This window comes from Labrus bergylta, chromosome 6, assembly GCF_963930695.1.
Source record: "Labrus bergylta chromosome 6, fLabBer1.1, whole genome shotgun sequence".
In the NCBI taxonomy this organism is placed as follows: domain Eukaryota; kingdom Metazoa; phylum Chordata; class Actinopteri; order Labriformes; family Labridae; genus Labrus; species Labrus bergylta.
Window position 1 is genome coordinate 4610320 of NC_089200.1, and position 109650 is coordinate 4719969.

A 109650-nucleotide genomic window follows, 5' to 3' on the forward strand; every position below is an offset into this window, starting at 1 on the left:
GGACCTTGAGAGAAGCTTTAGAGAATCTGAATTGGCATTAAATGGCTGCATTTTAAACCCTGAACAATGCAGTGATTATTTCTATTGCATGGGGCGCATGTTATGGACAAATGAATGTCATGTCCTTGAGGGGTTTGACGGTATGTAGAAGTCAGAGAGTGCTTTGTTAGATGTCATGGACTCAGCTTGACATGGACTGATTTTCTGATAATAAGAAGAAAGCTTGGCAGCAAAAATTTATGTCTTTTTTTGACTAGGATATTTTCCTGTTTTTTTTCCCACAATAACAAGATGTTTTTCAGGCCTTTGTGATGACCCTTAATGGGGATGTTAGTTTTGCTCTGCCAATCTGTAAAACCAGCACTCTGGTCCCGACTCTACATTTTCTACATTAACATCCATGATAGGATGCATCTTCATAACTTTGGTGATCATGTTCAGGGTCATCAGTAAGTTAAAGATCTAACTTATCCAGTTAAATAAAAGTATCTGAACATCTACACATCAATGGTGTCAAAACTAACATAAATGTAAACGTTGACTTGCATTTTATGATCCTCATAGCTTGTAGTGATGTAAATTGTAGTACCTTCAAACAATAAGTGTTTTTTGCATCATACAAAGCTGTACAGTAAACAAACCTAAGTACACTGCAACTATTTATCTGACCGTACTCAGCTGAGGCCATGAGAAAACATGTTTTTCATTTTCCAATTAAGTCCCCAGACGAGCATCTCTGGAGACATGTGGATTTCCCAGTAAGTCAGCTGGTTTTAGGAAAACCAGAGAGCATAGAGTGTTTCAACATCAGCTTGGAAGTTTGCTTTAAAAAAACAAACAAAAGAATCTGAACTGGTCTGAATTTGATCAGAGTATCAGTTCCAGGAGAATTTAACGGACCTTCAAAAGTGATTTTCTTTTTCAATCAATCTACAATTAGGCACAGTGAGTAACCGCATAACGTAAAACACATTAAGAAATATACAGCATCAGTAGCTTGAAGTCTGTGACATCAGATGAGACATATACCTAATGATGTAGGATATGTAAAATAAAACATCAGCGTTGATTACGATCTAGACCCATCAGCGCTGAATCTCTCACAGGAAGTGCGTCAGCAAGGAAAAACTGGAGAGTGCAGCACAAACTTTATTTCACAATGATTCACTGATTGGAGTGAATTTCAGTTACCTGAATTAACACTAACAACTAACAAAGTGCTGATTTTCCCGGATCTGAGCCCCATAGGGAAAACATATCAACCCTTTGAACTGGTTACATATGAGAAGAGTTAAAGATGTTGTTATTGTTATTGTTATTGTCTACATCTATTACCATCAGTGTTGAACAGTGTTTACCTGGAACCACCTGCTGGAAAGCATCATACCTCCTTTACTTTTGCTATTTAACACCATGTGTAGAGCACAAGGAACTGGCTTCTGTGTTTGAAATGTGCTTTATAAATACATTTGTAAGATACAGTTATTTTATTTAAGCCAGATATTTTGGTGTTGTTTTACAGAATATTTTAATCTAATGCTATTTTATATCTAAAATCCATAACTTCGCCTGACAACGATATTTTTCTTACTTAAAGGCTTTATATGTGATTTTTTTGATCCAGCAGATGTCGCCCTTGAGCTCCAGCATGAAACCAAAACAACTGGCACTGCATTGTTGTGTTAGCATGCTAATGCTAGCGATCTTTATTATGCTGGTATCTTCACACTGCATGTAAATTTACCTGAAATGAGCGTGATCTAGAAACACAGTTAAGCAGTGAGTACAGTATGTTATTCTTCTTTTCTCTAGTCCCTCAATTAAACAACTTTTATACACGAGGGGAGGAGTCAGCCGGCCGTCCTGGCGATGTAAACAAAGTGAAGATAGGACTCTGAAAACTCTGAAAACATCACAGACAGTGGGACTCGGGTGTTTCACCCATTGTAGACAGTCATGACTCACAGAGTTATTTTCAGAGGATATTCTTGATTTATATTATATTTAAGTGTGAAAAATCACATTCCTTTAGTAACTGTAAAGCAGTGATTCCTAAAGTGTGGGTCGCAACCCCCTCCCCCCCCCGGTGGAATGTGAAGGTACTGCACACTGATTGTTGAACTTTGTCATTGCAGCTTTTTTTTAATTTATTTTTTTAAACAAAAATTTAAACTTTTTCTCCAATTAGTAATTTACCTCTACAGTATTGCCATAGCCCATTACCACAAATAATCTGTCTTTTTATTAATTAAATATTTCTGTATTTTGTGAAGTACCTCAAACAAGTCTGCCGTTTGGTGATAAGAGTACTTGATTCTGTATTTTTGCATCATGGAATCAGTCATGTGGAAGCAGGAAAAAGTACTCAGGTGCAAACGATCTAAGTAGTTATTCTGGGACTCTAACTCAGCTAATTCATTTTTATACTTTGCTGCCCTCTGGTGGACCAGAAAAGAAACACAAACACACACAACCTGATTACTGCTCATCAGTGCAGTTTCCTGTTCCTATTTATTGTTGTGCACTGCACTTGATCATTATGTACATCCTGTAATGGTTAACAGAACTAAAAGGAGCACGTGAACAGAATCTTTACACATTATAGTAATACTTGAACAGCAGACAGGCAAACACATGACATACTAGTAGTCTGTATCCAAATCAGATCACTTCCTTACATACCAGAACTGCAGATAACACACATCCATTGACTACACTAAAGAGGTTAGAGTTTTTTTTAACATAGCCGTAAGATAGGCGCAGATAGAGAATTCAGTCAGCGAGGGAGCTTAAGGAGAGTTATTTCACACGTCGGTCCTCGATGTAAATCAAGCTCAGGCGCACATCAGACACACACTTCTGTGTCAAGTGAGTCACCAGAGAAAGCAGAAGACTTTTAGATCAGAGTTCAACTTTTCAGCCAGGAGCCATTTTTTATAGAAACAGGACGTAATATTCCTCTTGATCCATTCTTTGTCCCAGCAGTCGTACCTACATCCTCAGTGCAGATGAACAACAGAGAATCAACATGAACAGCATTGAAGTCCAACAAAGGGTTTACACATTATGAACGTTAACAAAGGGTTAAAGACGAGGATCACATGCTACTCCTGCATTTCTACAAAAAAAAGGGGGGGATTTAAGGTTTTCACAATATTTGATTCTTGATGATATTTGAAACTTTGATGTTTGAAAACAATAAAATCTGCTTTATTTTAGTGATCTTTAGGAAAGAAGTGACGCTTAGAAAAAACAACAGATCTGCAGTTGTATTGAAACCAAAGCTGCCACTAGCAGAAGAGAGAGAGATTCAAATTCAAAGGTCTGCAAATACTGATGTGTCTGAAGTCCTTTTAATGCATCATAGAGATGAACAAGTGAAGTTTAAATGTCTCTTATAAACAGACAGGGAGCAGAGGAGGTGACGCTGTCTAAGTTGCACCGATACATACAAAAACATTGCCACTGTATTTGTGCAATGCAAAAGTTTAATTGCAATTTTTGGTAATGAAAAACAAGATGTGACTCCCTATTGAATGCACATGACTTATATTTTTGTTACAGGTAACCATATTGTTTGATTTTTACTTTCAAAGTTTAAAATTCTGAAATCTCGACAACACTTAACAGTCCTGAAATGAATGAAAAAATTGTGTAAATGCTAATTTTCTGCACATTTTGCCACTTTTAAAACCGATGAACACATTTTTTTAATTTATAGCAGATGACAAACAGATTAAAATGTGTTTTAGAGTATTTCACTATCAGTAACACAGAGCTGGAAGCTGAGGATGTTCTCGGATAATAACAACAAGTTTCCAGTGAAAACCTCAAATTCTCCAAGAAATGTAGATTTCCCCTTACGGATATATATCTTTAGTTTTTGCATGTTCCTTCATCCCACGGCTACACATACTCTTCACATCAGGAGACAACATCAGCAGTCAAACAATCTTATCAGCTGAAGCATGTTAGTAAAACTCCATGGAGACAGCTGAAGTTTGATCCGGGTACCTTAATGTTGATATGAAATAGTGTTATTTGCTGCGTTCTCACCAAAGTGATCGCCGACTTTTAGAGGAACTCTTCAAAGGCCACAAGACCTCAGTGGAAACTTTAGAGAATCATGGGCTGGAGGAACCTTTTAGGCCCTTTTCAAAAGGAGTTTCTTAAAACTTAAAAGTCCCTGCATGGTGCCTCTGGGGAAAACACAGCTTTTATTACTCTTCAATACAAATAATAATTATAAATAAAATCATTGTCAGTGGTGAACGGAGATGTCCAACAAATGTAAACAAACTGTCAAGTTTTTAAGAAGTTGCAGTATCAGTGTCTTGATAAAAACTGCTGTAATGACGTGTAAGGATCTTAGTCTTAATTAAGTAGTAGTAATATACAGTTAATCAGATCATGATAGAGTATTTTCTCATGATCAATAACCCATCTCTGCAGAATCAGCCTACAACACCTGTCATAAAGTGGCCAATAGAAGAGCAGCACATTAACCTCACTCGTGCTGTTTTTGTAGTTTGGAAATAAGATATTGCTCTCTACAACAGGCTGTGTAACACTTATGATGTAGTCTTAATGATTCCAGTGTTTCTACTAGAGTTGAACATGACGGTCTACATATCAATACATGTCCATATGGTACATTAGTTGACTTCATGTGCAGTTTAAAAAAAATCAAAAACAAAGCAGCACACGTCAGACACACAAATGAAGATGAATTAAATAAATAAGAGTAGCTTTCCTTCACAGCGGCACCGAGGAAAGTTTGTGCTTTCACAGAGCTAACCTCACAAAGGAATACATGTTGTGTATGAGTGAGTACGCATGAGGCCTCGAGGTGCTTCATGTGTGGAACTATACATGTGCTCAACCCTATAGTACAGTAAACAAAGCCCTCAGTCCCGGCACACATGCAAACACACACACGGTTCAATCACATCAACGATAAATCACTCTCCTACAGTACAATGCCTTTTTTTTGTTCATCCTATATATTAAAGGTCACACATTATGCAGAATACACTTCACCTTGGTTTTCTAATATTAATATGCGATAACATATTTATAAAAACAGGCCGTTTGGAGATTTTCACAAAGGGCAGTAGCCCCTCCCCCAAGTGTATGACACTCCTACAGCTAGGTGTATTTTTCTGCCCTCTGAGTCTGCCTTTCAGCCATAAACAAGTGGGCATTGTGTAAGAAAGCTCGAGCCACAGCCCATTCCAGAGAGGGGGCGTGGTCAGACACCGCTCATTTACATATTTAAAGGTACAGACACAGAAACAGCCTGTTCTGAGCAGGGCTGAAACAGAGGCATGCTAAAATACAGGATCAGAGTGGATTTTCTTTTTTCTTTTCTTCTATTTAAACTTGTTGAAAAGGAGTATAATATGTGACCTTTAATCATAAGTCAGGAGTGTATATTTGAGCAGCATTCTGATCGGTGTTTTTAATGTGGAGCCGCCTTGTTGTGTTGAATTTAATTAGTCATTTTCAACTTTACACATCCGACTCGTTTTTTTAAGTCTAACGCAGACAGACTCCAACCTGCAATCACAACTAGTGTCAAAAGCAGAGATAGCATTTTGATTACATTTTCTTTCACACACATACACAACATTTGAGATAAATCTCAAAACTGCCTTTCATTGGATGTTTTGAATATGAACCGGGGGGACTTTGGATTTGAGTAAATAAATCAGGGATCCATTTTTCACATTTTTCTCAAACAGAAGTCCTTATGGGTAAATGACGTGTTTGCTGTTAAATGCTTTCTTGTACCCCAAACACAGTCGGATGCTCTAAATGAGAATTTTGAGCAGTTTGTGAAACGCTCGCTCAGGTCACTCCCTGAAATGTGTTTTTCTGATCACATGATGTCCGTTGTCTCTTTTGATCTTTTTCTAAATCAAGTGTTTTCTTTTTTCTGTTTTTCCAGACATCCCAGTAACTCTGCTTTGATTGGTGGCTTGGTTCAGGACTAAGGACACCCAACAAGGAAAGACTATGATGCATTACATACATACGGTAGGTAGGAAGGTCACGTTGGAGGTTTTTTTTTTTGTTGTGTTTTTCCATCTTTGCAGATCCATTGGATGTTCTGTTTCTGTGGTAATGAGAGGTACAGGGGGTAAGCACAGGTATAAAGGCAGATGTCGTCGGGGGTGGCTGGAGTGACCAAACGTTGGTGACACATTTTGAGGTTTAGTTAAGACAGAATCAGCAGGGACGTCCTCCTCTCGCTAAGTTCCTCTCACTGTTTATTTAGTAGAGTGGCTTTTGTCCTTGGCTTTCAAATTCTGACCAGGCGTCGTTTAGTTCCATGAAAATCATCTTGGCATATTGTTCATAGGGCTGCCCTGTCGCCTGTGGGGGATGGACAGAAACACAAGAGTTAAATCCACAGGACAATCACATTAAAATACCTCATTTTTTTATAAATAAAAATTAGAGATTCAAATAACTTTTTTTACTCGTAGACTTTATAAAAAGGGGGACAGTCTCTGAGTTTGAAAAGTAATAGCAGATTAAACCTGCATTATTTTTAAATGACCAGCAGGGGGCCTCTATACATTTTATTGCTACTTGGGTTGGCAATCTGAGGGTCGCCGGTTCAAGTCCCAGCACAAGTCCCAGCCCGGACCAAGTCTGGAAGTTGGTCTGGTAGCTGGAGAGGTGCCAGATCACTTCCTGAGCACTGCCGAGGTGCCCTTGAGCAAGGCACCAAACCCCAAAAAACTGCTCTGGAGCGCTTGCTGTGTGCAGCCCCCACACTCTGAGACCTCTCTATCAGTGCATGTCCACAGGATCCTGTTTGTACATGTGTGCGTTCATGTTCATTAAACAGGGTGTAAAAACTGAATTTCCCCTCGCAGGATTAATAAAGGATAAATTATTATTATTATTATTATTATTATTATTATTATTATTATTATTATTAAGTGGTCTGTATTGTCTAGAAATAGGTTTCCCAAACTTTTCAGCTCCGTGACCCCCAAAATAAAGTGCTAGTAGAAACTGGGGACCCATACTGTTCATGGAGGTGGTTAAAAAGAGTGTTGATCTCAGGTTGAAACTCGAACACAAATTATAATGGTTGGCGGCTTCGGGTGGGGCTCGGTTCCTACTGTGTTGGATGCGGGTTGGGTTCATTATGAAAATCGAGTCACATTCTAACCGCCATGGGGGTCAGGTGTCAGACGACGTGATTAACAGCACTGCTGTCTTTCTGTTTCATGCCAAGAGTCTTTGAGTTGCACATTATACATTGAAACATTATACATTGAAAATAAAGAGGAATGAGATAGTCTTTGTCAGAAAACAGTTCTTACACAAGTGCAGAACAAGTTGAACAAAGAGATAAATCGTCCACAGGGGGTCGCCAAAATCAACACAACACAAAAGTCCATCATCAGTCCAGTTTTTCAAAGGGGTCATATTATGCTTTTCCTGGTTTTATATGCTCTTTAGTAGCCTGCGGTAGCACAGTAGTGCTAATGTGCTAATGTTTTTGCTCCCCTCAGAGCCAAAGTGGCTGCATTCCCAATATGGTAAAAGGGGCGTGACATTTCCGAGAACTGTGCTGAGCGACTGACCAATTACGGCAGAGCCGACAGGCCGACCAATCAGATCAGACTTGGCACATGTGGGGACTCTGAACGTGGGCACTTCAGAGCCTTAGAGAGAGAGTCAGAAGAGAGCCGGTGCACGGAGCGGCAGTTCATGAAAACAGACACTTTTTTATAACTTTATCTATTGTGAACATACTTTAGTAGGTACATAAATTAAATATATAAACCCCAAAAAGGACAGAATATGACCTCCTTAAGGACAGAGAAGCCTTGTCTCCCTTCCTGACTTTATAAGAATGAATTAATAAAGTACATAATTCAGTTATCATCTGCCTCACCTTGTCTGGGTGGACCACCAGGACTGCTTTGCGGTAGACCTTCTTGACCTGTTCTGGAGTAACCAGGTCAGCCATGCCCACGGGCTTCCAGCGGGTCTCTCCCTCCCACAGCACAGTATGCATGGTGGACAAAAGAGCTCGGATGTTACGCTCCTTCCCCTCGATCCAGTCCAGAATCTGGGTCACAAACCGGGAGAAGAGGTCAGCCATTATTCAGCGATGACCAGATTTTGAACGATAATTAGCAAAAATTCAGTGTCCAGTGATTTTGGCTGCAGTGAAAAGTTTTTTTAAAAGAGTAATTAGAGGAAGCAAAGTTTGGTCATGGGAGACCTGCATTAGTTGCTTCATTGATTCTGTAAAAAAAAACAGCAAGGCTTTAACTGTTCTTCAGTTCACCACTCTACTTCTGGGAATAGCTGAATTCTTTCTGTTGTGCTTCACTGGAAAAACAGACGACAGGAACCCAGTGAACTGATTTAAAACTTATTTTTAAAACGATGTCCTGGGACTTCCCTCAGAAGAAATAAGGACAACAAACTACTCCTTAAAAAACATGTGTACATCATATCACATCATAAAAAAAGACGCCCTGCCTTTATTTTCTCAGGGTCCATTTCTTTGGCCATCTCCTCCTTCCTCATCTCTGCTATAGTCCTGGGCCCTTTCTTCTCTTTGGCCCCTGCAAAGCCCTGACCGGACAGAAGGTCATCAAAGTTGGCATTTGAGGCTTTGGGTTTAGTACCTGACAGAGAGAGAGAGAGAGAGATACAAAGACAAAGAGAGGAAACACACATTTGTTTAAACATGAAACTCATCCTGCTCATTTACAAAATAACTGAATGAAAAATCCCTTTCCACTTAAGAGCTGCATGTTTCTGCATGTCATTCTCACCCATGCTGGCCTGTGCTTTGACCCCTGCGCTGGGCGAGCCCCCTCCCATTGCAGAGAAGCTGACGTTGTAGTTGGGTCTGTTCTGGGGCGATGTGTGAGGCATGGGGGCGTGGCTCGGGCTGGGCTTTGGCTGTGGGGCTGGACCCTGTCCTTGTTGGGGCTGCCATCCTCCACCGCTCCCAGCGCCTGGCTGCCATGAGGGGAAGCCAGCTCCTGTGTGGGCGTGCTGGGGAGATGGAGGAGGACGCGACGGGGAGCCCATGGGAGGGTGGGAAGGTGTAGTTCCAGTAGGGGTGGTGGGTTTACTGGAGAAGCCAGAACCTGGTTGAGAAAAAAAGATTGCAAATCGTGACTTAAAGAAGATGCTTCTGAAAGTAACAATGATTACATTTCTGTACTTCAGATCATTTTCAGTGACAGACCTCCAAGGCTTCCCCCCAGGTTGCCTAGGTCAGCGAACGGGTCCAAGGTGTTTGGCTTTGTTTGGTGGGTGGGGGTGCTGTGAACTGAACTAGTGGGACTAGTAGTAGCAGAACGACTACCCATACCAAAGCCTCCTCCTGGACAAATCAAGAAACAAAATACAGGAAGTCAAACCTCTGGAATGAAAAAAACATGTGTTTTTAGCTTTTGATTCAGTTTTTTTTAACATTAATTTCCACCAGATTGGCTGCTAATAAGAATACAACTGCTGCCAAGCTGAAACTTGATACAGAGGTGTTGCATTGGCAAAGAAATAATCCATTTAACTTTTTCAACACATTAGATCAAATTTCACTCTGGACTCTAAAATTATTTTGGATCCAACTCTGAAAGAATTAAAAACTTCCTCCTTCAATATTTATTTTTCTCCAAGAACCTCTTTTAATACTAGATGAGTATTTTATCAGAATCAAAATCAGAATCGGGGTTTATTGCCAAGTACATTTACACATACAAGAAATTTGACTTGGTGTCTTGGTGCTAAACAATTAACAAGGAAATAAAGCAGAACTAGCAACAACTTAAATAATACAGTAGAAGAAGATATTACAATATATAAAATAAAATTTAAAAATGTGAAAAAAATAAATAAATATGATTATTATTATTATTATTATTATTATTATTATTATTATTAATAATAATAATAATAATAATAATAATAATAATAATAATAATAATAAATAAAATAAAATAAAATAAAATAAAATAAAATAAAATAAAATAAAATAAAATAAAATAAAATAAAATAAAATGTTAAAATTTTTTACAAAATGTGCAATTATAATGCTGTTTTAATTTAATATTGCAGGTCATAGAATAATGGACTACTGCCGGCCTTGGTGGAGGTCTTGGCTCTTCTCGTGCCCGTCTAGTTCTTACCTGTGCTTGTGGTAGCCGGTTTGTTCCAGTCCCATCCTCCCATGGCGTTTTGTTGCTGAATGTTGACCGTAGGTGTTGTGGGTGGGACAGGGGAACTCCGGCCTATCAAGCACAAAACGTTTTGTCAAAGAGCGAGTAGACAGTGAAGGACAACTGAGCAACATGATTCCATGAATGAAAAGTATTTCCTTTAGGCCAGCCAATGATATTAGCTGATATTAGCTTATCCAGTGACTATCGGTATCATTTAATTCTCACAATATGCCCCGATATTACTCGATTTATTCACCCATCAAATAGCGTTTCATTTGAGTTTCGTTATGGATTACAACAAGCTTTTTTTACTCTCTTGAGTGTCAAGCAATGATGCAGTTAACTTTCTAGTTAAATGACCATTGTGTCTTCGATGTACTGTTTATCTTTTCCACAAGTGTTAGATAACTGCATTTGAGGAATCAAAACAATGAATGTGTTTGTACATCTATCTATCTCTTATAGATCTAATACAAATGTAAGAAAGATATCGGACGATATATCAGTACTGTAATCATCATTATCGGCCCCAAACATAATTTGTATACCGCTTCAGTTGTTGTTGTTGACTTGCTAAATTTTTTTTTAAAGATGCTTGGTAAATATGTTAAGTCTGAGAGAGTTCTAGTACTTCGGGCTGAAATGTTGCTTGGGGATAGGAATGATTCATGCTGGAAGTAATATCAAGCCTCTGAAGTCTCGATGCCTTCCTTGATAGACCGGCTGCAAAAACACAACATACACAATTCAAACCCATTCACTAGCGAGCATACAGAAGCAACACAAAAAGCCAGAGTTAGAGTAAGAGGAGCAAAGCTAGGAGAAAGGAATGGGATATTAAAAACACAATGCAGTCTAATGAATTACAACGCACGTTCATGTGTTTAAGCAGGGGAGCAGCCGGGTTGCAGACACTTTATAACTTGCCTTACCCTGACGTGGACTCTTTAAGAAGAGCATCCCAAAAGGCTGTAAAGAGTAGTGCAGCAGAGCATGCCTTACCAAAGCTTGTAGGCTGCAGGGTGGGTGATGGAGAGCGAGCGGCATGCAGGAAGGGGTCTGGCTGCCCCGCGTTACCTGGTCCGAGAAATGAACCCATCATGTCCTGAGGTTTAGGCATGGGACCCGCCCCAAAGGGGTCAAACGCTGAGAGAAAGACACATATGGATCATTGTTATTGTCACTCCAATGCGTAAAGTTTAGAAGCACCAGAAAAGGCTAGAAAGTGGACCTTGAGGTTAATATGTTTAAAAAATAACAACTTTTATGCTCTATTAGCTGCATCATTTTTGGGGGTTTTTATCTAACCTGGCGGCGCAGGAGAAGGACATGGCGAGGCAGTGTTTGGGACTACTTTATGTGGGGTGGACTGAGCCGATGACTGCCCACTGGTTGGCTGTGTCGGGGTCCCAAACAAATCCCCCAGGAGGTCGGTGGTTGCAGCTGCTGCAGCTGCAGCAGAAGGAGGTTGAGACGAGGGACACGGCCGGTTGATGTCCACCCCGTCGAGACCAAGGAGATCCACCTCCTCGGCAGGAGCCCGGGCAGCAGGAGCAGGGGGGTCCGGTCTATGGGGGGCTGTGCTGGTGCTGCTTCGCTGGCTGGAGAGGGAGAGCATCTCGTCGTCCGAGGGCTCGCTCTCCTCGCCGTGGCCTCGACTCTCTGGACCTCCGGGGGGCCTGGTTGGCTCTGTAAGAGGATGACACAGAAGTAGAGAAAGGGAGAGACGGAGGAAACATTTCATGAGTATCTTAAAGAGACAGACACAGTGTAGGTGAAGGAGAAGAGCTAAGTAAGGAAAATGGGCGACTACATAGGCTATACAAGCATCAGCCATTCTCCTAAAATATACTATGCTGCACACTCTGCAGTTTGCCTGGTGGTTACTTTTAGCTAATTGGAAGAGGTTCTTTCTAGAACAACAAGATAAATCTTTATTCACAACAATCCAATCAGTATGCTTTCTAGAAAAGGATGGGATAATAGTAAGACTGAAAACAGGCTATTGTTAATCTAGAGAACTATTTCACTTTGGTAGAACATTTTTAATTTGTTACACTTAAAGCTGCAACTTCTTTTCTTCACTGGGATTCATAGTCCAGTTACTTTTTACAGCATGTTTTTTTATTTTATATAGTTTATTTCTCGATCAGACACGGAGCAAAGAGGATGTGGGTACAACACACGATCCCAAGGCAGCCGGTGACGTTAACAGCGTCTTTCGGAAAAAGTTTAAAGATTTGAAACTTGAGGGCTAGGAGCGGCCGCACAAAAAAGGCGACACACTCGGGGGGGAAAAAGACAACGGGCGGCCGCTTTCTTTCTGCTGCGTTGCTGACGCTGTTGCCCACAATAGCAACAAAAAACGCTAGGTCGGCAAGGGGCCTTATTCATTTGTATCCATGTTCTTGAAAACATTTCTTTGCCAACTGGGAAAAGACAAACATTTATATGCCAGGGTACGACATTAGATCCCCAGATGAAATAGTATTAATGCTTTGGGCAAATTGAAAATATTCTACCAAAATGATACATTACCACTTTACGAGGACTGGGTTCATTTCAATTCAATCAACAAAGATGTGATTGGAAACAGCCATGTTGTTTTTACAATAACATGATTCCTCACCAGGTCAATTAGTATGATTGAATTGAACCAAACCCTGATGAACTAAAACATAACTTTACTGTTTTACTAACAGGTCTGTGGTATTCTTCTACTGTCTTACCTTCCAGGTCAAATCCCTCCATCTCATCTTGCAAGTGTAAAAATCAGAGCTTGTTGATTAGGTTGTTCTTGTGGCTGCATGTAAAAGTATGTACATGTATTTCTACCCAGTGTGTCTTCCAACCTTAGTGACGATTTATTGTATTTTAGTCCTGAATAATCGAGTGTATGGGTATAAGAGTTGAGGTAGGCCTACTTTTATACTACTTACTTGGGTACATATAAGGTGTTTTAATTAGATTAGCCCAATCAGCAGTAAATACAATTGTTTCCAGGCTAGCTTTGCTTTATCTAAATTACAACATTAAAGCAACACTTATATATTAAATAATCAATAATAACAGGAAATGGTTAATTAATATTGTCAGGGGCCAATCTGCATTATGTCTTCTTTTACTTTGACACTTTTAGGACTCTTTTTTTTTACTTTAATGGAAAGCTTTCTCTTTTAGTGAAGTGATAAGGGATTACGATTGTCCTTTTTGTGTAATTAAGTCCGTGCTAGTGCGTTAATTCATCATAAATTCGGGTGAGTGTGTGGATCACTTTCACTAACTGTTTCTAGCCTTGTGAGAGCAAGACAAATTGTTAGAAACTTCTAGTAACAATAGTTTAGTAAGTTATCTTAAACTAGCTGTGTGCTTTCATCAAGTTAGAATAATGTTAGCTTAGAGCTAGCACGTATTTGAAATTTAAGGGTAGCTTTACATAATGTTAAAAAAAAGCTGGTAAAAGTCCACTAGTCCATTACGTTGTTACTTACACTATGTTGTAACTCTAGGCTGTTAAACATGTTGAAAAAATGTAACATTTACTAGAAAAATTCAACAGTGTATATGAACGACTCTAGATTGAATTAAGTAATTTTCAAACATCTGTTATGTTATGGAATGAAAGTTTCTGTAGGTCTTGTTGTACACACATCAGGGGGATTTGGCTACTTGGTATCTTTCTAGTAGGTTAATAGCTTGTTAGCTTGTTAGCTTGCCTACTGGCTTGAATACAATTAACTGGGGTTCTACCACTTTGTCCCATTTCTAACCAACAGGCGGCTCCCTTGAGGCATTGACTCGCCTAGTTTCACAAGACATGTTGCCATTGAATTGGAAAGTTTAATGTCTTTAACCTTTTTAGAAAGTGTTTATAGCCATTCATCAGTGGAAAGGAAAGATTTACCAGCGATAGCCAGAGCATCCTGATGCTCCTGGTGGCAGGAGAAGAGAACACTGGGGCTAAGGTCTTTGCAGGGGAACTGCTCCCATGGTGGGGTCAGGTCCTTTTGTTTGTCTGTCCCTTCAACCTCAATGTCCACTAACACGTGGAAAAGCTGGGGATACTTCTCAGGAGAGTCACAGGCATCCAGCTCTGGTCTGAGAAGGAAACAGAGAGGATTGTATTTGGCAGGAATGTTGTGGATCATGTTGTTTGGGACATTGTGAAGATTTGAGGAAAGGATCAGCAGAGTTAGTTTTGTACTGGGATTAAATAGAAGAAATGTCCTTACTTGTTGAAATTTAACACGGTGGTACCAGGAGCAATGAAACCAGTGTGGAACTGGATCTGGAAGATTTGGGTGTTGGACACCTGACAACAGAAAAACAAATATATATCTGCACCTTGTGAAGTTTGTCAACCATCAATTTGTAATCTAAACGCATAACTAACTTAAATTTAGGCATATTTCCATTACATAATAATGCAGGTTGTCATTTGATTCTTAATGTTGAAAGCATTGAAGGGATTTTATAATGCTGCAGGTAGAAGTTAGACATATTTGTACAAAAAGTAACAATCTCAGGAAATAAAAAACCTGCATTCAATGATTCAGTCTTATTACTTCTAACGTCCTGACATTTTTTGTTGTACTTGAGATGCATTCATATTCAAATTAGTTGCACCCACATCAGTTAGCTGGCTTTTTAAAATGAACTTGTGCAAACAAAGATTCTCTATATTGACATTTTTAACACCCTGTTCTCGTAAGTTAGGACTATTATGTTGTCAAAAGTCATGCCATATCTTCTAAAGTGCACACTTTTTCTTTAAAACATAGTTTAAACTCTGCTGCCCCTACAAAGCACACAGTTTGCAATTCAAACATATCACCTGGACTTAAACGTGTATTCTGCTCTTACACAGTTGCATTGTTGCTTGATAAAGTATTAGGAAACACTCAGATTTATTGTGGCATACTGAATAGTATGGAGGTTTAGATATTAGAATGCAGACACTGTTTGTAGTCTGCTCCCCTTAACGAAGGTTACAGTCAAATTACTGTCTAGGATAATGTGTTGAGCACAGGTTTTACCTTGGCCTGCAGACGTCCTCCGATGGTCGACCTCATGTGGTAGACTGAAACAACGACATCTCCTTGGACGCTCACACCCAGAGGGAAAACTACCTTACCCTCTTGGACCCTGTGCTCTCTGGATAGACATAGTGCAGGAGGTGGAAATATAGAGGAAAGAATAAGTTGAGGAAGAAAATAGAAGGGGAAATTATGCATTCAGAGAAAAGAGAGGCCGAAAATGAGGAGAAAAAAACGATATTGCATATCTTTATATACAATATTGCAAAACTTTTTTAAGGTTTTTACATTTATGGGATTCTTATAAACTTAAATATGATTCTTTTTGCAATTCTAGGGCGCGGTCACACTGGCCATCCGCACCGTGCCATACTCAAGCACGATTGGCCCCCCGCTGCACCATTGCCATGCTGTATGCCGTCAGATACAGACATGAAACTCTGGATTTCTCCATAATGAAGGCTGTCAGCGTTCTCGTGCTCGTGCATGAAGTGTACCGTGCTGAAGCACACCTCTCCAAAGTGTGCCAAAGACAAGGAAGTGTACCATGCCTGAGCACGGCACGGAGCGGTCACACTGGCCAAACGAATTGGACTTTAGGGTTGAAGCGTGCTTGGGCACGGTACGGATAATCCCTTCCTCCTCCTGTCTGAGTGATTGACATATTACTTTGAGCAACAGTTTGAAGCTCCTACCTCATTCTCTCGTATTCCTGTGAAGTGGTGAAGATCTTCGTCTCTCCGATGAGGACGTCGCAGAAGGGTCGACAGCCGCTGCGCTGCTTGTTGAAGCAGGGGACCGGACTGATGGTGAGGCCTTTGATGACCAGGGGCTTAGAGTGGGGGAGACTGGGCTTCTCTGATACCATGCTACACACATAGCCTATGTACCTGCAAGGGGAGAAGACAAGGTGCTCATTTTTTAAACCATTTTTTTTAATGTCCAGTGCGTCCCTTACTTTGTGTTGCATCCACATGGAACATGTTTTGTTGGTATCAACAGCAGGGACCATGTGGCTCCTCTGTCCTATCTGCGTAATGAAGACAAAACATTTTTGCAAACCTTCTAATGCTTTTTTTTGATGACAATATTTGGAACATTTTTTGTTAATTGGTCAAATATAAAAATGAAATGTGCTTGAGATGTACATTTAGTAAGATGCAATTTTTTATCTATTCCCAGCATAATGGCGACTCATTTCTTTGTAGTTCTATTATTTACTTTGAGTTTTTTCAAAAATCTTTAGCCACTGCTACAAACAATCCTGTCACCTACAGTAAAGATTTATACTTTTGTCAAATCTACACTGCAGCATAGCCCTGTACCTCCACAGGAGCCTAAATACTGTATGTAGCCTGACGCGCACCTCCTCAAAAATATAACTTCCGCGTCGTTTCGACAAAGACCAGGAGCGCTGTGATCCATATTGTGTGATAGTGTGTGTGTGTGGTATTGTGTCTACTCTGGTGTGAGATAAGTGGCTGCAGATGATGAACCCATTAGACAAATCTACTTGCCAATATCCAAAAATATCAGAAATGCATTTCTTCATCCATGACTTTTAGTGGCTGAACAAGTACAAAAAACTCCTCCCCCCTGTCCCCCCGTCCCCCCGTCCCCCCGTCCTCTGCCTCAACTGATTCAGCAGATATATATTCCATCTCCTCCGATGTCTCCTCTCTTTTCTTCTTATAATAATTGCAGTTTAATCCACTGTTACTCTTGTGATTACTTATCGCCTTCAACTACAACACAATAAGCTCAGTTTCAGTCACCATGGTTTCCTCCTGTACAAAAAAGAAACTGCACTGCCAAGTAGTATTTGTTAGGCACAAAGTATGTAGTGTACACAGTAGCTAAATCAAGTCAACGAGCAGAAGTATAGCAAAGTTCGAGGAAGTTGAAACACACAGATAAGTGCAGGCACATTGATTTAATGGCTTTGAATGGAAAGATATTATTGTCTCCGCTCCTTTTAAAACTCTCAGTCTCAGCTTGCAGTAAAACTCTGACTCATCGGGGGAGATCTCTCTCCAGCAATGGACTGATAAGTACTACAGCTACTGTCTGGAAGGGCGATAAAATGTCCATCCTTGAAGGTGTGCCAGCTCTGCAGCCTCACATTAAAGCTGATGAAACAAGAGGAATGTTTGCTGCACTATTTGGCTTCTATATGTTTTCTTCATATGGTCTGAAGTTAGGCTAATTCTGCTTTGGATTCATTCAAAGTTTTGCATTTTTAATGTAGCTTATAGTTCAACTTTGGAAAAGTTTTTTTTTGTTTTTTTTAAAAGAAATATCCAGTCAGTCTCGGTGAAAAGTCTTCTTTGCATTCATGTACACAACCTGATGTTTGGAAGAGTCAAACATAAGCTGCCAAGATTATCAGTCTATCGGTTATTTATTTTATTTTATTTGATTAGATTTATTATCTCCATAAGATAAGATGCTTCCATGATTCTAATCATCATCAAATCCCTGTCTTCTCTAATTTTTGTTCTTAAACGACCACAAACAACAGGATTTAATGGGAGATAGAACACGAGGAAGATTTGTAAAAGACGTCATCAACAAGTCTCAAGTCTTGCCTTTCAGCTTGAATTATTGCAGATTGCCATTTTCCACCTTTCAACCAAACACTTTACATACGCACATATGTTCAGGGATGCAAACCTGCGGTGTGAGGGCCACAGTCCAGACCCTGGTCTCTTGGCGCTGAGCAGTTGCATGGCAGGAACCGGGTTGTTGAAAAGGTGGCAGAAGCAGAACATGGCACAGACCAAAACTCCTGAGGGGGCACGACCATCCTGCAAACACATAACACAGGACACATATTTCAAAGCTTGTTGCTCCCATCTTCTGTAAATATTAACCACTGAACTGCCTCCTTCTTAGCATTGCTGCCATGAATGTGACTGAACGTGAACATGTATCAATGTGGCCACTGAATTCACTGACTCGGGCTTTCTCAATGCTTACTGTAGATCACTCTAACTCCAGCTTTAACTGTTTAAGTTTCCAAAAAGTGAAGGAAGTTAGTCTGATCCAACCTTCACAACAGGGTCTTAAGACGCTAACTAGGCTCTTCTCCTCTGTCGCCCCCCGGTGGTGGAATGAACTTCCAAACTCTGCACCTTTAAGAAAAAGCTAAAGACCCAGCTCTTTCATGAATACCTACTAACTTAATGATGATGGTCTCCATATTATTGATGAGGATGATGGTAATGACGATGGTTTTTGTTTGATAACGACGACTTATAAGATGGTTTCTATACTGATTAGAGCTCTCAAGAACTGCCCTCAATGTTGTGCTTTGCCTCTGGTCACTTCCTGTCAGCACCTGTGTGTCCAATCAGACTCAAAGCTGATCGTTTGCTCTTACTGACATTGTTCCCTTTCTTCTAGATCCTTCCTTGTGTTGTTCTTACTCTCTGATGTACGTCGCTTTGGATAAAAGAGTCTGCTCAGTGAATTGTAGTACATTAAATAAGTAAAAGACTATGTCTTATTCTGAAGATGTCCAAATAGGCCAACACTAAATGTTGTGACATTTTTATGGCTTTACAGTCATAATTTGAGTCTGAGTTCATTTCAGGCCACCAGGGGGAGACAAACACAGTATTGTGTTCTGTAGCAGTGAAAAACAGTGTTTAGAAAGGAGCAGTTTGCTCAGAGTTATGCAAGATGGAGCCATTTGCCACGCCGCAGGCTAACCACAGAGACTTGGCAATAACACGCTCCTCCTCCACATGCCAGTGTACAGTGTTGCTGTTACTGAATTAGAGCAGACAGAGCGGTCGGTTTTTACTGAATACTTCAGTTGTGACCGTCAAACATCAGTGGTGTACTAAAAGTGAAACTGGTTGCTGAGGAAACTTTGTAGACATTTCCAATCTGATCTCCCTCGAGCAGAGTGTGAGCATCAGAATGAAACATGACTCACATCAACACTTAAACTGAATTTGAATCTCAAAGCAAACAGAAGAGAACATTTTCTGGATTCTTTCTTCCCTTTACTTTGTAAGAAACATCAATTTCTCTCTTTTGATACCAAAACATTCTGCTGAGCAACAAAAGAGTTACAAAAACCTGACTGAACTAAGAGAGAGAGAAAAAAAGAAAGTTTAACAACTCCAAGCGTTGTTTCACTGAATTTTACATTAAAAACTTGTGGACTAAAAACATCCACATCCGGGTCTGGCAGTGTTGGGAGGAGAGGAGGAGAGTTACATACTGTTAAATTCCCCCATGAGGTGCAAATAGAGTTTATAAAGATTATCACTTTCTCAAAAGCACTTTGTAATGCAACAGCCGAGATGACAAATCACACGCTTTGGCATTCATATAGCATACAAAGAATCATGGAGCAGTGAGATGGGGAACACCAGGGGACATGGGAGTGTGATTTAATTCCCTTTCTGGGAGTGTATTCAGACGTTTTGTATTGAGTATGAAGTCTGCATGCGATAATTGAAAAACCTTACTCCAAAAAAAATCTGGTGTATTTTGGGTCATCAGAGTGGTTTACCAAGCTCGACTTTGATTGGTCCACACAGAGTCGATAGACTCACAATAATGTACACAGAGACCACCAAAGTGATGAATGTTTGTGAGTCTTTAGGCTTGTGCTGCTTTGTGAAAGCCATTTGACCATTATAATAATGAATAAAGGAACCTTTCAAAACAGTCAAGGTCACCTTACAAATCAGAGATAAAAATGAAAACAAAGTAAAAATAAATAGCATTTAAAAGACACATTCACAATGTTTAAAGTCGTTGTGAAGAGGACTCATGAGACAGGATGGATGATGATCAGACTAAACATGCCAGTTTAAAAAGATGTTTTTTGAGACAAGATTTAATAATGGAGAGAGTCAGTGTCACTGATGTCTGGTGGGAGGGAGAGTCAGACACTTTATGGATGGACTTTAGGGGGAGAAGGGAGTTGCAGTGGGAGAATTGCCAACTGTTGGGTGTGAGTGACGGGCAGAGGCAACGTGGATGGAAATACGCAGACCCGAGTGACATTATTGATGCGAGCTGGGAACGAGAGTGTGCAGGTGTTTAATGTGAGCATCTTCTTACCGAGCAGGTGATGACACACACATTCTTTGGATTCTGTTTCAGCCAGTTGTGCATGTTCTTACACACAGCGAACAAGTTGTGAAGGCTGGGAGCCTGGCGAGAAGGCCAATTACACTCTGACACCTGGAAGAGAGGAATGAGAGGAGGAGGAGGAAGAGTGAGGAAAACAGGGAGGGACATAGAAAAAGGGTGGGGAAAGGAAAAAGAAAAAAAAAAAAGAGAGAGAGGAGAGGTGGGGGTTAGTAACAGCGCTGCACCAGCAGAGCAAGAAAACACATCAGATACCGTAATGAGTCATCTGCATCTGAGATACAGAAACTTCCACAAGCAGACAGGGGGCCATCTTGGCCATGTTAACTCACATTTCATGAATGTTTCTGCCGGAGGGTGGCAGACTTTAAATCTGAACAGATCCCCAAATGTTCATGCTCTTAGATCCAAATATTATCTTTTAGGGTTAGCAGGAAAAAAAAAAATACACTACATGTTGAATCATGGCCGTGTGGCATCAAGTGAGATTATTGAAATGTGTGAAATACACACTCTGATGTTGCTATGTAACCCAAACGGCCTGAAGAGAGACCCCCCCCCCCCACAATCCATGACTGTATCTTTAGTATAGACTTAAATAGAAACAGTAACAGGGCTCAAATTAAAACCTCCTTCATGCTATTAAAATAAAAAATACTCATAAATACAAATTGCTTTTAATTCTGATTCCAATAAGAAACAACACCTCACTCCTCTGCCACTTCTCCCTCACTGATTTACTTCTTGGTTGTGTACACCCAGAGAGCTAAGACACGTAAGCTATAGTGATTGGTGACACACTCGGCACATATAACAAAGAGTAAGGTCTTTGTCCTGCTCTTTTGTTAAGTGTCTGGAGATAATAAGAAAGTTTATTTTATATCGCACTTTTCGCAGACAAAGGTCACCAAGTACTTTACGTTACAGCAACAAAAAACAACAACAGCATACACACAATGAAAGAATAAAAAATAAAAAATGAATACTTCATGGACGACTTCATAAAATCCTGCTATAACCAGGAACAATAATTGTCACAATAAAACATGAATGAGTAGGTACACTGGGTGGACCTGATTACCCATAGGTCTGTCTAAACAACGTTTTTAATTGTTTTTTAAAAGACTCAACAGAGTCAGAGAGCCGTAGCGAGATGGGTAAAGAATTCTAGAGGATTGGTGCTATGGACTGAAACACACGATCCCCACGAGTCTTAAAATGTGTCTGCCGGGACAGACAGCAGGTGTAGGGTGTTTGACCTTAGTGAACGGGTGGACAACATTTGTTATGAATTGGCGCTATACACATGAAGATTGATTTAACAAACTTTCAATGAATCAGAAGAATAATGTGGCTGTAAACATCACAAAACATGACACATAGCTCTTAAATTCATATTACTGTACATTAACAATAGTTATCACTAAACTAAAACGTTGTCAAAACATAAATAATAAAGTAATAACTACTACATTTGTTTGCATGCTACAGTCTCCCTGGAGGTCAAAACACAGCAACATTTAAAAAAAATATCATCTTTTTTAAATACTGTTTTTGCTGTTGGATAATTACAGAGTCAGCAGACAAACAGCAAAGCCTCCATTCAATAGGAGTTGTGTTTCTGGAAACTTGATGAATGCAAACATAATTATCATTTTTCCTTTTTGCTTTGTTATTCATCTCCAGAGGAAAAACAGCTTTGTCTGAAGCTGCCAAGAATTCTATTATGCACCCTCGCTAGTTGCTGAACGCTGTTTGTTTTGCTTAGTCTGCAGCTTTATGAAAGGAGCTGAAAAAAAAGAAGCAACTTGTTGAAACTTGAAGCGACACTGACTGGAGTGGTGAAAGTAACTAAAAGCCAAAGTTTAACCTGTCGTTGAAACCAAAATAATGAGAAGGATGCTTAACTCTGTAGAGGCTCAAATGATAGTGTCATGTGATAATGCACAGTGTGTTGGCAAGAAATGATAGGACTCTGAATATCCAATCAGAGGCTTCACTCTGCTTAAAAAAAGATTCTTTAACCACTAACAACTAGGCCCAAACTGTCACACTCACCCTATTGGAGAATTTGGCGCCGCGGTAGTTTCTCTGTGATAGATTGAAGACAGTGTAGTGGTCGGCATGGCGACTGTCAAGAAAGGAGCGGATGTCCTCCACGTGGTTCTGGTATCCGATCTGAACGGACTCTGCTGGGTAGGTCATCACTGAGAGAAAAAGATGTTCATGATATATTATTGTTCTGGTATAAATTAATTTAAACTTTAAATGATGGACCGTCAGGCCGCATTGAAGCACGGCTAACACACAAAGCATTGTGGGATAGATGCCCTCTGGAGACAGATGACCATTTCACTGTGTTGTCTAAAGGTCAAACTGCTGCTCCACACTGATGAGCATGAATGAATAAGAAAGAGGACAAAGGAGAAGCTTATTGTTCTCAGGTCTCTCTGCATGTTTTTGGAAAGTTGGTACACTCATAGGAGACGTAAAGAAGCCTGAGTTCTCTGATATAAGACAGGAGTAACAAACTTCAGTCTTCTAATCTGTACTGTGGAGTTTCCTGCATTGTGTCCCTTCTTAATGAGCTTTAGGCCAATCAGCATGTAGGTGATTATTTTTGAAAACGAAGGTATTTCTGTGCATTTTGACCTTTTGTACACATGCAAACACCGTTTTAGGTCAGGACTAGGCCTTATATTTAGAACATTGTGATAATAGATGACTAATTTTTTTCAGACCGTCTATCTTATCTGAGCAAACTAAACACAAAAGATCGTAGAGAAGCTAAGTTCACTTTTTGAATGATAAATTATTGCTGATGATGACCTCAGCATTTTTTCTTTTACATTAATAGTTTTTAGGTGGTTGTGAGTAGTTTCTGATGTTCAATGATCACTGATCTCTCAAAAAAAGAAAATCTTTGCCCGACACAGCTGCACACAGCCTTCAGCTGAAACCAGATGTGTTTACCTATGATCCGTGATGTGATGTAGGAAATGTCCAGCTCCCCTTTGGTGTACCTGTAACAAACACAAAAACAAATGAAGACTATTTCTGATTCTTTAAATGCAGTTTTGTTGGTGCAGCAATAAAACAAAAAAAGAAAAGAAAAAGATAATTACAAGCAAAAGCTTTAAGGACTATTGGCATTATCAAAAGTGTAAAAATCCATTGACAACACAACACATGTTTTAAATTAGCACAGTATTAATGAAATAAACACAGTCCCCAAGTCTCTGTAACAGTTATATAAGGGATGTTTTTTTTTTTAAATGCTAAGAGCCTGCTCACGGACGCAACAATGCCTTAAGAATACATGTAAGTATGCCACATCTAAAGAACGATCTAAAGTATAAGTTAGACACTAAATATCATTAAAGACCAAAAAGACATGTTCAATATACAAAACGTTCCTCCAAAAGTCTGAATCAGAATCAAGAATACTTTATTAATCCCAGGGGGAAATCTGTTTTTTGCTCATAAAACCAAAACTTAAAACTAAGTATCATGTGAGGTGTGATGGCAGGTTATGACCTCATAATGTTTTTGGTTGCAGAGTGGATAGAGTCAGAAATCAGGAAGAGAGGTCAGATTCAAACTCAGGCTGCCCGCTTGGAGGACTACAACCCCCGTACATGGGGGGCGCAATCTAACCACTAGGCTACCTGTGCACCAGTTCATTGTTCTCTGATAATTGTGACATTTGTTAATGCCGTGTTATTCAAAAACATCATGAAACAAAGGAGATCAATGCATGCCAACCCAACATCCAAAAGGTTGACTGTGCTCTCTGCCGCCGGCGCTCCGTGCAGCAGGCTGCATGTCATGCAGATACAAGTAATTAGACTCAACAGGCTTCAGAGCAGAAGCCTCCATGTGCCTGACTGTGTCTTTTTCAGGCTCACCACACTAGGCTGAACCGCTCGAGATCAAAGGAGCACCATATGTGAATTCTGCAACTGAGCATCATTGCCTTCATTGCTGAATTTAGCAATTCCACATGGAGCTTCTTTTAAAAACTCTGAAAGCAGCTGCAGTGCACACTCATACAAGGACTTCACTACTGTAGCAACCAGAGAAGGGATAGAAAACAGTGAATATGTAACACTATGAAACAGTGAAGTGTTATGATTTGCTTTTATCAAACTTTAAAAAATGTTCTTCTTAAAATACACAATATGATGTCACAATTACAAAAATATTAGTTACCTAAATATCTTTAAGAAAAAGGCTTTATATGCAATTTTTTGATCCAGCAGATGTCGCCCTTGAGCACCAGCATGAAACCAAAACAACTCGTGCTGCATTGTTGTGTTAGCATGCTAATGCTAGTGATCTTTATTATGCTGGTATCTTCACACTGCATGTAAATTTACCTGAAATGAGCGTGATCTAGAAACACAGTTAAGCAGTGAGTACAGTATGTTATTCTTCTTTTCTCTAGTCCCTCAATTAAACAACTTTTATACACGAGGGGAGGAGTCAGCCGGCCGTCCAGGCGATGTAAACAAAGTGAAGATAGGACTCTGAAAACTCTGAAAACATCACAAACAGTGGGACTCGGGTGTTACACCCATTGTAGACAATCATGACTCACAGAGTTATTTTCAGAGGATATACTGGATTTCTATTATATTTAAATGTGAAAAATCACATAGAAAGACTTTAAGAAAAATCCAGAGTTACCTTAAAACTTGTATAACACGCTAAAAAATTGACTTCACAAAGAGTATCCATCTGGAATTGAAAATATAAAATGTAAAGTCTTAAAATAAGAGTTTGTTTTAAGAGTTAAATACATTACTTTTTTTTTTTTTACTTCAGACCGCATGACTACCTTCTGCCCCGGGATTATCAAACAAAACACATTAGTAGGCTAATGTGTTTCAGATTGAGTTGAGTTGTTGCCTACTGTGAAAATCCCCCAAGCACGGCTGATCTGGGCCAGTCATCTCTGTGTGGTCATGGAGGAGTGCCATATGGCCCTGATGCAATCCCAGACCTGCTTATGTAATGTAGTGAGACTCAACTAGTCTGCTTTGGAGTTAGAGGAAGATCTAAATGTGTCTAGGGATTTTCTATAGTCTTGCATGTTGGATACGGTGCATATGTGGCAACTCTAAAACAATCATCATTTTCATGTATCATAGTAGTGAAATAGTGAGCAGTGCAATGAAGCATTCACAGAGTGACATTAAAGGGGAGTAGCTGGACTGCATACTTATATTTAAGCCACTATAAAGTTGAAAAAAAAAAAAAAACATAACCTTAATGTGAGTTTTTTTTTTTTTTGCAAAAAGAAGTGTATCAGAAACTCTGCCTTTAATTATACATGTTAATTAAATCCAGGCCTAAACTGGAGTGGCACGATGAGTGCGGTGTGTAAATCCGTGGTTTATCCGCTTCTTCTCCAGAAATAGCTACCTGGCTTTAAGAGGAGAGAAAGCAGGTCAGCTGTCGGGTTTAAATGGTCATGGCCAATAGCCATGGAGTTTACAAACAAGCATTCTCCCAGACCTCTTGAGGTTAAAAACTGCAGCCAATTAAAATGCAGTGCAAGATGTGCGGAGAATAAAATGAGGGAAGGGGCATGCAGCTAAAACTAAAATGTGCCTTGAAGCAGGTTTTTAAGGGTAGGCCTTCCTTCCTTCCTTACCACTATCTTTAATTAAATCCCCAAGTGCCCATGATTGAGCACTATATGTCTTTAAATAGACACAACTACTCACCACTGTTTGAGTAGTCTGAGGCTAATGTATTGCTAATAAATTTAAAGTATTAGTTCACAGTTAAATAAGTCAGGAGCAGTTGTTTTAATCAAGGCTGTAGAGTAAATTAAAGCATGCGTTACATGACATTCATCTTCGGTTTATTCTATGAATTCCCATGTTAGAGCAGTGTCATTACTATCTTAAAGGCTTTAGATGCAATTTTTTGATCCAGCAGATGTCGCCCTTGAGCTCCAGCATGAAACCAAAACAACTCGCGGTGCATTGTTGTATTAGCATACTAATGCTAGCGATCTTTATTATGCTCGTATCTTCACACTGCATGTAAATTTACCTGAAATGAGCGTGATCTAGAAACACAGTTAAGCAGTGAGTACAGTATGTTATTCTTCTTTTCTCTAGTCCCTCAATTAAACAACTTTTATACACGAGGGGAGGAGTCAGCCGGCCGTCCTGGCGATGTAAACAAAGTGAAGATAGGACTCTGAAAACTCTGAAAACATCACAGACAGTGGGACTCGGGTGTTACACCCATTGTAGACAGTCATGACTCACAGAGTTATTTTCAGAGGATATACTTGATTTATATTATATTCAAGTGTGAATAATCGCATTAAAGCCTTTAAGATGGGCAAATGGTCACCCTATACTTCTGTGTACTCTTATTTTGTAACTAGTTTGATAGGGAGCAAACTACTTCTCTTTCTTATGTCACAGTGTTACAGCTGCTTGAAGTATAAAATTCAGTTCTAGCATTTGAAGAATTCATGGTGGGTGCAAAAGGACGAAAACAAACACACACACATGCAGCTACCCACAAGCACCACACTGCCTGTTGTTGTTTCCTACTTGAAATTCACACTAGGAGCCTGAAAGCCACTTTAGGCCACATTATCAGAGGAGAGGTAGCCAAGTCACACACACACACTCAAACAAACACGTTATAAGTGGGTTAGATCCCCAATGGACATTCGATTTAGCTTTCTACATTCCCCCCATGCTTCTCTCCTAAATTCTCCATTTACTGACTTTTTAGAACAGCCATTTAATGGCGGACCACATCTGCTCCGTAAGCAGCAAGTTAAAGAAGAGAGAGTCCACCACTATAAGGGTAATAAAACAAAAAGGAGTGGCCAAATATTACTTACACTCTGCTCCACAGAGGCCTGATGAAAAGACTTTCTCTCATACAAAAAAATGCTGCCAAAACGTCCCACTACACATTACATTTTCTTCACATTCATTTTGTCCACACTCACCATATTTAAGCCTACAGGGAAATATTTTATTCATTATGTCATGTTCTCATAGTGTTTTTACAACTAGCTAGGACTTTCTTTCTTAGTACCTTACTTTATGCAAATGTTAGCTGTTGTCCGATTTAAAGGAATAATATGCGATTTTTTGATCCAGCAGATGTCGCCCTTGAGCACCAGCATGAAACCAAAACAACTCGCGCTGCATTGTTGTGTTAGCATGCTAATGCTAGCGATCTTTATTATGCTGGTATCTTCACACTGCATGTAAATTTACCTGAAATGAGCGTGATCTAGAAACACAGTTAAGCAGTGAGTACAGTATGTTATTCTTCTTTTCTCTAGTCCCTCAATTAAACAACTTTTATACACGAGGGGAGGAGTCAGCCGGCCGTCCTGACGATGTAAACAAAGTGAAGATAGGACTCTGAAAACTCTGAAAACATCACAGACAGTGGGACTCGGGTGTTACACCCATTGTAGACAGTCATGACTCACAGAGTTATTTTCAGAGGATATACTTGATTTATATTATATTTAAGTGTGAAAAATCACATATGAAGCCTTTAAGCTAATGAGTGATCAAAAACCTTAAATTATGTTGAAAATTTAATTTTTTTTACCACGAACGTTTACTGCAAATTGTCCTTTCAGTTGTTGATGAAAAGAGAAGCAGTAAAAATATAGAGTTGTCAGATAGGGCCCACCCTAATTTTCTTATGACTTAAAACAAACAGTAGAACTTTTTTTTTTTTACAGAATTTAAGCTTCCAAATGTCAGAGAAAATGGCTGCTGGGTGAATATGGTCATTACTACGATCCTGTTTGATTTAAATAATAATGTCACAAGAGATTATGTTAATGTAGCGATGGTCATACTGTATGTCAGCTACTGGAAAAGACAGAAAAAAGAATTAACAAGGACAAGAGAGAAGTGACGTTAAAAGTGAGAGAGGAAGGATAAAAACTTTAAATGTGAAAGAGCCTGAATAGAAAGCAGAATGTTTGTCTGGTGTGTGGGGGTGGGGGTGGGGCGGGGTGCAGACTGGGTGCAAGGACACAGTGCCTTTCACAAACCCTGATCAGCCATCCAGACTACATAGACGTGCCGTTTCCCACAGACAGAGGAACACACAGTTGAGCGTGGTTGCCAGATTTGTTTCCCCTGCAAAAATTCCCCTCCAGCCAGGTAAACAAACAAGCAGGCTGCTTTTAAATAATTCAGCAACAGCGTTTCGCCTTGATTATATATTACACAGAAGTGGAGAGAAAAAACAGTTTGGGTGAATGAGGGGCCTATAACTGTGCCAGTAAGGTTTGTCCCTTATATCCAACTCACTCAGGGGGATTTCTTCTGAAGTGTTAAAGAAGCCAATAAACTGAAATGAAACTGAATGAAAAGTTGCAAACTTTAAAACCAAACCATTGACCTTAAAGGCTTTATATACTTACATATAATATAAATCAAGTATATCCTCTGAAAATAACTCTGTGAGTCATGACTGTCTACAATGGGTGTAACACCCGAGTCCCACTGTCTGTGATGCTTTCAGAGTTTTCAGAGTCCTATCTTCAGCTTGTTTACATCGCCAGGACGGCTGGCTGACTCCTCCCCTCGTGTATAAAAGTTGTTTAATTGAGGGACTAGAGAAAAGAAGAATAACATACTGTACTCACTGCTTAACTGTGTTTCTAGATCACGCTCATTTCAGGTAAATTTACATGCAGTGTGAAGATACCAGCATAATAAAGATCGCTAGCATTAGCATGCTAACACAACAATGCAGGGCGAGTTGTTTTGGTTTCATGCTGGTGCTCAAGGGCGACATCTGCTGGATCAAGAAAATCGCATATAAAGCCTTTAAATATACTTTAAAGCTCCTTAAAGCTGAGGGGGAACTGAGGGGGGAGTTGGCCAATCCTTTGTGGGGTCACTAGTATTAGTGATCCCTTTGACAAGTCATTTTACTTACACACTTCCTTGAATTACCATTGTTTGCAGAAGGAGAGAGCGATATGCGTTCCTCTTAGAAATATCACTACATCCTGCAGTTTGTCTCAAATGTCTCACTATTGTTTGCCAACTGTTTGATTCGTTTCCAAGTTAAACTGTGACGAAGCAACGCAGCCAAAGGTTGATGGGCACGACTGAGAAAACCATAATACACTGTCATTATAACACGACCATTATACCTTTAAATGCACTCTAAATCTACTGAACTACGTAGCAAGCCAATGGTATAAAGCTCAGCTTATGAGATGTGTTTACTTATTTATAAGTGCAATAAACTACAGAGTCCAACCCTTAACCTTTAAATTATTTGTCTTGTCACAGTCCTTGCTTCTGCTTCTGCGGTTTTAAAATAAATATTCAATGTTACACACACACAGCAGCGGGATTGTCAATGTTGACACACACCAAAGAAACCTGTCCGAGCACTCTGGCTGAAGTCTGGCATGTTTTTATATCTCTGCATATCTAGCTTCCCATAGAGGCTTTCAGTTGGTAGCCTCCACCAAATTATCCCATCCACCTGCTCACAGGTACATCTACAGCCTACACACACACACACACACCGCCACACAACAGGGCCCTAATGAAATGAATCCTTCTGTATCAGCAGTGCACTGGCCATTTGGCACAATGAACCGCCATGAATAATTCAGACAGGAGAAGAGAAATAGACGGCAATGAGAGGAGAGGAGAGGAGGGATAGGTGGAGCAGAGATGAGAGGCCGAAGAACACAAAAGGGGACAACAGGACAAGAGTGCGAGTCTGCTAAGATGTGAGCAGCAGAGGAGGGGAATAAACAGAATCAAACTTGCTGAGTCAATAGTGAGAGAGAGAGAGTATGTGTGTGTTATCTGACAATACAGAGGCCCCTTTGTTCTGCCCCGTGCAGATGCCTGTGCACAAACACACTGGGGCGAGCGAGCCGTGCCAGACTCCGCTACCCTCCCTCTCTCCTCCTTCCATCTTTACTGCTCTGTTTCCCTTCAAAAAGCTGATGGAGACTCACTTTACACCGGATCAGCAGCTGAAACAACATTCAGTCAATCAAAGTAATTACCACCAGTGTTATATAGATGAGATTCACGTTTGCAAGATCCAACTATTTCAATACACAAGTTCCTTTTTCTGTTCTTCATAATAATAATAATTATTAAGGTGAACGCTTGTTAGGGACTTTCAAAATATCAAGTGTGGGGAGCGACTGGGAGGTCAGAACTTGTGTTTTTTTGTATGCTCTCATTTGCTCCCAATTCTATAATACTGCATTTAGATTTGTTTTTAAAAAATCCTACAGGTAGTTGTGATTTAATATTTATGTCCTGGTTAATGTTGTTTGAACATGTCACAATGTGCAACATCGATTCCCGCAAAGTTATCAGTATTACAGCATTTCAGATGTAATGATAATGCAATAAAAATGCAGCAGAAGTCCACTTAGAACTAGCCTGAAAGAAAATAAATAATAAGAGCATCGGTTATGCAGCGAGATTTTTGTCAACAAATCAAGATACCGTCAGAAATAGGGCTAACTCTCGTGACAGGATGCAATCAAAGACCGTATTTCTAATTGACAACCAAAGATTTCATAACATTTCTCTCAAATTTGTCGACCTCACAGTGCTAAACTGACTTATTACTCATTCATATCTGCACTTCTGACCTCTCCAGCCTATAGAGAACAAACCATATGACGTATTTTTGTAGGCCAACCCGGGAGTAGCATCGCCATGAGGTCTAACGAGAATTCGCCTTACGGGATTTTTGATTGGATTTTGGATCGTCTGTGGCAAACACACGTTTCTGAAGCGTAGGCGTTTTGTTCAGCAGGATAATCTTCACAGATGAACGTCATTTTTATGATGTTTGAAGCGTTAACGCGGCTGACAGAAGTAAAAAGCTAACGTTATACTACAAGCTAACTACACCACGGTGGGATGATTGTGACGTCACTAGCGTTATGCTTCAGACGATCTCCGATAAACTAATCCACGTAGCTTAATAAATAGTTTACTAACATAATATTCACCTTAACCTAAAGATTAAACCTACAGGAGACATCTCCGACTAGTGAGAGAGTTCCCGCCCTCTGTGTCCGGCGTGATGACCTTTAATGTCCCCGACAACCACTGTAGTCACATTTAGCCGCTTGTTAGCAACCGCCTTTTTAAAGACGAGTAAAAACTTCAAACTTCACAAGTGGAGGTATTACCTAACGTAGTTTATGTGGTATAACAAAACACCGACATCTCTTCAGCTTGTGTTAACCACAGACTGTTTTAGCTTCTTCAACTTCTAGTTTCCCCTTTTTAGATCCTTCAGCAGCAGTTTGTATCAGGGATAAGGGTAACTACCCCATGCAAGTCTCCAAATCTCTGTGCACTAAACCAGAAGTAATAACATGTCCAAGTCTGCAAAGTAACATTTGAGTAACAGTAGTCAATACTAAAGCTGCAGTTCACTAGGTGCAATGCAGAAGCACATGAATTCACACTGTGTACATGATACAGATGCAACTTACGTGGAGACCTGAGACATGACCTTTGTGGAGGTGTCTTTCAGCGTGTCTTTCAAGTTGTCCTTGAAGTTGCTGAAGAACTTCCCCGCTCCTCCCTTCACCATGTCCAACAGTCCTCCTCCATAATTAGCGTCCATATCTGGAGACAGAGGACATTTAGACAGTCAGTATCCAGAGTGAAACAACAGAGAAGTGAGTTAAAGAAAAGATGCTATCCTACGTTTCTTATGGATAAAATGATGAAAAATGATGTTCTATGCAGATGATGTGATTAATTATTTACACTATCTGAACTGAATAGATGTGATCCTTTGATTTCCTAACTGGATTTTAGAGCTTTTCATTTGACTTAAGAGTTGAAGAGATGAGTCACTGCACAACATACAAAGTAAACACATGTGTAGGTGTGAAGGCAGAACGGATAAGTACGCATGGGACCAGACACACACCGACTAGAGCTGTGTTTTGCTGGGTATGTGTGTGTGTGGGTGTATGTGTGTGTAGTACACTGTAAAGAGAAAGCAAGTGTTGAATTGAACTCAAGTGTCACAGCTTAGTCAGCAACCCTCTGCTGGTCTGAGATTTTCTCTTCCTCCCCTCTCTCTCTCTCTCTCTCTCTCTCGCTCTCCCTCTCTTCCTATCTCATATCAATTCAAATGGGCTTTATTGGCATCAAAGTATCTTGTCGTTGCCAAAGCATAAAAATACAATTTGTCCAAATATTCGGACAGTACACAATCTCTCTCTCTCTATCACACTATCTCACTTTCAATCCTGCTCTCTCGCTCTCTCACTCTCTCTCTCTCTCTCTCTCTCTCTCTCTCTCTCTCTTCCTCTACACTTTATATATCCACAAAGAGCAACCACAGTAGATCACTCGAGATGCAACTCGGCGGTGCTGAGAAATGTACATTTAACACACTGCAGAAGTAGAAAAACAAACTCAACAGGGATTTTTCAGCATGATAGAGTCAGAACGAGTCAAACCCCATAAGCATCTGGAGTGGACTCATTAAAAAGTTCTTTAACTCTTTGAATCTTTGAAAATAACTCCAGAGCTTTGAGTTGGGCTTACACAGCTGGGATTTGTGCTTTTTTGTTTCCGCATAAAATCAACTTAGAAGTCTACAGTCTGTGTGCATTTGACACAAGGAGAGTGCAGTCTTTGTGTTAACTTAGCATGGAAAGCTAACGCTATCGTTACATTCCCAACAGTACCTGTGTTTACCTTCAATATGGTGTATATATAATCAAAGATCTGCAGCGTTTTATAACTCGATATACAGTGAAACTGATACAACATCTGGTGGTATTAACATTCTGTTATCCCCTTCATGGTGCAGTGAGCAATGGTTTCAAGGAAAAACACAAGCAGCCCATACTGACTATAATATATCTGAAGCATACCTTACAGCTTCGCTACAGACGCTATGAGTCAGAACCCCCTTATATAAAGCTGTCAGTCACTAATGGAAGAAACTGGCAACACCATGTAAACTGGGAGCTTCTCAAAATCCAGAAGAAGGCAGAATCTTGCCGATACATTTGATTAAGGTTAGTAAAAAGGTGAACTGAAAAACACTGTGCCAGCCTACTTTGCCTTGCTAATATGGAAGTGACGCAAATGGTTAATTATAATGAGATTAGCTTGTGTTGAGCTGAAGTTTTTGTGACATTATTGCCACTCAATACATCACCAAAGAGGAATATTTGGCTATTACAAGACACTTTGGCTGTATGCAAGTGAGACGCTGTGACCACAACCAGAGAAGCTGTTCTTCATAAATGCATCGAAAACACTCCACAAAGCATCAGAATGAGAAATTCTTTATCAATCTCCAGAGGGAAAAGCTGTCATATTTTTTCTCTGTGTCGAAAGAAATTAACATTTTGAAAGTTGCCAGTTTTGTCATAGTTTAGAAAACATTTGTGCTGCAATGGAAGCACACATTGTTGATTTTTACTAGCAGACTTTCACACTCAAACAAAGACATTACAAACATTGTCTGAGTGAGTCTCTCTAGAGAGAATCTGGAGGGTGAGAAAAATGTTCCTGATTAATAAATAAACAGTAAAGTCACTGTTTTCTTCTCTATCACAAACATCACTCTTTGTCTACTTCTGATTGCTCCATTCCTCTCCTTTTTCCAAACTGGTTCTCTTCTTTTTCCTGTGAAGTTACTCGAGACAATTCTTCACTGATGTCTATATTTAGACTCTCTTGACTGCACAGACCTGACAGAAATGTTTTTTACTGAATAGAAAAGCTCATTCTTGTTGAACTCAAACAGCATATGATCCTTTAGAAATTCACAAAACTCATAATGTTAAATCAGATTTGACCAACAAAGTCAGAGAAATGTTTGAATTTAATGGGCACGCACACACAGTTATTAGATTGTACCAATGGTGGCATCGGGGGAAAAAAAGTGAATGAAATAACTCTCTAGTTGGACTGACTCAACCTTGTGAAAGTCATATAAATCAAAAGCTATTAACAGAAACAAATCATCACTCCTTGTAAAGCCTCTTTTAACCGGTACCTTTTATGTTAAGACTTTTACACCTCTGGAATCACATCCAGGCTTTAAACATTGCAATCTTCAGCTGCCAGCGGGGTTTTTTTTTTTTTACATATGACAGCGGTCCGGTTCAGTTTTATTTTGGTAAGGTACACATGTATTAGCGTTTCCACTGCCAAAAGTTGGGAAGGGTACTGAAAATAAGGGATCCGTACCGGCCTACTTTTTTTGTTACCCTTCTGTTGGCGTGCCAAGGGTACCAATCCGACCCTAAAAGATCCCCTGTTTACTGTGTCCCTGTTCTTCTTGAACGTTTAACTTAATTAATAGCTTCTATGATGTCACACTATTACATAGCTGACACACCTATCTCCATCTGGCTTACACTCCGCTTATCAAATAAGAGTACGGTTGGCTGTGGATACGCAAGGTCAGGGTTTACCGTGCCAAACTGTACCAAACTGGACTGAATCAAACTGGACTGTACTGAACCAAACCGGACTGCTTGGTGGAAACGGGGCCCGTAGCGTTCTACTTTCTTGGTACCCTTCTGTTGGGGTGCTTAGCATACAGATCCAACCCTAGAGGGTGGAGCTAGACACACTGGAGTCTCATGATTGGTCAAAAGAATCGTCACTTCCTGTTCGACAGCGGTAATAAAGGACAAACACAAAATGCACCATGTTTAAATATCCTGTGGATTTTGAGAGTCATTTGAAGGCTTTTTGAAGGTTTTTGCGACTATTGTTGGCGCGTCGCAACGTCCCGTATACGACCTTGGAGATGCAGACCTTCTTAGGAACAATTGATCCCGGTTTACTGTGTCACATTCTTCGTCTTTGATGAATTTATTGGCGGTCTACACGATGTCGCGCCGCTGTGATTTAGTGATGTGTAAAGGTACAGTTGGCTGTGGAAATCAGGGTTTACCGTACTAAACTGTACTGAACCAAACCGGACCACTTGGTGGAAACAGGTCTAATCTTTATTCCTCTGTACAGCAGAGAGTCCACAATGAGATGAAGCATACTGAGCTCCTCAACAACACGCCTGTTCTGTCTATTAAACATAAGGCATCCCTCTTAACTCTACAGTCGAGTGAATTCAGTTCTAAATAATGTAATTGTTGTGATTATATCCTGGTCCAGTGCAATATAATCACAGCTTTTACATTTGAGGACTCTGCTCTTTCGTTTTCTGCCACAGGGGTCGGAATAAAAGGTCAAAATCAATCTCATGTCTTCACGCTGATGTGGAGCTACAGTCAGCAGGTTGTTAGCTTCGCTTACTAAAGACGGAAAAGACATCTGTTAAACAGCAACCTCATATACTCTCCAGCACCTCTACAGAAAATATCTTCAATTAACACATGATGTCTCTTTCTCCTTTGAAACAGAAATGAAATCTAAATGCAAGATTTCTTAGTGCCGTTTTTTCCAAATTAAATGCTAAGCTTAAAGCTCATCTGCTTTTCTAGCTCTACTTTTTACCTCCAGACATTGGAGTGGTTCCAATCTTAGAACCTAAATCTCTGCAAGAAGGAACGTTTATTTTCCCAAAATGTTGAACTACTGATTTGACATGTTGTCATACTAAGCATGACTATACTGAGCTGTGCAAACTGCTGTTTCACCAGGCTCTATTTTTAAACCATCTTACTATGCAAATTTCCCAGCCGGTGAGCGTGACACAGCGCATTATAGGAAAACCTGGATCTTGCTCTGCCTTGAAATGCGAGAGCTAAATAAGTTCAGCCTGGATCTGCCAATCATGTTGACACTTTAAAGGGGCAGCTGCAGTGATGGGAGGAAAAACAAGGTAGACAAGGAAGACAGAGGGAGAGAAAAAGAAAAGGAGAGACAGTTCTAGTTATTTCTACAGGGACGAGTTTGGTCCTGGAATATGTCTCCTTCCTCCTACAGCTCCAAACCTTTCTCTCTCAATATTCTGCCTCGTTTGATATCACAGAAGGAAGTGAACACACAACATAGAACTCTTTCTCAAAGCTACGGCACAGTTAAAGGACAGTTTTTATCCTGGGCCTGCAAAACACTCATCTGATAAATGATATAGATTCTCCTAATGAGACAATGAGTGTACAATTAATATCTAATGAATTGCTAAAGCAAAGGAGTATTGAACTGGCAGGCAGTTGCTGCAAACAGACTGCTTAAAGCGTGACACATTATAAGATGAACTGAAGGTGCCAGATTACAGTTAAGTAGTCAATTCAATTTTAAATTCTTACATGCCTGGATTTGGGCTCTCCATTAAAAGCCAGATTTCCACTGCAAGAACTTTCCCCAGTGACTAGGAACCTTTAGAGGAACTTCATTTATTTCCATTAAGTCAACGGTCCAAATCAAGTTCTTGGGACATAATTCACCCACCTAAATAGTCCCCTATCTGGGATTTGGAGGCTTGGGTTTACAGAGCTGAAGATGTGTGATTGTTGAGTACTGAAAGGTTTAAAGCCAGTTTTTTTTTTGTTTTATCTGAGGCTGCAAACAAATGTGTTGTTTTTTGTTCAGTCAGCTGATGCAGATTTATTAACTGACGACAAAGTCTGAAATTTCTTGGAGCACTGTCCTAGTATGATCATTTATGATGTCTGGACTAATCCCCTAAAAGTCCATGATGTCTTTATATCGCAGCACATTGTAGTGAATCTATAGATCCAGATTAAACCATAATCTGGTCTCCATTGTATTTCTGTGATGCACTGTGGCTTCACTGCATCATGTGCATAAAACCAACAAAACCAAGCACATACATGTGTTCACTCTCAAGGACTGAACAGGTCGTTTTTTTATCATAAAATGTGAAGGGACTGTGTCATTTATTTTGACAAGCAGACGGGGAATAAGAACGACAGAGACGGGCATTGATATGCAATGAGTGCACCCAGACTGACTTAAACCAGCAATGTTGTCGTTCATGGTCACGGTCTTAACCCCCAATAGGAAGCCAAGGTGCAGAGAAACTGCAGACAGAGCCTCCGCAGGGTCTGCATAACAAACTACACCCATGACTTTAAGAGTCAGGCTGGCTTTTATTCTTATCTATAAAATGACAAACTAGGCCACTGAGAGGTGAGACAACCTGTCCCTATTCACAGGAAGTTTCATATGAGTGCCTTAAAATCAAAACAAAGGATATTCATCACAAACATTTTACCTTAAAAGAATAAAAAATAGTGTATTTAGCAATACGCAGCAATAGAGGATGAACTCTGAGTATAACTTCCCTCTAAAAACTCAACAGCTGTCTGTGCGATTCATCCTCAAACATTTTGCATATCCTACTTCTATTTGCATTTAGGCTTGAAAGGACTTATTATTTTGATATTTATGTTTCTAATTTTCTTTTAGAACTTTCAAATAAATCAAGCTTCTTTACGTCTATTGTAAATGGGATTGGAGATGTATAGGAGATGTAAAACGTTCTGGTATTTCACAAGTCAAAAAAAAAAAAAGGATATAAATTTGAATATATGTTCATCTTTTCTATCCTATTTGCAACTCATGACCCCTTTAGATTCATGTTAAAAGTCCTCCATGGGTTACCCAGAGGCTTGGGACCTTTTCCATGCAGGTTTAAACCCATGAGGAGATGAATTAGAAATAAGAAGTAGCTAATTTCTAAATGTGGTCATATTGTCATGCGATGGATATGAACTTTCTTGAATAACTGCCGTCTCTACTGGATCATCTCTTAAAAATACAAAAATAATCTGTTTTGTTTATTTGTTTTTGTCCATCTGGGTCTTCCATGTTGCATCATCTCCTTCTATGTCCCTTTGATGATGCTGTTTTAAATCAGTAATATCTACTGTGTGTGCGTGAAGGATTCACACCTTTGCTCCTCACTTAGTAAGCTCCCTTGCTTCTCCTTTTCATCGTCATCGCTTCATATCTGTGTAAATCTGCCGACTTGTTGGTTTGTGTGCCTCCCTTTTTTCTGAGGCCAGATGGATGTGGGAGTGCGCAGACTGCAGAGCCAGTTACAGTGACAAACCTTGCTATTAAAGACACCAGGGGAGGCTGAGAAATCAGCCAGGTAATCCAGCAGCAAAGCCCAGCTGCTCACTAAAACTAAAAGAGAGGGAGCGGGACATCAACCCAACAAAAAAAAAGAGAGAGAGAGAGAGAGAGAGAGAGCTCTTGGCTTTGCTAGAGAGAGAGATCCATGGTTTGTTTGAATGTGTCTCTCTCCTTCTGGAGTGGCAACCTTTAACCCACAGTATCAGGCTTTGTGTGAATGGGGCAGACACAGACAGGGACGGGCACACACACACACACACACACACACATGAAAGAGACCATCCAAAAAAAATGCTTGGCAGAGCAGACAGACATCTGACACTGGAGCCCACCACCCCGTCCACTTCCACCCCAATCCCCCCTTTCCTCATTGAGCGCACTCCCACCTTCCTCATCTTTTGTTTCACATGAGTGTTACACCCCAGGAGGTGGGCTGACTTCACTGAGCACTGCAGTGAGGTGAACACAGGACACACTCCACACCAGATCTATTCTATCGGCTATCTATTAGTCTGATCTGGCCCCTTTTATCATCTCAATTTGGCCCTTTGATTGTTAAGAAACAGGAATTAATTTAAAGGTTTTAGATATAAAGATGTTATTTGAAACTCAACATTTGCCATGATGAATAAATAAATACTAATATAACAGTTTAACTTTTTTTACAATTATAGAAGTAATAGTAGAGTAATGGTTGCAGTAGAAACATGATCTACTATGATTTATGAATCTCAGTCCACAGAACAGAAGTGATCATAATGAGGATGAAGTGTCAAAATGAATGACTTAATGTGACTGAATCCATCAGAGCATGTTGGGGATGTGTCATCAGATAAATGGTAAACAGGTGGATCACAGCGTGCGACTGTAGCATTATTTAGCATGTTGTTTTTTTTATCGTATTATTAGCTTTATAATAATCGATCATTCAAGGCCATTTGACTAAACTTTTGGGGCGTCTGCTGTCTGAAACTGAATCAGGATTTATTTACCATCCCAACACATATTGTAATATATTATGCACAATAAAACATATACTATGTACTTATATATAAATGCATATATTTAAATATATAACCCTCATGATATATGTCAAATGAATGTCTATAAATGTTTAGATACTGGTCTGATTAAATCAACAATAGGAAAACGTGCAGGACTTGTGAAGTGTAGTTTGTTGACAGTAAATTATATATTTGTGCATTTAATGTTAAATATTCTTTACTATCACAAAATACAGAGTGAATGTAAACATCCAGACTGTTTGATACTTCATACATAAAGAGTACCATGAGGTCTGAGGCTGAACAGACATGCCTTAACATGTCCACTGCATACAATCGACCAAATATAAACATTAAGGTCACTGAAAAAGGTTGGAAAATTTGAACATTTTTGTGCATATTATTTGAAATAGTGTACACAGGTCACATGGATGAATACTTCCTGTAGAAAGATTTCTGTCAATCTGACTCTATTTCTAAGAAACTAAGACAAATGTAAACAAGCCCTGCCCACTATGACCATTATTAATAATAATAATAATAATAATAATAATAATAAATTAGATTTATATAACGCTTTTCTAAATACTCAAAGACGCTTTGACAGGAAACAACAAAAAAACAAAGCAAAAACTAAGAGAACAAGGTTGTTCTATGACCTGGTTGAGGTCGTGAAAAAAAATTAGCCCTGGAAATTAGATTAAATACATATTTCAATATATTTTGGCCCTTCGATACACAGTATTTGATGTGCTTATTTATACAAAAGGGCTTTTTAAAACATCGTTTTGAACAGTTTTTCAGTTAATTTATCTAGAAAGCTGTAACTTATCCAAAAATGTTCCAGAAGGCACAATGAGAATTGGCTGACATTTTTCAATATCTACATAATTACACACCTCATGTATTTTAAATTCATGTCTACAAAGACTTTTTGATACTTTTCAAAGCTAAAATATATCATTAAGTCGATTTGTGGGCCTAAATGTAAATGACTTTCCAGACAATTTAACCCGTGCTTAAACCTGTCCCGTGTACGATAATAATCCATGTAAACATGTAGGTGGGGTCTAATGGAGCCATTATAAGCCAAGATGGGGATTCCAGGGGGGCTGCATAGCATCATATAGTTTCACTGTTGTTAACCATTGTTATTACTGCGTAAAGTCACCACATCTTACTCCACGTCAGCATGCAGACGCGTTGGGTCTTTACAGTCTATGGTTGGGGGGGCGGGGGGGACTCTTACCTGAGCTGTCCATGGTGCTGCAGTCCTCCTCTCTCAGCGGGCCTGCCTTCGGTCCAAGAGTGGCCGCTATGGAGCCCGCGAGTGTGCCACTGCTGCCGCCGCTGCTGCTGCCGATGTTGAAGCTCTCTCCCCCGCTATCGACCAACTGCAAAGATTCATAGCCATCGTAACTGGTCTTTTTCTTGTAGGCCCCGAGCAAGCTCATAACCGAAGGACAACAAAATCGCAAAAAATAGACAAAAGAAGAAGACGTAGTAGATTACGCTGCGTAACCACCACCACCTCCACCACCACCACAGCCTCCTCCTCCTCCTCCTCCTCCTCCTCCTCCGGTGCTGCTACTGCTTCTTCCACATGTCCGAAGAGGAGAGGACGACCCGTCTCCTCTTCTTTTTTTTTTTATTAGTACAAAGTAATATCCTGCCGGCCGGGTGGTCTTCTTCCTTTCCCCCTCTTTCCCTCCCTCTCTTCCTCTCCTTGTTTCCTTTTGTCGCCTCCTCTTCCCTCAGCAGCTCGGAGACGCTTCTTTCTGCAAACGCTGCTGGTGCTATCTGCTATGCTAACTGTCGCTGTAAGTCCCCGACTGAGTAAAAGGGAAATCCACCCCAACACACACAACCCTGTGATGTCAGTGCTGCATCTATTATTCACAAAGGCGTTTCTAAAACACAAGTTGGGGATTCGCCTAAAGCCAAATTGTCCTTAAAATAGATCAATACAAGACGATTTCATTTAAAAAAATAACATATAACACAATAAGGACCGATTAAATAATATAAGGATATCATGAAGCTGAATACATTTCACAGAACATATCTTACACTCTTATCCCCAATCTGTTGATACCAATATACAGTAAATACTAAAACATGGTAATAACATTTATTGGCAAAAATATCTTCTTTCAAATTCTAAAATCTTAACATTATTGTATTTATCCGACTACAATTTTAAATATTCTTCTCCTATGTATTCATTTTAATATCTTATTGCTTTTATGTGTCGTATTTTATTTTTTCATTTTTATACATGTATTTTTAATTCTTATTGGTGTGCATTAGTTTCTCAGTGATTTTATCAATGATTTTTATAAACTACTTTTTCGTCAATAACTTTTCTGCACTCTTGTAAAGCACTTTGAACTGCAATTTAATTTGTCTGAAAGGTGCTATATAAATAAAGTTTGATTGATTGATTGATTGATTGATTTTTCATCAATATCTAAAAGGTAGCCTTTTTTTGTTTTGTTTTGTTTTGTATTGTCTGTTTTTCTTGTTTTCTTGTGTTGTTTTTTTTTTCTTTCTGTTCCTGATTTTATTTAATTTGTAATTTATTCTATTTATTCCCATGGTTACTGCGGTGAATGTCAGAGCACCAGGGGGTTAAATGATCTTTATAATGGTGAAAAAATCAATAAAAATCTATGTAAAATAAAAATTAAAAATTAAAGGTAGCCCTCTAGAATGATTTGAATAAACAGGTTTGTTTGGACTTTTTAATCTATCGTTTTATTGCTATGATAAATGGAAAATTACATTTTTCTTTAAGGAGCTTGGAAATTAGCTTGTTTTTGCATTTGGCGTGACTTACTATACTACTTTTTTTAAAAGATAGTTCATTCTAACCTGTATACCAAAATTGTAAAATTGTGTATTTGGATTTGAAGCCGAGCCTCGATTGCCGTCCAGTTTGCCCACATGCTCCTGTAAATAACATATTTCTACGACTGTGTCACTGTTCCTGTTTTGAGTTGGTTTCCCCTTTAAATGTCGTTCAGGCTTTTAACTAATTGTGATTTTCCTTCATGGGGTTTTGTCAAGAGGAAAGCGATTGTTCCACTTTCAAGCATTTTTTTTTAGTCGTTTTCATGGAATATTTTCTATTTCAATTCAAACTTTGAAGAATAAGGTCAGCTATGATAAATGTGTCCATATTGATTGGTTTGCAGATTATTAAGGACGCTGTTCAAAATATCTCAGAGTTCAAATTTGCTCTTAAAAATTCAAAACATGTATTCAATTTATGTTAATGTAACAGAGAAAATGTAAAACTCTTTACCTGCACTCACAAATCTTTGGTCTATTTAAGAGTGTAAGGATTTTTAGAACATCTTGGTCACTTTTAAAGACAAAGTGACCAAGCATCTGCTCTATTTAAATGCAAGACAGATGCATCATATATATATGTATGCAGATGGGCGGTGTCTGCTGTACATAATGTGCAGACAACAGGTGATAAGTGTACTAAAAGATGCATTGTCATTAATAAAGAGAGGGTGCATGTGCAGAAATAAAAAGACGCATGTGTTCATTCATAAAACCTTTTTTTTTTTTTACCTTATTCTATAAATAAGGAGAACATTATTGAGTCTTGGCTCATAACAGAGTGGATTTATTTCAGTCCTGTGATGGGAATGGACAAGAACCCGTGGCTTACTCCTCATAAAAGGTTAAATTAAGAGTAGTCATATTCAGCACTGAGACAACATCGTCATGCTTTGTTAGAAAAAAAGAGCCCTCACTCTGCATCACAGGGTACTTTCTCTGCTCCAACTCATCTAATAATATCGTTAGACATCAATAGGCTCTTTGTGACTCAATCAAAATCTAACTTTTTTTTAAATTTAGCTCCAAATTTGTGATTTTGGCTCCTGGGATCAATGAATGTGGGACAAAAAAAACACAGTGACCACTGATGGCATGCTTCCTTCCTTGGCCTTGTCCCCTTGGCAACTGAAAGCCAGCATGGTTCTGAAAAGGAGGACATGAGCCTGGGAAACTCTTTTGGTCCAGCAGACGGGAGCCCAAAAAGCACAGCGGGAACGGAATGTCCAAAAGGGAGGAACGAACGAAACCCCCTCCGTCACCGGACGCAGAGTGCTGCCGCTCCATTGTGGAAAACTAAGCTTCCTGTCCGTTTCCTAAACCGTGCCTACCCTGTATTTACCCCTTGATGACTGTTTGGGACAATGATGCAGGTGCAAGAAAAAGCATCACATGATCGGGGATTAACACATGAAGTCAACGTGTACAGTTTAGGAAAGTTGAGTCCACTGACAGAAGTTTCACTAATAATTGTTAAAATCCACTTTTCAAGCAAATTCCCAAAATATTTAAGTTAAGTCCGATTTGTACTTCTGCATCAAATCTACGCCGTAGCATACCCAGTGGGTTCCCATAGCCCTGATTCTACATTTGGAGTCTGACATGCACCTCCTCAAAAAATGTAACTATGCGTTGAAACGATGCCAACATTAAAGTCTTTCTATGTGATTTTTCACACTTAAATATAATATAAATCAAGTATATCCTCTGAAAATAACTCTGTGAGTCATGACTGTCTACAATGGGTGTAACACCCGAGTCCCACTGTCTGTGATGTTTTCAGAGTTTTCAGAGTCCTATCTTCACTTTGTTTACATCGCCCGGACGGCCGGCTGACTCCTCCCCTCGTGTATAAAAGTTGTTTAATTGAGGGACTAGAGAAAAGAAGAATAACATACTGTACTCACTGCTTAACTGTGTTTCTAGATCACGCTCATTTCAGGTAAATTTACATGCAGTGTGAAGATACCAGCATAATAAAGATCGCTAGCATTAGCATGCTAACACAACAATGCAGCGCAAGTTGTTTTGGTTTCATGCTGGTGCTCAAGGGCGACATCTGCTGGATCAAAACATCACATATAAAGCCTTTAATTTTGAATGTAGAAGATGTTGATGTTGTCTTTTGGGTGAAGAGCCCAAGATAAATGTCTCCCTTTGTGGGACAATAAAGTTCATCTTGAATCTTGACACCTACTCCCCCGCAGCAGCGGTTTGAGGCATTCAAATAACAACAAATAAAGATTCAGTCTTCATGCTGATAGTCTTGTTTACTTTTGCTGCTCATTAAGAGGCATCAGTAATCATTTCAGTCTGTTCAATAACCAGCTGAAAGCTTCTCACGGGAGCTTTAATATTAGCTTTCATCAAAGAGTAAACACCCGCAACAGAGCTGGTGTAGTATATGCTTAGTGACCTGCAGTTAAATCTGGAACATTGTAAAGCAGGTTGTAAACATCTATGAAGAGACTTTATAATAACCTTTAAAGGATTCATTCATTCACAATCCTTTATAAGAACTCCTGAAAAGCCTCAACATCGTTATTACATACTGACTATGACCTCATGTCAAAGAATCTTTATCACTACTTTAAGAATCTCTACCACAGGTTTCCATGGTTTCTCTCCATGATTCTTGAGGATCGGCTGAGGATTAATGATTATCCTCATAACAGTTAAAGCAGAATCCAGGAATCTGCTGGATCAGCTGCAGGACCCGGCTCAACAAGACAGACGGTGGACTTGAATCTGAGGCTTCAGGTCCTTTAATTCAAACACTCTCGTTTTTTTTAGCCGTGGAAACTGGATGATAACAGATGAGCATTTTGCTACTATACGTGTCTTTATAGAAAAACTGAACAGTATCCAAGCTGCCCTGGTTAGCACACTATAGCACTGAGCTGTTAGGAACTGAAAGCTGTCGTATTTGTCCTGTTAGCACTGAGTGAGGTGCAGATTCTCCACCTGTTTACTTCCTCTTGGTCCCTTTCTTTAATGGAAAAAGGTTGAAAAAACAAAAATAAGTGTTCTTTTAAATGCATGGATGCAAACAGATACTTATTAATTTGAGCAACTTTGTACTTTTAAGACGGTTTAATGTAAACAACATATTCCAAATTGTAATCCATGTAGAGGGTGTATTCATTTAACTCTTTTCTCCTGCTCTGAAAGAGTCTCGATGACTCGTCTTAAACTCGGATTGGTTGCATAAACGTATCGTTACAAATGGCATTTTTTGGTGAATAGCTCTCCACTGCCCGTTATATCAATCCTGAAGGGAGTCAAATGTTAAAGGAACTTCTACTTTTGAGGCACATATCTGTGCAGAATCAAAGTTTGGATAAACACGTGTGTACATATTCACATGTGTTTACATACTGCCATATGTCCTATGCTGTTTGCTTTATTTCTTACTATATTCTTTTTTACTTTTGTATATTGTGTTGAGTTTTATTGTAGCCTACATATAAATTACATTTTTCATATTTCTAACTTTTATCTTTTAAGTTATCTGTTGTGCCTTTTTGCCTTTATTGATAGAACAGCTGAAGAGAGACAGGACATGATTGGAGGAGAGAGTGGGGGGGTTACATGCAGAGGGGGAGGCGAGTTCGGATTTGAACCAACAGCCGCTGCGATGAGGACTACAGCATCAAAACATGGGGCACTCAACCTAACCACTGTTAGACTACCCAACGCCCCCCTATACCGTCTATCTTTACGCATGTATTCTGTGTAGGAGCTATTGTAACGCCCAAACTCCCCTGTGGTTAATAAACTATTTCTGATTCTTTACTTTAGTAGGCCTTTTGAAATATTTCTAGTCCACTAGAGAAATATTGCATATTTTACTCCACAACATTTATTAGATAACTTGAATAACACAAAATACAGTCATTTAATATAACAATATGTAGCCTATGGAGAATTCACAAACTACCAACATGACACATGCTGATTAAAAATGAGCTCAACTTAATTATACATTCAGCTACAACACATTAGTGCAGCCATCACATAATACATCTACATTTAGAATCCAAAAGATAACCATATTATTCATTCTGTTCCCCTCATATGTCTGGTCTTTCTCCTCCGGTTCACTGAGACTTTAAAACTGAATTTCCGTCCAATATGTCTCTATTTACTGCACCACACATCATGCCAGCAAAAGGTGACTCAGTCAACTTTATGATCATCGCATGAAAAGCCCACAGCAGGCTGCGTTAAGCTGATCACGTGACGTGCGTGACGCAGGTGGTGATATGCCATTGGACAGTAAGAGAGCTAGCTTTTGATCATGATGCTGGTTTTTTTTTCCTGATTACTCTGACAATTTAAGATTCAACAAATAAAAACAATCAGGTCTAAAAATGACAACAAAAAAAATTCGGGTTATTCTTAAATCAAGACGAAAACCGTTTTTTCAAAGAATAAATCTATTTGCGTAAAATGTGTGATGCGCCTTTAAAATGTGATGTGTCCTGGAATGCCGCTACTGAAACCATAAACTGAAATGAGAGCCGACATTCACACATTTTAAGCCCTGGGGACACTCGCAAATGACTCCCATGTTAGTTTATAATAAATCTAAACCTCCGGAACAAAAATGAAAGTCATTTATGTTCGTGTGCGCGTAAAGCAAAAACAGAGGCCCTTTAAGCAAACATTGCCAAGGTTGTGATTTTTAGATGAAATTGAAGAAAGAATCATCTTAAAACAGGTGCATCTTGATCGTAACCTCTGTTTCCACTGAGCACAGACGCACTGTGTGTGTGGAGGGGGGGGGGGAGTGATTTTTCCAGAGGTAGCCTGTTATTACGTAACACCTCAAAACAGATCGTGATGCTCACTCTCTCTTCTTCTTCTTCTTCTTCTTCTCTGCCCCGCTCAGAGATGTAACACTGAGCCAATTAACATGCCTCACATTTAAACAAGAGATTAGCAGACATGATGTGTAAGAATCCTGCAGATCGGCTTTACCTGTCAGAGCGCTTCTTACTACCATTCTCTCTGGATCGCCGTCTTGCTTGAAGATGCGTTTATAAAACCCAAGGCTCCGCTCACACCGACCTTTGATTTGTCATTCGCAGCAGCCAGCCCAAAGGTCAAACCGTAAAAAAAAAAAACGCCCCCCCACCCCCTGACACACACTGGCCCCGCTCCAAATCAACCTGTCGTTAGATTTACAGAAGCAGCATCAGGATACGGTATCATCATATAATCACTATTTGGCAAATGGGGCAACAAAACAAGGTACCCGCCGCGATGGCGTTTGGTAGATCTGTATATGATGTGGATGAGGTTTAACGCCGAGGCAGGAGGCAGAGTGATGGTTTAAATATCTGTGCAGCAGAAACAGCGCCGCTTAGCGCACGCTGTGGGAGTTGCAAGCGAGGACGCGCAAAACCTGGGATGGACTTCACAAACAGGCTGACATGAAATAATGGTAATGTGAGACAGGAGAGCTCTAGTGAAATGCACCAATAGAATTCAAGTTATAATGGAGGTTAAAGAAAAAATTGTAATCTCGCCACAAAACAGCAGAGGGCGCCCTTCCTCAACAGGAATCAGAATAATAACAAAGTAAGAAATGCAACACTAACCCTTCTGCACACTCATTTAATTATGCAGTAAAGATGCAAAAAGCAGCAGCTGAGAGCCTTCTGTCAGAGGTAAACACAACGAGTGAGGGTGTAATCCTCAGAGCCGAGCACTGCTTCATGCACATGGGGTTTATTTACAGATCTGAGAGGATTAGACGAGAGAGAGAGAGAGAGGAGGGGATATATAGACAGTACTTATATGTGTGTGTGTGCATGTGTGTACATGTGCATGTTATTCTGTAGCCTACTTTGTTTGAAGTATCCACCACAGCTTTTGTGTTCAGTGCACGTCAGCACACCCTCCTCCTCCTCCTCCTGCTGCTGCTGCTGCTTCCTGTTTCTCTCACATGATATTATGGAAGATCAAGAAGCAAGAAAGGGAGGAGCAAAGCGTCAACTGTTATTGTGAATGTGTGAAAGAGAAAGAAAGAAAGAAAAGGGAAATAAAGACTGCTACAGTTATAAATCACGTCTAGAGTTTCTGAAAGCTGTGAAAAAAAAAACGACTTTGTGTTTGATTTGAGGATTTGAACAATTCATTTCATGTTTTTTTGTGACTCATGCTTACATTTGCTTGCAGTGTGTTTGGACTAAGACATAAGGAATTAGTATGAATTACCTTATTTTAAGGCATGGCAAAGAAACCGTGTAAATGTGTGACGGCACACTATGTTGTTGTGTAAACAGTATGGTTTCAATCATGTACAAAGAGAGTCAAAGCAGCTTTGAGAAAATAGTTTGAACTGTTCTCTGAATGTAACATGTTTAGACAGCATAAAAATAAGAGAGAAAAACAAAATCCACTGTGGTGTTATGTAACGGCAGTGGGGTGTGGTCGTGCAATACTTCCACGACTGAGCATCCAGAAGGCGTGTGTGATCCGCTACAGTGAAACCAAAGTGTAAATCAGACCTCTCCTACAAACCCATCCCACCAAAGTATCTGTTATAGTTCACATGATCCCGTAGCCACTCCAAACAAAGAACATTTTACTGAATGTTTTTATTCATCTTTACATTTTTGATCTACAAACTTTCTTACAAGCCGTCAAATCTGTACAAAACACACAAAAAGAAAACTCCACTAAACAAAAAAAACAAAGATAAAAGAAAGTTATTGCCCTTACCTGAATGAGGGACATTTGCTAATTTGTGTTATCAAACTGATTTCAAGAGGAAAAATATTCAAATGTAGTTTTAAAACTGTAGAGCCAGCATCAACGGAACAGCACAAGGAAATCCTATTTGATGCTCTTTTATTGCACAGAATTGTTTTTTTTAAGTGATTGTGCTTAACTTATTGTGTTGTTAACTCACATGTTGTGCCATTTGGTGACATTGTGACTTTTAAAAAAAATAAAACTGATGATGGATCAGAATCAAGTGAGGAAGTTGAAAAAAAAGTGTTTTCAGGCCACAAAAGTGATGATGGATTCAAAAAAATCGAGAAGAAAAACAAACAATTCAACCATTTACAGCGACGACGTAATCATGCTTAAGAATCAGAGAAGTGGCCTATTATTTCCACATATATATCCAGCGGTATTTTAAAGGCTTTATATGCGATTTTTTTTTGATCCAGCAGATGTCGCCCTCGAGCACCAGCATGAAACCAAAACAACTAGCGGTGCATTGTTGTGTTAGCATGCTAATGCTAGCGATCTTTATTATGCTGGTATCTTCACACTGCATGTAAATTTAGCTGAAATGAGCGTGATCTAGAAACACAGTTAAGCAGTGAGTACAGTATGTTATTCTTCTTTTCTCTAGTCCCTCAATTAAACAACTTTTATACACGAGGGGAGGAGTCAGCCGGCCGTCCAGGCGATGTAAACAAAGTGAAGATAGGACTCTGAAAACTCTGAAAACATCACAGACAGTGGGACTCGGGTGTTACACTCATTGTAGACAGTCATGACTCACAGAGTTATTTTCAGAGGATATACTTGATTTATATTATATTTAAGTGTGAAAAATCACATAGAAAGACTTTAAAGTTGAACAGACATTGCAAAGCATATATATACACACAATAATCAGTGACATGTTGGTGATTCAAATCTCACGGCAACTGTATACATTTCAAAGGAATGTAACGACGTTGAAGGCACTCTTTTTATTCTGTGCATTGGTCTTCATCCCAGCCACAGAGCGAGATGCAGAGTGACTGTGAGCAGCAGTGCAGGTACCAGCACCAGTGGAATCCCTCTGTGTGTTTGTCAGTGCAGACAGTGTAACATTCTGCAGCATATCCAGCACAAAAGTGGAGAATAGCAGTTTAAAAAGTGCACCATGTTTACCTAACTGATGGATGTATAACTAGAGACGCTGAGCTGATGACACTGTAGATATAAAAAACTGGTTCTGCATATGTAACAGTTGATTTTACAGGCCTTATATACAGGATTTTACACAGCACTCAGGACTCGCACAGGATTACAAATCTTGGAAAATGTAGCCAAATGATTCATGTACAAGATTTTGGTTCTCTGCATAATGTCAGTATTGCCCTCAGTGATTCTGTCAATGCTCACTGAAAACTACAACTCCCTAGTTTCTGAATGTCACACTGTGCTTGAAGGCTGATTGAGAGGTTTCACTCGAACACTGTGTAGCCCATTTTTTTATACTAACAGCATTATATTTCCTTCTTCTTTGCAAAAGTCTAATTTAAAGTGCCACTCATCAAATGTATATAAAACAGACTGTTAATGTAGTTTATCCTATGTCTGATATCTTTAAAGTTTTCTTTTACAACAATACATTTCTAGGATGTGGTGGAGTGTGACACTGCATTTTGGTCCCGACTGTAGGATTCTCTGTGCCACTGGAGACAGCAAAATAAAAGTGATTCCTACTTCACAATTTGAGTTTCTACGCTTTAAGCCTTCAGTTTTTTTACTGCAGCGTTCCTGAACTAGCCTAATTCAATTTTTTGGGAGTTAGAACAGAAACAAAAAAAAAAGGACCAAAAAGGTGAAGAATTTGCTGACTAAGTGAACGCTTGCATAATTTAGAAACACTAGTTTTGGATACGGCATAGGAGGATCTGAACATTTCACTACGATAACAGAAATAAACACAATCAATAAAGCTCTTGAAATATTTGCACACACAACCAACCAACATATAAAAACAAGTTGGATGACAACAGTTTTGATCATCGTCCTTTTCCCCCCCATATGTGTATACGCCTCATTACGCATGAGGGAAGTGAAAGTTGTCACCAGCGATTGGAGAAGAATCATCATTCGGCGTCCTCCGGCTGCTTGTCGATGTCTCCCCCCCCCCCCCCCCCCCCCCACTGTGCTGTCCTTTCATTCAGAGGGGTGTCAGGGTGTCTGCGTTTGGACGGCGTCCGCTGGCTGTGTGTGCATCTTGGTGCTGAGCAGAGAGTTGATGTAAGGCCAGATCCGGTCTGTCTCTGTACCGGAAAACGAGTGCAGGATTCCTTGTGACCTGAGGGGAGAGATGAGATAATGAACAACAAGAAAAAGGGTTCAATTTGAAGAATTAGAGAAGGACTGATTGAGTGGCAGAATGTGGCAGTATGAGCCATGTTTAGACTGCAGGCCAAAGCGTCCAAAAAACACAAAAAACACAATGTGCACATTCTTGACTCCTGTTTGTGTTTATAGCAGTGTGCACAGCTTCTGGTCCTTGATTAAGATACTGGTCTGTTTTTTTGGTTTTTTTGCAGTTAACTCTGACCAGTCATATCAGATTTGATGCATCTTAAATGTCACTCTAGATTAATATCTGCCACAATTTCAACTGGTGGGGAATTACTATGCAAATAGAAACAAGATGTTCTCACACATGCACAACACTCCCAGGGGGTTGAGCTGCATGTGTGACCTCAAACGGCTCCATTTCTTTTTTTTACACCCTGGTAAAATTTCAGTGCAAAGTCGAGGTGAACAGTAGCTAATATTCAAGAAAAAACACCACCATCACAGGTAGTGTTGATTGTGTTTATATCGAATCAACCAACTTTTTTTTCCCCTAATGAAGCTGCTTCTGAACTCTTTTCTGCTCTCCAGTTTGTTCATTCCCACTCTTTTGTTCAAACTTCAAATGTGTCTAACAACAAGAGGAAGCATAAACTCATTATAGCATCAGACTCTGTTGCTTTGACTGCCATCTTGAATTTCCACAGCATCTATTTAAAGGCTTTATATGTGATTTTTTGATCCAGCAGATGTCGCCCTTGAGCACCAGCATGAAACCAAAACAACTCGCGCTGCATTGTTGTGTTAGCATGCTAATGCTAGCGATCTTTATCATGCTGGTATCTTCACACTGCATGTAAATTTACCTGAAATGAGCGTGATCTAGAAACACAGTTAAGCAGTGAGTACAGTATGTTATTCTTCTTTTCTCTAGTCCCTCAATTAAACAACTTTTATACACGAGGGGAGGAGTCAGCCGGCTGTCCGGGCGATGTAAACAAAGTGAAGATAGGACTCTGAAAACTCTGAAAGCATCACAGACAGTGGGACTCGGGTGTTACACCCATTGTAGACAGTCATGACTCACAGAGTTATTTTCAGAGGATATACTTGATTTCTACATTTAAGTGAGAAAAATCACATATAAAGACTTTAACATCCCGTCTCGCCTCATGAGAGTGAGACCCTCACTCACAACATCACACTTGTGTGGGGGATGTGTGTGAATAAGGCAGCCTGGCCTGAATCTTTCAAGAAATTGTCAGGAGTGCATCTGATTTCTCTCTTCAACTTTGCATATTCTCTCTCTCTCTCTCTCTCTCTCTCTCTCTCTCTCTCTCTCTCTCTCTCTCTCTCTCTCTCTCTCTCTCTCTCTCTCTCTCTCTCTCTCTCTCTCTCTCTCTCTCTCTCTCTCTCTCTCTCTCTCTCTCTCTCTCTCTCTCTCTCTCTCTCTCTCTCTCTAACACAATATAACCATTATTCCTTGCAAGGGTTAAATTGGAAAAATAAAAACTATTCACAGTTTGTTCTCATAGATGATCCGTCTGTTCACTCACTTGTACAAGTTTATGACGGGCTTGGCTACGTCTTTGTAGTGTCTCAGTCTGGACATCAGGGCCTCTGGCTTGTCATCGTCGTGATGAATCAGCGGCTCCCCGGTGATGTCATCCTTACCCTGAGGGGTGCAACACAAAGTCAGGTCATGTCATGCATGCAACAAAGATCCAACAGCTAATTGCAATTTCAAATATTCAGGAGCTGATATGCATGGTAAAGATATCTGCTCCCTACAGGAACATTGGTCATGAAACTTGAGCTTGAAACAGGGATGCACAATACAATGAAAAATGCTATCTGCTGATGGAGATGTACTGGTTTCAGATAACTCCCATGTAGCTTAAAATTGCTTAATTTTTTTTCTACATTCTGTGAAAATAAGTCAAATTGCCCCAAATAAGTTTTCATTGGACTGATTTTCTGATGACACCATACAGACTGATATCAATAGTACTTGTCCTCAGAGTTATGTAGCAGGTTAGGTGGTATATACATACATATACACATATATATGTATATGTGTATATATATATATATATATACTGGAAACAGAGGGCACCAGAAGCCTTCATCAGTCTCCTCTTTTCAAGCAGCTGCACAGAGTTTTCATCTGGTTATGAAACCGTCTCACTTTCATAGTGTACCTCTGTATCATCTTCATGTGCAGAGTAAAGCAGCAGCAAGAAGAATAAGTATTTCTAAATGCATGTACTCCTAATGTTGGTAACCAGGTAAAGTTCTACAAAGAATATAAGTCAAAATGATTGAGAAAAGTTTTTCATTGATCGATGAGTTAACCAGTGAAAGGGGAGCAGGAGGAGATTTTTCAAAAGAGAATTTTTCTTTCTGTTGTTTCTGCTATTCTTTCATCAGAGTTGAATTTAAAGTGAAATCTGCAACAACAATAAAAAAAAGTAAAGAATTGGGGCGCTGGTGCCAGAGTGGTTACATGTTATTCCCCGAGTTCTCTGTCCACTGGCCTATCTCTACAATAAAGGCTTAAAATGCCCCCAAAAATACATCTTAAAAAGAGAAGAAAGAACTGACAGAGAAAAAAAAACTACGTTAGACAGTGGTAGAGCTAAATCAAAGGAAAAACACAAGTTAGCCTTGCTGGTTAATTCAACAGATGGAGGGAATTACAGGATTCTAAAAGGCTGAAGCTGAAAAGACGTGTCCTGAGTTGGCCCTCTTCTTCATGGACATTTTTAAAGAATAACATCCTGTGACTTGGTTTTATGTCACTGTAGAAAGTTCCCTCAGGGTAAGAGTGTCTTCATTCCTGAAAAACAAAACCCCCTTTTGTCCACAGAGGCCGCCAAAATCAAAACAAGATGACTCCCTTGTGGTCGCTATTAAACTTCTCTAATGACGTTTCATTCCCACAAATTTGCTTTTACAAGTTCTTCACTTGTTTACTCATTCCCTTAAGAGGGTCGCTCCTGGTGTGTTTATAAGAATCATGAAAACACCCACTCTTGTTTCTATGTCATTGTCAGGTTGTCTTCCCAGGAAAAAGTTTGAAATTCTTTAATCGTTCATCTTGATTCAATGTGATGTTAAAACGTTAAACTCCTGGATACAAGTTGCCTTCGCCTGAATATAGGTCATGTAAAAAAATGTTGCTGATCACTTGTGTTTTGTGTGTTTTGAAGGCCCTCTGTAAGTATGTTTTTTATCCACTACTGTTTTGGCACTTTGTAAACCTGCTTCCTAGAAGTGCTTTATGAACGCTTTGGATTTAAGTTAAAGGATTTAAGTTAAAGGCTTTATAACACCCGAGTCCCACTGTCTGTGATGTTTTCAGAGTCCTATCTTCACTTTGTTTACATCGCCCGGACGGCCGGCTGACTCCTCCCCTCGTGTATAAAAGTTGTTTAATTGAGGGACTAGAGAAAAGAAGAATAACATACTGTACTCACTGCTTAACTGTGTTTCTAGATCACGCTCATTTCAGGTAAATTTACATGCAGTGTGAAGATACCAGCATAATGAAGATCGCTAGCATTAGCATGCTAACACAACAATGCAGCGTGAGTTGTTTTGGTTTCATGCTGGTGCTCAAGGGCGACATCTGCTGGATCAAAAAAATCACATATAAAGCCTTTAAGGAAGATAAAGAAAAAATGAAATAGCTTGATCAGTCAGTGTGACAAGAAGGGACACAGGAAGTGAAGCTAAAAAGCAGCAGGAGGGTTGTTGTTGTTGTCATGCAGGAGGGTGGGTAACCATAGTGACGAGATTGATCTGATTCCAATCTGTTGTTTATACAAGCTGCCACGCTGATTTTAAATTCCAACCAGCTTCAAAACATACTCACACACATTGTGAGGGGTTACTTAAGGTGTAAAAAAAAAAAATCAAGATTGTATAATCAGATAACGTGCTTCAAGGTCACATGAACAGATCGGTGTCTGAAACTGTGACTGAAAATGACAAGCATGACTTTGCCAATGAAAGCAAGAATCCGTTTTCTCTGTGTAAGAGGCGACGTAAGGTATGAACTCAGCTGCTGATACCGGACATAAAGCTGCGCTATCATTCAAATAAAATAGGAAGCTGGCTGATGAAATGAAAAACACACACAAACAAAGATAGTGTGGGGAAGGACAGGACAAGATACCAAAGTGCAACAAAAAAGGGGCCACTGGAAATTTTCATTGTAGGTGTACTGTCCCTTTAACAGCGAGCAGACCTTGACTTTTGGCGGGTTGAAGCCCATGTTGTAGACTCTGCCGCTGGCTGGATGGACCCAGCGGTCGCTCAGTCTGTCCTTCAGGGTCTCGAAGGGGACGTTGAGGCTGATGACCAGGTCGAGCTGACACAGATTGTTCAGAGCCTGGGCCTGAGCCAGAGTCCGGGGGAAACCTAGACAGACAGACAGCAGAGGGGAGGATGTGTGAGGTAATGCTCGACGGGAGACATTCATATTTTAAGTTTAAGTATGGCAGTCTTTATTCTAGATTGAGACTACGCATTGATTGAGTCAAATGTATCATCTTAAATGACATATTGAAGAGGTACATACGAGAATAGGATAAGCCATTACACATATTTAGAAGCACATGTTTATCAGAATCAGAATCTGATTTATTGGCCAGGTATGCTTACACACACACACACACACAAGGAATTTAACTTTGGTGAGCTGTGCTCTCTTATGTACAGGTACAACATTAAATATCAACAATAAACACAATTAGAAAAGACTAATATTTACATGACTAAATATGAAACAGAGCAGTGGTGAATAGTGCAAAAGATGCTGAAGTAACCTGATAAGTAAAATGCAGTTATGTGGCAGATGGGTCAATTACAGTATTTACATAAATAAGTGTGCATATATTATCATTTAAATTAAATAATATATATATACATATATGTATATTCACATTGACGGTTATATGTATATCTATTCAAAAGTACACTCAGTTTACTGCACATTGCACAAGTTTACTTTTTCTTTAAATTTTATTTACCATTTTGTTTTGTACCTTTTGCACAATTTAGAATTTATTACTGTAAAATATAATTTATCTTATTTTACCTCATTTTATTTTACCTTATTTTTGGTTGTGTTGCACCGTGGGACGGAGCCAAACGCAATTTCGATTCCACTGTATGTCTGGCATATTTTGAAAATGACAATAAAGTTGACTTTGAAAAAAAAAAAAAAAAAAGTATTCAATGTATGTTCTGTGTGTTTTCATATTTGCTAGCTGACAGTGACAAAGCTCAAACTCAAGCTGTTTCCAGTTTCCCAGTGAAATGATCTTTGACTGTGATCAAAATAAATAAATAAATAAGAAACTTTCAGTGACTTGCCGCTGATGAACAACCATTGGTTTGAGGGACAAGAGACAAGAGTCACCTTAGCAGCACTCAGAGGCACTATGGTTCTTTAAGTTAAATGCTAACATGCTAACAATGGCAATGCTAAAGTTTAACAGGTATGTTTGCTTTCTTAATTAAGCTTGTCAGCATTCTAACATTTGATAATCAACACCAAAGTCAAAGTTTAACTGAGGTTTATGGGACTGCCATTAGTATTACACATATTTGGTTAATAAGTCAAAGCACTGGTAGAGTGAGATTCTGACCTTTTGATGGTTACAGAGGGAAAGACACATAGTTCCTGCAATCATTCCTCAGGGGAACGTGACTTTGAGTATGCAATTTTGCAGTAGCCATCCGATACTTATGGAGACATTTCACCTCAAAGCCCCCGATGTGAACCTCACGCTGGCACAAGCAGTTAAGTCGCAGGATCTCAAGTCATTTGGAGTCATTGCTTGGGAACCTTGAATGTCAGTCTAAAACATGTGCCCCCTCTTCTTATCAAATATTGAGCTATTAATAGGTGCAACCTTAACCTCGTAAATGTTATGTAGGGGATAGCCAAATCAAAAGTGTCAACCCAATGGTGGCACTAGATGAAAGGTCAAGAGATAATCCTGACCTTTCATCTAGTGCCATATCCTCAAACTCTATTGGGACATCAGCAGTCAATTTACTTACAGAGCAGGTATCCAAGGCCTTGTTTAAGGGGTAGGGGACTTATGTTATGAGCACCTAGTGGTGTAAAGATGGCACAGGGAATGGTCAGTGTGGAGACAAAGTGTGTCCAAATGCTGGCTTGTTGTAAAAACTGGTCCTATAGTTTTAAAGAGGACATATTATCCCCCTTTTTCCACCTTTTCAAACAGTCCCCCTGTGGTCTAAATGAAACAAAACTGTGTTTTGGTAAAAAAAAAATATAACATGAATCAAGCACCAGAGAAGGTTTGTGACTCTGTATAAACCAGCTCTCTCAGAACGCTCCGTTTTGGTGTGTGTGTCTCTTTAAATCCAATGAGCCCCGCCCCCTGAGTTTTCCCCGTAGACATCACTCCTCTGTAGTGAGAATAAAAATGGCCGACCTGAGCAAAAGTTTTGTTCTAGTCTGGGGGTGGAGTCCATGGGTGGAGATACCAGGGGAGGGGAGGGGATTTCTTTTTTTTTTTTTACCAGAATCCCACTGTGACATCACAAGGAGAGCACATTTGAAACAGAGCATTTTTCTCTGTGTTATAAGATTTATGCAGACCACAAACAAATGAATGGGTGGATTTATTTCACATTTTGTGGGTTGGTAGACACTCAGGTTACCCAAATATATGTTCAAAAAATGTTCATAATATGTCCCCTTTAAAAGATATTGTCTGTCTCATACCAAAAGCTATATGAGCTACAAGCATTTGGCCCTCTCCTCAGTTTTTGTTGGTCCCTTCTGGATTGGAGCGGAAACTGGCATCCACTCTGAACTGTAGCTTCCTTTGTTTGACCATTAAAGAGCTGCTGAATCTCTCTAACCAGAAAGCCGTGCATGTTGACAAACGAGTAACGGGAAGGCACCAATTAAAAGTTATGAGAGGGGGAAAAAACAGAGCGGAAAATCAGAGACATTAAAATTCGGTGTGATTTTGGAAAGAGAAATATGCACGAGAGTGTCGATGCAGGAATACCATGCAAATCAGTATTCTCTGGGGAATAAAAAACCCAGTCATGGAGATAAACACGGCATACTGATAGATGATTATGTGTTTCCATGAGTGTTTATTTGTGTGTGCAAGTGTGTTTGTGTGTGCGTAACCTTGACGTGGACGCTTTTCAAAGTACCAACCAGTTTGTTTCATCAATGTTTGGCATCTCTGTCCAGGATGGGAGATAATATTTAACTTGAGCAAAGACATCTGATATAACTCCTTTTTTTTTATCTATATTGTGGTATCTATCTATTTTTTGTACATTCTTAATTTTTCTCTTTTTATTTAAATTGTACTGTGTTCACTTTTTGTTTGCAATCTTTGCTGCTGTAACAATGTAAATTTCCCCGTTGTGGGATAAATAAAGGATTATCTTATCTTATCTTATGTTGCAGGATAACATGTTAAAAAAGACAAGAGATAATGAGACATGCACCTTTGTATTTTAACACTTTTAAAAGTTATATTCTAATGATTTGATATCTGTAAAAAAAAACAGAGTTCACTGAGTAAAAGTTTGGCACTGAATATGAGTAAGACTGACTTGGGAAATTTTCAACAACAACAAAAAGGGAACTTGTGCAACCCTCTGGTTTTGACAGCAAATCATGATCTTTTAATTTAATCTTGATGTCTGCTAAAAGTTGAGTAACAGTAGTGAGCATGAGCATGCACAGACCTGCTAATTTCCAACACATGTAGGATAATGCAGAGAGTATTTTTCCACTGACTAAGGCTGCCTGAAGATTTGGTGGAACTGCATGTGGCCCTAAAGCCTAAAGGGGGGCGGATGCCTCTGAAAATGCAGAAGTGTAACACAACTAATGCTTTCCTGATGTCCCTGCTTCTAGGATGGCTATCAGTTTTGGGCATTTCGGGGGTGGAACCCGGCTTGTCCAATCAGATTGAAGGAGCTTTCTTGCCACAACAAACCATGACGCTGCTTCATGAAGATCATGTTCCCTCACAACAAATGATCAAGACAAAAGATAAAGAGGCTGCTGTGGGGATAAATAACACAAAGCAGGCGTACAATACAACACAAAGGACATGGACACTCTTACTGGGGAGGGAAAAAATAACTTTTTTTTTTATTCTCACCATCCAGCAGCCAGCTGTGGCCAATCAGATGTTCCAGTCTGGGCAGCATCAGTCTGGTCATCACATGGTCCGGCACCAACAGGCTTCTTTCTACGTAGCTCCTCACCAGCACACCTGCCTCTGACACACAACACACAGAAAAGATTGATTGATTAGTCGTGTTTGATTCATGGTCGTGAAATCCAAACACAAGACAGAACACGTCTTGTTTAATGCTTGCTTCATCATAAACAAAAACTCACTCGGTAACATTTAGAGCATCTTGAGTAACAATTCTAACTCCAACATCCTCCTGCCTGGAACCTCTCCCATCATTTCCACAGCAGATCAAAGTGGCACCTCTATGAATAATTAATGCAATGTTTCTGCCAAGTCATTGCATTCATTAAACATACACTCAACTCACCGGATGTCTGAATCCTGAAACTTTATGCAGCAAAAGCCACAACTTTACTGAAACAAACCCAGCAAATGACAAACCCCAGCCCACATGTTTTCACTTACAGGCTCTCTTGCAAAGAACTCCAACTTTATTATCAGTACACAAGAGCTTGGCACATCATACCAGGAGTTAAATGAGTCCAGTTGGGCAGCTCTAATGAGGAAGTTACATGCTACGTGTACATAAATCTTTTAGGGGGGTCTTTAACTGGATTAACAATGAGTTATTGTGACGAGCAGTTTACATTTTGAACACTTGATCAAAACTATGTAAACAGAAAAAATGAGTAAAAATGGTCAAATAATCAAAGTTTTCTTTTTCAAATTGGCTTCTAAAGGGGATTTTATATCAGGAAATGCACTCTTCCCACTCCATCCTGCAAACCATCATGCACTCAGCTATGAATGCCTGTTGTGAGTCTAAACATGGTAACAGAAAGAGAGAAATCCACGCATGAAGCACAGAAAATGACGCGTATGGTTTAACTTCATAGAATTCGAGATAAGAGCTCTCTTCTGCAGACTGCATGGCTTCTTCCTGTATTGACGTGTGGGCTACAGCAGCGTGTTTAAAGGCAGAGGTGTCCTACCTGTGTTCGCCGTTATGCTCTCTCGTAAGAAGTGGCCACTGGACAGGTACTGTAGGCCAAAGCTTTGCGCAATCCTCTTGGAAATCGTTCCTTTCCCTGATCCTGGTGGACCCATGATGGCAGCTCGAAATAACTTAGCCATGTCCTCCACAAACACGAGCTACTGCCACACACACAACAACAACAACAACAAACAGAAAAAACTCCTCTTGGATGCACAAACGTCGCTTTTCCTGTTTCCACGCGAGAATCTACTTCTCCTTAACGCAACTCTTGGTCAGTTGCAACTGATCAAACAACTCCCACGCCTGGATGGCTTTTAAAACTTCTCTTGCCAATGTTTAAATGTGAGCTTATCTCTCTGGAGCCTGTGCTTCTTTGCGCAGAGCCGTTTACTCTCTGCGCACGTTGGAGATGTCCTGCTCTTATTTTTCTCTTCTTCGTTTTTCCTTTTCCCCCCCTCCCTCTTTCGGCTCGTTTATGAACACATTCAGGTCGTCTACGTCTTTAAGGACAGAGATTTTTTTTTTCTCTCTGCGAATGAATGAGGGAGTCGCCACAACGCCCTATTTTTCTGCGCACATCATCCAGAAAAAATGCGGATGACTGACTCGCATGAACTTTGAAAGGGTAAACTGGTTACTGTAGTTTTTTTAGAAGCAAGTTATGTACAAAAGCCTCAATTAAAAAAAAAATGTAAAAGGGAGGAGGGAACTGTAATAGTCCACATTGTAGTTTCTATCTGTCTATCTATCTATCTATCTATCTATCTATCTGTCTATCTATCTATCTACCTATCTGTCTGTCTGTCTGTCTGTCTGTCTGTCTGACACTGAACTATCAATAATCTGCCCTATATATTTGCCTGTTTAAAATGTCATATAGCCTAAAGTTGGGCTCCAGCTCCAAAAGAAATCTGTTTTTATAATCGGATATTCACGCCCTAAATAGCAACATGTTGGGGCTGGTGACTTTGGATTTTTATGGAGAAGTATCATTGCCAAATTGATAACAACACAGGAAAAAAAAGGCGTGTCAGTTCATTTGATCTTGGTCTCCTATAAGCCAAAAATAAAAAGCTTTACAAACTTAACCCATCCCCCCTACAGTAATTACATTTTCCACTTATTGGAGAAAAGTTGACATTTTAAGACTCGACGCTGAAAGACAGAAATGAGGCTGGATTTTCTGAAGTTTCTGTAGGCTACAGCATGCATGTTGATTTGATTTGAAGGTGTATCGTTGGATTCCACCACTTGTTGACAGCATTTTCCTATTGCTTTTGGACCATGGGGTTATTTTCTTTTTTTTCTTTCTCGTATGGGGTTTGTGCGCACAAGAAAAAAAACCGCACATGAGTCGCTGTCATTGCGCGCAACGTTTGCGGACAGGCGAGAGATGTTGTGAGTGAGTACTTGTTGCGAACAGGCAGGGTCAGGGAGCTGTCAAATATTGCGCACAGGCTTCTCACAGTCTTCAGTCAGTGGAGTAAGCAGTCTAATCCGTCAGACAAACAACTCGGCGGGGGGGATTAACCTTTTTTTTTTTTTTGTAGCCTCGCGAAAGTAGTTTTCGTCTCCGCACCCGGAAAAAAAATCATTATTAATTTGTCACATGGCTTTGGAGAAATTCAATAACAACAAAAAATGGCGACAATCACGTTGCTCCGTGTGCTCTTGCTGCGTCATTAAACATATTCATGTCAACACGGGGAACTGGAGGAGGAAACTGCAGGTATGCGAGTCTATTTTACTCAATATATTTAATGCGAACTGTTTGCAGCCTAATTAGGAATAAATGGTTATATTTGAATCCTACAGCATGCTGTTTTGTTTTTGCCTGGGAAAAGGGGTGTGTGTGCAATGCTGGGCGTTAACGTTTGGCTGCACAATGTTTCAATACGAACATTTATTTCTTAAGTCGCTTTTTTTGAAGGGGACGTGCAGCTTCCACCACGCAGGTATGCATGGTTTTAATGTAATGGCGTGAATTACGGTGTTGTGTCGATTTGGGCAACTTTTGGTATTGTAGCAACACGCGTTTCAGCTTATTTCAGTTCTTCTTACTATCTTGATTTGTTATCAGTCCTGTCTGAGCCATTAATGCGTGTTGATGCATGTTATCCTTCAGTAGATTAGAGTTATTTACGTTTGGGATTTAATGCAATATGGACGCGCTTTTCTTCACACCGTGTCTTTGTAGGCTACAGACACGTATGATAACAAACGTAGCACCCATGTTTGTCCTCTTGCCTTTTTTTATAGTTAATGCACATGTTGCTTTTTTTTTTTCTTCACGTCATTTTTCAACATTTTTTGGCAAAGAGAGGCCGTGCGCGACGGGACTAATGGAGTTGTTTACATGAAGTGCGGAGGGCGGACTGACTGACTGAGGAGGAGGAGGTGGAGCCCAAAGGGGGGCGGAGCCATGCGCGGAGAACCATAACAAGTCTGACGTCACTCGGCCTTGTGGTTGGTATGAATAATATACAAGAGTAGTTTGTCTCCGCCGAGTCCAAGCAGAAGGGGAGGTAAGGGGAGGAGGGGGAGGAGGAGGGGGGGGGGGGGGGGGGCTGTTATTGTTTTATGAGATGAAACATTAACAACCCCACTGTGCACGAGCAGAATAAAAAAAACATGGACGACATTAAAATGTTTATCTGGGATTGCAAAATAGTGCCTTCTGCTTAATATGTGCATCGTGTTAATAAAAAAACAAACAAACCTTTTAAGAGAGAGTAAAGAAAGTCCCCCCCGATCTCCAAGAATAGTGAAACTGTTGATGTAATGTGACATTCCTGTCTAGTGGGTCATTGAGTTGACTTTGCATGTGCAGGGTTGTGCATCATTGACAGTCCTTTCCTTCAGACGGAGGTTAGTGGAAGTTTCAACAGAATCTGTTTGTCGCAGGTCGGACTGAACTCTTTCTGCTCATTGGTTGTGCAGTTGGTAAAAAAGTAACTAAAATGAAATATCTAAATTTGACAAACGCATCGGCTTTGTCCTGATTTGACAACATTAGACCCTGGAGTGATACTTTTTATGTTCCCCAGATTAGATATAACTACAGGGCAGTATTGTGCCTCTTCATACTTAACTTTTTTGTTATTTTCTATAACCATCATTATGTATTTCCCCAGAATCTAACGGCATGTATAGGAAAGGTTTAACCCCTATAGTCAGAGGGCAGAAGACATCTCGCCCTTTGACCACTGTTGAGAAGGATTTCAAATGAGACATGTTAGTTTACACCCGCCCAAATGCAAGCAGTCAATTGCAGAAGATAAACTATCTTTTGCACCTGTTGAAAACCGGAGCACAGATCATTGGGGATTGGATGCCAGATGCTCTGCTAGATTTGACAGGCGGCCCTGGTTCAGTTATCACAGTGCTGATGCTGTCCCCATCAAAGGTACAGTACTGTGATAACTGAAGGATGGCTGCCAACTTGACACACATGCAGTGAATCCAACAAGCCAAAGGAGCAAAGAGAAGAAGAAGGAATGACATGTTCATCCAAAGAGATATCCAAAAGTGCAAATGTTTTTTTTAGATTGTTAGCGTACTTGGATGTTTTCTGACCCAGGACCAGCGGAAACTCAGACTGCTGTACAGACTGGTACACATTGTGTGCTGTCTCTTCAGTGGATTTGATGTTCTCGTGTTATACTTTCCATCCACAGAGCACTTTGTTGGATGCAACAGTGGGATTTGTAGATTTTAGTTTGAAACTGTAAGTCATTGTTTTATGATACTTTTGCTTTCCTGAAAGAAATAAAGGGAATTTTTCTTCATTTGAATTTCTTACGTGTCTTTATTTATCTTCACTTCTGAAAAGTCAGTGTAACTTAAGTGCAGACGTTTGTAGCTGTGAAACAGTCCAACTATTAAATGACTGTGAATGTTACCATCAAGTCTGAGATTTACTTTGATACTTTATTGAATCTCTCTCTCTAACATCAACAACTTTTTTTTCTTTAAAGGCTTTATATGTGATTTTTTTTGATCCAGCAGATGTCGCCCTTGAGCACCAGCATGAAACCAAAACAACTCGTGCTGCATTGTTGTGTTAGAATGCTAATGCTAGCGATCTTTATTATGCTGGTATCTTCACACTGCATGTAAATTTACCTGAAATGAGCGTGATCTAGAAACACAGTTAAGCAGTGAGTACAGTATGTTATTCTTCTTTTCTCTAGTCCCTCAATTAAACAACTTTTATACACGAGGGGAGGAGTCAGCCGGCCTTCCAAGCGATGTAAACAAAGTGAAGATAGGACTCTGAAAACTCTGAAAACATCACAGACAGTGGGACTCGGGTGTTACACCCATTGTAGACAGTCACAGAGTTATTTTCAGAGGAGATACTTGATTTATATTTAAGAGTAAAAAATCACACATTAAGCCTTTTAGCACAAAAAATATTTGACATCTGCTAAACTTGACAAATAAAGCAAGACATGTTCATCAATAGTTTCTTAGCCTCAAGCATATGATGATGCTGACATTGCAGTCTTATCATCTTATAAATGTATTTTTAAATTGTTTTTGTCTTCAATTTGAATTTATTAATTTAAGGATAATGAAATTGAACATAGTTTGAATACATGAAGCTGATGTGCTGCATAAAGAGTATATTACTAATGTTCATTTCTTTGGGTAAACGAACAGAGTAAAAATGTAGAACATTAAACCGGACTTGTAAGGAATGAGGATCTAGTCCTGAGTGATAAAACCACATGATGTCAACAGAGGGTGCTAAAGATCTATTAGAATCATGTGTTTACTGCTTTACATAACAAGTTCAACAGCTTTTTTTTTTTTTCCACAGCTGTGTTTTCTCTGTGAGTGAAACTTTAACAGAAGATTATGAAGTTGTTAAAGGAAAACAAATATTATTTCTCATGACAAATTTAAACTAGATTTTATCTGAAGATTTGGGCTACATCTGGTAAGGTCAGGTAAGGTTACTTTATTTGTACCCATAGGTAGGCTGCATTTGGTTTACATAAGTTCAACAGCTTTTTTTTCACTGCTGTGTTTTCTCTGTTAGTAAAACTTTAACAGAAGATTGTGAAGTTGTTAAAGGAAAACCAATATTTAAACTAGATTTTTTATGAAATATTTGGCTGCATCTGGTAAGGCAAGGTTTATTTAATTGTACCTGTAGGTATAGAGTTGGTTTACAGTGAGTGAGTCCGCCTCCTTTTACTCACAAACAGACAGAAGAAAAAAAAAAGATAAAGTGACAACAGTGTTCGATAGTAGAGTGAAAAAGCCCTTATTTAAATAAGCTAAAGTAACACATCAGTAAGGATAAGACAAATAAAAAAACAAGATAAAAACAAGAATATACCACCAATCACTAAGTAATTTGTATTAAGTTTATAATGTTGGTATCTTTAAGTCTAATGATTGTGTTTTTAGGGGTTACAAATTAGCCACAGTTAGAAACCTCTAGACATGGCATCAACTTTGTATTTTTCATAGGAAGCAATGTTCATTGCATGTGCCCCTGTTAAATAAACAAACAAAAAAAAAAAAAAGTAAGTAAGTAAAAACTAATTAGAAATGAGCCATCAGAAAAAGAAAAAAAAACAAGGTAAAGAAAAGACAGAATAAATTGTGCAGGAAGATGTAGTTTTGACTCCATCAAAAGAAGCGTATCATTATTTTTCCTGTATGTAAATACAAAAGATCAGAAAGATGATGTTAGACTTTGTTTTATTGACTCCTATGGGTTACGACCAACAGACTAATAATGTCAATGTATAAATGATTTAACACACTCGCATTGTGAACTTTGATGCCAATACTCTGAATAAGACTTATTTTACAGAGGACTTTTTTCTACAATATTAAAGCACAGTTTGAGTCATGTGTGAAACAGCACAGGTCACTTTGCACCTATCATTAGTATGTTTCACTCACAGGGAACATAAAATGCAGCGGCACTGGAAACCCCCACAGAGTCATCAAATTGTTCTTGTCTCACTCTAACCTCAATCTGCTCACCTCGTGTTGTATCGCACGTCCTTTTCTGTAGACCTCTGTGCCAATGTATATATTTTTTTTATTACAAAATAAGAACATTGAGGAGAGGTAAATAAGAAAATAAGAAGAAGCATTAAAACATGTCTTAATTCCATTGTGATTCTGTGTTTTAACACATACACACACAAAGCTTGCCACTGTCATTTGATATCAAGGGGAACTTCCTGCCATATTTCCTTTAATGAAAGACAATAAAGTGTTAACGGAATGTGACATGGGAAATCCCTGGCTTAAAATGAACCACCACTTTGTTTCTCCCCCCCCTCCCCTTACAAAAAACTGCACATCCTTCTTTCACTGCATGAAGTAAAAAACTTTTCCTTTCAGTCGAAACAGTTCCTTGTGTGTGGCACATGCTACTGAAACAATAGAGCCATTTACTTACTGTACTTGTTTGTGACTGAAGGCTAACACCTTTGTACAGTTATCACCCAGATGTTGCTACACTGACCACTGCACACATAAAAAAAAAAAAAGATGAAGAAAATACAAAATCTGTTGACGTTTGTATGTATGTAAGTATTCAGTAGCAGCACATACACAATAAAAACATGGTCAATAACAAACAAACAAACAATGTGGTGTAAGGTTAAACTAGTTATTGCACATTTTTTCTCAGCAAATATAACTTCTCTGGGTACACATAACTTGGTTGGCTGGTGTAAAATGTTATCAAAGATATATACAGTATATATTGTTTTTTTACAATATGTTAATAATTTCACAGTACAGGTGCAAAACTTCTAGGTCATGCAAACATCCCACACCTTTCTGCTTCTAACATAAGGTACAAAGATTTTTAAAAAAAAACAACGATAAATATCAATACAAAAATGCATTCAAGTAACATACAGTATATTTAATTTTAACATTTAAAAAAACTTACATTAAAGTAGGAAGAAAAAAAAAAAAGGCTACCTATGATTAATTGAAAGAAATTCATCATTAATTGTCCATCTAGTCTCATACAATCACTATAGTCCCCGAGTCGCAATGCTCGAAAACAAATCAAATGGTTTCACTTCTTTTTTTCGGACACATTGCCTCTGAGTGATTCTTTTTTTTTTTTCATAGACACACACTGAGCAGCAGTTCTTAAAAATCCCTCAATGTCTTTAGAATTTCAGAGAGAATAGACTTTCAATCTACAGTTTGTCTGAAAAATATTGCTTTAAATCATTGGTTTGTTCATGTTAGTATTTACACTTTGTCTCTGTACTTGTTATTTTTTATTTATTTATTTTATTGGGGAAATGAACATGTACGACAGAGGATTAGGGCCACGTTAACATTTTTTTGAGATTAAAGTCGTAAATTTACGAGATTAAAGTCGTAAATTTACGAGATTAAAGTCTGAATGATGAAAGTAGAACTCTTAAAGTCTTTAAAGAATAAAAGAATAAAGTCGTTATTTTACGACTTTATTCTCGTAAATTTACAATTTTATTCTCGTAAATTTACAACTTTATTCTCGTAAATTAACGAGTTCGAGACCAGCCTGCACAAAACTGATGAAAGTAGAACTCTTAAAGTCTTAAAAGAATAAAAGAATAAAGTTGTAATTTTACGACTTTATTCTCGTAAATGTACAAGTTTAATCTCGAAATTAAAAAGAAAAAGAATTGTAACATGACAAGGTGAATGTGGCAAAAAAGAAAGTGAGAGGAAGACATAGACAATGCATAAATCATACAAACAATAATGGTTACAGTTCAGTTATGTGTGGATCTGGATAGTCAGGTCTGGGGGTTTAGACATATAAAGATGAGAAGACAAGATTTCTAACCGTTAAATCATTGATTTGTTCATGTCAATATTTACACTCTGTCTCTGTACTTGTTATTATGCAGCACTCAGTGGGGGGAAATTCCACTTTTAAAAAAAATGACAACCCACCAGGGTTTGCTGACTCCTGGTCTCAAGGAGAGAGTTGGTCACATTGTTGTTATTCCCGATTCCTGTTAAGTTTCCCGATTCCTCCCTTTGTTACACATGACAGCAGAGACAGCTCTGACCTTTCTACAGAAGATCTTCATATTTGATTAAGGATGTGGAAAGCACATTAAGGATATTGGCACAGAGTTTCCACTAAACACACCCAATGGTGCAAATCTTCAAGAGGTGGGGACCCTTCCACTGGTCATTATGAGAACAGGCTTTGACTGCATGCTGTAAATATTTAAAGCACAATCATAAAGATAATCTTTTTGTATGTATTCATCAAAGACATTATATTATAATTCTAAAAAGAGCTTAACAAGCCCTGATAATGCAGTAAGAACTCTGCACTCGGTATCCCTCAGGTAACCATGCGATGCTGTCATGATGTATTTTTTAACAACTTAATTTCCTATTGTTTGTGTGTTGACCTGTTTTCTTGTTGATGTCTCTTGTCGTTTGTTTTCATTCTTTCCTCTTAAAAAGGATGATTTATTTTGTCTATCTACAGCAAAGAAGAATTATAACCCTCTTTAATAGAATATTTCCAAAAAGAGTCAGAGTCTGTAACTTTTTCCTCCGGTCATTATGTCTTATCAGGTCACATTTCAATGCCCTCTTTGGCCATCTGACACTTTGTTTAATCTAACACCATCTTTACTCAAGAATAGGGTCTGAGTCAGCATATTGTTACCATATTTGGAAGTTTGACCAAACAGAAAATATGAGTAGAGTTTGATACTAAAATGATGGAAATGTAAAGTACAATTTCTCTGTGAAATCCCAACAATCGTTGAGGTCATTCGTTGTCCAATAGGGGTATAACTGACTCTCCAGATAAAAGTAAGACATATCCTTTACCCAGGAGATTAAAAATATAAAATAAAATTGCATCCTCCTATATTCTGGATTTTTAAATGACGGAGAAGAGTTAGAAAAGTCAACTGAGCTTTGTGGTGAAAAACAAAACTTAAAAGAAACAAACTATATCTTATTTCAAAGACAATGAGTTTCCCTTTCTTCTTTAACTTTTAACAATTAATATGATACATGGTTAATCCCAACCCCTGACAAAAAAAACAAGTCTTCACCCTTCAGTATTGTCAACAGCTGTTGATAACATCAATGTCATCACAGTAACATTTCATTGTTTGATTTCTGTCATACCTCTCAGCCATTCTCTGTAGAAGTTTATTTATTTATCTAAGAAATGTAATTTTCTTCTGAGCTCCCAAAAGATCTTTCTAAGTCAAACATGTAGGTGAGAAAAGCTAAAACTAAATGATCATTCTTGAACTTGGAAACAGCATTTGAAAAAGTCTTTATTTGTTAACCCTAAGAGGTAATACAAGTTGTAGGGCAAACAGACACTTGAAGGTTTTTGAAAATTATTTTTTTGCATAATATGAAAGAGTTCTTAGTTAGAAAAGGCTTTTAAAAAGCTGTATAAAGTTATTTCTTGAGGCTTATCAGTGTGAAGGATGTATCTGTTACTGTTTTCTTTTCACTTCTGGAAGCTGGCAGCTTAATTTAATAAGAATGTAATAGGATAGGCTTTTATCAGCAGTTTCCTTCTGTTCAGTCACAGCATGACTGTTGACTTTGTTTTAACTGTCTATGTTGTTTAAAATGATTGTGTTATGTATATAATGACAAAATATTAAAAATACTCAAGTTGGAAAACTTCACATTAGTTCAGATGACACAAACACAAAATTTAAAGTTAGCACATTTTCAAATGAAACTTAAGTTACCACAACTAAATGTTTATACATTTTAGGTTTTCTATTTCTGTTATTTCAATATTTCCATATGTACTTTTTGCACACACCTTCAGATCAAGACAATCCCCTTAAAAATACAATTTAATTCACAGTAAATTGAATTATAGCCTATGCAGCATATAAAAATTATGATTTTTTTTAAAGCCATTTTATTTTTCAAATTAGTGAAAATTATTCTTTATTTTGTCAAGAAAATGCAGGAAAGTCATTTTGTTTCTTCACCATTTTCACTAATGACCGCTGGTCCAAGTCACGTTTAATTAGGCTGATATCTAAAGTACGGAGCCCCTGAAGTCATAATAATAAAAAAAAAAACAGAATAATAAAAAAAAAAAAATCGCGCTTAAGTTAATATCTTATGCGCTCAAAATAATTATCTTATAACATAATAACGTTTGCAAACAATATATTAACTTGAGCGCACGACATATATATCCATTTTAATACATATCTTAGTATTATTTTTTTCTCCACAGCCATTTAACAACAAAGGGATTGTGACGTCATTGTGAGTGACGGTTCTCAGGAGCCAATCAGCGGCCGCATTGAGACGAAAGACGCTGCGTTGATTTCGGGAAAGGGGTTGTGACTTGACAGGAAGGGTTAGCAAGAACAGAGACGGACTGCGACAACTCCGTGAAGAGCTACACTGACGACAAAACGAATTCCTTGGAATTTACTTTTTACATCTTTTTTTTTTAATTCCCACTGGATACTGGATATTTTCTTGAGGGCTTCTGGCGAAAAAAAAAAAACCCCAACCCATAAGAGACGAGCTCCAACTTGGTTGAAGAGTATAATGTACTAACCGAAACGGAAGTTATCTGCCAGCTGTCTGGCTACGCTGTCGAGGTGAGTTGATAACTATTTCTGTTTAATTTGTACATTTCGGGATAAAAAACAAGTCTGTCTTCTTGTCTGTTTCACGTGTCCACCTGTTTGTCCTGTTTTCCAATCGTTGTCAAGTCGGGAACTTATCAAGCTTTAATGTTTGTGACCGTTTAAGTTAGCAGGCTAACACGCTAATGTCAACCCAATGTGAGGGTTAGTCCACTGTGCATGTCAGCTGTAGACACTCAGGTTGTGTTAATTGGCACAAAATAGATAACAAGAGGCTGATTTAGTAGGATACAGGTTACATTAAACCTCAATAACAGTTAAGGTGTAAATTATCAGAGAGCATGGGGACTTGGGAGGACATGAAATGATGCAATCCCCCATCACAAACAAGGGCCTACTTATTGTACAGTAAAGTTTTATATAATCAGAGTTTAACACAGTCTTTGGTCGTGTGTGATGGGATTTTGTTTGTATGTTTTTTCATAAAGCCCAACTGTGTTATTCACAGTCTGTTCATAGTGAAAGTGAAGAAGTGAAATCCCCCTCATGAAATAGCCAGACCTTCAATTTCAGAGTTCAGTTTAGCTTTAATATGGTATAAAAGAAAACCGAAACCTATCTTCGGCCATTAACTCCGAGTTAATCAGTTATCATATCATATGGACATAATTGATAACTTGATCTTATGACAAACAAACACTGGATTTTTGTCCTATAAAATGTGAAAATGTGCCTGACTTTGTTAAAGTGGGAGGTATCATTAATATCTGTTTATTTTATTTTTTTATTATCACTAAAAAAATATTAATTTGGACTGTTTGAATGTGATTTTCTCTATTTTGTTCTCCTGACATTAAAAAGGTAAGTGGCTTCACACATTTGAGGTTGTCAAAAGTAGGTTCTTCTTCCTCCTGAACTCAAAACCGTCCACACACACACACACACACACACACACACACCCACATACTTACACACTCTGTTCCTCCAATCAACGAAATTCAAACAATAAAAGTATGTATTCTCACAAAGCATATTCCCTCGAGAGAAACCTGAAATATCAGATTCTGCACATTGAACAACATTTGATTTGCATTACGTCACTTTGGACATAAAGGTCGATGATGGTATTGATGATTTTGGTGATGAGGATATTTTGGATGGGTTTTTGATGCTGATCAGAACTCTTAAGAGCAGCTGTTGATGTTGTTAATAATGATATATGTTAACAATCATCTGGGCCAGGTATGCTTACACATATGCTTTTAACTTCGGTGAAAAGCTGTTTGCTGACGTTGTTTCCTCCTCTCTAGATTCTTGCCTGTGTTGTACTTTCTTTCTGATACACGTCGATTTGGACAAAAGTGTCTCCTAGTGATTAGTACTATTGTAACATTTAGATGGTATGAAATGTGATTCCAAATAAACTATGATCTGCCCACATTCTTATAGTCTATTGACTCTTCAATAGAGTTGAAAATGAGTTAAAAATGTACCTGGTTGATTAGACAGGTGTTCAGGTAACTGGTCTACACATTGCAAGCACACTGTTTACTTTTTTTTTCAGTTGTTTTCAGTTGTTTCTGTCATTTTAAATGCTTGTTTCAGAATGATTTAATTTCCGTACACTATTTTTGTATTTAAATCACTATTTATAAAGTACATTTTTTTCTGACTTCTTGGATGTCAAAAGGCAAAGATTTAATACTTTTCTACATCTGCATCGACCAATTTAAAAAAAAAAAAAACATTGATGTTAAGTTTGAAATGTTCTTAATCTAAATTACTTTTCAATTTCAATAATGCACTATAAATTCTGGCTTTTGAGATCAACACTATTGGGATCAAAGCCATCATATCTGTGATCAAAAGCACCAGATTATGATTTGTTTGACCTTTATTAAAGTTCATTTAAAGTCAATGTGACGTTATTTCTGTGACAGTTTATAATCCACCCACTTGTTTTCAATCCGAGCATGTTGGTTTGAATGGCTTCTGGAAAGTAAGACATACCACAGCATGTTTGATCAAGTCAAACAAAAGAATAGTTTTTGAACAACTATCCTGCTTATCCTGATTAAACGGTGTATTTTTTCTTTCCCATATTCTAACTCGCTAAGATTCAGTTGCATATTCAACTGTGGATTAAGAAGATTACCCACAACATAAACATTCTGTCATTGGTTAGTATGAAATGTTGCTAAGGTAATATTTAATGTTTAATTACTTCTTTTGTAGTTCATAGTTTTAAAATAAACTAACCTGAAAAATAAAAAGGAAAAGGAAGATCAAGACAGTTTGATTCCCTGAAAGAAAAATCCCTTTAGTCGTTCTTTCTTTAGTTTCATTTCATCATAACAGTGGAATCTGATGAATTTAATCCTATAAAATAGTTCCAGCTTTTGAGTGAATGTGACCTATGTTTGACCGACTGGCAGACATACCCATAACCACTAAACAAGGCTTACTGTAAAATATACATGGCTGCTGAATCTTCAAAAAACATGATCCAGAGATACTCCTTTGATGGAAAGGGATACTAAATGATTTATGAATGCTCAGACATGTCAGGTAAACAGTAACTGATCAAACATGGTGGGTAAAACATACATTTAAGGAGAAGATTGACACATACAAAAAAGTATTTAAAATAAATAATAGTTGAGTATTAAAACATACTTGTGCTTTGTTGGGAACAGTCTGTGCTGCTCAAAAAACCTCAATGAAAAAATACAAAAAGTACCAGATGGAGATAAAGTACCTTGATCGTGTCCACATACTCCCCTGGTGTCTGGAAGTAAACAAAGATAAAAGCCTTACCTCTGTCTCTAGATGCAGCTGTGTGCCAGTTTATTATCTATTCAATCAGAAGTAAAACTGCACTTTTATTCACTGGATGAACAACATTTCTACTTTAACAGCAGAGCAGATACGAAGGCTTAAAAAACGTTTCATAACATGAACACGATACACTTTTACATTTGTCAGCCCTGATTGGCTACAGCACTTTGTGTTGGTGCCAATATTTGGTTCTTTAGGAATAGCAGCTTTTTTTAAAGGGTAAGCATTGTCTTCTTTTGATTAAGATTTAAATGTCATTTAAAAAGTGTTGAGTCATCTTGGATGAGAAACGACGGATTTAATGACTCAATGATCAAAACATGCAAGTATCTCAGTTCTTCTGTGGTCTTGTACATCATTTTCATTTGAAAGGTTAACCTTTAAGCACTGTTTTTGGTTAAAAGTGATTGTTATGAACATGTTCTCAGCTTTGTGACGTATGGCCAAAGTGCCTTTTTTTAAAAAGATTGAGGAATAAGGAAGCAAGAGTTTTTTGATGATAAAGGTAAATTGTCCGTTTCTGAATCATCAACCATCACGATGAAAAGAAAACATTATTGAAGAGAATGTAATGATTAACAGGACTGTTTGAGTTTGTCATGGATACAGTCACTTACAGAAATCAGCTGAAGGTTCAGCACATTTGTGATATGTGATTATTTTGTATATGAGCAACGTTCTGTCTGCTGGACATGTTCATCTTCCTGGACAATAGAGCTGTTAGTTCTTTTTGTCCCGTCTCACAGCCCGTCTGTAACCTTGTTCTGTAAACATATCATAACCATTATTTGTTACCGGATTTTGTAACCAAATGGTCATTGTCTGTTGCTCTTCACTTCATGGGAAAACAAGCAAACACCATGTCATACACAAATGTCTTCACTGAAGGTATCTGTGAAAAGTAGATTTTGAAACTTCTGTATTTGTAGGAAAATGATGTGGCGGAGATAAAGAGGTTTGCTCTACTTCAACTTCATTTTTTTGTTCTTCAGCTGCTTGTATTTTGTCCTCATGCTGCTGGTGGTCAGTTTTTATTAGATTGCCTACCGTCCTCAGACGTAGAAAGACAAACATAATCCAAATTGATGCAAAGGATGCAAAAGAGCTCATACGTGTGGGTTTACTTTGTGTTTTTATGCCTCTGTTTTGGCGACGGTCGAGGTCAGTGGTAAACAAAACTGGCCGTTAGAGTCAAGCAACTGCAAGGTGAAATTCAGTTCTTGTGGTTTTGAGCCGCCCAACCCATAGTGTATAAATTCTTAATCGTCCACCGTATTCATTTAAATGCATGTTTAATAGCACAGACACTTGATACATAAGAAAGCGGTCCAGTCCATCAAACAAACAAACAACCTCGATAAACATTATAGATTTATGAGTTCTATTATAGGGTCTTAATGACAACATGCATGATTTAACAAAATGACACTTAAACTTCTAAAAAGATGACATTATTAACTCTTCCGGGGAAAGGTGTTAGGTTGGATTCGAACCCGGGCCGTCAGCTTCGAGGGAAACAAACTTTGAACACGGGGCACGCAAACTAACCACTAGACCACAGCCCCCCCTATTTCAGTATTTTATTTCATTCAACAGAAAAATTTAGCCAATTATTCATTTTAATTGAGACTTCATTTCCCCCTTCACAACTGTCCAAGTTGTTTGTTAACACCTGGTAAGGGATGGGTATCAATAGGATTTTATCAATAGCGGTATCCATACTGATTTTATTATTTGGTGCAAAAACTAAACAAATGACATGAAAGATAAAGATAAAATGTATAACTAGAGATTAATAAGAGGATTAGTTTTATATTTCTGCTTCAAGGAAATATTTCTTTTTTAAAATCCCTTTATTCTAAGTTGAAAAACTTTGGAAATACAGTATGCCATTTTCAATACACTCTCCAGACAGTTTAAGTAACATGGGATCTCTGATGGTAGCATATGAACGCTTATCATTGTACTTTGTTCTTACCAGTTAATAAGGCTATTAAAAGCCTATGTCATAGTTTATAATGAGCTCTGAGATGCATCTAGTGGTACGTTGGAGCTTTTCTATCACCCAGTAACTATCCCAACTTTCACGCTGATGTGTTAAAGTAAGATCATTATTTTACTGAGACAAAACACATCAGGGTGCTGAATATTAACTTAAGAGTAGGATATCCAGACACATGCATGTGGACCAAGCAACAACCTTGAAACAGCATCTGATACCAAAATGCAAAATCCTGCAGTTCCTCGAGTGTCCACTAGAGGCTGGCTGCAGAAGCCCTGGAAGTCACATACACACACATTCAAAAAAGCTTTTTTTCCACAGAAATGAACATGTTTACAGTCTGGTTTAAAAAAAATAATCTGATCATCTCATGTCTCAACTTCACGCTTAATCATCAGGCACCTACATTGCCTGAGCGTGAAAAGAAAACTTTAGCGTGCATGCGTCACATTGTTCCGCCTGAATTTCTGGTGATTTCTGAAGTTGATCGTGGTTACTATAATAACAATAATACATACAATGATAATATGATTACACATATTTTATGACATACGCACTTTACATTTGAAGGGAATCTCAAAGTGCGAAATTGGAATAAAACCATAAAAACAACAACTAAAGTCAAACGATAAGTGTCCCCTCAGCTGAGCCTCTGCACACAGACACACTGAGGGGTGGGGTCGACACACACACACACACACACACACACACACACACACACACACACACACACACACACACACACACACACACACACACAGACATCCTTAAACTGACATGGATTTGAAACGGAGCTGCCTGTCTCTAAAATGTAAAGGCATGTCACAGCATTTTAATCAAAACTATTTAATTGACTCGACAACAGAAAAAGAAGCAGGTTGTAATAAAGAGACCAGTCGTTTGATTGCTCATGGAAAGTCCTGCATTAAATAAGAGGGGGTTGTTAATGTTAATACTGATGAGAGCACTCGTTTGTCCTTAAGCTTAACGTTACTGTCAGTACTGGCCAATCACATACTGATGTCCGGTCACTGCTTCTTGTCTCAAACACATTTTTTTCCAAGTAGTTTTACCATGACCTTTTTATTCACATTTTAAAGATACATTGTCTAATAAACAACACCAAACATATAACTTTGAACTGAGGTTAAAGAAATTACATCTACAAGAAGCATTGTGGTGCTTCAGTTGAATTTGGAAAGAGGAAGAAGAAGGGAAAATTGAAACGCTGACTGATTAACTAACATGCTGTAAGAGGCAGAGGGATGACTCACTGAAAATCTCTTCTCAAGAAATTCAGCTTAAAGCAAGAAGTGATGACTAAAGAGAGAACATTCAACAGGGTGTCGCCTCTGCTTAACATAAAATCATGTTGAATTGGCTCTTTCCATATCAGATTATTAAAAAAAGAGGATAAAGCGGATAGTTTCTTTTTTTTAGCTTTAGTGGTCTGCAGTATTTATATTTGTATTGCGTTAAACTGAGTGTGAAACATGAGGGGTTCATTGAACTTCAAACGGTGGAATCAGCAGTTGTAATGATCTTAACACACAAGAGGAGACAGAAAGTCTGGATGAGTTAATCGAAATAAACCAATTAATTGCGTGAAATGCAGGGATTTTTTTTTCCTTCTCTTCACCATTTATGACTGTAAATGATGAGTATTTGTATTTTGGACTGTTTCATGGACCAAAAAATATATATATTTGAAGACATCATTCAAGGAATGTTAGAGCTTTCTTTGTAAAGTTTTGTACATTTTAGAAAATAAACAATTAAATATTTATTGTAGTTAATCGGCAGATGTAGTGGAAAAATACTATCTGTCTGTTGCCTTCGTTTGACCTTAAAAGATTAGGATGATCGTGTGTCATTTAGCAATTAGAATATCTCCAACAGGTACGCTCCTCAATATCTGGGTACAGCATGATCCTAAATCAGTGTGCCCTCCTGACAAAGGAGTTTCTGTTGATGTTAGATAAATCACCAGGCAAACTAGCAGAAGGCGTAGTCACTAGGGCAAGCTGAAACCAATGACGATGTATCACTCCTGTATATGTAATATACCTACACCCTGTGAAAGTATAAATATGCTCTGCAACCGGGACTGCCCCGGGAATCTTTGATGCACTTGTGACTGATGTTACTGTTGCATCTGATTACCCCTTTTGCAAAAGAACTCTTTACTATATGCAATAAAATACACAAAGATAAAAGACTTTGACTTGAGATCTTTCATTACCAACAGAAAAATCCAGAACACAGATTAATTATTAAAAGTTGCTAGTTTTTGCCCTAACATAATCCCTTTTCACACATACGGAAATCTCCTGAAAAACTCCGGAGATTTGGCTACCCGGAGGGGCTTTAGGCTATGTGTGAACGCAAACAGCCACGTTTTTCGCACTGACTTCACCCGGACTATTTTTTCCGCAGAAAGTCAGAGTGAGTTCATGTCTGAAGGCGGCAGCATATACTCCGGCGATTTCAACTCGAGCCAATAGAAAGAGAATGACGTTTATTAACTTAAACGTCTGCATTCTGTTTTCTGTTGGTCAGTATGTTGTTCTCCTCTCTTTTCTGGATGTTGTCATTCCATTGGATTACACATAGCATTGATATAAAGACAAATATTCTCATTATAGCGTCGTGTAGCGGACTCTGTTGCTACGGCCGCTACTTCCGCGTTGTTTATTTAAGTCACGTCTTACGTCGGGAAATCCCCCGACCCCGCCCCCCCTCCCCTCTGACAGGGAAAGCCCCCCGCTGTGAGGAGCATATGTGAACGACTAGGTCGGGAGAATCTCCAGAGAAGTCCTCCTGTAATTATCTAGATATTATCCGGAGTGCATATGTGAAAACGGCTATACTGAGCATTTTCTGAAAGTAAGGTAAGGAGGGGTTAACTGTGTGGTATGCCGCGTGTGTTTGCAGGCTTCATGATTCCGAAAGCATTGTTCTGGAAAGTAGAAAGATGAGAGGAAATAAGAGGAGAGAGATGGGGAACAAACTGCAGCAAATCAAGTCCTCGCTCAGGCGGGAAGAGAAACTGGGGATGTCGCAACTGAAGGTCAACACCCGGCCTGGACCATGCATTTAAATCAATACAACTCTCCACACAGATCATGTATCATTCTTACTCAACCCCTGTGACTTGAAGTGCTCTTTTAGGGCTTTACATTTATCAAATACACTTATCAACTTAAGTGCGTATTTAGCTACACTCACTGTCAACACACCAATGTGTGCAAAGCAGTTCTGTCACTCCACAGAGTAAACGCAGATGAAGGTCTCACTGCTGCTACCGCTAACATGCTGCTTCTGCTGAGGCCCAAACTCCCACGCAGCAGTGATATGTCGTCAGCTGTGTTGAGAGGCTTGACATCATTCCATCGCTTTTAGTGAGACAACACGGTGTCTGTGGGCTTGTCTGTGTCAGGCCGCTCCGCAGTATTAATGAGTCATCAGGTGATTGAACATTGAGCTCAGGGTTTCTGCTGCCATTTGCTGAGCTCATTGCACAAGCATAACTTTTGCCACACACACACACCTTTTTTTTTTTTATTGGTGAACAAAATGAAATAAGAATATATAGACATGACATAGACGTGACCACTTAAGCGAGAACATATAAACAAAGACAATAAATAAATAAAACTGACAAAATAGATACATAATAGCTAAGATACAGAGCAACAATACAGACAAATACATTTTAATGAGATGACAATCAAGCAATGATTTTTATGTTCAGGTAGTGTGTTAGAAAGGTGTGAATGTGTTCGTGGCAGCGGAACTTAGTGGGGGAGTAGCGAGAAAACAAACAAACATATAAATAAATGAAAAATTAGTTAGAGAAACATTTTTTATATGCATGTAAACATTAATGGAAAGAAAATACAATTATATAAATGTAATAATGTGACCATCATAAAAAGAGAGGTGACGGTAATAAATATATAATAATAAACACACACACACACACACACACACACACACACACACACACACACACACACACACACACACTTAAACACACTTGACTGACTCACAGTGGTCGCCCATTTCCTCAGAAATAGATAACTATACAATAAAACAAGGGTGGGACAGGCTGATATAAGTATGCTTATTGAGTTTAACATATTAAAGCTCTTGCTTGATTTCCAAAACACAATATGCAATGATTTGTAGATTTCTATCTTTAATGTTGCTGGATAGCAATTGTTGCTTGAACAAGGTATAGGACGTTTTTTTTAATTATGTGACTGACCCTAAAAGTATGTGAGAGCAGTGTCTGATATTTGTTAGCTTTATTTTATTATTTTTTTGTTGCTTTGAAACAGTAAACAAACTTCAAAAATTACATATAACAAAGTGAAATTAAAACTAAATCAAGACACAGTAAGTTGTGGGTATTTTCCTCAATTTCCATGTATGAATCTTCCCTCTGTGTCTTTTATCATGAATTGCATTATACGCAAAAGTTGAATGTGTGTACGTATGAATATATATTAATCTGACAACTTCGTCTGTGTTTTTCTTCCTCTCCCAGTGTCTGAATGCCAACCCTGTGGGTAATGGAGTTAGGCAGGCAACTGTGTGGGAAGATGAGGAGGTCCAGTAGGAAAGCCCAGTTCTCCTCTGCTCCTACTTCCACTTGGGGCCTGGAGATTCACTTTTATTCACCTGAGGTGCACCAGCTGGAGTTCTTCAAAGGCTGCTACACCGCTGAGGAGCTCTGTGTGGAGGCTGCCAAACAATGCTGTGAGTGATGGAGAGGTTGGCTAGTCTGCAAATTCAGAAATCCCCTGCTCTACTACTCAATATTTTACCTACTTAACGCCGGACATTAAGGGTGTTCTATTGGGAAGTTATTTTTGAATGTGTTACATTAACTGGAGATTATAAGATCAACACTTATCTGTTACAATCAAACAAACAATAAGGTTGAATATTAATATATTTTTCTTTTTTCCCTTCTCAGCAATCTCTCCCCTGTGCCATAACCTCTTCGCCATGTACAATGAGACCGATGACATATGGTATCCCCCCAACTACGAGTTCAAGATCACAGATGATACCAGTCTCAAGTTGCACTATCGCATGAGGTAAGAATGACATCACTACAGACTATGCTTTTTATTTTTCTTTGGTTAAAAACATTTAAATATGTATTACTTATTGAACCACTGTAGTCTTCAAGATCGTCAAATCGATGGCCCATCTTATGGAAAGGAAACCTTGTCCAGACATTTCTCAGTAAAGGATCTAGATGTAGAGCAGGGGTTCTCAACCTTTTTTTGGCCTGTGTACCCCCTTTCAGAATTTCTTTCAGCCAAGTAACCCCTTGTCCTGCCAAGAACATTTTTCAGGAAATAATTTGGGAAAAGTACGTGAATAAAGTATAATAATGCAAGCTATATTATAAATCAATATCCTCATGTTGGAAATAAGTTCCCTTTTTTATGTTGAATAGAGAACATATGCTGTTAATTAATTTGTCTTTAATCAGTGTATGGATTTTCCTAGAAATCATTATATTTATTTAAAGACAATTGTCACGTACCCCTGGCAGTACTCCCACGTAACCCTAGGGTACCCCCCTTTGAGGGTGATGTAGAGGATCTAGGTGATTACTTTTTAGTTGTTACATTTGTAAACGAAACGAACACCAAACGAACTGTTTGCCTCAGATAACAAGCCTGCAGACTCCATCTGAAGTTGATGTTGTCGCTGCCACAGTTCAGGCACAAAAAAGCTGTTTGGATCATGTAAAAAAAAAAAAGAAAAGAAGAATCCCATGACTGCCTACCCATACATAGCAGATAGGATGCACTGGCATCTTACATAAGGATGCTTCAGGCCTTCTTTTGTTGGAACACTAAATGGGAAAATATAGACGACCGTTTGGAATTCAGTCTGGGTGATAAAGAGGTGATTTTAAACATCGCAGTGCCATTGTCTCACATTTCAGCCACAAACCAGTTTGTGAAGTTCTTTGCCCAACTAGATGCTATCACCTGGATAAAAAACCAATAAGAATGTGTATCCAAGAAGCACTGAAAAAACACCTAGATATCACCAACATCTGTTGCATAACTTGGATTAAATTGTGCTTCACTACCTGGCATTCGGAGGAATGACTCTGAGCTACATGCTGGCAAGAAGAACACTATTCTACTTTCTTCAGAAGTTTGGCCCTTAGGGAAGTGAAGTGAAGTGAAGGGAGCTCTATTGCAACGCTTGAAGACATATTAGCAATGTTGATGTTAAACATACGACTAGAAGCTGGCTAATCCAAAAACAACACACTTTCCCCATTTGGGTTGTGAAGTGAGTCACATTCATAACTGCACTTTTGTAACCTGTCAGTGATAATAATAATAGACTTTATTTGGCATGGACATCACAGATACATTGGACGAACCAGATTCATTGTTTAAGTGTTTTAGCAAGCATGCTAGTTCTCAACACCGGTCCACAGGAGGCTTTAGAAAGGAAAACAATTAAGATAGGGAGAAAAGTGATCAAACAGAGAAAACAATAAGGAGAGAATAAATAAATAGACATAAACTGTAGAGCAAAGGCAGCATGATCAAACAATAAACCAGTCAGAAGCTATTCATGTGAGCACTGTTGTTTTGATTTTAGCCATTGTTTGAGTCCTCTGTTAAAAGCATTACTGTTGCTCTCTAGTTTTATGCCAGTGGGCAGAGAGTTCCAAAGTTTTGCCCCCCTTTGCAGAGAAAGCAGACTGACCAAAAGATGTCTTGTACATTGGGACAAGACAATCATCACTGATGGAGGCTCGTGTGACTGCCCTACGAGAGCTCTGACGCCTAATGGCTAATTCAGATAACAGTGGTGACACATGATTATTTACACATTTAAAAAACAGTTTAAGATTACTAAAATTCATAAAATTGTCAAAGGTGAAAAGGTTGTGTGTAGTAAATGTGCTACAATAAAGATTTGTATCATTATTACTACTACTACTTTAATATAAACATTACTGGAAGACATCACAGATACATACTTGTCAGTCTTGTCTTGTACAGTCTTGTCAGGAATGTTTTAGGCAGGAAACTGGAGTATGAAGAAATGCATTGTGCTTAATTACACAATACCATAAAACCGAAGGAATGAAGAGAAAACAATCTGCTGGATAATGTGCAGCACGTCTGTTGTGAAGCAGCAGTACTGTGGCTCTCTTCATGTGAGATCATGAAAATGGCACATGGTTTTGGGTAGCTTGGCCAGCTGGGACACATTCCTTCTCTGACTTTTCAAGAGGTTTTTAAGATCTTGATTCTCAATTTGGCGTAAAGGGAACAAAAAACAGCTAAATATATCTCAAACATTGTTTGGAATTCAGCCAAAGATGAAGGTTTGCAGTTAGCCAGAGAAAGACCTGTAACTTCTGGCTGTATTCAAACTCAGACCTTGGCAGTGAGTCATTGCAGATCTACAGCGAAGGGAAGAGTGAAGCCCATGTGAAGTCAATGCTTGACTAAAGAATCAGACTGAAGTGTTCATTGTATCCATGCTTTAAAGAAATAGAGGCTTTTATTTGAGCTATGACAAGCCTGGAAAAGATAGTTTTTATGAGGAAAAATCACCATATTCACACCCGTCCCTCTACAGAGAATCTATTCTAGAAGTTATGTGGCATTTTAATCAAAGAGGTAGAGAGCTTCTGCGGTGTCGATTGCACTTCCTCTTTCACAACGCTTTAAGAGAAACAAGTGAAACAAAAGCGAGTGCATGTAGAGCCTGACTGTGGTGTGTGTGTGTGTGTGTGTGTGTGTGTGTGTGTGTGTGTGCATTTTTGTTTTGTTTGCTGCAGCCTGCTGAGTACTGCAGCACAGTCTGATAAACAAACAGCGTATTGTGGTCAAGTATTTAACATAAACAAATGTTAAACATGAACACACGCTTTTATTGAGTGATTTACATAAGGTCATATAAAAATGTTACAAAACAAAAAACATGGATGAGAGTCAGCTGTCGTGCTAGTGGCCCTGTTGGCCTTTATGTAAAACAGCTGTTTTTTGTTTTTTTTAGCTGAAGACTTTTGTCAGCACGCCAATAACTGTGCTGGATACATCGTTTAAGTGCCTTGTGTCCATCATATAAGGACTCAATGTTGGTGGTCTGTCTCAGGGTCAAAGGTTAGGAGAAGTGGCACTATATGAAGGATCTTTATCCATTGCCATTTACTAAATAACTTTGAAATGTTCTGCGGATATGGATGACTAGTTTCAGTGTGATCTAATCTATAGAGGTTCGAGACAGCTGTCTGTGGACAGAAGAGATGATGTATTTCCTCTGAAACACAGACTAGCTGAAAAATGGCTTCACTTCAGAGAAAACAGGAAAATGTGTCAATACCTAAAAGTCAAAAACATAGGTGTTGCCTAACACTGCCAAGCGTAAAAGATGGCAGTAGAAGAGAACATTGGCACTAGCAGAACTCATGTATGATTGAGACGGATGTTGTAAACTTCATGATTTCCTGGTTAGATCTTCTCTTCCTTTGGTTTCTTTTTGCATTTCAACACACAATATCCAAAGTCCAGGTCCTTTTATTTGTCGTCGTGTTGATGACAGGCCACCCCTTAAAGCTTATCTTTTTTATTATAGAAGCGATGTAGACTTCTCCTTGCTTCAAGCAGTCATTTTATAACCTAGGAGCGAGACTCTGGACATGTGACATGTAAAAGGGACCATTCAAGAAAAAAGATGGGTTTCTTGAGTTCACTGGGCACAAGCACTGTTTATTGTGACTGTTATACAAAGCTGTAACCCTGCATCCATTCTGTTTTAACACGTCTGCTGCTCTCTGTCTGTTGTCAGGTTTTATTTCAGAAACTGGCATGGCACCACTGAAGGAGAGTCCCCGGTGTGGAGACACTGCATCAGCAAACTCAAAGGAGGACTGAGCCCACAGAAAACACCAGAAGGAACACCTCTACTGGACGAAGCCTCTCTGGACTACCTGTTTGCCCAGGTAGAAAGAAAATAAAAAAATACAATTCCTGTTTATTGTTGTGAGGATTTGAGACATGCCTCTCATAGTTGCACAACGGTCAGTGTATCTTTTGGTCATTCGATTTTCCTTTCAGAAACAGGTATTTAAAATAAAAAATTATTCATATACCAAAAAATAAAATCACTAGAAAACAGAAACTAAAAAAAAAGCCTGTTTTTTTCATGTTTTCTTGTCATTCACAAGGCAATGAGGACAGTGCTGTGTAGAAGAAACAGTAGGCTAGTGCGCTATGGTGGTGTAATCTACCGTGACACATGGACATGGAGCAGTACGTCGTTTTCCGAAACAATAAAAGAGCGAGTCTCTCTTCTGTAAAGTTAGAAAGATATTCACAGATTCGGCTTTCCCGGATCAATAACTCATCAGCTGAACATTGCTTTTACAAAACCAACACCTCTCTGCAATCACAGCAAGGTGGACTGCGAGCTACAATCGTATTTTTCCTCAAAATGAGCCGTCCTCCCCCGCGCTGGGGAACTTGCATTGGCCTCTGCGTGTAGCCGGCTGGTGCTCGGATGCGCAGGGACCGTCTGCAAATTACAACACCGAAAAAGATGCTACAAAGATATTCAATAACTTCACCCAGTAGAGGTGGTGGTATCAAAATCATTTTACACATATGTGATCTCACATTTTTCATACATCTTAGAATACAAAAAAACAGGCCTTTGTTTTCGTATCTGTTTTCTAGTGATTTTATTTTTTTGTTATATGAAATAGAAAATGAAAATCAAATCATTTTTTCAATTTCACTCATCCCTTTTGGACCATGAAAAAGAAAAACGCCTTGTATTTCAATTTTATTGTTTATTATTATTTATTATTTTTAAAACAAAAATCACAAATCCACTCGTTTTATTTTTGTTTTAATACCCGTTTCTGAAAAGGAAAATCAAATGACCAAAAGATACACTGACCCCCAACATATCCGGTAAGATCATCTAAAGATCTGACTCAAGACAAAAAAACATTTCCATGTATGTTCATGATGATTTGTTTCTTAGAAATCATTTTGAAAAACAAATTCTAAATGAAAAAGCTCACTCATCAGCACAGCTCACTGTCGAGTTTCAAAACATCAACAGCTGCTGGAAGGAAATGTAACAATAGCAGGAAGTGCAGCTTTAAGTTCAACACTAGATAGCGTAACCGTGGGTGTAATTCAGAGCTTCGGTTGTCAGTTGATGTTTCTAAACTTCAAGTAACAACTTCATTGCATCAGTTTTACATTTTAAGAATTCCATCTGTATTTCCTGTAAATATTGTAACCCTATCTTGACAAAATTGTACAGTCTTATCTGATCACAGTACTTTCTTTGGTGTCTATTTTCACATGTGTTATGTATGCCTCTTTTCTTAATAGATTTCTAATAGAAATATGTTCATTGTGCAGGGCCAGCATGACTTTCAGAAAGGTGTTGTTCCGCTTAGGATCGCCCAGTCAGAAGCAGAGCAACATGAGATTGAAAATGAGTGTTTGGGCATGGCTGTGCTCGCCATCACACACTATGCCAAGCGCTTGGATATGCCCCTGTCCACTGCTTCCCATGAAATCAGGTAAAACACACACAAACCTACACACATTATTGCTTGTGGATTAAAAGTAGATTTTATAGAGAGGTATGTATGGTGTGGCTTCATCAGACTGTTTATGTGGATCTTTAAGCTTCAGTGAGGAACATTTGGTTTGTGTCCTCTGTGGAAAAATTTAATACATCATCAGGTTCTTATCTCTTTTTCTAATTATACATAGAATGAACGTGTTTATAGAAAATCTTTTCATTCTTTTTTCCCCATTTTTATCTACTTCTCAGCCCATGAGTCTATCATTTAATAATCCTTCCCACATTCAAACCTTTAAAGGCTTTATGTTCGTTTTTTTGATCTGGCAGATGTCGCCCTTGAGCACCAGCATGAAACCAAAACAACTCGCGCTGCATTGTGGTGTTAGCATGCTAATGCTAGCGATCTTTATTATGCTGGTATCTTCACACTGCATGTAAATTTACCTGAAATGAGCGTGATCTAGAAACACAGTTAAGCAGTGAGTACAGTATGTTATTCTTCTTTTCTCTAGTCCATCAATTAAACAACTTTTATACACGAGGGGAGGAGTCAGCCGGCCGTCCTGGCGATGTAAACAAACTGAAGATAGGACTCTGAAAACTCTGAAAACATCACAGACAGTGGGACTCGGGTGTTACACCCATTGTAGACAGTCATGACTCACAGAGTTATTTTCAGAGGATGTACTTGATTTCTATTATATTTAAATTTGAAAAATCACATATGCGCTGAGTCAGAAGATACAAAAACCGCTGTACATACCACAGGAAGTATCTCAAGTAAAACTTTATTCCTGGGAAGTTTTCTTGTCTAAAAAGGATTTACAATGAGTGTAGAAAGTAAATACTAAAAAATGTGTTTTTATAATTCCTTCTTGTCTTCTCCGTTCACCAGCTACAAACGTTTCATCCCAGAGTCCCTCAATCGCAACATCAAGCAGCGCAATGTCCTGACGCGTATCCGCATCAACAACGTCTTTAAGAAGTTTCTCAGCGAGTTCAACCGTCGCACCATCAAGGACAGCAACATCACGCCGTACGACCTGAAGATCAAGTACCTGGCTACACTGGAGGGTCTGACCAGCGGCCTGGGCAGCGAGCTGATCGAGCCGGTCACGCTCAGTGTGACGCAGGATGGTGAGCTGAGCAATGGAGGTTACTATGGTGAGATCAGGGGGGAAATATTAAACCTGCAAGCTCTGCGTGGGGTTAAATTTTGAATGCAGTTTAACGAGAAAAACATGAATTTATAGATGATTAAAAAACTTTTAATTTGGTTTCTTAGCCGGCCACCAAAACAGTTTGACTCTGCTGTCTGCAGAGATGATCTCTTATGAACACAAAGATCGCTGAAATGAATCATGAATATAATTACAGTGAGTCGGAATGATGACAAAAAATATAGTTGCTACACTATCTTATGTCACCAAACAGAAACTTTGTTTTTTCTTACAGTCCAACTACAACATTTAAATCAGAAAAGAGTTTGTTATGTGTACAGGCAGTGAAGTTGGTGTGTCTTATACCCACAGTTTGAACTTTGTTTACATCTAAAACCACCTGAATCCTGGTGCGCAGATGGTGAAAACCAAAAGTAAAAGACAAAAGATGTTACATATCACAGTAACTCACTGATACCAGAGTAACACAGACTTTCGATTGGTCCTTTTTGTTTTGCTTTGTATTGTATTATTACACTTTCATTCATTCAACTTTTATTTATACTCGAAAGATCATTGAGGGGCAAACCCTCATTTACAATGACATCGAGTCATTACAGAAATAATTAGAAAACAGACATTAAATCAAAAAGAAAAACAGGGGACAGATAATACAAGACTGCTAAAATCAGTCTAAAATGTACTAAGATAATTAAGCAAGAGTCCAAAACTGCAATAAATAAACACACTTATGTAAAACAGTTAAAATCAGGTTTCTAAAATGCCCAAAAGGTAAAAGGTGATTTCCCTCAAGAAGATGCTGTAAATGCTTTAAATGAGTCTTGTCATTGTGTATAGAAACAATATTGGGAAGCCATTCAAATAACATAACACACATCTTTTTGGGAGCATTATCATATGTTTACCGTATTTGTAGCCACTGTGTTGTCATCTATTTTTTTTGGTTTGCTGTTTCTAGGTTACTACAACCAGAGTCAAGAGCAGAGCCCAAGTCAGAACCTGGAGGCGAGCTATGACACAGTGGTCCGGGTTACTGGTACCACCGGCATTTCCTGGAAGAAGAAGACTCCTACAGTGAGTGTGTGCTCACTCAGCTGAGCGGATGATCACTTCTAGTTTTTACTGTTTGTAGACATACAGTAACAGCAGCAACAAACAGCTGCCTGGAAGTTTGCTGCTATCTACAAAGCTTTTCTACAGAGGGCAAAGAAATGAAAAGTAGTTCCAACATTGACCATATTTAAGCACAGAGCATCATCAGTGTTACATTCAGAGCCTGCTTTCCCTCGCTGTTGAGTTCAATCCAGGATGTTGTGTTTTGAGTCGGGTCTGGTCTTTGTGAGCCGATGACACAATAGTCTCTGTATTCCCAATACCGAGTCAGCATGAGTCCAATTATAGCCATTCTGTCCTGCAGCCACACAGTCAACAGTAATCAGGAGTAGGCTGGGAAGTAGAGCACCCTAGGTCCAAGCTTGGTGAGCTAAGCTCTTATCCTGGCTTCTCTCCCTCTCTTCCTGGATAAGTTAAACTAGTTACAAGATGCCATTATGTCCGCTAGACTAGATACCATCCCTCTTTTGTCATATCTGCTTCAACAGCCAGGCTGAAATCATCACAGTTAAATTACATGTTTCTAATGAAAATTGACCCAAAGTTAAGAACTTAATAACACACACAAAATATTTAAAAAAAAAAAAAAAAAGTTCCTACTGATTATTAGGAATGTGTTTTTAGAAATGACGTGCAAAAGTGCCAATTCTCCTTTTGTTGTGTTTTATCAACTGTTACTGTTAAATTGATTTAACATCTACGTTCCCCATCTTACATTTGCAGATAACCTTGAGCCGCGTCGTCAAGCAGAAGAAAGAGGCAAAAGAAAGTGAATGCTGGGAGGTGTTCTGCGACTTCCACGAGATCACCCACACCGTCATCAAAGACGTCACAGTCACCATCTTCAGACAGGACAACAAGAGGATGGTGAGACGGGCGAACAAATGTGACAGTCAAAAGATTGACATTCAGCTGCTCAAGCTGTAATTTAATTTACGACCCTTGTTTGTGACTTTATAGTAGGTCAGGATCACACCAAGACAGAATCTAGGAACTAATTATATTTACTTTAAAGGTCACATATTGTGCACTGTGCCATGGTTTTCTAACACTCATGAGGCCCGACCCTGCCTACAGACCCGACAATGATGCGAACCTAGGTGTTTGTTCTTCCCTCTGAGTCTGACACAGAACCAGCCTGTTCTGAGTTTAGCTGAAATAGAAAGTGGTTCAACTGGTTAAAAGGGAATATGATATGTGATCTTTATTATTATTATTAATAAACCATTATTATGAATTAGTTTGTACAGCTCTCTCGTTGTAAGTACCTAAAACATGTTTGAAGCCTAAATGTATTAACACCTGAGTTTTATTTACAAATAGTTTAGGGCTTAAAGGATTAAGTTTAAAAAGGGTTTAACGTACAAAATGCCTTTGTCTTTGTTCCCGCAAAGATGTAACACCTGCAGGTCAAAGCAAACACAAACACATAATTCTTTAGTACAGTCATAATCTGCTTGTTGTTCCACTGTCCTTGTTTTCATTCTGTAAACGTGACCAAAGCTTAAAGTAGTGTAATATAAACCTGATCTTGAAGCAAACCTTACTCTCTCTACATGCTTTTAGCCGTGACTAATGGGGATGACTAGTGATGCTTTGTTATGGAAATGGTTTTCTATCTTTGTAATACATCACTGCTCATTAAGTGATAATTCTCTCTCTCTCTCTCTCTCTCTCTCTCTCTCTCTCTCTCTCTCTCTCTCTCTCTCTCTCTCTCTCTCTCTCTCTCTCTCTCTCTCTCTCTGTCTCTCTCTCTCACTGTCTATTATCAGGAGCTGCGTATGGCTTCTCGGGCTGAGGCTCAGGCCTTTGCAGCCCTCGTCGATGGTTACTTCAGGCTGACCGTGGATGCACACCACTTCCTGTGCAAGGAGGTGGCTCCTGCTTCGGTGGTGGACAATATCAAAAATGGTTGCCATGGACCCATCTGGTTTGTACAGACAGTTTTATTGCACATATAGATCATTAACCACCCGTCTCTGACGCAGTCTGCTTTTATATGTCAGCCTAATTGATGGTTTACTGCAACATATTGTCCAACTTTTCCAATATTGCAATTTAAGGAGACAGTGCAGGTCCGAACTCAGACGTCTATCTTCCTCAATTGTTGTGTTTATCTGTCTTTTTGTGTAAAAACCAAAGGGAGACACTGTTTCCTACAATGAACGGCACACAGTATGAAAACCAAAACATACTCCCTACATAGTCCCATACGTCCCTGTTGACACCCCACTGCTTTGCCTATTTATTGGGTTTTTCTTCTCCCCAGTACGGAGTATGCCATCCACAAGCTGCGCCAGGATGGCAACGAGGAGGGCACCTACATCCTGCGCTGGAGCTGCACAGACTACCAGTACATCATCATCACAGTGGTCTGCACTGAGGTAGAGAACACGTCTTCTTTTAGGATGCTTGTAGGGAAAAACTGACTCAGATGAAATATTATCTCTAGGAAAGCCAAAAAGTTAGCTTTCAGTCATTTTTTAAAGTTGATTGGAACCCAAGGACACCCACTACATGGGGTGTTCGATATAACGGCTTGGCTATTATACAGCCCCTTTATTTTCCTTCTCATCTAAAATTGCCCCCTTCACTTCTCTTCTCTTGCTTATTTGATCGCTCTCTCAGCTTGACGTCCCTCCACGTTGGTCACATTCGGGCTAAAAAAACTCTCTTTTTTTCTTCCAGATTGACCTGAGAGAGTCTCGTTCTGTGCGTCAGTACAAGAACTTCCAGATCGAAGTGGCCTCGGACGGTTTCCGCCTGTACGGCACTGAGACTTTCAGGCCCACTCTCGCAGAGCTCCTGGAGCACCTGGAGGGCCAAAGCCTTCGCACAGATAACCTCCAGTTCGAGCTGCTGCGGTGCTGCCCTCCACAACCTAGAGGTTAGTCTAATCCCTCAACAGATTAAGAGATATGGTCGTCTACTTTGGTATCTGCCCCCTTAAAAAAAATAAAGTAATAAATAGAAGCACTGAGCGACTTCAATTTTGGCTTGAATAGGCTGTTCACTTCAAGGAAATCAAGTCTTTAAGCACTGCTCGCTAACTAAGAGAGAAGATGAAAGAACATTTGAAAATGGTATATTTTACACCAGCTTCCATCTTGTGTTTTTTTTTTTTTTTTGTTGCAACAAATTTTAATAACATTTAAGGGGCACCGGTAGCCTAGTGGGTCTGACGCACACCCTTTGTACAGAGATGGTGATCCTCGTAGCAGCGGCCATAGGTTAGAACCCGACCCCCGGCCATGTGCTGCATGTCATCCCTCACTCTCTCTGCCTCCAACATTTCCTGTCTCTCTTCAGCTGTCCTATCTAAGGTGAAAATGGCCAATAAATACCTAAAAAATAAGGGGAAATAACATTTAAGGCTATTTGAAGTGACGCAGGTAAAGTATCCCAAAGAATGTCAAAGAAGATTTGTTTGGCAAAGAAAGGCAAACTTTTTTTTACATTGCAAATTTCAGCAACAGGGCATAAAATCACTTGACAAAAGGCACAAAAGGCATCATGACAAAGGGCAAAAGAAACATATAAACAATATAAAAGGACAGGAGACTGTGAAGGGACATCATTGTGAGAGATGTGTGGACACCATAGGGATAACAAAACTGGGGAGATTGAGAAAGCTAGCATGAACAGTGTGTGTGTGTGAGTCTGTAAAAGGTGTCGGAGAGGAAGAGAGTTGTAAATGTGGGTTTCCGGAGACCAACTAGCAACTCTTATGTATGCCTCACTCAGGGAAAGGTGGAGCTGAGTGTGCATGGATGTGTTGAGCGGATTTTTTTTTTTTTCAGTTTTTTTTTGTTGTTGGTGGCGGTGGTTGTGGTTGTATGTGATTGTTATCACAAGGCACAACTGTTCTGGGTTAGGTCTTCAGGCTTTGTCTGCTTCAGAGGGAAGATTAAGGACTGAAGAGCTGTGCTGTTGTCTCTGTTAGAATATCTGAAATGAATTATTCAACATCCTTGCTTCTGCAAATACATACCTATATACCCACATCCTGTGAATATAAAACAATTGATTTTAACTTCGTAGAGGAACTTCGTTTTTTGTTGTTGTTGGTGTATGCATTGTCTTTAACTCCGGGGATAATAACAGAACTGAAAGAGGTTAGGCCTGGATTAGGTCAAGTTATGACAAAGGGGGTGCACTTATATAGAAGTTATATTTGCCGGTAGGTGTGGGTGTAAGAAACACAGATTGCATGTTGTGGAACAGTGCCTTTTAATACTGTTTAGCAGTACATGTAGGGTGATGCTGCGGATGGAGTGCAGATACCTTTTTCCTCCCTTAAACCACACCGCGCTAGTTCTGTCACAACACCAGACGCCCACACACATGTTTTCACTTTATCCTCCCACTCACAGCGCTGTATTCACAAAAAAAAATAAAAAAATCAACTGAATCAGTATGGTAAGCCAACCTGAAGAGCTCTTCACATCATTGCCACATTGACGTAATTGTTGAGAGCTCGTTTTCACCACATGTAAACACAGTGTTGCTTTCATGTCCAATATCCAGCGTACTACCTTCTATATGCTGTGTGCGCCTCTCTATGTTTGTAGCACACTTGCAATCTGCAGAGGACATTTCTTCCAAGTTTGCCTTCGCTGCAAATTGAAATGTTGCTTCTGTTGTTGTTAAATTTCATCGTTGAGTGAATGCAGAGATGCAGACAACCATCTCAAGCTTTGACAGTGTAACAATAACATCACCTTGAAAACAAAACACTTCTCTGTTACCTAACACAAGAAAATAGCAGGTCACTGCTGCTTGATTTTGACAGAGACAAATCTCAAACAAACTTTTTAAAATGTCCAGCACTTAAAAATGTTTTAGCCTTTAAATGTTTCGCTTCCTGTATTACTTTTACTGCTCTTAGTCTTTTTAAATTCCTACTCCTTTTATGGTTTAACTCTTCAGTTCTCTGTTGCTTTATTCATTTAACCAATGTCCTGTTTATCTCTTCGTTTTATCTTTATTCTGTGTTTGCAGCCTGTGATGTGATGTCGTCCCACTCTCCCTCAATTTTAATTGTGTTCTCTCCATGTTGATTTTAAACTAGTTTTCCTTCATTGTATTGAACTGCCTCTCCATACCTGCCTGTTGAATCTTATTCCTGTTATTTACATTTATAATTTTACCCTCTCTGTTGATCTCTGTTCTGTTGTCGTGTTCCTGTATTTGATTTGTCTGTCACAGCACTTTGTAAACATTTGTTTTTGAAGGTGCTATATAAATAAAGCTATTATTATTATTATTAGTATAAAAAAAAACGACAATAGACATTTCATACAAAAACATCGGCTTGTTTCTGTTTGTGTTGCAGAGGTGTCCAACCTACTGGTGGTCACTAAAGAGAGAGCACCAGTCCCTCAGACGCCCGTACAGGAGAGCCAGCTCAGCTTCCACCGCATTCTTAAGGAGGAGATCGAACAGGTACACAGCTTCATCTTAATATTTGCCTTCCTCTTTGTTTAGTATGTGACGATGCAGGTCTGATAATGCAACTCAAGAATTTTTGCAGATGGGGAACACTCAAAGAAAACATGGATGTAAATCATTTTAATAATCTTCCTCCGATGCCGCATGTCATGTCAGCGGTGTTGACAGAAAATAAGCAAACACCTGTCATAAAGTTTGATACACATGATAACTACAAAGAACAGGTTCAAAAACACACTGCAGTTTTGGTCAGCATGCAAACACATGCAAGTTTTTGCATAGTCGTGGGTCTTTGCCTTTGCATTAACAAGCTAGTTCTCTATCAGAAAATATAACAGTATGTAAATAACTGTTTTTTTACTCATATCCCTCCTGTCAACATACTTTAACATGCATCCAGAAATAGATTTCCAACTTTTGTTTCCTCTTTTACAGTTCTACTAAATGAGAGAAAAGGCATATGTGACTTTATAGACTTAAAAACTGTTTCTACATTTTCTTTTTTGGCAAACTTACAATTGGGGTTATAGTGCAAATGTGAATTCCAAATGACAATCTCAGCAAATACTTTGCACTTTGAATACCCTGATGGTGTGCTCATAAAAGTCACTTAATAAAAATGCACCCTCAGCAGTCTCAAGATTGGCTTAGTAGAGGAAGATGGAGATGTATCATTTGTCTGGCACATTTTTCAGCCTTTGTGTAAAACAGGGATCACACAGATACTTGACTCATTTGTAAACCAGTTGTCAGATGTTTTTTTGTTTTTTTTTACTGGTCACTGTCGTGGTTAGATCATGGCAATAATGCTGATTCACCTGAGTGAGTCAAAATAACATACTCAGAAGTACACAGTGTAATTCACTTAAAATGTACTAGTAGAACTTTCAAAATAAAGATATTGCACAAAGTTCCTCTGGATGCAAAAATCTTTTCATTATTATCTTCTCTTTTTTTTTTTTGCATATTTAAAAAAAAAAAAGTTTTCAGTCTGGCTGCACAGAGCCTTTTCTTGCAGTAGCGTTAGTTTGGATCCTGGTTGTACTCTTTTATGCAATTCTGTGTTTTCTCTGCACTGTTTACCTAGGAGGAGCACCTCGGCCTGGGCACAAGAACCAACATCTACTCGGGCACTTTGAGGGTAAAGAGCGAGGAGGAGGAAGATGATGTTGGCTACTCATCCTTCCAGGAAGTCAAGGTGGTCCTAAAGGTGCTGGGTTCTGGACACAGGGACATATCATTGGTAAGAGAAGCTCACACACACTGTTCATATGACGACTATGTTTATTTCTATTAGTAAGAAGAAACAGTTAATAAAACACTTCCTGATATGATCTATTTATTGAATCTTCTTGTTTGTCTCTCTTTGACAGGCCTTCTTTGAAACAGCCAGTATGATGCGACAAGTTTCCTACAAACACATAGTGCTGCTGTATGGGGTGTGTGTTCGCCACCAAGAGAGTAAGTTCTGTGCCTGTGTGTGTACGTTTTATACAAGAGTTTGTTGCTGCTTGCATCTTTGACACATCATGTCTCCAATTGTGGAAACAGATATCATGGTTGAGGAGTTCGTCCAGCTGGGACCACTGGACTTGTTCATGAGGCGACAGACGAGCCCTCTGAGCACACCGTGGAAGTTCCAGGTGGCCAAGCAGCTGGCGTCAGCTCTCAGCTACTTGGTAAAAACACACACACACACATATACATAAATACACATTTACAATCCTATGGTTCGTTTCCATGTAAGTCCTGTGTGCATTAACAGGATGAGTTACAGCACTTCATATCAAATCAGAAATAATCTTTTATATGTGCCCTTAAAGGTTTTTATTCTGCGTGTGTTTGCAGGAGGATAAAAAGCTGGTCCATGGCTTTGTGTGTTCTAAAAACATCCTGCTGGCAAGAGACGGTCTGGGCACCGATGAAGGAGGGCCCTTCATCAAACTCAGCGACCCAGGAATACCAATCACAGTGCTCACAAGAGAGGGTGAGTACAAAACAAATACACACACACGTCTCACTCAGAGTTGGTAAAACTGAAACCAAAATGCTTGGAAAACAGCTATAATGGAAATTAAAAATTGCACAACTTCCACTTTCTTTACCAGTCAGCTGTAAGTAACTGGAACTATTATGAGAACAGAGAAACCCAGACTCACACATGCTGACATCGGCCTGCCAGGTTGAGACTTAAAGCCATAATGACACGATTGTTATGATAATGTGTTATGAGGATTCACTTCAGTGTCTTTAGCTGTAGGCGTGGTTGGTAGAAGGAGAAGCAGGGTCAGTACTGATGACACACCTGAGGGGGGGTGTGGTGGCTCTGTCTGTCTAATCTTCATTAGCAGCAGCGGAGGAGGAGCCGGCGGAAATTTAACGATTATTGGCCAAACTAATGTGTATTGAGGCGTCATTTATCTGGACCTTGAGTTGGTAAAAAAGTTCAGTTTCATTGTACTTTCAACCACTATGTATAAAAACAAATCAAATCTCCAAAGCCAAAATATAATATTCTTGTCAAACATGCAGTTTGCTTTAGACGCAGAGGGTACTGTGTTTATTTGACTACAGAATACATAAACAAACTGTGCAAAGAAACTTATAAGTAACGTTAGCCTGTACTCATGGGTGTATAGTTACATCCAGTAAACTAATTTTCTCTTGCAACATTGCGTTGATGTTTTGCCATTCTAAACCTGTTAGCAGAGGCATAAAGAGAAAATAATCTATAAACAGAAGGTCATTATGCTTAGGCAATAGGAAGCATTACAAACAGGTGGAGAGTATCAAATAAACAAACTCCACGCTGTTATCTCTTTGATGTCTGTGCCGTCAACATTTGGGCTTGCACACTTAAAAATGATCAGATCTTTACCATCATTTCTTCCCACAAAATGCAGGAAAAAAACCTCCCCAAAAAACTCTGTTTACGATCAAGCAGAGGTTTACAGAAATAGAAATCACATACTTCAGCTAATCAATACTCATTTTCCTGGACACACTTCCTTCTCACACTGTGATTTGGGATTTAAAAAAATCCAGATCTGAGGTCAGGACAGATAATGGCACAAGGACATTTCTCATATTGCACAGTTCCCCTAAAATGGCTGCCTCATGTTTCTGTTTGTCTGTTGGAGCGACGAGTTGTGATATAACGTAATGCGGCTGTACGAACGCACTGGCAAACCCACAGGACGGACTGGAAATGTTTTCTGTGCAAAGATCCATCAACACACGCCCCCTGGGGATGCTCCTCCCTCGCTCTCTGTTCCCAGAACTCTTAACATTTTTCTGTCTCCAGCTCTTTGCAGAATAATCAGTCTTCCAGTTACACGTCGATGTCCTGTGTATAGATTTGATTGAATGCATAGTGGGTAAAGTGCTGGGTAACCCACTGGGACGCGCTCTTCTGTTTTTCCCAGCAATCTCCAATGATCACTTTACTAAAAACCCTCAAGTCCATTCATCACTGATCCTACTCTTGGACTAAATTGTTTCCTTCCCTGCTTACGTCTCCATTATCCCCCCTCCTGCTTAATTCAGCCCTTTCTCCCCTCTTAACTCCTTCAATCCTCTTGTGTTCCAGCCTGAGCTGCATCCACTTACCAACCACTGATTTCATGTTATGGATTTCCAAGCCCAAAAAAAGCTGAACGTGGAGGTCAGCCAATCAGTTGGCTTCCAGTCAGAGTAATATATATTTCAGGCTGCCAGTGCCGAGGCTTTTAGATTCAGAACTTTACCGATTTGACCGTTGTTTCCTGGTGCTAGTACACGGCCAGAGCATGTTACCTGAAAACGCTGAGTATTAACTATCACTTTCAAAAATGGTTTAGCCAATTCACAGAGTTTATAGGATTTGATCTAAATGGTCATATTTCTTCCCTACTGTAATTTCTTTAAATTTCTAGAAAGAAGAAAGAAGAAAAGTAAAAATTTAAGAGAAATTTCATGTTAGGATATTTCAGCATCCCACACAAATGCTGATAGTAATGTGAATGATGCAGCCTGATGAGAAGAGGATCAGAATAGGTGGAACATAGTTTTTAATAATTATGATGTTTCTGTCTGTTGAAGGTTTTTGTTTGCTTGAAGTTTAGTGTCTTGATGTATTCTTCCTGTGTTTTAGACAGTTTTTAACACCATGTTAATACCATTTTAAAGGTTATATCCCTCAGAGCATCCCTTATCTCTGTCATGGTCAAATAGAAATACATCATTACTGTAGATACTTGATGAGCAAATACTTTTCTTCCCTTCACTGTTTGTGTCTGCAGAGTGTGTGCACCGTATACCGTGGATCGCTCCGGAGTGTGTGAGGAACGTGTCGTCCCTGAGTGTGGCGGCTGATAAATGGGGCTTTGGTACCACCCTGTGGGAGATCTGCTATGATGGAGAGGTCCCCCTAAAGGACAAGAAACTTACAGAGGTCGGTGGCAAACACAAAGAAGTTGTATATAAAGATTACTGTATATATTTATTCATACATCCCCCAGACTTTGGGGGGATTTGATGGCTACACTACCTTTTTTTATTTAATGTTGTGCGTTGTCTTGGGGCTTTTGTCCACCTGGTGCTTTTTTTTCTTCTGAATTCCAGCTTCTTTTTTCCATTATTCACAATGAGGAAAGATCATTGGAAAAAAAAGGCGCAGCACCCAGTGTCTTTCTTTCTGAACTCTCCACCTCTTTTGTGCGGCTACTTCGTGCACTTCTAGCTGAAAATCTTTCAACTTTTCACAAGAGCGCTTTTAAAGTCACAGATGTCTTTTTTTAAAAGGCTTTATATGCAATTTTTTCATCCAGAAGATGTCGCCCTTGAGCACCAGCATGAAACCAAAACACCCGTCCCGGCGATGTAAACAAAGTGAAGATAGGACTCTGAAAACTCTGAAAACATCACAGACAGTGGGACTCGGGTGTTACACCCATTGTAGACAGTCATGACTCACAGAGTTATTTTCAGAGGATATACTGGATTTCTATTATATTTAAGTGTGAAAAATCTCATATAAAGCCTTTAAGCAGTCAGTCATCATGAAATAAATTGGTCAGCTGGAACCGGGCTTCATCTAACAGCAATTTGGAGAAGGAGATGATATTCCCCATATTCATCCTCCTTGCTCTGTGTCTGATCGGAGGTGTGATAGCGGGGGCTGTCATTATTATAAAGCTCATCATCCAGACAAAGAGGGAGGGCAAGAAACCTCCGTCTGATGAGAAGGGGGGGAAAAAGATCTCAGATATAAAACATACAGTAAAAATCAAACGGATCAGTTGTCAATACACTGTTGTCAAAGACACAACATGCACGTGCAGCACTTTTATTCTCAGCACTCAAACGCTTCATCCAAGAGCGAAAAAACGGCAGGTGGACACGGGCCGTTACTCATGTTCACATCAGTGATCACACAATGTTTCTGTGCACCTCCTGATTCACATGGTTGTCTTTTTTTTCTTGAGCAGAAGGAGAGGTTTTACGACAGGGAATGCCAACTGGCCACCCCGGACTGCAAAGAGCTGGCCGAACTGATGACCCACTGCATGAACTACGATCCCAAGAAGAGACCTTTCTTTAGGGCCATCGTGCGAGACATTGACATGCTAGAGGAAAAGAGTACGTGTTTCAGTGTCTATTATATCATTATATACTTGTTGTTTTCATAGTAAGGCTGGTTGTAAATACGTACAATACAATCTAATGTTGTTGCAGTAGTTTTGGCTGCCTTCAAAAACCAGTTATGATAGAGTAAGATGAGTGCATACTGAAGAACAGGCTCAAGCGGTACAGGTAAAATCAACAAATGGAGGCAGTTATTGACAGTTGGAATTTGATCTGAATGTTTTGCATGTTTGGTTTCTCACCTAGCAGCAGCCTGGTAAGCAGTTTAAAGAGTGAGAGTTGTTTACTGAACAGTGATGTTCATGAGGAAGTTCACTGGGTGCACGTTCACTGATCTCCCCCCTCTGACGGGCCCCAAGGCAAAGACACAAGACTCCCTTCTCCCACCTGCTGGTCAGAATAGGACACTGCAGTCAAGTCTCACTGGAGCTAAAGCTTCTTTTATTAAAGTGACAAAACTGCAATAGAATCACCTTCAAATGTAGATAGAAACAGAATCCACCATAGAAGATTACAAATATATTCACAAAAGAAGATTACAGATTACCTCTTCTGATCACGGGGGAAGGCGAACGGTTGGTTATATAACCGATGACACTGTCAACAACAATGGACTTCCTGTGATGCAAGTGTGATTTTGATGAAAAAAAAAAAGAAGACTTCTCTAAACTGTAAAGTTTTTGTTTATTTTTCAGACCCATCGATTATACCAAAGCCAACACCAGAGGTGGATCCGACTGTGTTTGAGAAGAGGTTCCTGAGGAAAGTCCGAGATTTGGGAGAGGTAAAGTGTTAGTGCTTCATTGAGTAGGTGTTCATCAATATTTTATATAGAATCTATGATTACCTAAAGTCCGTTTTGTATTGGAAGTTCTACGACGAGTACAGACTTCTATCAAAACGATCAGATTAGATAACTTTTATTTATTTAGCCCCAAATAAACAAATGTCCCTCTAACCAGCCAATAAATGGTGGGGGAGGACTCGGCTGATCTCAGCTTGGCATACAGACTTTCTTTGATACCAAATATAACGAGACAGGACAAATTAAAAAAAACAATATTTGGAAGAAAAGTAACAATTTAAGAGATATTTCATATTAGGATATTTCAGCATCCCACAAAAAAACGTTGCTAGAAATGTGAATGATGACCCCCCCCCCCCTCCCCCCCGACATGGCCTTGGGGATCCATGTGAATGATGACATTTCTGTTCCTCTTGCAGGGCCACTTTGGTAAGGTGGAGCTGTGTCGTTACGATCCTCGGGAAGATAAAACAGGCGAGCTGGTGGCGGTGAAGTCGCTGAAGCCCGAGAACCGCGAGGAGCAGAGCACCAACCTGTCGCGTGAGATCGACATCCTCAAAGGACTTTACCACGATAACATTGTCAAATACAAAGGCATCTGCCTGGAGGAAGGTGAGCTGGGAAGAATTCTTACATATATATACACACACACACAGACACAGACACATAAAAACACACACACACTGGCCGAGTTCAGAGGTACTTCAGAGGGCAGTCAAATACAGATTGATGAAATGGATGTCTGGAGGACACTCGAACAGACAAGTGTCAGAAAAAGCCATGGGCCTGACTGCATCACGGGCCGATTACTTAAGAACTGCGGCTTGTTCTTGAGTGGCATTTTTACATTCACCTTCCAGCTTTCTTTATCACAGAAAAAAGTTCCTGCATTATGGAAGGAATCCACTGTAGTACCTGTAGCCAAGGTTACAAACCCCAAAGAGCTGAATGACTATCGCCCTGTGGCGCTCACCTCCTTAGTCATGAAAGGTCTGGAAAGTATCGTCAAAAGGAGCTTACTGAACATGTCCGAAAGCATAATTGACCCACTCCAATTCGCTTATCAAGCAAGGAAGGGGGTAGACGATGCCACTGTGACATTAATGGATCTTGTTGTTGGACACCTGGAGGGCCTGAAAACACATGCTCGTTTGTGCTTTGTGGATTTCTCATCAGCTTTTAATTGCATGCAGCCCCATATTCTTGCTCGTAGGCTGTCTAAAATACCTGACTTTGACTTTGGCACTTCATGTTGGCTTGTCGACTTCCTCACAATGAGGTCACAAAGAACACGGGTAAATGACTCTTTCTCTGAAGCGTCGATGTGTTCAACAGGTTCACCACAGGGATGTGTTTTGTCACCATTGTTATTCATGCTTTACACAAATGACTGTCAGAGTGAGTTCCAGTCCAGGTTCATAGTTAAATTTGCTGATGATTCTGTGATTGTCAGCCTCCTGCAGGAACACGAGGTGGGCCATGGTCCTGTTCTGGACAATTTCTTAAAATGGTGCAATGACTCCAACCTGCATCTCAATGTCTGTAAAACAAAAGAGATGCTGATCGACTTTCGCAAAAATCCACCTGACAAAGCGCCAACGCTCATTAACAGCACAGCTGTAGAGACAGTGACTCAGTATAAATACCTGGGTACCATCCTTGATGAAAAACTGAAAAACTGAACGCCATCTGCAAAAAGGCCAATCAGAGACTGTTCTTCTTGAGAAAGCTGAGGATTTTTAATGTTGACAAATCTCTTCTGAAAATGTTTTATTCATCTCTTATTGAGTCCATTTTGACTTTTGTGATGACCTGCTGGTTTTGGTAACCTCAGCATCGTTAACAAAAACAGGCTGGGAAATGTTGTTAAACTTTACCGAAAGATAGTTGGAGTTGACTTGAATGATCTCGGCCATATTTTTCAAGTAAGAGCCACTCGAAAGGCAAAGGCCATCTTGGAAGACCCTCAGCAACCCCCTGCATGCAGAGTTTAGACTTCTGCCGACATGGCGGAGGTTCACTTATGTAAGGAGGTCGAAATCAAACACATACCTGAGGTCGTTTGTTCCATCAGCTGTTGGGTTTTTAAATAAGCTGTATTGTTGCCTGGACACTTTTACTATGGACTGTTGGTCCTTTGTCCTTTATCTCACTCACGTCCATCATGGTGATATCCATGGTAGTTATGTTTTATATGTATTTATGTCATTGTGCTGTTTTTTACGGATGTATTGACCGTATGAACCTCTGTTGCAAAACAAATTGCCCCTCGGGGACAATAAAGATTTTCCAAATCCAAATCCAAAACACACAAACATACACACACACACACACACACACACACACACACACACACACACACACACACACACAAAACGATTTTAGAACAATTTTACATGTTTGGAAAATAATTCCACCAATATAACTGTTTATTGATTCGTTCATGAGGTTCAAACTTGCTGAGTCAGAACATCGATCAGCTGTTTTCAATAGTGTTTCTGTGTGAATCTGTTTGTAGGGGGTCAGGCCATTAAGCTGATCATGCAGTACGTTCCACTGGGCAGTTTGAAGGACTATCTGCCCCGAAATAGGAACAAGACCAGCCTCAACACCCTGCTCAGCTACTCCATCCAGATATGCGAGGTAACCCCTTTTTCTTTTTAGGAAGGCGTGGAGTGTTTTTGAACCATGATGTATCATATGTGATTTCTGATTATGAGCTTGTGTTTTCTGCATCTGGCTGCATTTGAATCACTCTGAACCTGTTAAGACAATGTCCTTGTTTTTGTTTATTTTTAGGGAATGGAGTATCTGGGATCTCAAAATTACATTCACAGGGACCTGGCCGCCCGAAATGTGCTGGTGGAGAACGAGAGCACGGTGAAGATCGGAGATTTTGGCCTCACCAAGAGCATTAAGGAAAACGAGGGATATTACACGGTCAAGGATGAAAACGAGAGCCCTGTTTTCTGGTGAGTCAAGAGGAAGAAGGAGAGAAGATTAAAGTCGGATACGGCCTGAAATGTTCTCCTCTCAAACCTGAACGTGATCGCTGGAATCTTATTAACAGAGAAAAGTTTTACAGATAGGACAGAATAAAAAGACGAGACATTACTAAGTAAATTAGGACAAAACAAAAGGCAATGGCCTGTAGAACATATATGATCCCTTTTTTGTAATAAATTGATCGAGTCAGTTGACTTTAAAGGCTTTATATGTGATTTTTTGATCCAGCAGATGTCGCCCTTGAGCACCAGCATGAAACCAAAACAACTCGCGCTGCATTGTTGTGTTAGCATGCTAATGCTAGCGATCTTTATTATGCTGGTATCTTCACACTGCATGTAAATTTACCTGAAATGAGCGTGATCTAGAAACACAGTTAAGCAGTGAGTACAGTATGTTATTCTTCTTTTCTCTAGTCCCTCAATTAAACAACTTTTATACACGAGGGGAGGAGTCAGCCGGCCGTCCCGGCGATGTAAACAAAGTGAAGATAGGACTCTGAAAACTCTGAAAACATCACAGACAGTGGGACTCGGGTGTTACACCCATTGTAGACAGTCATGACTCACAGAGTTATTTTCAGAGGAGATACTCGATTTCTACATTTAAGTGTGAAAAATCACATATAAAGACTTTAAAGGTGACGGGTAGAGAGGTAGACTAAAGTGTTGTTAGAATCATGCAGTTGATTCACCGGGGACTATAATCTGTAAACTGGAGTCAAATATTACAGTAGTTTGTAATTTATAATCAACAGTAGCCTTAGTTGATTTAACTTTTGTTGGCTCTTTGAGAGAGTCTTGAAGCACGCTGGTTTCCTAAATAACAATACTTTTTCAATTACGGTAATAAAAAAAAAACTCTTATATAATACTATAACAAAGCTTAACACGTCATAAAGCAAGGCGAGTTTATTTCTATAGCACATTTCAACAACTCAATTCTCACAATTCAAAGTGCTAAAGGTAAATCATGTTTATTTTATCTTTAACGTTAGAAAACAAAGGAGACAAGAGCGACACATAATGAGAGAAAAAGAAGAACAAATACAGAGCAGTCAGTGTCACACCAGATATTAACACAAGGTTGCTCCCAACATGTTGGACTTTAGTAAACCCGGCTTTAACTATTATAAAGCAAAGGTAAAGCATCAGCTGTTGGAAGGCTTGAAGTTGTGAATATAAAAAAAAACATTCTTGAGCCTGAGTTTTGATTCTTTAGTAAAATAAAAGTGAAAAAAACATACTGTCAAATATGTTACATAAGACGCAGAGTTAAAACCTATGCATTCATCTAAAAAGTGGGCGTTGCCCTTTCTTTTACTAGTGCGACCATTAGAAGTCAAAATGGACACCGATTTCTAATGTTACTGTGTTGTGTGTATTTCCAGGTATGCTCCAGAGTGTCTGAGTCTCTGCAAGTTCTACCTGGCTTCAGACGTTTGGTCCTTTGGCGTCACCATGTACGAGCTCATCACATACTGCGACTCGTCCATAAGCCCGATGACGGTCAGTGAGCTTTCAACAGCCCCCTTCTAATCCCTTTAAGAGAAGCTTGGTTAACGATTCCACATTCATTACATTTCCAAGCTACCAGTAAAGCAGAAAGAAGGAAGTAAATTCACACACAGACATTTGTATGTAGCAGATGGTGTTGGTCTTCAGCCAGAGTGGCAGATGACAGACTTCACCAGGAGCTGTGTCCAAACTAAAACCTGTGCCAGCACTCAAAGCTTAGTCTGATCATGAAGCTCTTTTCATTGACATCAGACTGTTATCCTGATTGACCTGTAACTAATACTGGAAGGAAATGAGTCATCTAAACTGGCACAGGTTGAACGAATATCAAAAAGAGGCTGTGTGTTCAAAAGCTCTCTCTGGAGTTATATTATCATGTGTCACATCTGAGCCAGCATTGAACGGTGTGTGTGTTTGTCTTTTTTTTTTTTTTCTGAATTGTCTTTGTCCTCGCCCGCGCAGCTCTTCCTCCGCATGATCGGTCAAACTCAAGGTCAGATGACGGTCCTCCGCTTGGTGAATCTGTTGGCAGATGGGAGGAGGTTGCCTCGTCCTGACGGCTGCTCAGAGCCGGTGAGCATTTCTCTTTTTCTTACCAACAAACACAAAAAAGTTTGATTAGCACAACTCAGCTGCTCTGTGACTTTGTGGTCCCACTTAAGAGTTTCAGTTCTCTGGTAACACATGGAGCAACCTAAAGGAGATCGTCAGCTGTTAGTAAAACATCTCCTGCAGAAGCAGCTCGTTGTGTTCAGAGAAACAATATGTGGAACTGTTTTACTTGGTGAATCAAATTGCAATCACACAACCAGTCACAGTAATTGCAATTAGATATTTTTTCTAAAACTAAGATACAAAACCACTTCTTTGGAGTCTCTAATTGCTGACCTTTTGATTCTTCCTACCATGGGCATTTTTCATTTTTATTTTTTTATTTCGAACATGTTTTAAAAATACAAAAAAGTATACATTACAAACAAAGCAAACAGCAATCAAAGCAGACTTTCTGTAGTGGCTCGATTATTTTTCCTTAACCAGTCCATGTTGGAAAAGGGTGTAGGATGAAATTAAATAACTTATCCAGTCCTACCCCCTTTTTATCTTTTTAGCTTAATAAATAAATCCAAGACTAAGCTTGAAAAAAATAAAGGTGAACAGTACAGATAACAAAGTAACAAAAGCAACAGATATAATGTATTACACACATTAATTGGTAGACAGTACAGACCTTACAACTGATATTGATTCAATTTTTCCCATCGACTGTTAAATTTTATATTTGTTAAATATGTTATTCTTGAAAATGTGTTTAAACTGTCCTAATGGCAAAGACTGAGGAAGCTGTCACATGTTAGCTCTTTGTCATGTGTTATGTTATGTTGTCTGCCTGAAGTCTTAACACCCGTTCTGCTCATCAGGTGTACAAGCTGATGCGCAAGTGCTGGGAGCAAACGCCCGAGCAGAGGATCACCTTTGGGTGCCTGATAAAGGAGCTGAAAAACCTGCTGCAGAAGGACCAGCCGCAGAATGACTTTTAAGCTGCAGCAGCTGTGGCTCCCGGGAGTGACGCTGACTTTGTTTTTGGGGGTCAGATGTGAACAGAGACAGCTGTCCTTGGATCAGCATCTGCTTGTGAGAGACAGTCGTGAAGGATCAGCACTGCTCCTTCATACACGCATAACAACCTTCCACATCTTTTCTAGAGACTTTTCTTTCTAATCAACCATTTAAAGGCTTTATATTTGATTTTTCACACTTATATATTCACAAATATAATAGAAATCAAGTATATCCTCTGAAAATAACTCTGTGAGTCATGACTGTCTACAATGGGTGTAACACCCGAGTCCCACTGTCTGTGATGTTTTCAGAGTTTTCAGAATCCTATCTTCAGTTTGTTTACATCGCCGGGACGGCCGGCTGACTCCTCCCCTCGTGTATAAAAGTTGTTTAATTGAGGGACTAGAGAAAAGAAGAATAACATACTGTACTCACTGCTTAACTGTGTTTCTAGATCACGCTCATTTCAGGTAAATTTACATGCAGTGTGAAGATACCAGCATAATAAAGATCGCTAGCATTAGCATGCTAACACAACAATGCAGCGCCAGTTGTTTTGGTTTCATGCTGGAGCTCAAGGGCGACATCTGCTGGATCAAAAAAAATCGCATATAAAGCCTTTAAGTCTGCCATGTATTTTTTTTACATGTTTTTATTTCATGCTCTCATATTTGTTATTTCATACTGATGTTTCCTAATTAGAGGTTTTTTTTGGGGGGGATGGCTAATGTTAAAGCATTAGCGCGGGCTAAATAAGATCTCCAATCTTAACAAGAACCTCCAAATGTATCTCATGGATGTAAGAGTCTGCGTTAGGAGAAACCTGTGTGGCCTTGTCGCTCATGTGCTGAGCTCTGAATGGCCTTATGAGTGTGTGGACAGGTGGTTGATGAAGAGAGAGAGGAACTCTTTGACGCTCACTTTCTTACAAACACAAAGTTAAGTGGCGTTTGTTCTTTAGGTCGATCACAGATGAATCATGGGGAGAAGTTCCTGAGGGTTTAAAAAAGGATGAAGGAAATGGGTCCATGACGTCTGGAATCTTGAACTTCTCCATTTGGAATTCTTTGAGTGAGAGAGTGAGCCGTGGAGTAATTACATTTTCTGTCTGCGATGTGCAGATGTAAGTGAGCGATGTTCCTTTCATTGATGAGAAATATTGTATTTCTTTTTTTTTTTTTAAAGACCTTAACATTGATTGTTTTAAGCTTCTCACTTGAGAGGATCATCTGAGTTTATTTTTTTAGATTGTTGTTTTAACTCGACGCCTTATTTAAAGACCTCCTCGTTGAAGTTTGAGAGTCTTTCTAAAGGCATGTTTTTTTATTTTCAGACAACACAGATTTATCGACAATGTGAACTTTTTCTTCAGCATGGTTTTGTGTAAAAAAAAATCCTGATTCATAGAAAAAAAACAGACACCATTAATTATATTTCATTTGTAAAGTTTTTTTTTTTTAAACTACATCTGCACCGGAACAGGAAATCCAATTATATTACATCCTGTGGATCATTGCTCTCTCATCATCTTTGTTTTCATGCTCCGTAAATCAGCCGGTGAATCGTTTAACAAACGGTATTTTAGCATCACGTTAAATCCAATCTCCAGATTCTCGAGATTGAGATTGGCAAGATTTCCCCGATTGGGTCGACCCGTTTGCGTCTGATGTTTTCTGCCTACATACACGGCACTTGTTAAGAGAGAGAAGTACCTGTTGGAGACACTTGGGGGCAGCACCACCTCACGTTTCCCCCTGACTCGAGTGGGTTTTTTTTAACATACTTTCACATGTTGGTAACAAACATAACATTGCAAAAACAAAAAAAAAGAGCGCCTTGTCATATTTGAAGATTGTTTTTTTTGAAGGACTTTAAATAGTAAGAATTGTTTGAAGTGAGACAGACGAATCAGTGAAACATGGCATTTTCTTTTACTGTGCATTTTATTTGTATCATTTTTAATCCAACAGAAAACCTATAAAAGTGTATTTTACCTGTGTGTATGTTCAAAGGTTTGAGCAGAGGGTTTTTTCTGTTTTGAATCCATCAGCAGCTGTGAGCCGTAGTGTGTGTGTGTAAAGTCACGCTCAGTCACTATGTTATCAAGACTTCAGCAATGGTCAGTTCTTTTTAATGTTTAACTGTATGGCTTTAACTGTGAAAAGAGAAAAAGACTTGTCAGGAGGACACAATTGCGCTTCAGTCCACATTTTATTTAGGAATGTAAAAGACAATTCCTTCTGCTCAAAATAAGAGAAAAGAAATATATACTGTATATATATTTTTCAAAATAAAATAAGATGAAAGACTCCTGGAAGTTAAAAGTATCCATAAAAACACAATGAAAAAATAAATAAAGTCAATGTTTGTGTTCTGTCTGCGTAAGTCCAAATGCATGACGTTATGAACTACTGAAAACAGTTTTGATATATTACAGTTTTAAGTATGCATGCTCAAATGGGCTGCAGGAATACCTTCTTCACAGTAAAACGATAGCAATGATATAAAACTTAGCAAAAATCTACAGTTTATTTCAGTTCCAAAAAAAAAAATCCACAGTAATATTTACAAAGCAAGAAGCACGGCAAATCTAGATGAACCTACAATCATTGAAACATGTCGGAGAAATTTGAAATAGAGTATTGCAAATCTTTGTGATAGACACACACACACACACACACACATATTCACTGTTGCAAAGTTCAGCTTCACCACTGACCTCGAGTCATTTACAGTTTATATAC

The 109650-nt window shown here is 39.1% G+C and overlaps 3 protein-coding genes and 1 long non-coding RNA gene across 7 annotated transcripts; 2 read left to right on the forward strand and 2 right to left on the reverse strand.

Annotated features, from left to right (window-relative positions):
• Positions 1 to 2474: 2474 nt before the first annotated feature.
• Positions 2475 to 47571, reverse strand: dnajc6 (DnaJ (Hsp40) homolog, subfamily C, member 6). Of its 3 annotated transcripts, XM_020652737.3 has the most exons (19): positions 47289 to 47571; positions 40702 to 40846; positions 31887 to 32022; positions 23339 to 23388; positions 22424 to 22572; positions 20336 to 20458; positions 17924 to 18057; positions 15946 to 16140; positions 15251 to 15368; positions 14447 to 14526; positions 14119 to 14312; positions 11523 to 11903; positions 11217 to 11360; positions 10182 to 10283; positions 9239 to 9376; positions 8817 to 9137; positions 8518 to 8666; positions 7922 to 8098; positions 2475 to 6378 (listed from the first exon to the last, which is right to left on the reverse strand). In XM_020652737.3, the coding sequence occupies exons 2-19, from the start codon at positions 40712 to 40714 to the stop codon at positions 6277 to 6279; spliced, it is 2706 nt and encodes a 901-aa protein (XP_020508393.1). In that variant the 5' UTR covers positions 40715 to 40846; positions 47289 to 47571; the 3' UTR covers positions 2475 to 6276. The 3 variants fall into 3 exon arrangements, with proteins under 3 accessions (XP_020508393.1, XP_020508391.1, XP_020508392.1); XM_020652735.3 differs by lacking the exon at positions 47289 to 47571 and having other exon boundaries at positions 40702 to 40999; XM_020652736.3 differs by lacking the exon at positions 47289 to 47571 and having other exon boundaries at positions 11292 to 11360; positions 40702 to 40998.
• Positions 47572 to 49264: 1693 nt separating this feature from the next.
• ak4 (adenylate kinase 4) lies at positions 49265 to 61249 on the reverse strand. Its single transcript, XM_020652745.3, has 5 exons — positions 60577 to 61249; positions 59546 to 59665; positions 55615 to 55787; positions 52919 to 53037; positions 49265 to 51369 (listed from the first exon to the last, which is right to left on the reverse strand). The coding sequence occupies exons 1-5, from the start codon at positions 60716 to 60718 to the stop codon at positions 51243 to 51245; spliced, it is 681 nt and encodes a 226-aa protein (XP_020508401.1). The 5' UTR covers positions 60719 to 61249; the 3' UTR covers positions 49265 to 51242.
• A 187-nt stretch (positions 61250 to 61436) lies between these two features.
• Positions 61437 to 64369, forward strand: LOC136179388 (uncharacterized). The gene is made up of 2 exons (XR_010666511.1): positions 61437 to 62310; positions 62901 to 64369. It is a non-coding gene; the product is annotated as an uncharacterized lncRNA (long non-coding RNA).
• Positions 64370 to 70941: 6572 nt separating this feature from the next.
• jak1 (Janus kinase 1) lies at positions 70942 to 109215 on the forward strand. Of its 2 annotated transcripts, none has more exons than XM_020652741.3 (25): positions 70942 to 71203; positions 80584 to 80795; positions 81016 to 81139; positions 84888 to 85041; positions 86477 to 86640; positions 87544 to 87812; positions 88788 to 88903; positions 89666 to 89809; positions 90715 to 90872; positions 91212 to 91326; positions 91631 to 91829; positions 94278 to 94387; positions 95481 to 95636; positions 95767 to 95854; positions 95945 to 96072; positions 96242 to 96380; positions 98674 to 98825; positions 99862 to 100012; positions 100714 to 100802; positions 101243 to 101435; positions 103342 to 103466; positions 103623 to 103795; positions 105220 to 105337; positions 105809 to 105919; positions 106765 to 109215. In XM_020652741.3, the coding sequence occupies exons 2-25, from the start codon at positions 80591 to 80593 to the stop codon at positions 106882 to 106884; spliced, it is 3501 nt and encodes a 1166-aa protein (XP_020508397.2). In that variant the 5' UTR covers positions 70942 to 71203; positions 80584 to 80590; the 3' UTR covers positions 106885 to 109215. The 2 variants fall into 2 exon arrangements, with proteins under 2 accessions (XP_020508397.2, XP_020508398.2); XM_020652742.3 differs by having other exon boundaries at positions 87544 to 87785.
• The last annotated feature ends 435 nt before the right edge of the window (positions 109216 to 109650 follow it).

Bases quoted from the DNA above. Each gene is read 5' to 3' on its own strand.
- dnajc6 (XM_020652735.3), bottom strand. From the start codon at position 40,906: ATGAGCTTGCTCGGGGCCTACAAGAAAAAGACCAGTTACGATGGCTAT. The intron at 32,023-40,701 runs GTAAGAGTCCCC...CTCTGTCTCCAG, and splicing joins CAGCACCATGGACAGCTCAG to ATATGGACGCTAATTATGGA. The intron at 8,099-8,517 runs GCAGGGCGTCTT...TTTGTGACCCAG, and splicing joins TGGACCCTGAGAAAATAAAG to ATTCTGGACTGGATCGAGGG.
- ak4 (XM_020652745.3), bottom strand. From the start codon at position 60,718: ATGGCTAAGTTATTTCGAGCTGCCATCATGGGTCCACCAGGATCAGGG. The intron at 53,038-55,614 runs GTCTGCTCGCTG...TGCACCCCTCAG, and splicing joins TCAACCCGCCAAAAGTCAAG to GGTAAGGATGACATCACCGG. The intron at 51,370-52,918 runs GTGAGTGAACAG...CTCTCCCCTCAG, and splicing joins CCCGTCATAAACTTGTACAA to GTCACAAGGAATCCTGCACT.
- jak1 (XM_020652741.3), top strand. From the start codon at position 80,591: ATGCCAACCCTGTGGGTAATGGAGTTAGGCAGGCAACTGTGTGGGAAG. The intron at 88,904-89,665 runs GTGAGTGTGTGC...TTACATTTGCAG, and splicing joins GGAAGAAGAAGACTCCTACA to ATAACCTTGAGCCGCGTCGT. The intron at 96,381-98,673 runs GTGAGTACAAAA...TTGTGTCTGCAG, and splicing joins CACAGTGCTCACAAGAGAGG to AGTGTGTGCACCGTATACCG.